At 39.9% G+C, this 144179-nt stretch overlaps 2 protein-coding genes and 1 non-coding gene across 4 annotated transcripts; 1 reads left to right on the forward strand and 2 right to left on the reverse strand.

Moving 5' to 3' along the window:
* Nucleotides 1-2095: 2095 nt before the first annotated feature.
* On the reverse strand, nt 2096-86093 carry PPP2R2A (protein phosphatase 2 regulatory subunit Balpha). 2 transcript variants are annotated; one of them, XM_065878419.1, is made up of 11 exons: nt 86063-86093; nt 85891-85965; nt 83965-84039; nt 31717-31814; nt 18395-18560; nt 12341-12453; nt 11441-11618; nt 9270-9434; nt 8176-8345; nt 5591-5682; nt 2096-3094 (listed from the first exon to the last, which is right to left on the reverse strand). In XM_065878419.1, the coding sequence occupies exons 2-11, from the start codon at nt 85895-85897 to the stop codon at nt 2815-2817; spliced, it is 1344 nt and encodes a 447-aa protein (XP_065734491.1). In that variant the 5' UTR covers nt 85898-85965; nt 86063-86093; the 3' UTR covers nt 2096-2814. The 2 variants fall into 2 exon arrangements, with proteins under 2 accessions (XP_065734491.1, XP_065734490.1); XM_065878418.1 differs by lacking the exons at nt 85891-85965; nt 86063-86093 and adding an exon at nt 84438-84493.
* Nucleotides 86094-116893: 30800 nt separating this feature from the next.
* On the reverse strand, nt 116894-117448 carry LOC136124536 (large ribosomal subunit protein uL22-like). The gene has a single exon (XM_065879279.1). It carries the CDS (start codon nt 117446-117448, stop codon nt 116894-116896), a length of 555 nt encoding a protein of 184 aa, XP_065735351.1.
* Nucleotides 117449-129467: 12019 nt separating this feature from the next.
* On the forward strand, nt 129468-129574 carry LOC136125234 (U6 spliceosomal RNA). Its single transcript, XR_010656002.1, has one exon. It is a non-coding gene; the product is annotated as a U6 spliceosomal RNA (small nuclear RNA).
* The last annotated feature ends 14605 nt before the right edge of the window (nt 129575-144179 follow it).

Consider the following 144179-nt stretch of genomic DNA (forward strand, 5'->3'; position numbering starts at 1 on the left):
TTGAATTTTTATGCGGTAGAAAGAAGATGCTGAAGCAGTGTTCCCCAACAAGGTAATGGTTTAAATTTCACTAAAATACTTCTATCAGTAACTGTTTAGCTTTCACAAATAATTTTCCAAGAACCAACATGTTACTTGTATAAATACTGTTACAAACTAAAAGAACCTCAGTTTTATTATTTTTAGTTTTCCTTAGGAATGTCTGTGAACAGAATAATCCTCACATTGAAGGTTGTTTTTTAAATCCTCACTTAATTTGAAAGGAAAAAGAGTGTGGGAATGTACTTTTCTATTCCAAAGTCTCAGGGCTTCACAGAAGAAAGCTTAATATCCAATAGTTAAGTTATATAAACATGAGTTTATACAGATACAGATTTATATAACTATTGCCCAGCCACTAAATAAAGATCAAGAGATTAACAGAATGAAAGTTTTTTTTCCTACCATAACTTTTCAGAAAGGTTAAGACAGAGGGATAGAATATGTATATATTTGTAGGTGTCAAGAGAATAGGAGAATACAAGCAACTTGACAAGACTAAGTGTATTCTATAAAAGATTAACCACGACCATGAGTGGCTGGGCTTATAGTTTGCTACACCAAAGAAATTAAAAATTGATACTTGAGAATATTGTTATAATAATTTATAATAGCATTCCTTTATAGAGGCATTTTAATTTAAGCAATGTTTCTCTCTTAAATATATAAAACTAACCCTTAGTGTCATGGATGAGAATTGTCATAGCTACTGCTACATGAAAGAACAATTTCCAAGAGCTGTTTGATGGTGTTATTTTAATACCTACACCCAAACTTTAGGGAAGCAATCTCCCAAGAAGATCTTCTGGAAAACTGCCTGATCTGCTCGTGGCAGGGGAATAGCCCACTTCCAAGTCAAGCATGAAGAAAAACACAAGTCATGAATGTACCCAAGATCCCCAAATAAATTAGTAAAAGTGCCATTATTTTAAGAATTATCAGACATATAATCAAAGTGTTTAAACACAAATTCAAATTTGTTAAGTCCAAAAGATACAGTAATTTTATTACATATAATTTCTCCTGTGTGCTAAAAATGTTAACTTACAAGACATAATATCTGTATAAGTGTAGAGGGAATTACGGTGGAATTCTTTAATCATTTTTCATTGGTGAGAAGAGAACAATAAGGTAGTGGACAAATAATAAGCACTCAGAGTCCTCTAAAATTCAAGGTTGTATATTACTGCTCAACCAAAACATACTACCATTCTCTAATATAAATGCCTACTCATTTATCTTTGAAAAATAAAGGTCATTCTTTCTCCATTAAAGCTTCTGCAAGATTGACACAAAGGTTCATTCTACCTATTAAAAATAGGGGTACTCTTCATCTTTGGATAAGGTATCACCATTTAGGGAAAATGTAGTCATATACATATTACTAAATTTTTATTTGAGGCAGCTGTTGGAATCCATTAAGCACTTTTGGAACACTGTACCTTTAAAGTTTGTCTTTAACATTAATAGCTTTGGAAAACCAAAAATAAAAGAAAAACATCTATGACAAAGTACATTTCATTCAGATTTGATAGCAGTAAAATACAAAAAAAAAATTTAGTGCAGTGTCCATTTTATCTAAATCACTTGAGGATAGTTTTATGTTATAGTTTTATGACTGACTGATAAAAAAAGTTTTAACTTGTTTAAAAACTTTAAGACTTTGACTTAGTATTTAGTAACACAAAAATGAAATTAAGCACTGTAAAGTCTTTAAAAATGAAGTTCTACAAATTTGGTTCCCATTTACAACAGTTTCATTAACAGATAATGAATTAAGTGTAGATACAATGTATCCAATACCCTTATAACTACAGTAAAAAAAAAAAAATCTAGTAGCATGTATAGATCATGATATCCTTAGTAATATCAATATATAGTCAAAACATGTTCATACAGAACCAATACCTCTCCTCCATGTAAAAGAACACTTGTTAAAAATAATTAACAAAAATACCCATAAAACAATGGAACCTCATTTCATTTCACTGCACCCAAAGCTATGACACAAAATATTGGCTTAAAGGGGTAGATTAAAAAGAAAAAGAAAACCAGATTCTCCATTCTTTGTCACTTTTATTCAGTAGTAGTTTTTTTTTTTCCTTATTTTCAGTGCCAGACATGGCAAGGAGTGATTACAGCCAACTGTTATTAAAACATTTGTTCGCAACATATACCCCCTTTACCACTGACCCCAAACTGACTCGTTTTGTGTGCTTTCGTTCTTTCCTTTTTTATACCACCACCAAGACTGGGTGGAGGGGCAAGGGTAAGAGACATGAAGGGGAAGAGTCCAGGAGGCCAGAAGAGGAGGAATGCTACAAGCCACAGTAAGAATGAGCTGTATTTAATTTAAAAAAGGGGGGAGGGGTGTACCCCACAAATGATACAGTAATGAGGATACACAATTAAATCCCATAAGCATGACTGAAGGCTTTCACTTGTGTTTGACGTCATCACAATGGAAGGCATAAAAAGTGGAGTAAATCAATGTTGATACAGTCCAATCTAGTCCATTAGGCAAGATGGTGCAAGAAGTCATTTAAATTAAAAGTGCCCTACCCTTACCTAAATGGCTAGCAGACATGGAGAACACCACAGTGAGGAATCCACCGAGCTTTCTCCATGTAGCTATTAAAAATGTGTTGTCGAATGGCACATTGTCAAACACTGGAAAAGGGGCGCCACAATGGACCTCTCTTTTTTAAGTATGAATGCTAGATTCAACTATCTCAACTAAGCAGGAAGTGGGCTCTTCTGCTAGGAATGCCAACCCTAATTCACTTTGTCTTGAAATATATACAGATTGTTTGTAGTAGCTACAGCAATGATATTTTCCTTGGGGTGCCAGGCTGTATGAAGTATTTTCTTGTTGAAGTCTAGGCTGTCAACGCTTATTTCATCTTTCTTTCGCTTGCCACTTGCACACACTTTGCGTGGCTTCAGAACTGTGCGAGGTTTATTGTTTTCCCGTGATGCTTCTAGGGTTATGTCTCGCTTTGTGTTCCGGTCAAACATTCTGAAGAAATTATTGTAAGATCCAGTCATGACAACACTGTAAAAGTAGACAGAGCACTCAGTCAAATAATGAACATTAGTTTTCAATGGTGAAACCTTGTACTCCAAAGAAAGAGCTACTTCAAGCAGATTTGGATTTAAGGAGGGGGCGGCTGACACCAACCCAGGGAACAATCACTGGAATAAACTAGGAATATAGTATTAGTAAACTTGATTTTCTATTAATGACTCCTTTTCACGACTACCAAAACTGTCAGCAAAGTTGAAAGCATCCTCAAGTAAAGCTTGTAAGTAGTACTGAATTATCTTAGTTGAGTATTTTTGCAACTTCAGTCTATGCAACCAACTAGACCAGCCAGCTTCTACCAACCAACCAACCAACAAAATAAAACAAAACGATGGTATACAGCTTTCTGTAAGAAACCAATGCTTTATTTTATGATTTACATTATAAGCTATTTATGTCCCCAGGACACTGTCTGGTTCAGACAATAATATCTTATGTATGCTTATAAGAAATCTGCTTCAGAGTATATAAAGAAAGTAGCATATACAACTTATTAACAGAAAATCGTTTAACCTATAACACTAAATATATTTTAAGCAAGTATTTTTTGACAAATATTTTTAATAGTATCATTTTGCAGGGGCACCACATTCTTGCCTATTAACCCTAAGACAATTTCTCTGTCAGTCCTACTCGCCATCCATCACGGCTCAACATCTGCTGAGCAGCCCAATGAGCAAAACTTCACATGTCTGAAACCATTAATAAATTACTTACATCCTTCCCACATGGTTTAAATTATTACTGTAAATAAGATTATAGGACACCGGGAACTGTTTAAGGTAATGCTTGAAAACATCTCTGAATACTTACAAATATTATACATTATACAGGGTCACATATTAAATACAAATGATTATGACCTATTCATTAATGTCAGTTCTCCCAAAGGACACTTCACAACATTTTAACCAAACTCAGGTCGGTGCGTATTCCTGAAGGTAATAAAACTGTATTTCTTTTAAAATAATTTCTGTAGTTTAGACTGGCATCCCCATGTTAGCTGAACTTGTGAGGTTTTAATGGATTAGGGCACCTAGTCTATGCTATTTTAAAAGGTGTTGTTAGCCAGCATTTCTGTGGTATTCTTGCCAAAAATGTATAACTGGAATCTAAACACGAGAGAATATTAGACAACACTCAAATTAAGGAAAATTCTACAAAATAAATTGCCTGTGGTTTTCAAAAAAGCCAAAGTCATGAAAGACAAGGGAAGAATGAAGAACTTTTCCAAATTAAAGGAGACTAATGAGATGTGAAAATTAAATGAAACATATACTTTTGGATTGGATACCAGATTTTTTTTCTCTGCTAGAAAGGACATCATTGAGAGAACTCGTGTTATTTATGGGGATCTGTAGATTAGACAGCAGTACTGCATCAATACAAATTTTTCTGCTTTAGATGCCTATACTGTCATTATATACGAGAGTCTTTCAAAAAAAATTTTTTTATGTTAAGGGAAATAAGTTTTCCTGACAATGGAACACGACGTTTAAACACTACGAGGACGAGCTGGCTGTAGCACTGCGTCATATCCTGCTCCACCAGTGTCGCCTTCCCTTTCCTGTCTCCTTGACGCCTCGGGTGAGCAGTGGCGTTCAGAGACGAAGCCTGCTTGCTCCTACTCCAGGTGTGCTGTGGCCAGCCTACAGGGCCTCATATTATAATCAGATAAAAACAATTTTAAAAATCAGACAAATTATCCAAGTTCTATTATAGTCAAAAGCACCATGAAACCTGACTTAAAACTATTGTTGAATACTCATTAATGAGTACCTTGAAAGCAAGTTTAATAATTCCAGAATTATGTTTTCTTTTACTATTATCTGTTCTATTGGAACATAATAAATAAATACTGACATTTAAAAATGGAATGATTAAGACTTATTTATCCTTCGAAATAATGGTACACATTTTGATGAAGTTGTGGATTATAAAAAGCTTAATTACTCATGGTAATATGGTTAAAATAATACATGGTAATTACCTCTTCTCTTCTATGAGGTATTAATGTAGTACCTGGAAAAACCAGTGTGTAACGCTGCAAATGAAGTTATCTACTGCTTAAATATTTCTAAAAACAATTTAATAGCAAAGTAACAACCAAACTGAAATTTCACCATTTTAATCACTGGCATGTCAAAAATGTGATTGATCTGGTTCATAAAAGATAAAGTTTAAAATTTATATCGTAATATATCTAGAATTTTTTGGGATACTTTCACATTTACTAGTGAAACATAATGTTTAATTTTTATCTGCCAATACTGCTGTAAGATTACTAAATTTATTTCAAGGAAACCCTAGGGAAAATGAAGTTGGTAAATGTAATTTATGTCGGTTTAAAGACAGGTTGGCCGTTAGTAAATGTAGCAACCATACTAGGAGTGAAATAGTAAATTTCTCTCCTCTAATGAAATTCAATTTGAATAAGGGGTTCAGTTCAAATTAAAATCAATTTACCTGTCAGATCCATTCCAACAACATTCAAATTTGTCAAATATGCAGTCATTTTCATATAGTGAACAAAGTTTACTTCTGAGGTATTCATGCACCTGGGGAAAAAACAAATACATATGTATACTTAGCTTACACCTTAAGATCTGCTGCTCTTGAAATTAGAAAATGGTTTTAAAAATCTATATATTTTTAAGGCATGTACAAACATGTATACATACCTTTTAGTCTCATTAAAACTCTATTCTCAAAACAAACAAACAAAAAAACTCAGTTCTCTGAGAAACAGTAAAGGTATTTTATCCATCTGATCCGCCTTCCATGAACACACATTTTCCTCTTGTACAATAGAGAAAAATACCCTTCTGGGCATGGCACATGTACTCTTTACAAGCTCGACTGAAATATTTAGGCCAGAAAACATTTAAAACTGGCACAGATAAGAGACTAATTAAAGAATATTATAGCAATATTTGAATTTGCTAACACTTGATTTTCAGCCCATTAATTGATAAAAAACATTCAATACTGTGGCTTTACTTCCTTTTTAACTACCATTTTTGGGGCATAAATAACTGAAGCCTACAATACCTTATTAAGTGCATACGTTATGCATTGCATGACCCTGCCCTAGTTTGGTGATAAATTATATGGTTATTCCAGGTATGTGTTACGGAAATATGTGATATACTTATTAATTATACAATATCAAAAGATAATGAAAATGTAGCTCTGTTTTTTGAAGTATAATTCTATGTTTACTCACTAGTATTTCACAAAGGGATCAACTAGAAAATAAATTGGTTACATAAAAAGTATTCTGAGAAATGATACAATTCTATATTAATATTACTAAATTACAAAGGACAGTTCCAAAGTATTTGTTGTGATCATAAGGAAAAAAAACAAGTTTCTGTCTCACTACTATTCTTTTTTACTTAAAGGGAACCTTAAAAAGAAGTAATGATAGAAAAGAGTAGGTACCTTGGGACTTCCCTGATGGCACAGTGGTTAAGAATCCACCTGCCAATGCAGGGGACACGGGTTCAAGCCCTGGTCCAGGAAGATCCCACATGCCGCGGAGCAACTAAGCCCGTGCGCCACAACTACTGAGCCTGCACTCTAGAGCCCACAAGCCACAACTACTGAGCCCATGTGCCACAACTACTGAAGCCCGCGCGCCTAGAGCCCATGCTCCGCAACAAGAGAAGCCACCGCGATGAGAAGCCCACGCACCGCAACAAAGAGTAGCCCCTGCTCCCTGCAACTAGAGAAAGCCCACGTGCAGCAACGAAGACCCAATGCAGCCATAAATAAATAAATAAATAAAATTTTAAAAAAGAGTAGGTACCTTCTCAATGCTTAGAATTCTCTATGAAACAACCTAAAGTCACTTTAACTGTCCATTTCAATTACACATATTCAATAATAGCTGAATCTGCATATGCTACATTTGAGCATGATGTGACTCTACTCGCAATCACTAATCTAGTACAGCATAGGTAGAAAAACTGCAAATCAGGTAAAACAGGTAAATCATGATCATTCAGCCAAGTTTTAGAGTGCACATACAGGGTTTCTCACCAAACAATGTAAGAGAATGAAGTTAAGGTTCAGACCAATTATTCTCAGTGGGAATGGGGTGGTGGTGGTGATAGTGATGGTGGTGCGGATCACTAGGAGATAGATCAGAATCTCGGCAGTTACACAAATGTAATTTAAAAACAAAGCAGTACTGTATCCCTTTGTTGTTTCAATGTAGCATTTATTTTGAAATTTCAAATACCATTAAGGAGACTCTTAAGTGGTTCATGTTTGTCAAAGAGGATTAAAAAGTTTGAGAAACATCCTTCTAATTTTACTGAGAACATACAACGTAAAGAAGGTACCATTTATAAATTCTGTGTTCCTAAAGCAGTGTTAAATGTTTTCTACACTGCAGCTTAGGGCATAACACAGGTTTCTACTGGCCCCCCGACCCTGTTCCCAGCTGTGCACATCTTCATTCTCTTCTCCAAAAGAAAGGGATCCACGGTAGTGGCTTGGCTGACAAGAAGAGAATCCAAACTGACATCCTACAACAGAAAGGCAGCTCCTAAAGCTGTCTGCTGGGTTCTCACAAGTCCTTCTCCTTTAGGTTAAGACAACAGTTATTAGCCAAAAGGAGAATGCCAGTTCACTTGACTGGGCACACCAAAGCTAAGCTCTAGTTCAACTAGCACGATCCAGACTCCATCCAGGACACCTCGACTAGGACTGACCATTCTCCCCAATCCTCTTCCCCCAGACCTTGATAGAGACCGTAATTCCATCCTCACTTTAAATGTAGATAACAGGGGAAAAAAGTTATTACCGAACCAAAGTGGTAGCTTTACACTTTAAAACTGAATACACAAACACAACCTATAAAAGTATGTATAAATTTAACATAAGCAAAGGCAGTGTACTCATGGATCCTGAAGGGAAAAGCCTCATGGTGAGCACGCACTGCACTGTACTGGGATTAACACATAGCACAAAATCCTTCTCTACAAACACTTAAAAGTAAGTAAACAGGTTATATACTCACTGAAAGAAAAAATTGCAAATACCTGGTATGTTTCCACAGGCCTGTTTTCCATATTTAAGTCCCAAATTTTGACTGACAAATAGTCTCTAGTCATCATATATCGACCACTATGGCTGAATTTTACATCAGAAATTGAAGAGATGATTTCAGAAAAAAAAGACCTGTTACTCGGATCTTCAGGTTCTTCAAACACTAAAAACAAGCAAAATAGGAGGGCTGAGGGCAATTTGTAAATATTCTGGCTTGGACAAAGCATTCACTCAAAACACCATTCATCAACTTCCTAAGAGTGAGCTAAAAATGGCAGGGTAATAAAGAACCGAAAAACATCTCTCTGGCTATAAGAACATACCCTCCCTGAGAGTTTCTTAAGAGAATGAGAGTGACTTAGTACTGAAGTTGGAGATGCAAAAGGACGTATGTAGCACAGCACCTTCCAAAGTCATTTGGCTAATTCAGCAGAACCAGACTCACTCCAGATGTCTGACTTCAGTGCACCAATCTGAGGTCCTGCATATACCTCACTGACTTTGCCTGTACTGTCACCATGAGAAACACACCATCCTCACCATTCCAACTCATACCCACATTTTATTTTTTTAGTGGCCTGGTAAAATTATTTTGATAAGCAGCACGTACCAATCTTAATGAGTTTTTAAAATCTTCAACAACTTGAAGATAAGAATACTGCAATCCTTTAATTTTTTTAACCTGGTACTTTTCAAACTTGTTTAAGCCAAAGAAACCTCATCTCAGAAGAAATCTTCCTAGGAAGCTCAAAACATAAAGGAAGAAAGGAAGGGAGGGAACAAAAGAGAGAAGGGAAGCAGGGAAGAAAGGAACTGCTCTACTTGAATACACGACTGGAGAACCCAACTCAAGTTCCCAAGGAATAGCGTTCCATTAAAAATACATCCACTGGGACTCAACAGACATGCCCCCAAGACAGCCTTCTATGCTCTTCCAGTAGAATAACCTATAATCCCTCATGTCGAGTCAGACAGCTTACCAAAGGAACAGGAGGTTTAAGACTTGTAAACCTATGTAAACGTAGTTACCATGTCTGAAGACAAACAGAAAATGTTATCATTTGAAAACAAGATGCAATAAACTTACGTTTAGAATGCCTATCACAGAGGGCGGATGCCCTCATGTCACATAACCGAATAGTTCCTTTACTGCTGCTGTATACAAATGTGTTACAACTGTTTGGATGGAATTCTGCTGCTGTAATCACCTCTGTCAGCTCCTCCATATTGGCAGGCTTGATATCCACAATATCTGGACAGCATTTTATTAAGGAATTTCCACTTAGAAAAAAGGTCAAGCATAATTTTATGTTTTTCAAATCTAAAATTCATTCACAGACTTAAGCACAACTATTAATTCTAAACTGCATATTACTACTTCCATGAGTATAAATCCCAGAGGGATCAAAACTCTTAATGCTTGAAAAAAAGTCTGAGACGAAAACACGGGCGAATTTTAAATCACCTTAGAATGTAGAGGTCTTTTTTTTCTGAGTATGATACAAACCCCAGAAGCCATAAGAAAAAGACTGACACACCATCTTCCTAAATATTAAGAACTTAGTGTACACTCCAAACAAAACAAAAGGAAAAATCTGTACAGTGGCAAAAAAGGGAAACTGTTCGCACACAAACAATGGAGCTGATTTACTTGATGTCGAGAAGGTGCTTTAAAAACAAAGAAATTCCAATAAGAATATAGGCAAATCCAACGAAAAAATATGGAAAAGAAATATAAGTGGTTGATAAATATGAAAACATGCTCAAATCTACTCAGGATGAAAGAAGTGAATCAAAATGAGAAGTTTTCACTAACTAGACTGCTAAAGGTATAGGAAAACAGGCTCTTTTATACACTATAAACATACCTCATTTCATTGTGCTTCGCTTTTATTGAGCTTCACAGATATTGCATTTTTTTATAAATTGAAGTTTTGTAGCAACCCTGCATCTAGCAAGTCTATCAGTGCCATTTTTCCAACTGCATTTGCTCACTTTGTGTCTCTGTCACATTTTGGTTATTATCACAATATTTCAAACTTTTACATTATTATTACATTTGTTATGGTGATCTGTGATCTTTGATGTCACTGTTGTAATTGTTTTGGGGTGCCATGAACTGTGCCCACAAGATGGTGAATTTAGTCAATTGCTGAAAGGACAACCAAGGGCTTAGAACATTACATAAACTTAGTTGATAAAGCAGCAGCAAGGTTTGAGGGTACTGACTCCAGTTCTGAAGGGAAGTTCTACTGTGGGTGAAATGCTGTTAAAACAGCACTGCAGACTACAGAGAGAGCATTCATGAAAGGAAGAGTCAAAACTGACGTGGCAAACTTTGCTGTTGTCTTATTTCAAAGAAGTTGCCACAGCTCCTCCACCCTTCAGCAGCCACCACTACAGGTATGCCTGTATTGGTAGAGTATGAATAATAGTAGAGTGTTAATTTTTCAAATGATACCTATTTGGAAAGACATACATTAATACTAGTTATAATAACTAACATTTATCAAGAACTTAAAAACAAACATATATACATTTCTATATTTATACGTATATAGTATATGTGTGTGTATATATCTCATATATCACACACTTGTATATGCACAGAAAAATTTCAGGATAACATAAACAATGAAAATGAGGTTTGGGAAAGTATTTATACTGCCATGCATCATGACTTGTATGAATTTCTTTTTCCAATCTTATTTTTATAATTAAAAACATTTTTTAAGAATAATACTCCAGGGCTTCCCTGGTGGCGCAGTGGTTGAGAGTCCGCCTGCCGATGCAGGGGACACGGGTTCATGCCCTGGTCCAGGAAGATCCCACATGCCGCAGAGCGGCTGGGCCCGTGAGCCATGGCCGCTGAGCCTGCGCGTCCGGAGCCTGTGCTCCGCAACGGGAGAGGCCACAACAGTGAGAGGCCCACGTACTGCAAAAAAAAAAAAGAAGAATACTCCACATATTTGTTTCTGTTACAAGAAACAGCTATTTAAAAAATTTTCTATTTTCATAGGTACAACCAGATGAATTCCTTAAAATTCTAAGAATCTAATTTTTAAATTGATACATTATGCTTTTTATCAAATAACTTCAGCCAGTGTTTAATCACTTAAACACAAAGAAAAAATGGTCTAAAGTAAGAAGCTACTGTAAAAAGAATCAAAACACACTAAGGAGAGATGAAAATAAATCCAGTATGGGCACAACATGCATTCTTTACCAAACACCAAAAAAAAGAAACCAAATGGATACTAAAACTCCTGTCTGTAATTTCCAGGTGCCAAAGATTAATCCGCAAATCATCTGCAGATAAATACGTTTCGTAATCACTATTAATAGAAATTGAGTTGATGTGATATGTATGAGCATTGGCAAATATTCGTCGTGGACTCGCCTCAACCATTAGATCCATGGGCCTAAAGACCGGCACCTGTCAACAAGACACATGAAAAACCGTTGATTACAAAATGTTTATTGTTTACAAAAGCACTGAAGGTCTAGAATACTTCATTACTCCAGTTTTTGAGGGAACACAAAACAGTATAATATTACACAGATTTAGTTTTATAAAGCAACTGATGTTTGCTTATTTAAAGTGTTAAAATGGGAAGAAAAATGAAAAATCTGGAAAATTTACCTTCTTTTACAGATAGCAGTACGAGAATTTGCAGTTTTTCCCAGTTTCAATCTTTTGCTTGAAAGACTTGCAAAGCTAATAAATGTTTATAATTTAAAGTGGCTAAAAAGGAAATTAGCCCAAAGCATCTAATTCTTGGTATTTTTTAAATTGCAACTAGAAGATTTAGTCCATTTCTACTTTTTTTGATCTCCAAAGAAAGTTAACCTTGAAACTTAACCTTCTAACAGCTGACAATCAAACCACGAGAGCAAAAGAGAGTATGGTGGCACAGTATAAAACACAGGCTTGTGCTGACTCCTGGTTCAGCCCCTGACCACAGTGAAATCTCTCTGTAGATCAGGGTCTGTTTAAAATTTGAGTTATTAATGTTCTATCTGGTTACCGAATCTTGGGAAAGAGCAGACTGTAATTATTCCTATTGATGTTCTGCCGAGTATCTATAATATATAACAGGAATACAAAACGTTATTCATCAGAATTAGAACCTTTTTTTTTTTTTTTAATGTACTTACACGTAGTGTAGTGACTGTAGTAGGATCTCTATACCTTCCATCTTCCTCTTTCAAGTTATACCCTTCTGGTCTTTTGTCCCTTTCACTGATTTTCCATAATTTTATTGTTTTATCTGGGGAGAAAATAAAGAAAGTCCTCAAAAAAAAAAATTAAAACTGATAGAAGAAGAACACTTTAAGATATATTTAAACACACCATTTCGTAACCCAAGAGTAAAATCCGTGATCTGACTTAATAGAAAACAAATTTCCTGCTACCAGATGAATAAAAACATCCATACACAGAAAAACAGTACAGAAATTGCACATTTATGTTAATGGCACTTGTAAAATTCCATTTGATATTAAAATCAAGTCACAGCCAGGTCCTTATCCTTCAAAAATAATTAAACCTAAAGGGAAAAAATTGTATATTTATGTACATATAAACACATATATGTCTATACATATATACAAACATATATATATATAATGCTTAATATTTAATTTTGCCAGGAGATGGAAATAACCTAAGTGTCCATCATCGGATGAATGGATAAAGAAGATGTGGCACATATATACAATGGAATATTACTCAGCCATAAACAGAAATGAAATTGAGCTATTTGTAATGAAGTGGATGGACCTAGAGTCTGTCATACAGAGTGAAGTAAGTCATAAAGAGAAAGACAGGGGCTTCCCTGGTGGCGCAGTGGTTGAGAGTCTGCCTGCCGATGCAGGCTCAGTGGCCACGGCTCATGGGCCCAGCCGCTCCACGGCATGTGGGATCTTCCCAGACCGGGACATGAACCTGTGTCCCCTGCATCGGCAGGCGGACTCTCAACCACTGTGCCACCAGGGAAGCCCAATAAGCTTTAATTTTGAAGTAAGTTTAGAGTTACAGAGAAGTTGCAGAGTGTTTCCATATACCCTTCACCCAGTTTTTTCTAATGTCAGCATCTTATGCAACCTCAGTACATTTGTTAAAACTAAGAAATTAACATTCTACATTACGATTAACTAAACTCCAGACTTGACTCTGATTTCACCAGGTTTTCCACTAACGCCTCTTTTCTGTTCCAGGATCCAAATAACACTATTAGCTGTCAAGCTTCCTTAGTCTCTCTGACTTTACCAATTTCTCAGACTTTCCTTAGTTTTCTTCACCCTGACTGTTCTGAGAAGCAGTGGCGAGGTATTGTGTAGAATGTCCCTGAACTGGGTATGTCTGCTCTTTCCTCATGATCAGACTGGGATCATGGGTTTTTAGGAAGAGCCCAGAGGCGAAGCGAGTGTATACATAGCACCAACGTGACTTTTCCGCTGGTGATGTTAGATCTGATCACTTGGTTAAGGCAGTAACTGCCAGGTTTCACTACTTCCCCATTGCCATACTCTATTCTTTGGAAGTGAGTCACTAAGTCCAGTCTACACTTAAAAGGACAATTAAGTTACAGTTCCTGCACTGAGGAATCTCTGTCCACATATTATTTGTAATTCTCCTTTGTAACAAGCATTCCTTCTCCCCACTTATTTATTCAATCAACCATTTATATCACTATGGACTCAAGCACGTTTATTTAATATTATACTTTGTGTTACAATCCTGAAACTACACTTATAAAAGTATCACATTCTTAATGGTCCTTCATAAGCAAATGGGTATAACACAATTTGAAAAAGCAGTGCATAAAGGCACCATAGAACTCTGTCATAGAGAGGTAGCAGGGACTCCTCCAGCCTGGCCACCCCTCTCTGCCTGGTGCAGAAGAGCATGCTACGCTGCCCCTGTGGGTGCCCTTTGCAGAGATGACATGTACACAGAGAAAAACTGCTAAGTTTACTAACTTGTAACCTAGTATTTCATCTCAACCCTCTGTAATCTTGTTTTTCAGTTATACTGCAGTTAAGTTATATGTGTTTTCTATGTGCTATTTAGTTTATATATATTTATATAATTTAGGTAAAGGATGATATATTTTAGAATATTTAACCTGACCCCAAATCTGTAATATAAACGAGCCAAGATCTGAATTCTACATTTTGGGAGAAATTATCACCTAAATATGATAAGGATGACACACACACACCCCCGGGTACATACACATCCCCATGATTATCTTATGGCCTGTTCAAATTTTTCATCCTTACTAAAGATCCAAATAAATCACGATATACTTATCAAACATAAGAAATAAGACGTAATTAGTGTTTGTGGTTCCTAGTAGTGTTATAGGAAGGAAATTCTAAAAAAAAAAAAAGAAAGAAGAAAACTTGGGTAAACAGATTTTTAAAGCAAATTAAACTTCAAAACAAAAATTTTAAAGTGATAAAATTTGTAACTTAAGAGACTTTTTACAACCTTTAATGGCATAAACAAAGGATCCAGAAGTACTACACAATTTTAGTGCAGTGCCTGGGAACAAGGCAGGTCAGGAATTTTTAAAAAATCAAAATTCTTATGCTCTACAGTAGCGACCTTTTTATCTGGAGTTTTTGGTCCACAGTTAGAGGTACATGAGAGTAATCAAACTCCATAAAACTGCATGCAAGATTATGTGAATATACTCATTTTCTGTGAAGGGGATTATTAGATTCCTCAAAGAGAACTGTTGCTTCCAAAAAGTTAAGAACCACTGCTCTGCACTGTTTCCCTGCACTGTGAACACTGATAACTAAAGAAGTCCACAACCCCAGCACCCCCCTCACCAGAGGGTCAGACCAGGGAGAACCATGCCACCAACTCTCCTCTGTGGGTGTGCAGCTTTTACATAAAATCCAAAAAGCTTCTTAATAATAAGCTGTTAAAACACAACCTGTTTACGAGTGAACTTTGTGTTATTCATATATTCAAGGACCTGGGTCAACAGATTGCAATGTAGAGAAACTGAGGAGAATTCAGAGAAAGGCAAAAGAAGACTAAAGAGAAAGAGAAAGAGACCACTTGAAGAAACATTGTGAATAAGTTATAAGAAGGTGACTATTAAGTTATTTAAGTAAAAACAATCTGGGAGGGCTTCCCTGGTGGCGCAGTGGTTGAGAGTCTGCCTGCCGGGGCAGGGGACACGGGTTCCTGCCCCGGTCCGGGAAGATCCCACATGCCGTGGAGCAGCTGGGCACGTGTGCCATGGCCGCTGAGCCTGCGCGTCCGGAGCCTGTGCTCCGCAACGGGAGAGGCCACAACAGTGAGAGGCCCGTGTACCAAAAAAAAAAAAAAAAAAAAAAAAGAAAACAATCTGGGAAACACTGAACAGTTTGTGATGATCATGGAAAGCCAATACAAAGATGAAAGTAAGATTAATTTGGGTTATTCAAAGCTGGAACGTTTGGTCCTATTTTCCACTGCTCTCCCCAGTAGTTTCTAATCTTTTTGTGAGTATAAGACCTGTGGGGGGAAAAGGTACTATTATGCTATATCTCAGAGAATACTATACGAAGTAACAGAAAGATACTGCTCAGATTTAACAGAAGTTGACATTTTTCCATATTTGCTTTCTCTCTTTTCAAAGAATAAAGCTTTTCAGATACAGATTTTTAAGTCCTACTCCTCTCATCCTTTTTCCTATCTCACCATGCCCAGACACAGCAGTTTGTAAAATGTCCATACTTGTTCTAGCCTTCCACAATGGACTCTACTTTTAGCACAAAAAATACAGCCCTCACCCCAAAATTTGTATTTTACTTAGTATTCATTAACAACAAAAAGACAAGAACCTACAATGCATTGTGTAGTGTCCTTTAAAATAATTTGTATTATTAATCAACGATTTTTCAAATTTACACAGGAATCCTATTTGGGAAACTCTGTTGATTCTGTCTACAGAAAAATATTACATAGATTCACATAACCCGACCCAACAACTGCAATTTCCAGTGGTTTCTCCTTCCACTGAGCTTTTGTAGAGTTTGGTGTCTAGAAAGGCTCGCCTGGTTAAATGATGCCTTATCTCAAATCACAGAGGAGCACATGGAAACCTGCATGGAAGACATGTGTGGATATAAATAAGGACTGAAAGAGATTTAAGATTTAATCCATAAGTGAACTGAAGTGGGATTTGCTTCCAAATAATACTGAGAAGGAGGGGGAGGAGAAGTACCTGAGAAACAACTGGTGATGAACTGAGAAGTACTGAAGCTGGGTGTTGGGTATATGGGGCTTCATTATTCTGCTTCAGCTTGTACTTTAAAAATTCCCCTCTAGGGCTTCCCTGGTGGTGCAGTGGTTGAGAGTCCCGCCTGCTGATGCATGGGACACGGGTTCGTGCCCTGGTCTGGGAAGATCCCACATGTCACGGAGCAACTAAGCACGTGCGCCACAACTACTGAGTCTGTGAGCCACAACTACCGAGACCGCGTGTCTACAGCCCATGCTCTGCAACAAGAGAAGCCACCGCAATGAGAAGCCCGCACACTGCAACGAAGAGTAGCCCCTGCTCGCCGCAACTAGAGAAAGCCCACATACAGCAACGAAGACCCTACGCGGCCAAAAATTAATTAATCAATTAATTTTTTTTAAAAAGTGAACCGCCAAAATTACTAAGAGCCAACACACTTCCTGGAACATTTACTTCCAAAGCAGAAACTACGTAAATGGTATAATTACATATTATTTGTGTCAAAGAGCAGTATCTGAAGTGCTATTTGAAATAACTTAGTTACCTATGTAAATTAAAACTGAACCAAGATTAGAAGCCAACATGTGACATGAGTAAACATATAACCTCCATCTAGGATGCTCTACGTTACAAGCTTTAAATCATTATTTCTATTTATTTTTCTTTTGGTAAGAAGAGAGGGGAATGCAATTTATGTGAAAAGAGAGGGGGGTAGATGGTACAGATTTCAATGGACTTGTTAGGGAGAGCTTTGACAATCAGAAAAATTGGCATCTAAGAGGAAGCAAACATTTATGTTGTCAGCTAGTGGCATCATTCTGGGGAATGCATTTCCAATAATTGGATACAATGGGTGATAAGGACTAAGGTGGATGAGGGCAGCACTTAATGCTGTCTACCGGGTCACCCCCGAAGTCACTTGACTTTACATTCTGCAAGTGCTAAAGAATGGTGAGGTCTAGGTGCTAAAATCTGATCTTATTAACACCGAAGGGATGAGAAAATGAGAGGTTTTCCCCATTGTGCCAGCCTCAAAAAACTTTTAATCTAAATTTTTACAGACTATGGCTACCCAGAACACCTGGACGTAACCCTCAATCACTCTAATGCTTCTCTTTAGACTCAAATCCACAGGGATAAACCAGGTCACAACAACTCATGTGAAAAAAATTTAGAAGAACAAAAGAAATGACCCACTTCTTAACCTGTCATAAAGGACTTTAAATTCTGGTAGAGTCATTATATAATTCTAACTCTCACTTAATAACGTTTCCTGAACAAACAAAACAGTATAAGAAGCATCTTCTTACAGCCATAAATAAGGCTCGCTGGGAAGAAGGCAATGAGTCAACTCCGGTTTGTGTCCTTCTTGGATGGGGATCAAGTAAGAAGAGCGTTCTCCTAGAGAGTATCCTGGAATGGGGGCCGTCCTTTGACAGAGTGTTTTGTATTTACAGTTTGAAATACTCTTTGGAGAGTTAGGCACACTTAAAAAGGAAGAGGAAAGGCAATTAATATTTACTGAGCACTCACTATGTACACTAGGAGTCACCACATCGGCTCCTCACAGCCGTACTGTAACACAGATATTACCATCTCCAGTTTGCAGATGAGAGAAACTTGATTCAGTGTTAGTAACCTGCCCAAGACGACTAAGCCAAGAAGTGGCAGAAACAGGATCTGACCCAAACTGAATGGTAAAGCTCGTTCTTCTCACTACAAACTGTGTGGACTAAAAGAAGTGGACGCCTGAGGATCTCTTTCATAGAATTTAAAAACTAAAAGACAATAAAAAAGGGAAGACAATAAAGAAGAGTTTACATTCTATATAGGGAAAAAATATTTCCAAATGTCTATTTGCGGAGATCTCTTAACAACTACTCCGCTTTGAAAAAGGGAAAGCATCCTACAGGCTTATGTGTACATACTGGGCATATGAAAAGAAAAACTTTACACTTACCATTGGTAGACAATAAAAACTGAGCAGCATTTTTCTGGGGTAACCACCTAATTTTGTTGATCTTTTCTTCTATTTCTAAACTTTTCAAGTAGTCAAACTCTGGTTCATGGCTCTGAAAGGTGCTGTAAACATTATATTCTCCTCTGCTATGAGACTGGATTTTGTTCTAAAATGGAAACAAAAATATTTGGACCAGTTGAGAAATATTTCAAATTAATCAAACATATAATCAATTCCAACAGACCCTGAATCTTATATACATTATATTGTTTTTTATACTTAAAGGTTTTCAAGGAATAAATACAAATGCTTAAAAGAAAAAAAAGGAAAAGCTAAATAAAGCCTAATAATTAGGCCCAATTCATGAGGAAAAGTGTTATTAAAATACAGATCATTTTGCTGATTACTTTACCTTTGTATATGACATAGTACAGAGGACTACTGAGCATACATGACAAAAAGTAAAGATTAAATAAGAAAAGCTCATCAGGAACAGCTGGCTGAGGCACACCTTCTTTCTCTGCCCACTGTTTTAAGGATCAATTCTCTATCTGTTACTTAACATGATGTATTGTCCTCTTCCTTTCCCTTTCTCATGCCTGCCTTTAGGTCAATTCACTGCTGAAAAACTCTTTAAGAGAAGAGCTCTCATAAATGCAACAGCACATCTGACCCCAACCCCCCGCCACCCAAGACCAGAGTTACAGGGCTCTATTCCCCACTGAGCCCACATTCAGCAATACCCAGCAGGCCTCACCCCATCAACAACTGCGTACCCTCCTTGAATTATCTTTCTTATATTATGAGCCTAGCACACACCAACGATTTATTTCACTTAGTATCAGTGTGAGTGAATATAATTTAAGCTATTGGATAAAGAGACTACCTGTGAACTTCTTCAGTTAACACTACCTTAGCAAAAATGAGAATTATAACCATGTTCAGAATTTTACCTTTTAATCCATCATCACATAATCAAAAACCTTTCCACCAAAAACATTAAATGTCTAGTTCAAAAAACCAATGGAAAAATAGTTTAAAAGATATTATTTATAATGAACTGTTTTAAGTAAAAGTGAATTAGCAAATGAAACGTTTAAGATTACTTGATAATAAGAATGACCTGTTAGTCACTATTATTATTTCTCCTTATAAAAAGCAAACTATTGAATCATCATCTTGTAAGTGTATGTTTTGGGTTGTTTTTTTCCAGTAGCTTAATCATCTGGATCGATCATTCATGGTTACAGTTGTATGTGGGTCCTCTGACAGTAGTATCAATTATTACTGAGTGGGTTTGCCAATACTGAGAATGCAGAGCATACCATAGAACATAATCCACACTGGGGATATGGAAAGGGTAAAAATCAAACTCAGAACCTTGGTCTCATTACCATACTCTTACACCAAATCTGATAACCTAACCCATTTAATGTGTACATGCTAATATCTCACAAGAAGAAATTCTGTAAGTCTTCCATTGAAAGTTACTCAGTCTCTAAACGTTTGTCATGTTACTCTCCAAAAAAAGCTACAATATAATGCAGTGTTTTTAACTTAAGCTAGAGACTACAGTACTATGTACACTAGGTCCCAGAGGTACAGAGAAATTTAATAACACAGAATCTCTAACTTCTGGTAACTTGTGTGTGTGAAACTTTAGTCAAAAGTAGAAATTAAAGTCCATATAATTCAGGTAAGCAAAACAAAGAGCCAAGGTAAGCAAGGCCAAGGTATATGCAGAAACTAGGTTTATCAGGGTCTGTATTTGATGATAAGGAAAAGCACAACCATATAAAAATATTTTCTACAACAGAAAAATAACATCATCCTTAAGACTCAAGAATAACCAAACGGGTCTAAACATGATCTATTACATGATTCAGAAACAAAATCATTGGAGGTGTTTGGCCGTCTCAATGGATTGCAAGAAGCACTGTTTCTTTCCGACAGGAAAAAAAAAAAAAAAAAAAAAATATATATATATATGTATGTATATATATACACACACACACCCCACACAAGGAGAAAGTTACAGCTAACAAGTTAAAGATACATGACGCATGTGCACTCTCTCCTGAAACTATGCTAAAATTACAGTGAATTTTTAAAGACAATGGATAAGAACAAAAAAATAACAGGAGAGATGACAGCAGCAGTAACAAATGAAAGATGTCATAAAACAGATGCCATAAAACAATGACTGACTTAACGAACTGCAGAGCCGGACCCTAGAAGACAGTGGGATTTTCCCTAAAACATGGGGAGGGATGTTTACATTATAATGGTTACGACAGCACTGTTCTCTGCATGAACTAAGTACACCAAGCAAACGAAAAAAAGGAACATAATCCCATGTCCTCCAACACTGTGCCACTCGAACAAGAATGCATCAAAGTCAAAGAAGGCTATTTTATTTTTGTTTTAAAAACTCTCCTACAATCAGAGAGAATCATGATACATTCTAGAATGCTTCAATATTTGGGTTTTTCTTGCACAGCTTTCCAGAGTCTATTTTCTTAACCACACAATCTATTTATGTGAAATCTTCTTAATGAATTTAGAAATGCTTCATCCCAACACCTGTAATAGTATCTGGCATATAACAGGCATTCAATAAAAATTTTCTAAATGAACAAAAATAAAAGCAAAAAGAATGAATAAAAGGTGGCACTAGTATGGTAAAGGGAAGCTGGAATTAACCTGGCAAATGGAGTATGGTGCAGAAATTACGAAGAATGGGTTAGATGCACACACAGCAAGACAGAAGGTTCTCAGAAACACAGCTCTTAGTGATAAAGTAGGACACAGAATGAGGTGCAAGACAGAGTATTCTTCACGTACATTAAAAAAACACAGTCCACAAAAACAAAATCACATACTTCAACATGGACACAAACAGAAGCCACAAATACATAAAGGATACTATATCATGATCAAGTTTTAAAGCCACAATGAAGACAGTGTGGTGCTCACATGAGAACTGACAAATATACCAATGGAATAGAACAGATGGCCCAGAAACAGGCCTGAATTTGGACAAAAGTGGCACTGCTGAGCCAGGATGGTCTTCTCACTAAATAGTTTTTGGTTAATTGGCTATTCATATATAATAAAACAAACCCTGACCCCTACTACACCTCAAGCCACTCATGTAAACTGATTCCAGGTGAATCAGAAATATAAATGTGAATATGTCTAGTACAACACTGTCCAAGAGAGCTTTCCGCAAATAGCCTGTATCTGTGCTGTCCAATATGGTAGCCACTAGCCACATGTGGTTACTGAGCACCTGAAATGTAGCTACTGTGACTAAGGAAGTGAACTTTAAATTTTACTTAATTTTAATTAATTAAAATTTAAATAGCCACAGGGATCTACTAACTACCATACTAGAGAGCACAGATCTAAAAGATAACAGAAATGCAGATCTTCCTGGACCTTGGGGTAGAGAAGTATTTCTTATACAGGACAGAAAAAGCAGTTAAGTCTAGAGAAAACATTGATAAACTGAATTATATTAATATTAATAACCTCTATTTGTCAAAAGATACCATTCAGAAAAAATGAAAAGGTGAGTCACAGAGTGGAAGATACTTCCAACAAACACAACTGACAAAGGGTTCATATATTCAAAAAGTGCAAAAAGCCTACAAATCAATAAGAAAAATGACAAACAACCCAGCAGAAAACAAGTGCAAGAGATTTCAGTAGGCACTTCACAAAAGATGATATCCAATGGCCAATAAACACATAAAAAGATGCTGAACCTTGGCGTTAATCAAGAAAAGTACAAATTAAAACCACCATAAGATACCCTCATAACCTCCCAATGTTTAAATTTTAAAGTTACTGACAATACAAAGCATTGGCAAAGATGTGGAACAGCCAGAATTTTCATATATTGTTCATGAGAATAAAATTGGCAGAACCACTTTTTACTGTGTTGTCTACTAAAACTAAATGCCTACCCCCCATGACATGATAATTTCATGCATGACAATGTGCACCAAAAAATCTGCTCAAGAGTGTTCGCAGCAGCATTATTAAGCCATGAACTGAAACAACCACAATGTCTGCATCTATTTATAACAGAGTGGACAAATTGTGGTAGTTTTACAAAAGAACGTTATATAGCAACGAAAGTGAGCAAATTATTACACAAACATAAACTGAGCAAAAAGGCCAGACATAAAATACTTACTGTAGATTCCATTTATAAAAAGTTCTATAACTACAAGCCAAACTAAGTGTTAGAAGACAGGCTTACAAGGGGAGGAAAGAGAAAGGAATGACTGGGAAGGGGAATGAGAAGGGTTAAAGGAAGGATGGGAAGTTCTGTGTGTGATAATCCACTAGTGTTTTGTGCACTTTTCTGTGTATATTTCAATACAGCTTTTAAAAAAATGCAGCATAGAAACTGTGCAGCCACTTTGAAAACTGTATGGGCGTTCCTCAAAAAAGTAAAAAAATAGGGTTTCTCTGGTGACGCAGTGGTTAAGAATCCGCCTGCCAATGCAGGGGACACAGGTTCGAGCCCTGGTCCGGGAAGATCCCACCTGCCACGGAGCAACTAAGCCTGTGCACCACAACTACTGAAGCCCGTGCGCCTAGAGCCCGTGAGCCACAACTACTGAAGCCCGTGCGCCTAGAGCCTGTGAGCCACAACTACTGCAGCCCGTGTGCCTAGAGCCCGTGCTCTGCAACAAGAGAAGCCACCACAATGAGACGCCTGCACAATGCAACAAAGAGTAGCCCCCGCTCACCGCAAGTAGAGAAAGCCCGCACACAGCAACGAAGACCCAGCACAGCCAAAAATAAATAAATTTATTAAAAAAAAAAAAAAAGTACTTCCCTAGCGTTCCAGTGGTTAAGACTCCACGTTTCCACTGCAGGGGGCACAGGTTCGATCCGCTGTCAGGGAACTAAAATCCTGCATGCCACGAGGCACAGATGGGGAAAAAAAAAAAAAGAACTACCATACGATCCAGCAATCTGGTATATATCCAAAATAATTGAAAACAGAATCTCAAATGAGATTATTCACAATAGCTAAGAAGTGGAAACAACCTAAATGTCCATCGACTGATAAATGAATAAAGAAAATGTGGTGTGTGTGTGTATAATATACATTTAATGGAATATTATTCAGCCTTAAAAAAAAAAAAGGAACTCCTGTCATAGGCTACAACATGGATGAACCTTAAGGACATTATGCCAAGTGAAATAAGCCAGTCAAAAATGACAAATACTGCATAATTCCACTTATACGGGGTATCTAAAGTAGTCAACCTCAACAGAAACAGAAATGGTGACTGCCAGGGACTGGAGGGAGGAAGAAGGAAGTTGCTGTTCGGTGGGTACAGAGTTTCAGTTATACAGAACTGGGGGGTTCTGTTGCATAACAATGTATATGTGGTTGGCAAAATTGTATTGTACACATGGATATTTTGCCACAATTAAATAACAAACAGCACACAAAAACAAAATACAAATTATAAGAACACATTCAAATGGTTATCTATGAAGGGAGAGGTGCATGGGAGAATGGGAGCACATTATGCAAATAAGTTAACATACGTGTGACTACACACATGCGTGCACGTGTTTGTTTACTTAAAGAAAGGGCCTCGCCATGATCTATAATGGTAGTGTCATGAACTCAAGTATGCCCCTGAGGTTCAGACAAGCCAAAACAGAATATAAAACAGCAGTAAAATCCAATGATGTTTGAGCCAAACAAACATTTGGAAAGAGAATTAGAACTTCATTTCTTACACAAAAATAAATTCCAGAGGGAATAATTAAAAGTAAATAAAAGCAGCCAAAAGAAAGTACAATGGCAAATTTCTATATAATTCTGAAGTGAAAAAGAGCTTCTAAGTATAAAAATGAAAGCAAAGAGCAGAGAAAGGTGGACGTCTGTCCAACTAGGAAGAATATTTAAAGGTTAAAAAAAAGTATACTGGGGGAAAAGTGCATCTTAAGACAACAGGTTACTATCTTTCATGTGTAAAAGGTCCTTAAAAATAAGTAGGAAAAATATTAACACCCTCCTCTGAAAGATGAAAAGGTCATTTACCTAAAAAATGATCAGTAAATAAATATATGTGTAACTACTCATCATCATTAGTATTCAAAATTAAGGAATAATATTTTGCCTTTAAACTGATGAAGAATAAAAAAACATGATAATGACCATTGTTTTAATGATGAGAATATGGACAAAGTCATACACTACTGAGAGAAGTATAAATTTACACAGCTTTTCTGGAGGATAATTTGTCCATACTTATTTTTTTTTTTTTTTTTGCCGTACGCGGGCCTCTCACTGCTGTGGCCTCTCCCGTTGCAGAGCACAGGCTCCGGACGCGCAGGCTCAGCGGCCATGGCTCATGGGCCCAGCCGCTCCGCGGCATGTGGGATCTTCCCGGATCGGGGCATGACCCCGTGTCCCCTGCATTGGCAGGCGGACTCTCAATCGCTGCGCCACCAGGGAAGCCCTGTCCATACTTATTGAAAGCCTTAAAAAGGTACTCAACAATTCCACTTCAAAGTATAACCTAATGAAAAACAATGATGCAAAGATGTATGAACAACCTAAGTCAAGTAAATTATGAAATGCTATAGAGCCAATTAAATTCACACGGAGATCAATGTTTCTCAACCATGTTAATTTATGCGCAATGCTCCCTTGCTAATTAATACCTTCTGCAGATCCCACAAGCTACATGTTTGTTAAACTGTGTCATTTAAGTTATAAAGACAGACTATGATTCTTCCAAATGACACATGCACTTCTTTCCACTCAGGGTTTGCAATAGTCTCTTCACTTCCCTGACTGAGACTGAGATTAATGCAAGAAAACATTAGAAGTTACAGAATGATACATACAACATGATACTTTTTCTACAAAACAAAGTAGAGCCCCAGAATAAACACAGATACATAAACTGATCTCTATTCATGTGATGAGATGATTTTGGATTTTTATCTTATTCTTTGTGGAAATGATACACAGTTTTCATATTTTCCACGATAAACATATTAAGAATAATCAAGAGTTAAAAATGACTTCTTTGAAGGAACATCACTTGATGTTCTATAACAGCTAATTCTAAATATATAAAAAACTGCCTTGTGTTTTTACTGACTTCCTCTGCCTTAAATGAAACTCTGTGAAAATACAGAAAATATTTACTTTGCTCCTAGACCAAAACATAAAAAAATGTTAGGAAACATTAAATGTATTTTCCTTTGATCACATAAAAATGAGGAAAAAAAGGACTTTTTTTTTTTTTTTTTTTTTGCGGTATGTGGGCCTCACTGTTGTGGCCTCTCCCGTTGCGGAGCACAGGCTCAGCGGCCATGGCTCACGGGCCCAGCCGCCCCGCGGCATGTGGGATCTTCCCGGACAGGGGCACGAACCCGTGTCCCCTGCATCAGCAGGCGGACTCTCAACCACTGCGCTACCATGGAACCCCCCAAAAAAGGACATTTTTAAGCTTCCAAATAGAACACTAAGAAAACTTACTGTTTTTTAATGCTCCTTTAATTCTATTACTTGTTAGAGACAACCATTTGTTTTATATTTCAAAATGTAGTTGACCCTTGAACAACATGGGGGTTATGGGTGCCAAAATCTAAAATAGTCAATGTGCTATTATTCAGATTATCTAACTACCCAGGATAATTTATTTCTAAAGCATGACACAGAATAAGAGCAGGGCATAGGGCAAAAAATTTTAATTACTGGGAATATTACGAGGTAAACTGAGACTAGCAATCTGGATAACAGATGGCTGAACAAGAGGGATGGCTGGCTGGATGAATAAATACAAATGAGGACTAGAACCCAGGTCTTTAAACGTGCAGGTCTCTCAAACTCCTTCCAACTTTTCCTTCTCTAAGCCTCTATAGAGAAAACACCATACCTTAATGGCTACTATTAAAAAGTCTGATAAGTACTTTTCTCATTACTACAAAGTTAATGAAACTGATTTTCTTGTGTGATTTATACCACTTAGGCTCATTACTTAGAGGAGTAAGATTCTTTTTTCATTGTGGATATTCATCCCAATTTATACAGAATTAGCTTTTTTTTTACCCGCTTGACTAGCTGTGTGATCTTAGAGAAGACATTTATCTTCACTAAATCTCAATTCATTTATAAATCTGTAATAAATTGAGACATAGTAAGTGTGCATAACATCTTCGTTATTTTACTGTGAAGATTAATAAGATTTAGGGAGCTTGGCAGAGGGTCTGGCATATAAACTGTTGTTGCTATACCCATGTCAGAATGGGAAAAGCAATGGACAGGGAATCGGGATATAAGGGTTCTAGAGCAAGGGTTCACTTCTTTGATAACTGTACGACTTTCCACGAGTAAACCTGCTGTCTGAGCCCCCCAGTTTCTTTATTGGTAAAAAGAGATTGCATTACCAGAGGTTACAAATTTGGGGCCCACAGACTACTCAACTCCCAACGGTCCATGGGATTTTATAAACTCGGATGTGGTAGAAATTTACATGTTATTTTTACTAATCTCTAGCTGAAATTCAGCATTTCTTTCAATTATGGATGTAGCAGCAGGCCACAGTATTAGCAATACCATGACTTTGTCACTATAGAAATGACATGTTTTAAAATCACACTTCAGCTGTTAGTCACAAAAAAACATATTGCTCAAAAATAAGTATTTTTAATAAATTGAAAAATATATTTCAATAGTTTCCTTCACAATCCTATGTATTTTATGCAATTGAAACATTCTTGAGAAGTCCACAGACTTTACCAGGCTACTGAAGGAAGCTACGGTACAGAAAGGATTAAGAACCCCTGCAAACCCTATAAATTTTAGCTCTTAATTTCTATGAACACACCATATACATATAAAGTTCAAAACAGGCAAAACAAATTCACAGTTAGTTCGGGATAGGGGGGTAGTAGTGACAGGATAGAGAGGCTTCTGGAGTGCCAGTAATATCCCATTTCTTGACCCAGATGATAGTTACACAAATGTATTTGTTGTGAAAATCCATAGAACTGTACACATATAATTCTATGCATTTTTCTATATGCATGATCTATCTTGGAAAAACAGTTTAAACATATTTTTAGATAAGATAGACTTGAAGCTGTATTTTGGAGCTTCATTATCCTGGTATTGGAATGCAGTCAATTTTAATTTTCTAACAGGTTAAGTCCCCAAAGGAGTTTATTAAAAGTAAGTAAGTAACTAAGTAAGTAAGTAAATGAATAAATAAATAAATAAATAAAAAGAGGAAAAGTGACGGTGTCTCTCTGGCTTCCAGAAATTCTGACTTGGTGGTTTTGAAGTGCAATCTAGGAATCTGCATTTTAACATTCTGGTTAAAATTTTTAGGTGGTTAGCTGCACTTTTAGGTGATCCTAACATTTTGTACTCTGAAAGCACAACCTTAGATTAAAAAATTGAATGAAAAATGAAGACAGGTAAAGCCCGGTAGCTTAGAAAAGGAAGCTTATTTTATAGATATTTTGATTTGGAAGAAACCACAGTGGTAGTATTTTCTTGAACTTCTCATATTCTTTCCACAATATTCCTGACAGATGGGCATCCAATTCTTGTGTACTTATTTCCATACACAAAATAAACTAATCTCTTCTTCCACATGAATCCCTAAGTTACAAGACTCTTCGTAGTCTCTTCTCCTGGCTTTACAGCCTTAGTCCCTTCAACCATTCCTCTCCAATGTCTCTAAATCTGCTATTCTGCTTGGCACACAGTAAGTACTATGTTAAGTGAACGGTGCCACATCACTCTAAAACAGTAGGATCTGTCCCTTCACTTAAACAACTGACTAAACCAAGCCCTTTCTATAAACGATATTGAATTCTGTTAAACCACATCTTGATTTTGAGTCCCATTCCAGTCTTTCTAAATAATTCAGAAAGGGAATACAAACATATTAACAATACTATCCATCTTTTGAGATAAGCACACTAAGCTTTCTTCTGTACTCTGTTAAGGAGTTTTGGGAATACCACATTAAGAACAAAAAAATGAGAAAGAAATCCTAGAAAGTAACCAGCAGTCACAGAAAACAGAAAACAAACGCTGCATAATGATCCAGAAAGCAATCAGAAAGGAACCACCTCTCTGCTCACTTTTATCCTTAACTGTCCCTTAAAAATATCAACCCTCCCCCAACACTTTAGCTTATCATGTATATCAAAAAGCCTCAGAGGAACTTGAAGAAGTTCTGAGCAATCCAAAGCCAATAGGAAATCAACTACCTCAACAACTACTGATCACCTAATATGAGCACCCATGGAAACAAAGATCCCTTAAAAACTACGGAACACCACAACGTAACAGCTGCATGGAATCTCCCTCCAAATTATCATTATCAGAAGGAATGTATCCCACCATCCACTTTGTTGTCAAAAGCCATTATATACAAGCTGTGAAAATTAGTAAGATGGGTCAGTTATTTCAGGACATGCTATAAAGAACACTGGATTAGACTCAAAATTTTGGACTCTGACCATGTGATGCACAGGATGCCTAAAATCGATTTACCCTTGTGCCTCAATTTCTCTACACACCCTGCTTCTATCACAGAGATTCTGTCAAATAGAAAACTATTCAAACGTGTTAGTTATAAAAATACTATTAAATAACAGCAGAAAATGTTACAGGAACACCAGGCTGAAATATACTCGAACTGAATGAAGACCCTGTTTATTGACCACCCAGTTTCTCTGCCTGGGAAACAGATGGACAGGCAGCAGAAGTGTGCCCGACAGGATGACAGGAAGGGGACCTGCCACACCTGAAGGGTAAAAGTGAGACAGACAGGTGGGTTAAAGATGTCAAAGTTTGATGTGCAAGGTTCACTGCTGCTACAGTATGATCTTTTCTTCTTAATTAAGGGCAATAAAAAGAGTGAGTGGAAATACATAAATCTCCAGTCAAGTGAGTTTTAGCCAGGAACGCTGACACTGCAGACGCGATAGTTCAAGCAGCATTGTGCTTTGCAAAGAGAGCTAGCATCATCATCAGGGTCTAAGAAATGCTCACTTGTTAAGCGCCAGTGTACCTTGGAATGTATGTATAACAGCTGTGATTGTTAGAAAAGGCTGGATTAAAATTTAGAGATCCAAGTTCTAATCCCAGAGTTTTGCTATTAAACTAAGCAATATACCTTTGTTATGTAAACTTTTGCTAGGATTTACCTAAATATTAGGAAAAGACTATCTCTAGGCTTTCTTCCAGTTTTTAAACTGTAACACTATTTTACAGATGTATAGCTAAAACTCATAAAATCTAACCTAAATATGTTAGGTATTGATATAAATGTAAGGTACACACATTTATAACCAATGACAGAGACACTGAATGTCCTGAAGACAGCATTATATTAGAAGCTCCAGTATAAGATGGGGCTTAAAAATGTGGAAAATATATTAGGTAAAATGCATCAGATTAATATTAACAAGATCAAGTTTCAAGAGGGAAAGCCAACAATTACCATCTTTGTTATTTAATCTATCCCTTAAAAAATACACTGATATTTACATTAAATAATTTTCAAAAGACACGCTACTAATCTGAGTTTCCAGATAATTAATTTTTGTCTTTAACTCTTAAATGCAGTTAAGAATGACAGACAACTTACACTTTTAAATAACACAAAGCCCCCATTTGAAATGTAGGCTCTCTCAGAAACCCTCAATATAAAGCCCTTCAAGATGGAAGTGCCTAGGAAGCAAACTTAATTTTAAATGCTTTTCTCCAAACACCCTTCTTTAAAACAAAAGTGTAGACTGCCATTAATTTTCAGTTAAAAAAAAAAAATACACGGAAGGGCAGAAAATGCCTACGGGAAAGCCAGCTCTAAATTCTGCATAACAAAATGAACACTCACATTTTGGTTACCTAACATGAAAGACATTAGAGCGCACTGAGAGATAACATGTTGGAAGTTCTGGGTTCTGGTTGTTAGCTCTGCCACGAAGAAATCAAGTGACCTCTTAATAGCCTGGCTTTCTCATTTGTAAATAAAGGGAAATGGTAATGACCTGTAAGGTTCCATTTCGACTCTTAAGTATTTCAAAATTCTTATGGTCACATTTTTTAGCTGCTTGAAAACAGGAACAGAAAACTGATTTTGCCCCCCTTCCCACATGATCATTCTCTGTCAAGAAAAGCTTGAGTCTTATTTTCATATTTTCTTCCAACCAAAAAAAAAAATAATAAATAAAAGGAGACATATTTAGTGTTTGTGCATCTTCGAATCAGACACTATTAATCATTTCTTTTAAAATTAAATTACCTACCTCACTGGGTGTTGTGAGGATTAATTCATTAGTGTTTGTAAAGCACTTTGAGATCCTCAGGTCAAAGGCGCTATAGAAGTGCAAAGTAGTAGTATTATTACTAGATTCTTGCTTATTTAAGGAATTTCACAATCCTTTAAAAGCTAACTCTGTGTTATGATTTAGACATCTATTTATAAAACCCTGCATTTTATCCACATTACTTTTAACTCTTCTTGAATATCTTATAGATAGACAGGGGCAGAATGTCTGGAAACAAATGATAAAGGTTTAACTTTGATCTACAAATGGAGGGAGAGACTAAGGGAAAATCCATTGTGACAAATTTTGTTCAGCATAAAATTTTAGTGAGAAATCTTGTCAATCAGATTTAGAAGTGTGCCTAAGTTGTACCCAAAACAAAACCAAACCCTACTTTAAGCACAGATTCTGCAATGAGAAATTCCTTTCTTCAAAGAGAAAGGGAAACAATTTTCAAATCAACTCCACTTTAAGAGGGGTGCTGAGCTTATAAATTACGTTACATGCGTATACATGCAACTGTCATTTAAAACCTTTATACTTAAATCACAGTAATAGTATTAGTATAAACTGATGTCAAAATAATTAAGCAGCTTTTTCTTTAAACTACACTCCCACCCCCAGTTACACAAAGCAAACTATGCACTGAAAAGAGGTCAAAGCAATTTTGCTTTTATGGAATTTTAAGAGGAAAAAAAAAAGAGGGCCAAGGCTTTAAAACCAGTTAAAATCTTTTATTCCACACTTCCCACCCCTTTCTCTAACCAAATCTTCTCACAATTAAATCAAAACAACACACACACGTACACATACACACACACAGAGCTAAGAGAATCAGAGCCATCTATACATTGGATACTCTGCTCGATAAACACACTTTACAAATCTGCCAACATCCTCTGATGAGATTCTCCAGCATAAGCTCCAGTCCCAAGAGCAAACTGAAATTTAGATATTAAACTTTAAATACTTACCTCCTGCTCCTGTTGAAAGATGACGACTCTACCACCTTTATCTCCGGTTGCTAGTAATTCTCCAGAATGATTAAATTCTACTGTAGAAATTATATCTGCTGTATAATTGAAACAAAAATGAAAAAAAAGACATTAGTTCTTTCTCAACTCACTACAGAGTTTCTTAATGAGAACTTAGCATGTTTTTCCTAATATATTCCAAGTCTACATATCAACCTGCCATCAGAAATAAAGTAAATCTAAAGTTCTTTCATGAATATTTTGGTTCACCCAGAAGAAAAAAAACTCCCCAGAGTAAACCAGTGACACTATTTTAACAAACAGGAACACGACAAATAATAAACACAAGCACTTTATTAATATTTCACTAAACTCATGAATGTAAAGAAATCAACAATTTGTGAAACATTCTATGACAGCACCATTAATATCGATAATTATTGTGCTAATTTTCTTTCTGATATACTTTTGATAAGCTTCTTTATGCAAACCCAAAGATGGTCTATAAAATTAAGACAGATATAAATAAAACGGGGAAATTTTTAAAATGTAGAAATAATTGCAGGTGGAAATTTAACAATCATAAATATATAAATTAAAATTATGGCTTCTTAAACAAATGTTTGCAAATAGAACACACTTATACCAGCAATGCTTTGTGCTATGCACCTTCAACATGCACAGCTCTTCTTGTGGCTCCCAAACACAGCAGGGGCTACTAGAATCAGTCATGTTACACCCAAAGTCGGTGCTAAATTCACAGTCAAGTTCAAATAAAATTATCAGGGTTCTTTTTGACACCAGAGCCATTTTCCTAAAGAAAAAAATCTAAGTTACAGAATTGGGCATTAAGATAAAGCAATTACACTATACAATTCACCATTTTCACAAGCATTATGCCAAATTAGGAAAGACGCTATCATACGCATGTTACATAAACAATCAAACTTTTACTACAAGAGAAGGGTAATTTTCTTGCCTATATTAGCTAACTGTAAGAATTTTAAAATGTAACTTTATATAGTAAAGAACACTGTATACTTTAAATTTTAAAACTTACTGACCAATGTATTGTATCATATCAATAACCTGTCCAGCACAGCATTCTACCATTTTCATTTTAGTGATTTTTCCAAGTTCAGCTTGATTTTAGAAAGCTTTCTTTGCTTCCTCCATTGTCTAGGTCCAAGGCACCTTACCTTTTTGGAACACTCTGAGAACCTACTGAAAGTTCACATGCTCTCCCAAGAAACTGTACATATTTAAGTACACACAAAAATTTGCATAGAATTTCAAAAGGTTTGGACAGCATCCCACCTCCAGGTTAAAACCTTTAGCCCAAGAACCTAGGGGTAAGACAGGAATAAAGACGCAGACCTACTGGAGAACGGACTTGAGGATATGGGGAGGGGGAAGGGTGAGTTTTGACAGGGCGAGAGAGAGTCATGGACATATACACACTAACAAACGTAGTAAGGTAGATAGCTAGGGGGAAGCAGCCGAAAGGCACAGGGATATTAGCTCGGTGCTTTTTGACAGCCTGGAGGGGTGGGATGGGGAGAGTGGGAGGGAGGGAGATGCAAGAGGGAAGACATGGGAACATATGTATGTGTATAGCTGATTCACTTTGTTATAAAGCAGAAACTAACACACCATTGTAAAGCAATTATACCCCAATAAAGATGTTTTTAAAAAAAAAAAAAAAAAAAACCTTTAGCCCAGACAACTCACCGTGGCCGGTGGTATCAGGAGGAAAGAATAAATCTAGTGTTTACACTACATGCAAATGTAACACCACGGTGTAAAACTGAATATACTGTACTATTCTGTAAAGCCCAACATCAATAAATACTTAAAAGCCATTCTATTAGGTGCTCTGTACTGTATTTACCTCTGTAGTAAATATAATAAGGGATTAAAAACATACATAGTCCCTGCACTTAAAGCACATTATAGTATAGTTACAGAGAGAAAGTAAGTAGGAGCTAACAATATCAGAACAAATAGTTACATCTTATTTGAAGGTTAGATTCTAAAATCAGGGAGTAAGGTAAAAGCCATACATAGTAAAAATTATCTTTAAATTCAAATCCCTCAGACAGGCACCACTTTGGAAATGCAAACTCTTTCTCTTGTTCTTTTAAGTCCAACTCAGCCAATTTTCCCTACAGCATTGATAGTTTGTGGTTTCTTTGGCTAACTCATCAAATGAACTAGTTAATTTGAATATAAAGTCATGCTTCACCAAGAACACCTTCTCTCTCGACTGTAGTGTATGCTCTTGGCTTGGTGAAATGCTCACACCCATACCAACTCCAGATTTATTCTCCTTTTCACTCAATGGAATAACAGGAAGAGTAGGCTCAGTATTTAAATTATTTCCTCTTTCCCCAGGTCCAAATTGTTGCAGCCACCTAAATTAATTCCTTGTTAGGTAGATGAACTATTACAGATAAGACTTAACAGGGCATCTGTCAGTGATCGCTGGTATGACCAGCCTGGCTGGCCTCTCTGTTGGGCAGTAGTAAAAAGCAGGGAGGACAGAATGCTGCAGGATGGGCTCCATTTCTAATGGGGAGAAATGTCGATCTTCCTTAGGTGAACTGGACAGGGGGAAATCTAGAGGTGATTAAGTCAGTTAGGAGATCATTATAATAAGAGGATTGAGGAGATCTGGGATGGGGGTGGTGGCAGTAGGGATTCCACACCTGTATTATTCTTAGAGACAGAACAAGAATCAAGGAATAAAACAGCAGGCACAATACCCCCAAGTACTGAAGACATTACTGACTCACACAGCTGGTTATAATGAGGTCACTGAACATCGGATGGGGAAAGGAAGGAGACGTGTGTGCACGTGCATGGGGGGGAGCACATGCATGGGGTGTGGAGGGGAGGAAGGAAAAGAGGAAAAGACCAATAATTTAGTGCAGGACGCAACAGGAATAGTAAGACATCTGCCCTTACAATGTGTCACTTCTTATCCTAAGAATGGTTATTTTACAACAAGAGCTGCAGAGTAAAGTGAAATGATACGTGTTTAGTACCAAACCAGCTTTGCAGCAAGGGTACAAAACTCTAAGAGGTACATCTGAGACAGGCTGAGGAACCCTAGAAACAAATGGCCTACACAGTGAGAGGCTGAACGTCAGGAAACGATAAGAAACAAAGATCTATACCATAAAAGTCCACCCATTTTAAATCCTTGAGGGAGAGAAATATTGAGTGAAAGGCATACAATTTTCTCATTTTAGATATTTTTAAGACACTACTGTTTGTGACTATCTTGCCAAAAGCCAATGAACAAACAGAAAATTTTAGAAATAGCTAACCAAGCCACTGACGCTTAGTGAGTAGTGTAGAGGAATTTTATTTGGGGGAGGGGTGGGCAGGCAGACTCATGGCCTCCTTGCTGTGATTTTTATACTGCATATATTTAATATAGCCATATTTCAGATAAGTAAATTATTTTCCTGCCTTGTATGATGAAGTTAAATAGGTACCACGCCATGGTGTTCCCTCCTCCTTCCCCACAATAAAAGAAAGGGGAGAAAAGATACACCATGATTTCTGGATGCTTGGCCATCCACACATGTGTGAGAGAGCCACCATATACACAAGCACCTATTAAATCTCCAAGTGTATGACTGCTTTTAAAGTTTTTTGAGTTGTAAAATGCCTAGATCTCACAAGGTCTCACTGAGAATATGACATATAAAAATGATGAATAAAAGGGAGAATAAGATCAAATTCTGCTTTGCAGACCAAGAAAAATATCCAGGAATCCATTATGGAGTATGCTATGAAACTGAGCTTTGAGCTGTATGTGCTTCTACACCCTGGTGTGCCAAGAAGGGGATATGGGTTTGCCTGGATACGGCAAGCACCCAAACCTGTAACCTCCAGTTTTGAGAAAGCTCTTTACCTCAGTTTACCTCAGTGTGCCATACAAACATTTCTGTTTTCAAGTGTGCCAGGATGTGTAAAAGATGAGGAAGCATGGCTCTAAAAATAGTGCTCCCACATCATGTGCGCTGATACCCAAATGAGGTTGGTCAAATACTGCTATCTATGTTTTTGAAAGTAACAGTAATTCTGCTCCTAGAAAATATTCTTCTAATGTTCTGATTCCTATGCCATTGAAAAATATTACAGAGTAGATGACTGCAGGAAGTCTACAACAGCACTGTTCGACAGAACTCTCTCGTTACCATGGAGGTGTCCTATATCTGCGCTGTTCAATACAGTAATCACTAGCCACATGTGGCTCCTGAATTTTTAACTTTAGCCATGTGTCTAGGGGCTATCATACTGGACAGCCTAGGTCTAAAACATTACAGAGTGGACACTGACTTCTACTGCAAAGCCAAGAATGCTGGAACTAGGAGAATTTTGAACCTTTAAACAGTGCACTATGGGTAAAACAGAACTACCGTGCACACACACACCCAGATTGTTACCTCAAGGAGCAGGCTGAAAATATAAATGCATTTCATGAAAATTTAGATTCCTGGATACTATTTTTAAAACAAACTGTTAATGAAAGCCTCAAAAACTTGAGAACACTTTACTCTTGAGATTAAAGTCACTATCATATACTTTAAAAAGGCAAAGACATTAACCTCACTGTTAGTCATATTACTGAACTCAAGGCAGGGTCCGGTATAACACATCAACTAGGTCTGTTCTCATAAACCAACAAAAAACTTCCTCTTCTAAAGAGAAAAATAAGAATCTTTCCTATGACCAATAAAAATGTTATTTCACAATGGAAAAAAACACCTGTGTTAATCATCTAAAGAACATTCTAATACAGTTAATAAAAAGGAAGGATTCTATCAGAACATCAGACAACGGTCCTACTGTGCCTTAAGCCAACATACAGCCATTTTAGGCACACACTAAAGCAAGATTTAAAAGGCACAATCCGATTTTTGGTAAGAAAACTTAACACAATGTTTTTGACCTTTGTTATGAAATTCTATATACTACTAGTAAAAACCAAGGAATTTATAATGTGTTACACAAAATGGAACTCTAATTTCTTCCAACCTCTTCGTTCTAGACTGTCAGCGCCCAGGTTTCATCCTAAGAAGGTGAAATAATCAGTTTCTTTTGGGGGTGGAACGGTAATTGGTGGTGGTGGGAATGACAAAAGCCGTGTTACTGGTCTGTTTTCACTTCATCAGGCACACCACACCATCCCCTTGTTACCTACCTTCTCTATTTCTTATGTACTCTAATAAACAGAATAGGACACAATCAATCAGACAACCGAAGGTTCAAAAGTATAACACGCTCAGCATAAAAATCAGATGAGGGAAAATTAATAGATAGTATCTATAAATGGTAGTAATTAACAATAATGACTAAATATTAAGTGATCAAATTATTATTAGCTCTGACATTCTCTAAATACTTCAACTCCTGCACTGTAAGGCACTTTATGGGGTTACTCATTGATTTTATAATTCCATTTCAGGACTACAGTCCAAATAAATAATTTGAAAGAAACCAATTAAAATTAGTACCAACATGGTTATAGGTGAATTATTTACATACAGGCATACTTCATTTTATTGTACTTCCCTTTACCATTCTTCGCAGGTACTGCGTTTTTTTTACAAATTGGAGGTTTGTGGCAGCCCTGCAAGGACGAAGTCTATCAGCACTATTTTTCCAACAGCATTTGCTCACTTCCTTTCTGTGTCACATTTTGGTTATTCTCTCAATATGCCAAACTTTTTCATTATTATTATTATTTTATTTTTAACAGTGATCTGTGATCAGTGATCTTTGATATTACTATTGCAAAAAGATTATGACAGCATTTTTTTAAAATAAAGTGTTTTTTCAATTAAGGTATGTACATTGTTTTTTTAGACATAAATGCTATCGCACACTTAACAGACTACAGTATAGTGCAAACAACTTTTATATGCGTTGGGAAGCCAAAAAATTTCATGTGACTCTATTTACTGCAGTCATCTGGAGCCAAACCCTCAATATCTGAGATGTGCCTGTTATGAAATAAGCTGAACGTATTTCAAACATCCGATAATGAGGAAATATAAAAGTAACCTCTAGTACACAGGTTGGAAAATTATGGCCCACCAGCTGTTTATGTAAATAATGTTTTATTGGAACCCAGCCACGACCATTTGTTTATATATTGTCTTTGGCTGCTTTCACTTGACAACAGCAGGGTTGAAGAGTAGAGACAGACTGAAAATATTTACTATCTGGCCCTTTACAAAAAATGCTCCTCAACCCCTGCTCTAGAATATTAATATAATTGGATATTAACATTAAATGAACAAATATGACTTATGTGGGTACAGAGACACAACAAACTAATGTCAAAGCACACACTGTCTACAGACAGGTACAACTATAATGTGCCAAGCACTATACTAAGTGAGCATTTACATATATCCTCATTTTATCCTTCTAATACCACTATGATACAGACATCATCTTCAATTAACAGGAGTGTACGAAAGCACGGAGAGATTAAGTAACTTGCTTATCACACCTCTATCAAGTGTCAGAGCCAAGATTCAAATTTAGCAGGTGTGAACAATCATATGGATAAGGTGGCAGCACACAATCCTATAAATCACTGGATGATGAATAAAGAAATAATATATGTGTTCAGTTTACTGCTTCTTTTTCATTGCCAAAATGTCTGTGTTCAATAAAACATTTAGAGTCAAACTACATCACCTTTATACTATTTACTAATGACCACATTACAGTTACTTGTAGCCCTACCATAAAACTGAGCATTTTTTTCAGCACCTGCTATATTCAAGGGGCTGGGTGATCCACAGTCTAAATTCTACCGTCTAAAGGGGCTTAAAGCAGAATGTAATCACAACAGATAAACAGTTAACCAAGAAAAGATTTAGTAAATGTTTAAGAGAACCAAAGAAGGAATATTGTAAGGCAAAATAAACAATTATAAAATGAATTCTAAGCATAAAGACTGAGTAACTATATAAAGATGCTCCCTTCATTTTAAAAATAAATGGGGAGGAATCAACTAGAATAAGCTGCTTACATATTTTTACCCATCTGGATTATAGATTCCCAAAAGTTTCACTTGAAACAGTTAACATAGCATCCACTGAATGCTGACAAACCTGATTCTGTATTTTTCTCAATATGATTAGTCTTTATTTAAAAAAAATTTTTTTACTGACCTAAGAGAATTTTTATTGTTAAATACAGATACACTTTTTAATGAAACAAGAATGTGCAGTATTTTTTCAATAAAATTATGTCAGATCACAAACATTTTTACTTAATCCTAAATTTAACTTAACCTGGTCCAAACTGTTATTTATTCTTATTCCGCCCAGAAAACGATGCATATACTTTAACCCGTGTCGCAAATTCACTTGCTCACAAAAACATTACTGAGCACTTACTGTGCTATCACTGAGACATCAGTATTAAGAGCCGCCTCCATAAGAGCAGCTCACACTTACACAGTGCTGGGTACTGTGCTAAGTACCCCTCAATATGATTAGTCTTTAAAGCTAAGTAACACAGAAGAAAATTTTAAAGGTTAAAATTCATAAAATACTATAAACATTGCTGCAGCAAATAGTTCTAAAAAATTCAGGCCTAGCTACTTTATGCATCACAAGACAGCATAAATCTCATGACAAGAGGTTCACAAAAATTCTATGAATAACCACTGTTTCTTAAAATTCTACATTTTTGATATTATCTCAAAAGGGACCGCTCTGGCGAAAAAAGCAAGCGTCTGCGAAGACTTGCTGCAAGAGCAGCTGCCAGCGTGGCCTTCTAGGTATCAAATGAAACTTTCAGGCCTGGAAGAAAATGAGCTTATTAGCAAGTTGACTATACTGAATCTTACCTTTTTGCAAATAATATTTAATTTCCCACAAAACTCTACTAGGTAATCAGTCTCCTTTCCTTTTTGTTACATTTCAGTAAAAACAAAGGTTAACAAAGAACACTACAACTAACTCCGTAAACGAAGATGTCCCAAAAAAGTACCAATAAAAATGTGAAGTTAACTTTGCACTTCCTCTTTCAAAAGGCTGAAGTAAAAGACAGAAGTCAAAATTAAAAATCTGTAATTGGTCTTCCGCTTCTGGCCATGGGGGAGTAAGACAATCTGGATTCAGCCTCTAGCTATGAATGACTAGAAAATATATGCAACTGTTTTCAGACAATGGACAACATGGAGTTTAGGACTGTGAACCCTTAGAGAAGAGTAAGTGAGCCCTGTATTTGCCCTAACTTACCGCCTGGACAGTGCAGTGAGTCAGGAAGAATCCAAACATAGGCCAGCAACCTCACCGGGTTGTGGAGTCAGAAACTGGGGGTTAGGGAAAGCTAAAGCAGCTAGATTTTGTGGATAGAGTACAAAGAGAAAGTTCAAGGGATCTACAGAGATCACTAAAAATCTTTGGTTTAGTACTGATCTGAAGACATGTGGTGTGCCACTCCACAAGGCCTAAAAAAGAACCATCAGAAAGTTTACAAGTGTTCAGAATAAAGAGGTCTCCCACTCAGTCAGAGTAAAGAAACCTCATAATTAATAAGGCATGAGGTAAAGTCCTCAGAAGGGTATCACCTTAGTGGTGAGACTAAGTCAGCACCATATTGAATTTGTCCTGACAAAGCTTAAAAGCAAACATTGAAAAACTGATCTCAAGTAACTTAACCACGTGCAAGGACGGAATCCGACAACAACATAAATTCATGTCTGGCATCTAAAATCACCAGGAATGTAAGGAAGCAGGAAAATATTACCCATAACCAGAAGAAAAACAAACCAATAGAAACAGAACCAGAACTGACAAAAATGATGGAAGAATCATTTTTAGAAGACAAGGGCCTTAAAATAGCTGTTGTAAATATGCTCCATGTGCTCAAGACAAAGAAGGAACATCTGAAAATGAAAAGTACACAATTTGAAATGAAAGATACACCGGATAGGATTAACAGATTAGATGCTGCAGTAGAAAAGGTCAAGAACTTGAAGGCCTAGTAACAGAATCAAAACAAAATGATGCGGGGGGCGGGGGGGGGGGGGGGGGAGCGGGGGAGAAAAAGAACGAAGTCTTGATTTGTAGGATAATATCAAGTGTTCTAACATACGTATCACTGCAGTCCCAGGAAAAAAGGTGGGGCATATTTGGAAAAATGACCAGTATGTAAGTGCTCAAGCATGATGACAGTATATGTAGAATAATCCAACCAAGGGATAAATGCAGACTTACAAAGGTATACAGTAGTGGCAACTCAATAAACTTCATTAGTTTTTTGTTAGTGATGTGACTGCAAAATCATGAAGAATTCCAACATTTCAAAGCATAATCTTCCCCTGATTTACAAAGTAAACCTTAGTATACACATTAAACACATACTAAAAGTACCAAATAGAGTTGGGTTTTAGGCTTAGAAAATAAAGTCTTTTTCAGCACCAAGAACGTTTGGCAGAATATTCTAAATCATGCAGACCATGGGACAACTTCTTCCTGTTCAAGACTGTCCTGCAAACTGCAGAATAGCTAGCATACTCGGCCCATGCCTAGTAAGTGCCAATAATGCCTTTAATCATTGGTAAAATTAGGTAAAAAAAAAGAATTCAATAGGACTAGAGTTTATTAATATGTATATATTTGATAAAAGGTATGGTGAAGATATAATGGTCATAAATCTTCAAAGATTTTTACTTTATACTTCATATAGTTCAGAGTTATTAGGAATAGAAGAGTTGACAATAATTAGAGAAGGTGGACAAATCCTTTTCCACACCTGACAGATTAAAAATAGGTAGGGGGGGCTTCCCTGGCGGCGCAGTGGTTGAGAGTCCGTCCGCCTGCCGATGCAGGGGACACGGGTTCGTGCCCCGGTCCGGGAAGATCCCACATGCCGTGGAGCGGCTGGGCCCGTGAACCGTGGCTGCTGAGCCTGCGCGTCTGGAGCCTGTGCTCCGCAACAGGAGAGGCTACAACAGTGAGAGGCCCGCGTACCGCAAAAAAAAAAATAAAAAAATAAGTAGGGAGGCAGGGAAGGGAGAAAGAAAGGACACTTGAAAAATATAATTGATACACACACACACAGAACTTTATACCAATATAAAAATACGTATTTCTTCCAAAGAGCTTTGCAATTTAAAAAACTCAGGTGCAGCGACAGAGCCCCTTAAAAAATTTTACTTATAAAGACCACATTCTCAATCACAATAACATTAGCTAAAGATTAATAACCACTGGTTCTAATCAACCACTTAGTAACCTTAAAACTCTAAGGGCAAAGATAAAAATCAGTACTGCAATAAAAATATTTTAAAAGATTTACAGGAACATAAGTATATAAATATTTAAGATAGTATTGTTCTTTTTTAAAAAAAGAGATACAATGATCACTATAAAACAAACCAACTTATAAAAACTGAAAGAATAAAAAATCTGAAATCCCACCACAAGGGATAACCATAGGTTATGAATGAACAATCTTTTAAGCAAACTCATGCAAATTGCAAAATATGTATGAGATGTATTGATATTTATATATGTTATGACTTCTGTAAGACCAATTTCAGTAATGGAATTATAATTAAAATTAACTTTACTCTTTTTTTTTGATCACACAAATAACTACTTTGTAAAAAACTATAGTCATCTACTCTTAACCCCTCTTTTGAGAGAATTTCAGTATAGTATATCCTTCCATAGTTTGTCCACATGTACTTCCCATGCTCAGTACAAAAAAAAATCTATTGTGCTGAGAAAGAATGTTACCTACATTATATCGCTGAGTTAAAAAAAAGTTACAAATCATATTTGATCCTACTGGTATAACAGAAACAAAACGATCAGAGCATTACGGAATTGGTGACCTGAGCACAGACAGGGAGACCAGTAACAGATACACGAATGACAGACGAATCTCTACAAAGTAAAAAAAAGTAATGAGGTAGCACTACACACCACTCAAATGACTAAACTTTTATCTAAAAATTGACAATGGCTGGTGCTGGCATTGAGCAACTGGAGCCCTCACATACAGTTGATAGGAATGCAACCCACTTTGGGGGAAAAATTTGGCAGTTTCTCATAAAGCTAAAACAAACACCATGCAACCCAACAACCACATTACTAGATGTTTACCCAAGTCAAATGAAAACTTATATTCACACAAAAATCTGAATGCAAATGTTTATAGCATCTTTATTTGTAATCACCAAAAACTGGACACAAACCAAATGATCCTTAACTGGTGAATGAATAAACAAAATGAGGTATATATCCATGCAATGAAGCACCACTCAGCAAAAAAGAAAAAGGAACAAACTACCAATAGAAGCAGTAACATGGATAAAATTCAAAATGCATTATGCTAAGCGATAGAAGCCAGATTCAAAAGGCTACACACTATACGATTCCACTTATCTGACATTCTGGAAAAGGTATAACTACAGGGATAGGCGTGGGGTAGAGGTTGACTACAAGGGGACATGAAACTTTTTGAAGTGACGGACCTGCTTTTTATGTTGACTATGGTAGTGACTGTACGGTTTTTATCAAAGCTTGAAGAACTATACATAAAAGGAGAAATTTCACTGTATGTAAATTATACCATAAGAAAACAATAACAAAATCCAACTACTGGAATCTCATCTCAGACATGCCAAAATCTGTCTCTTACGTTTTACTTACTGGTTACAAGATGCTTTCCTGCTCTAAAACCTTCAAGGTTCTCTAAGGATTACCAGAAGATTTTTGAAGTACTGCCTGGCATTCAATCTCCTCCATAGTATGAAGACCTCCCTTAGGTATACCATCCTACTTCCTAGTACCATAGCACTCACCAAATTCTCTAGTGAAGCTGAGGTTCTTACACCTCCCACATACATACTTTTGCCCACCCTCAACTACTCCTTCTTTAGCTTGGATATATTGTCTACCTTGCCTGAAATACCTTCTTTCCTCTCCCCCTTCCTTCAGCCCTTCTGTATGTGCTCCATCAGGGGAAAAAAACAAACAAACAGAATTAATTCATATAAGATTTCTGGAGAGGTAGAACTACACCAGAAGATTAAAATCTATAGATGTAATAAAATAAAAATGTGATTTTTACACAATAACTAAATAGAAGACAAGTGGACTAGGAAAAATACTTGTATTTCTAGAAACAGTTCATATAACATAGGAGAACAATTCACAGAAGGGGAAATACTAGTAAAACATAAGGAAAGAGCCAGTCAAATCAAATTAAATAAAATTTTTAACAAGACACCATTTTCTATCTCCTAAACTAGAGGGAAAATACTAATTGTTCATAAGGCTGGTATTTGCCTACACTGTAGACAGAAGTATATATTATTACTGTAGAAAACTACTTCATAATTTATATCAGAAGCCACAAAGCATTCATTCCCTTGGAACTTCACGTCACTTCATGTCATAAGTCATCATACTGAAATAATCCAAAAAAATTTTAATGCATAAAGATACTAATGTCTTTAAAATATCTAAAATGTTAGAGAATATAAGAGAAACATCAAATGTGCTTATCCTGCCAATATCCTTTCACATTCTGCTCTCATGTTCCCTGAAATCCTCCTCTTTTCACCCTTTCCCTACAAGCCCTGGCTCTTCATTAACCATTAGGGAAGAGCAACAAGACAGCTGGGCAAACAGTCTCAGCTCTGCTATTAAGTAATAATTTGACAGTGAGTAAGTCGATTAATCTTCATGAACTTCAAATTCCTCATCTGCAAAGAAACATTGACAGATGATCTCTTCCGAGGATTTGTCTTGCACAGAGCATGTACACAACATACACTCAGACACTTAAACTCAACACATCCAAGGGAGGAAGAAAACAGAATAATGGCTGGAGAAAATTAACATGCTTTTGTTAGGATGCATAAACTTCTAATATGCAAAAATTGAAGACCTAAAAGAACAACACATCTGCAACAGTTGCATAACTCTACCCATGACCACGGATCTCTGCGAGAGATCTCACTCTGACAAAAATGGATCCCAGATTTATTTCTTAACATGGAACTCATCAACAATAGTGATTTAATGAAAGTTACTTCCAGTTAGTTTTAAGCTAATCAGTGATGAAATAGGAATGGAACCCAATGAAGCTGCTCTGCTCAACTTCAGCCACTGCTGCAGCAGTAAAGCACCAGAGATCCTCATGTCATCTGTCGTTAACTCGCACACCTTCATGAGATGGTATCTTCCTCGCTTTTATACACAAGTCAGAAACTACTTAATACATGTACACATAACAGAAAAGTTCCCCATTTTTCAAGCGTCATGGAACAAAATCTACGTAACACAAGAGTTAACTGAGCTGGATCTTTTCGTCTTCTATAAGTTTATTTTATCATAATTTTGGACTTACAGAAGAGTTACAAGGACAGTACAGAGAGTTCTCATCTACACTCACCTAGTTTCTCCTATTGTTTACATCTTACATTACTATGGGGCATTTGTCACAACTAAGGGATTAACACTTGAATATGATTACTAACTAAACTCCACAGGTTTGTTCAGATTTCACTAGTTTTTCCCTACTGTTCTTTTTCAGTTCCGGGATACCACATTAGCTTCCTATGGTCTGTGACAATTTCTCAGGCTTTTCTCGTTTCTGATGACCTTGACAGCTTTGAAGAGTACTGGTCAGGTACTTTGCAGCATGTCTCTCCATTTGGGACTGTGTTTTCCTCACAGCCAGTCTGCAATTATGGGTTACTGGCAGGAAGATCACAGAGAGGAGATGCCATTCTTTTCACATCACATCAAGGGTACATCCTACCAGTATGACTTATTGATGACAACTGGATGACCTGGCCAAGGTACTGTCTGCCAAGTTCCTCCAGTCACTCCACCCCCCTAGAATGTACTCCGGAAGAAATCACTAAAGGGACAGAGAGAGAGAGCGAGAGGGAGTGTGTGTATGTTAAGCTCCATCCCTTTGAGGGGGAATAGCTAGTTAAATTATTTGGAATTCTTCTGTATAGGAAATTTGTCTCTTCTCCCTCATTTGTTTATCCAGTCAATCATTTATCAGTAGGAACTCACAGGCATTAATGTCATACTTGGGGTTATAATCTAATAATATGTAATTATTGTATTGCTCAAACTGTTCCTGATTTGGCCACTGAGAACTCTTTCAGACTGGCTCCTGGGTCCTTCTGACATATTCCCATCCTTCTGGTTTTTTTGAGCACTTCTGGAATCTTTTTTTTAATGTGTAACTTTCAGATATTCTTAATATTACCACAAATTAAAGATGACTTCTAACTCATTCTATAGTTACATACTAAGTTTTAAGAACTGAATTCTCTCAGTTCTGAAGAGAAGTATAAATATACTGAGAACAAAAGGAATAACTAGAGAACCGTAACTGACTCTCATCCTTGGATTATCTGACCACGACTGAGATTTCTATCCTGGAATAGATTCTCATTTGGTCAGCTGAGGTTCTAACAGTTAAGAAACTGTGTGTGTTAGCCTTCTTAGAAGTCTTAGCACATGCCTACAACTTGGATTTCATAATTCTAATCTTCCTGTACTCACTGCTTTTTTTTATTTTCAGATGTTGGGGAAGTGGGGTGAGAACAGAGCAGGCAAACTACTCTCCATTATAGTCAAGGGACTGCTGTCAAACCATCCTGGCACATAACAGCACAGAAATGAATTCTCATTTTGATCCAGTTTGTTTGAACACTTAGAGTTCTCATTAAGAAGTCTGTTATCTTGTAAAGCAAATAACGTCTAATAAAGACATTAAAAAATAAAATAAATGTAAAAAAAAAAAGCAGCATGTTACCCTTGTTCAGACACATAACCATTTTCACAGTCTTTTCTCCTCTCTTAATTTAGTATACCCTCTGCGGAGAACACTGAACTTCAGGATTGCCCCACACAGCTAAGCAGAATATGATTCACCCAAATTTCTTCTCAAAGGTAACTAATTACTCCCTAGCATAGAAAATACTTTGCTGGATAATGTAGCTATAAAATGCTAGTTTTTTGATAAAGGGTAGGCAAGCTGAAGGTATAGTTATTTCCCTGCAGACCGCTATGATGTTCCTTTGTCACTGTTGACCTCTAGAGGGAGCTCAAAGTTCTTGTTACTTCTTCCCAAAGGTCAGGACACTCCTCCCACAAGTTTGCTGTGGTCAAAACTTAAGAACATTTTATTTCGGCACCCCAAAAAGAAAGTTAAGTGTGTGCCATCCCTTTAGCAATTTCTCGCCCAGCAGAAGTAAGACGTAACCTGCTCACCTGCTCCTACGGTGAGCCCCAACCACTTCTGCCTCTCTCCCTTCCCGACTCCTCTTTCCTACTTTGCATTGGCTAGGGCAGATCACTGTAGCCTGAAAGGCTGCAGGGAGGGCGGCACTCCTGCTGATGGTAGCAGCCAGTGCACCTCCGCCTTCCTCCCGCCAGGACACATTGGCATGGAGGTGAGGGGAGGCTGCTCGCGTCTGCTCCAAGGACTGAGCGATCATTACCTTGGCACACCTCTACCACATTCTTGGGGCAGGGAACTTGTGCAGGAAATGTCCAGAAGTCAGACTGGTCATTTCCCCACTGTCAAATTGCCATTTCTTCTGTCTGTATGACCCTAAGGAAGTAACTCAGCCCCTTGAAGACTTAATTTCCTCATCTTTAAATACCTACCTCAGAGTTGCTTTTAGGGCTAAACAAGCCATAAACGCAAAGAAATGATCCCTGAATGAGGCACACAGTAGGCACACTGGTTAAAAGAAGATATGGGCTGGGGTTTGGGCTCTGTTGCACAAAGCAGGAACAAGCAGTTTCCCTTGTTTCTAGACTATTCCAGTGAATCAACGTAGCCTAGGTAAAAAAAAAAGTTCCCCAAATGGTCCAGCTGAGCTCCCAGGAGCCTGAGGGTAAAGCCCAAACTGGGAACAAAGTATTGCAGCTGCCGGGCTTGCTGCTTCTTTGTAGATACACTCAAGAGGCCTCAGGATGAAATGAAGCACAACTGGTTGAGGACAGGATCCTGTACTTCTGTCTCTTGGTCAAAATATCACCTCGGTTTTACCATGATTTCCAAGAACAAAGTAAGTGCTCACAGCCTTCATCATAACCTTTTCTCAACCTCTGACTCAGTGACCGGGAACACATTACGAGATAAGCTCAACAAAGACCGCTGGCTGTTGATGCTCATACAGAACCTACATTGTAATGTTGCCATGAGAGTCAGGGTCCATAAGGTGATTTCCAGAGATGTGTTCTGGAACCAGCCTCCCTTCTTTTTTACTTGTTCCTGGATAATCTGATATCATGTTTGGATAAAATGGAATGGAACAATACCCTCCTGCAACAAAGAACAGAAAGATAAACAGTTGCTAATACATTTAGTCTACAGGGGTGATTTAACAAACAAGCCTTGGTGTATTAATGTTATATATAATGTTAGAAAGTAGAGCTCTAAATTGACCATTCTAAGCCTAGTTACCATCTTCATTAGATGTTCACCAACTTTTAACGGACTCATAAGTAAGTCCACTGAACAAATCATCTCATTAGGTTGCCTTATCGAAATAAAATGCAAATAGTTTCTCGTGGAGATTATACAAACAAGCAAGTACTGCACAAAGCTCCTGCATCTACGCATGCCTTATTAAAATATTTTTATAACCAGATGGGTATCTGGTTATTAATATCTACCTAAAATCTTTCAAACTAGGATTATTATGGCCACGCTATAAGAACCTGAAAGCACTTCACTGACCAACCAGTGCAAATTTGTTTTCTGATAGAATTCCTTCAGCTCACCTAAAACTGGGTACAAAGAGGCAGAATATTTAGAAAAAGAGGTTAGAGGACTTTAAGATACGATACAAATAATGTTATCGAATTTATCCTGATGACAAAAGGAAGCCCACTGGGAAGTTTTAAATATGAGTAATCCAATTAGACATGTACCTTAGATTACTCAGGCTGAAGTGGACTGGGAATTGGGAGAAGGTTAAGTAGAAGGAAGTCTGGAGACAAACCTAGAGTTACTCCAGAAATCCTGCTAAGCAATGAAAGTGACCTGAGTAAATCAGTATTAGTGTAGTAACAATATTATAAGTAGCCAACATTTAAAATTCACTTACAGTATGTTAGGGATTTAATCTTCATAACAAATCTATGAAGCTGGTGGTACTAATATATCCATTTAACAGATGAAGAAACTAAAGCATGGAAGCAAAAGAGGGAACAGAAGTGTACAGACTTTAAAATTCATTTATGAAGTATATAAAGCAAGGCTTGATAATTAATAAGCTGTGGAGAGCTGAAGATGAAAGCAAGAATAATGTCCAGGTTCTCATGCTGGCTGAATGTACTTATTACCATCAAGGGACAGATATTTTACCTTACTTTAGGTATTCTTTAATAGCATCTAAATGGCAGGTCCAACTTCAGGTAAAAGAAAAAAGCTAAGCACCATTGGCTAAGTTCAAAAGAGCATGTCATGAATGATTTCACCAAAACTCTTAACCAAAAGGAATACATCATACATTACTATAAAAAAAGTAATTTCGTTCAGAACATTCTTTTTCCTCATCTTTTCCTTTTTTATCCTTTTCTTCTCGGTTCTGGTAGGTTAGTTTGCTCTAGGTGATAGTTCTCTGACCTTGTTTCAATTGTATTTACACTGCAACTCATTGTTTCTGCTATACTTTTTAAACAATTATAATCGTATTTTTCAAATAATTTGAAATTAATTTCACAATTCCAGTTTCAAAGATGCAATTTCTTTCATGAAACTTACTCAAAAAGAATCAAAGTTTTTCTCCACTTACTTGAACTAAAAGTTCATTCCTCTGACAACTGATCTTATTTTTTATAAATCCTGCACATTTTTGTTGTTTTGCTCATTCCTTCAACAAATTCTTAAGAGAGTCATTCCTTTCACAGATATTTTACTGAGCATCTAATACATGTTAAGACACTCCAGGTTATGCCAGCATTTCTAGGTGCTAGGGATATGGGAGTTCATAAGACAGACCAAAAAATCCCTGCCCTCATGGATCATAAATTCTAGTGATGAGGGCATATGATAAACAAATGAATGATAAATATAAAATGTACCGGGTAGTGCTAATAAGTACTATACAAATACAGTAAGGTAGTCAAAGAAAGCCTCCCTGAGGAGACGACTTAGGCAGAAATCAAAATGAACAGGGAATTAGTCATCCAAGCTTGTAAAGTAAAGCATTCCAAGCAGAGGACCTAAGTAGAAATGAGTTTGCCAAACTTGATAAGACAAATGCAGGATAACGTGATAGAAAAGACGGAGCATTTAACAGAGGCCAAACCATATTCAGCCTTGTAAGCCATGGTAGGACTGTGGATTTGTCGTAAGTGATAAGAAGCCATTGGAGAGATTTTAATTTATGTTTTCAAGTGCTCATCTGGTTCATAAGTTATTGCAGTAGCCTGAGTAAGAGATGATGATGGTCTGAACTCAGGTGGCAGCCAGAGAAATGGATGAATTCAGAATACAATCTGAAGACAGCACTGCAGAACTTGCTGAGGTTTTAAAAGAGGTGTCACAGGAGGTGTCAAAGGATGATTCCAAGGTTTTAGAACCACGTCCAATGGAGGAAAGTCAGTGCCATTTACTGAGGAGAGACACACCAAGAAAGAGCAGGTTTGGGGTAAGAAAAGAGCCAAAAATTCCATTTTCACGTCTTTGGTGTTGATTTCGACCAGACACACATGTAGAAATGTCATTCAGGCAGCTAGACAGATTTGACAACTTACGGGAGGAAGAGGAGATATAAATTAGAGTATCATCAATTAGTAGAGGCATTTAAGGACTAAATGTGATTTCCTAGCGAGCAAGTACAGATAAGAAAACAAGGTCTGGTCTGAGGACTGAGCCTTCAGGCTCTCCCACCATCAGCTGAAAAGGAGAAAGCAGCTAGGAAAGGAGATTGCACCGGTACTACTGGTGAGGTAAGAAGAGCTTTTCTGGAAGCCAGGCAAAGACAGTCTTTCTAAAAAGAAGCAGTGATGGGGAATTCCCTGGTGGTCCAGTGGTTAGGACTCCACGCTGCCACTGCAGGGGGCAGGGGTTTGATCCCTGGTCGGGGAACTAAGATCCCACATGCCACGCAGCGCATCCAGAAAAAAATAAAATAAATAAATGAATAAATAAAAGGAGGCAGTGATGAACTGTGTCCGAAAGTGTAGAGAAATCAAGGGAATGCTGAGAATTAAACTTGGATCTGGTGACATGCAGATTTTGGGGGTGATTTTGACAAAAATGGTTTCAGGGGGTTGGTGTCCTTAAAATAAGTTATTTTCTGTGGCTTTATTTTACATTTATCAGGAGAAGCAGCTCTGGCACTGAGCTGTCTAGGTTGAAATCACTGCTCTGACAGTTGGAAATTTGGCTTGTGAAGGGCATCCTCTTTACGTCTGACACTGATGAAGATTTTCCCTTACTTTTATATGTCTTGGATTATTCTGGGAAACAGAGGGTTAAGCAAACACTGAAGCTGATTCATCATGCTCCAGAGTTGCTGACTTCTCAGGGGGCTGGGTATACTGAGTGTAGTGTTTTTTCAAGAAAAGCACTTGAGTGATACGCTGGGTCATTCCAAGCCTGAAAAATGCTATTCTATTGCCCTATGTGAAGGACAGTTTCACCAATTTAAGATTCTCAGTTTACACAGTTTTTTCCTTAATGTTTTCTACACGGCACTCCACTCACTGTCTTTTAGCACAGCATCTAAAAGACAGTGAGTGGAGTGCCACTCACTGTTTGTTGAACAGCATGGTTCAACAAAACCTTCTGTGATCACAGAAATGTTCTATTCTGCACTGTTCAACATGGTAGCCACTAGCCACATGCAGCTATTTACTGAGCACTTGAACAGCCAGCAGTGAGAGGACGAATTTATTTTAATTAAGTTTAACAGCTACACATGGCTAGTGGCTACCACTAACTGGACAGCTCTAGCATACAGAAGACAAACACAATGTCTACTTGATATACCTTCCTTTGCCAGTAACCTGTTTCTTGTCTCAATACTTGTACTACTTATTTCCACATCTTAAAATTTAGAAATCCAGTAGGCTATTATTTCTAGGTGTGGATCCCATTTATTTTGCTTGGTATGCACTTAAGTTATCTGTAAAAGAAGTGTATTAACAGACCCTTCCACATGGAAGTTGTACAGAGGTTTTTAAATGAGTTTCAACTTGCCAAACACGCGGCACATAGTAAGTGCTCAATAAATATATTCCCTGAGCCCTTTTGATCTGTTCTCTCTGACCTCTCACTCTGAACTTTTACTCTACATGGAATCTATTATTTGTATTTCTTGTATTTTTGTCTATAATATTCATCTTATATTTTCCTCTGAATTGCAAGAGTATTTCTACAGCCCTGCTGCTTCCTGCCTCCAAAGAGTCAATAGTTAAGAATCACATATTTCACTTAAGAATTCCTTTTTCTGCTCTCTGATACTTTTTCTTCAAATGCTCGAGTCTCCTTGAGAATATTAATTAGTTCTTCTTTAAATTTCAATGTCTTCTCTTGTTTCTTGCAGTAAGTCTGTCACCTTCTCTTAGACTGCATCTGTGTCTATCTTTTTGTGTATTCAACTTTAAAGAGAAAGGTCTATGTTTATGCAATATTGGGAACTGTCGGGTTCAATCAAAAAACATTTAGAACCAAGTTCAAATCTTTGGGGATAGGGAGATGTTTACATTGTTACTTCCTGTATTAGTTCTCAACTGCTGCCTAACAAATTATCCCAAATTTAGCAGCTTAAAACAGTGAACAAGTATTATCTCACAGTTCCCGTGGATCAGGAATCTGAGTGTGGCTTAGCTGGGTGCATCTCACTCAGGATCTCTCAAAAGGCAGCAATGTGTCAGACAGGGCACCTGCCATCTCCAAACTTGATGAGGGCTGGTGGGGGAGGGTTTGCTTGCAAACCAAGCCCACACACACAGCTGCTGGCAGGCATCGGGTCTTCAAGGGCTGCTGGCCCACATGAGCTCCACAGGGAAGCTCACAAAGTGGGAGATAGCTTCCCTCAGAGCAAATGACAGGGCCGCCCAAAAGGCTTTGGTGGAAGCCAAAGCTTTGTTGTAACCTAACCTTGAAAGTGACATCCCATCACTCTGCCACACTTGTGGAAGCAAGTCACTAGGTCCGGCCATACTCAAGGGGAGGGACATGAGTACACAAGGACATAAGTGGGGGGCAGGGGTCACTGGGGGCCATCTTAGAGGCTGTCTGCCACACATTACCCTTAGTCAGCTTATCAATTCAGCAATATGTGGTCAGGAAGCAGGACTACAAGGCCAGAGAAGGAAGCTTTAGAGCAGGGAGTTTTAACATTGTGCTTCATGGTTAGTCTCTCTCCTACAACCTTGGGTAGCCAGTCCCTCTCAACTGGTCACATTCCCCTTGGTAAGAACCACGCTGAGTCATTCAGCGTTTAACCCTGCTTCAAAGCACAAGATACCTCACCAATGAACTGCCCCATGAACCACCTTCAATTCTAGCTCTGCCTGCTCAAGGTAGGTTCCTTTAGTCACACCCCAGGAGGGATTCTCAACCACATAAATGAATCCAAGTCAGCTAATAAGGACTTCCCTCACTATGTTTCTCATCTGTACCGTTTCCTGCCAAAATTCTTTTTAGTTTTGTTACGGCACTCTTCCAGGGTTTCCAAGGAAACTGAACTCTCCCCATTATGCTTCTTGGTCATTTCAGTGTGTTTGTCTGTTTAACACATGGGCTTAGATCATCATCCTCCACTGGAAGTCAACACAGCGATTTGTTTAAGTAAAGCACTTTACACACTCCTTCAAAGACTCTGTTTTGATAAATATGACAGGAAATACTTGCTGGTTTTCTTAGTCATATAATTCAATCCTGTTGTAGGATAAAACAAAGACGTTTCAATCTACACCAGTTCCCAAGATATATTCTACTATGGTAATTTAAATAACTAAATTTTGATGATTTCTAAAAAATGCAGTGTCACCAAACTTAGTTCAGTTTAAGATGTGACTAATTAGAAAACTTAACACAGAAACGCTTTAACATTATCTTTAGAGGAATCACACACACAGCTGCTCAGCAGGATGAACTAATCAGAGCATTGTAAAGAAGCCTCTACCACTATGTGTCCAGCAGGGGGCACCTAGCACTATGAGATGGACATAACACTTAAAAGACAAATCTGAAGTAAAAAACACCAACAGCATCCTCACTCACAAACGAAAATACCCATTTTTGGTTTAACAATAAAAAAATATTTTCCTATACTGTATTATTCCTATACCCCACCCTCATCCCCAGGAAGATAATTTATTCACCCTATTTCCTTAGCATACTAATAAAGTGGGTAGGAAGAGAATCAACAAAAACTCAATAAGATGTCAACAAATTTTCTGATGTGATACTCTGGTGCTGGATAATCGGAATTCAGGTTCTTTGTCTTCTGCTGATGAATATGTGGAAAACAGAATTAAGAAATACCTTAAGTAGACACAAGGCCACCACATACTGCTGCACAGGATCTAACCTACACAAGCAACCATCCTGTACAGACACAAAAGGCACAGTGCCTGAGGCTTAACCCTGTATCTGATCTCAACAGATTTCCAGGTGATATGTTCTGAGTCAAACGGCATTTTCAAACATTTTAGCACTTCATTTAAGGAATAAAATTACTTGTTATCTTAGCAAAGTTGTAGGATACAAAACCAATGCACAAAAATCGGTGGCATTTCTATATATTAAAAATGAGCAATACAAAAAGGAAATTCCTTTTACAATAGTATCAAAAAGAATAAAATATTTAAGAATAAACTTAATAAATGAAGTGAAAGACTTACACAAGGAAAACTACAAAACGTTACTGAAAGAAATTAAAAACATAACTGGAAAGACATCCCATGTTCATGGATTGGGAGAGTTAATAGTGTTCAATATTACCCAAAGTGTTCTACAGACTCGATGTAATCCCTATCAATATCCTGATGATGTTTTTTGCAGAAATAAAAAAATTCATCCTAAAATTCACGTGGAATGTCAAGGGACCTGAAAAGCCAGACCAATCTTGAAAAAGAACAAAGTTGGAAGTCTTACACTTCCTGATTTCAAAAGTTACTATGAAGCTAAGAAATCAACCGTATGGGACTGGCATAAATGCAGACATATAGTCCAATGGAATAGAGAGCCCATAAATAAACACTATTCTACTCCATATCTGATCACACGTGACCCTTCCACACATGGTGAAATGCTTTCTGACAAGGTCTTTTCAACACCTGGTGTTGGAAAAATTGGATATCCACGTGTAAAAGAATGAAGTTGGACTCATACCTTATACCATTTACAAAAACTGACTTAAAATGGATCAAAGACCTCAACCTAAGACCTAAAACTAGGACTTCCCTGGTGGCGCAGTGGTTAAGAATCTGCCTGCCAATGCAGGGAACACGGGCTCGAGCCCTGGTCCGGGAAGATCCCACGTGCCACAGAGCAACGAAGCCCATGCACCACAACTACTGAGCCTGCGCTCTAGAGCCCGTGGGCCACAACTACTGAGCCCACATGCCACAACTACTGAAGCCTGCGGGCCTAGAGCCCGTGCTCTGCAACAAGAGAAGCCACCACAGTGAGAAGCCCAGGCACCGCCACAAAGAGTAGCCCCCACTCGCCGCAACTAGAAAAAGCCCGCGCGCAGCAAGGAAGACCCAACACAACCAAAAATAAATAAATTGAATTAATAAATTTTTCAAAACACCTAAAACTATAAAACTCTTAGAAGAAACACAGGGGAAAAAGCATCATGGCACTGGATTTGGCAATGATTTCTTGAATATGACACTGAAAAACAGGCAAAAAAAGAAAAAATAAATTGAAGTTCACCAAAATTAAAACCTTTGGTGCAAAGGACACAAGTAACAGAGTGAAAAGGCAACACATTGAATGAGAGAAAAACATGCAAATCATAATCATATAAGGGATTAATATCCAGCATATATTAAGAATTCCTACAGATAAACAACAAAAAAATCCCCAATTTTAAGACAGGCAAAGGACCTGAAAAGACATTTCTCTAAAGATACACAAGTGGTCAATAAACACATGAAGATTCGCTCGGTTTAACTAATCATCATGGACATGTAAATCAAAACCACAGTGTAAATCAAATCCACTTGACATCCATGAGGATGGCTATTATCAAAAACAAAAACAGAAAATAACTAGTTAAGTAAGGATATGGAGAAATTGAAACCCTGTACAACATTGCTGCTGGGAATTAAAATGGTGCAGCCACTATAGAAAACAGTACGGTAATTCCTCAAAAGTTAAAAACAGAATTATCTTATGATCCAGCAATTGCAATTCTGGGTATATACTCGAATGAATTCAAAGCACAGACTTGAACAGATATTTGAACACCAGTGCTCAAAGCAGTGCTATTTACAAGAGCCAAAAGGTAGAAACAACCCTAACGTGCATGACAGATGAACTGGATAAACAAAATGGTATATACATACAATGACTATTCAGCCTTAAAAAGGAAAGAAATTCTGACACATGCGACATACAACATGGATGAGCTCTGAGGATTGTTATAGATGGAACGTTTCTGTCCCCCCGGCCCCCAAAATTCGTATGTTGAAATCCTAACCCTCAGTGTGATGATCACTAGGAGGTGAGACCACTGGGAGGTGATTAGGTCATGAGGGTAGGGCCTTCATGAATGGGATTAGTGTGCCCTTATAAAAGAGGCCCCAAAGAGCTCTCTCTCCCCTTGTGCCATGTGAGGACACAGTGAGAAGACAGCAATCTGTGAACCAGACACAGAATCTGCTGGTGCCTTCATCTTGGACTTCTAAGAACTGTGAGAAATAAATTGTTATTTAAGCCACCCAGTCTCTCGTAGTTTGTTACGGCAGCCTGAATAGACAAAAGACAAGGGGCGTGTTAAGTGAAATAAGCCAGTCACAAAAGAACAAACACTGTATAATTCCACTCTCATTAGGTACCTAGAGTAGTCAGATTCATAGAGACAGAAAGTAGAATGGGAGTTACCAGGGGCTGGGAAAGGAGAGAACTGGGGAGTTACCATTTAATAGGTATGGAGTTTCAGTCTGGTAAGATGAAAAAAAGTTCTGGAGATGGATGGTGGCGAAGGTTGCACCATAATGTGTCATGTACTTAATGCCACTGAACTGTATACAGAAAAATGGTTAAAACAGTAAATTTATGTATATTTTATCACAATAAATTAGTTATCTCTCATAAGAAATTCCAAGGTAGGGCAATTAAATCCAATGTTAGTTAATTCACCAGCTTATTTAATTAAAGATCCAGGTTCTTTTCATCTTTACATTCTGACAAAAGATAGCTACAGGGTTGGGATCTAGAGTTCTCAGTGTGGGAGAAAAAAGATATAAATACAGAATGGGAGAGGTATGGAAGAACTCTGTGGTAGTCCATCGAAATTGGCCGATCAGTATAAACTGGTATTTTAAAAATCTTATGACAGAGTATTTCAATCATATATGAAAGTAGGTGGAGGAGCATAGTATAACAAATTCCCACGTATCCAGCTTCAGCAATCACAAACTCATGGCTAATCTTGTTTCATCCATAAAGTCATTCCATATTATTTTTTGCACATCCCAGATATCAAATTATTTCACCCTTAAATATTTCAGAAGTTATCTCTAAAAGGTAAGACCACCACTTTGAATATAGCCATACACCATACCTGAAAAAAATCAATAGTACTTTATCACACCTAAAAATAATCAGTATTACAAATATCAAATATCCAGTATATGTTCAAATTTCCAATTGTCTTGCGTCAAAAAAAAAAAGTTTACCTGAATTATGATCCAATACTGTTTTCAAACTACAATGGATTGATACATCCTTTAAGTTTTTTAATCTATAGGTTCCCCCTCTATTCTTTTTCTTGCAGTTTATCTCTTGATAAAACAACGTACTGTAGTTCATCCTATATGAACTCACGATTTAAAAACAAAACCCAGGACTTCCCTGGAGGTCCAGTGGTTAAGACTCCGCACTCCCAACGCAGGGGGCACAGGTTTGATCCCTGGTTAGGGAACTAAGATCTCGAATGTCTCACACTGTGGCCAAAACAAATACGCCTTTTAATTTCCTAGTTCTGTCTAGAAAAAAATGACAGGGCCTAGGAATAAAGATATTCCAGCAGTAAAGAATACACTTAGTACATATGATGGTTTCCAAATACCATTCTCTACTAAAAGAACACAAAATTTCTTAGAAAAATAATTCCTAGTATGGTGGGGGAAAAAGTACAACTGGAAACATCTTGTGTCAAAAGAATAGGGAATATTAAGACTGACTGGGACACGTAAAGGGAAGAGACTTGATGGGTCTCTCACTGGCCAAATTTAGGACAATTTGAGCATCAAAAGAAATGGTGGCATTAACAGATTGGGTGGCATTAATAGATTGTTAATACATGGAACAAAAAAGAACCTACAAGTCCACATTGACACTAAAAAGGAAAAGAGTTGGGAAATTAGAAGATCACCATTCTGCATCCACCAATGTAATAACTGCCTCAGGCAAGGACCATCAGTGATTCACTTATTAATTACAAAGGAGGGAAAAGGGCCTTTTTTGAGAGATCTAGTATATACTACATGACCAAGAGATCAATCATCAATAACAGGACAAATTTATTACATGATGTGACGCACCAGGAAGCACACTCTATGTACTCTTATGTAATACGTCTTGTCAAAAATGTTTAACATGGATTTAATTATGAGGAAACAATTGGTGAAATCCAGAAAGTGAGATATTTTATAACAAGCTTTGACTCTTCAAAATTAACAGAATGCTTTGGTTGGATCCTGAATTGAAAAAAATATATATATATATATTTTTTAAGGACAGTTTTTGTGTCAGTTGGAGAAGTTTAAAAATGGACAGTGTAATAGAGAATATTTCTGAATTAATGCTAAATTACTTGGGTATCATAATGGTACTGTGGCTGTGTAAGAGAATATTCTTGTTCTTAAGAGATAAAAGCTGAGTTATTTAGGGGTAAAGCATCATGCTGCTTCCAATTTACTTTCAAAAAATGTAGAGGCCGGAGTACAGGTATAGATAAAGCAAATGTGGCAAAATGTTTACAACTGGTGAATATAAGTAAAATAAAGAATGGTTATCACCATATTTATTTTTCAATTTCTTTGTGGGCTTAAAATTTTTCAAAATAAAAGTTGGAAAAGGAAGGGACAGAGGGAATATAGCAACTCCAGATACATTCTCGTACAATGGCAGCAAAAAAGGAAGCTCTCTCCTCTCTGAGTTTCTTTTCAAATGGGTTGCAAAGCCTTTCAGGGAACCACCCCTCTGGTTCCTGCCCCCAGCAGAGAGCTCATCATATTTCATTGTATAGATCTAATATTATCTGTCTGACCTCATTTCACATTTAGCTTAGTCCTAAAACTATGAAGCCACCTATAATGGGAAAAAAAAAAAAGCCAGACTGGCCTTTTCCTATCTAACCAGTGTGAAAACCAAGATCTAAGCTGGCATGTTTCTCCCAAATCATCACTAAACCAGATAATCTCCCTTATTCTAACCAAGCTATCTATATAGGGCACCCATGACTGGGGGAGAGGGATTCATGCCTCTTACAAAGGAGATGTAGGCCTACTCCACCCCACTTCAAACAAGACACAATCAAAGTTGAAGATTTTAACTGTTAATACTCTAGAACCTATTCCATTCTGCATTAACCAACATTTTATCTGACAATGAAAGTTACAGTAGCATTTTTTATTTTTTAATTTCTTGAAGAAGATATCTAATGTTAGGTGCAGATGAGGTACGAAGAGCACTGAACTAAGGAATCATCAGGCCTGAGTAAAAACTTCTAAGACTGACCCTGCAAGTGGCCATTTCCGCCTTTCTCCTTTTAGTAACAAAACACCCTGATACTCCCCACCGGGCGGCCCTCCATCCGCACCCCCAGCAAAACCACGCACACAGTTTTAACAGAAAAGCAGAGGTTACATTTCTTGGGCTCTTCTAAGGCCATGTGACCAAGTTCTGAACAACGGGATACGAGTGTAAAGTTTCCACGGTACATCCTTAAAAAGTAGCTCCTTGTCCTCCTCTCTTTGTCTCCCTCCCAGGGGCTGAACACAGATGTGAACCAGATCTGGCCATGCAGATAAGAGCAATACGCTACGGAAGAGTAAAGACGAAGACATAAAAAACCTGGGGTGCTGCATAATCCCAGGAAAAAAGCAGCTTATCCATTTCTAACTCCTCCCTACCACTGGTGGCTTACATGAGAGAAATAAGCTTCCAATTTGGGGAACCACGGGGTATTTGGATCTTTTACAGCAGCTTGGTCTATAATAGCTTGTGTGACTCAGGGTACTTTTCTGGGCCTCATTTTACTGGTTCACAAAACTGAGAAGAATGATATGAATGCTATTAACTTCTTTAGCTGGCTGTTATTTTCTTTTGTTTTAAAAAACTAGTATATACATTTAGTAAAATAAAACACTGAAGTTTTATATATGTTTAAATAAATGGGATGACATGTGAAAACACGCTGCACAATTTATTTATTTATTGGGTTTTTTTTTTTTTTTGCGGTACGCGGGCCTCTCACTGTTGTGGCCTCTCCCGTTGCGGAGCACAGGCTCCGGACGCGCAGGCTCAGCGGCCGTGGCTCACAGGCCCAGCCGCTCTGCGGCATGTGGGATCTTCCCGGACCGGGGCACGAACCCGTGTCCCCTGCATCGGCAGGCGGAATCTCAACCACTGCGCCACCAGGGAAGCCCAACGCTGCACAATTTATATACCCTTTCAACAAATAATTACAAAATGCCCACTGAGTGCGCCAAATGCTGTTACATGCCTGAGATTATTCAAGATGCTAAGAATAAAGTGATAGAAATAGAGTTCAATGCCTCATGCATGAAAACTTTAAACTTGAGGGAAAGCCTATAATAAGCAAGCAAACAATAAATAAGATTATTTCAAATAATAATGCGCGTGAAAAAGAGGAAAAAAAGCAGATAACACTGAGTGTACTTTGGGGTTGGGAGGGGACTTGAGTTAACTTACAATGGTAGTAAGGCCATGCAAAAATTTGGGTAATGTACATTCCAGGTTAAAAAGGCTAGTTGAAAGCCTTCAACAAGAACAAGACTGTGTATGTGTATGTTCATGGAACACAAGGAGGAGACGACAGAAAAGATCTCAGAGGTAGGCAGAGGCAGCCTGGTAACTAAGTATACAAATGGTATAGTACTAATATCAGGGGATGAGTGCTCCTGATAAAAAGAGAGAAAAGTTATTACTCCCTTAATTCTGTCTTGCTTTCAGGAATAAGTGATGTTCCCAGTAGAAAATTATGAACTTAGTTGCCCTGCAATCAGTAACTGACTATAATCTTTTTTTATTCACTTTGGGACAAACATTTCAACTAATTAAAAGTGATTTTAGAAGTAGAAAAAAACCCTTAAAAGTCATTAATATTTAATAAAGCTCAAGCTTTCTCTTGACATTTTAAAGATGTGAACAATTTTACATATGCATTCAGTCAACAAATATCTCATGAGCTTCTACTACGGATGCAGACACTGCTGCAGATTCTGAAGGTAGCACAGTAAAGACCTGGTCCTTGCAGAGTTTAATGTATCAAAATACACTTCAAAGTTTAAAAATTATAAGAGTAAATTTTTTAAAAACTCACTCCTTTTGGCTGATTCCTTAATGTCTAAAATCTGGTTTGAAAATAGTGTCTTTTACTTTAATTTATCTCATTTTTTGCTCTAATTGAGGGAAAGATTCCACAATTTTCCAAGGTTTATAGCATATGGAGAATAATAGTACACAACGTTAGAATTTAAATATGAGAAAACAATTAAGTCTACCCTTACATTAAAAGAATTATAAATATGAATTCTGTGAATTCTCCTGTTCCATGGCAGAGTGATTACCAAGTGTCCTGCCACATGAAGGAAACAGAACTATATTTATTGATCTACCTGTTAAACATGGAGATTCCAAACACTTCATTTAACTCTTCCCTTTAGATCCCACTAAAATGACAATAAATGAATAAAAACAGTTTAAGACAATAAGAACAAAGGAACATGTAGGGAAACAGCAGAGGACAATAACAAATGTGCTGGAAAATGGAAAGCAGGTAACTTAGCAAAATAAAGGAAACTGAAAACTAAAAGCACGTGGAGGGGGTGCCAAGGAGAGATGAGGAGATTCACCCCGCAGACCGCAGACCATGCAAGGGGCCAGCACAGGACAACAGTGAGACATGGGGCTACTGGTTGAAACATCTACATAAGATGCAGAGAAGTCCTACTCTCGAGGAGAGAGCTATTTAGTTTCTGAAGAAACTGAGCCAGAGAAGATATCGGTTGGAGCTGAAGGCAAAGTACCAAACTGAAAACGAGATCAAGTGAAAGGATGCATACTCAGCAACGAGCTGACCTTCCTGGCTCTCAGGATGCCAGCAGCCAGGCTTAAGATATGACACCCCATACACACACCTGCCTCTGAAAGTGTTCCTTCTGTTGAGACGCTGAGAATCCCCGGCTCAATGACACCCCATACACACACCTGCCTCTGAAAGTGTTCCTTCTGTTGAGACGCTGAGAATCCCCGGCTCATCACCTTACAGTGAGCCCACCAGCTGATTCGCTGTCAAAGGAACTCAAAGGAAATGGAATGCCAAGATTAGATTGATCTTCTCAAAGATCTCCGTCTACAAAACAAAGGTTGCTGAAAAAGGAATACTCCACAAAAAGCTTTTAAAAATATAATAATTGAAATTGGAAAAATCAGTGAAAGAGTTGGAAACAAAATTGAGGAACTCTCCCAGAAAGAACAAAATGTAAAGATGATGGAAAATAGAAGGGAAAACACCCCCACAAAAACTAGAGGATCAATGCAGAAAGTCCAAGATTCACATATTAGGGGTTCCAGAAACAAACAGAGAAGAAAAAAACTAAAGGAAATGAATCTGCAAGTTTAAAGGGGCCAATGAGTATTGGCCCAACTAACGAAAAAGACTCACACCATAGCACATTGTCCAGAGAGGGAAAAAAAATAGTGTGCTACAGAATAGCAACAGGCTTCTCAAATGCAACACTGGACAGTAGCAGACAGAAGAAGTGCCTTCCAAATTCTGAGGAAAAATGATTTCTAATAACCAGCCAAACCCAAAAATGTGAAGGCAGAATAAAGACATCTTTTCCAAGCAGGTAAGATCTCAAAAACTACCACCCATGAAATCTTTCTCATGACATACCAGATGCTGTACACCACTAAAATGAGGGAGTAAACCAAGAAAGAAAAAAACATGGCATCCAGGAACAAGGAGATCCAACACAGGAAAGGCAAAAGGAGTTCCCACGATGGTGATGTGAAAATGATAAGAACAAAGGAAAATCCCAAGGCTAAGCAATAAACTTAGAAAACACCCAGAGTATCAGAGGGACAGAGCTCAAGGCAAAAGTGAAACTGGTAGAACATCCAATGTGCTTCAAAACACTGTCAGGAGAGCTAGTCTCCTGTCAGAGGATTTGAGGGTGATTCAGTGATAGAGTCACAGAAAATGAAGCAAATCACTTCAGACTGAAACAGCATGATGGAGAACTCCAGGGGTCGAGGGGAGAGAAAATAATTGATTACCTGATTCTTTTGACCATGTAGAAAACTATACTGAAAGGCTACTGAAAGGTGTAGAAAGAAAACAGTGATGGTAGATTGAAACAAAAAACCAGAAACAGATGGAAAAACACGGTAATTATTATCCCTAGAAAAAACAATGTTATAGCAGAAAGGATATAATCATAATTCATTACCTGGCAGTGTGAACAGTATTTATATGGAATAATAATGTCTACTTTTGTATTTGTTTCCTATGACCGCTGTAACAAATTACCATAAATTTGGTGGCTTAACACAACAAAAATGTATTTGCTTACAGTTCTGGAAGCCAGAAGTCCAAAATCAGTTTCACTGGACTAAAGGTATTGGCTAGGCTAGCTCCTTCTAGAGACTCTACGAAAGAATATGGTTTCTTGCCTTTTTTGAGCTTCTGGAGACCACCTGCATTCCTTGGCTTGTAATCCTTTCCTTGCTTCACTTCAACCTCTTGCTTCTGGTGTCACATCTACTCCTTCCTCCTCAGATCTTCTTATCTCCTCCTCTTTTCCTTACAAGTACCCTTGTGATTACATTTAAGGCCTAGGAGGATAAGCCCAAATAACCTCCCTGTCTCAAAAAAATCCTTAATTTAATCACATCTCAAATCCCTTCATCATATAATATTCACTCATTCCCAGGGTTACAAAGTGGGTATCTTCTTTTGGGAGGGGGAGGGAGGCATTATTCAGCCTATTTAAACTCACTCTAACATTGGTTTAAACAATAATAATGGTACAACCATCCTGAGGAAACAGAGCAGGAGCAGTAAGAGGGGCAGAACAGAGCTCAATTCATAGCTACTATTTATACCTGAGGATGTCTAAAATTGATAAAGAGCTGTATGAGCATCTCCCTAGAAATAGGAAAACAAATACCAGAAGAAACTGCAAGAAGCGTTTGAAGGGGAGTCAAGGTGAGGACAGGTGAGGAGGAACAGAAAACTATTAATCTTCCTCAAAAGCATTCTGAAACTAATGACTTGTTAAATTATGTACATGAGCTATATGGATAAAATGAAAATCAGCCTAAAACAAAACTAAGATTAGGTGGCCGGGGAGGCAGAAAGCCTTACTGGAGACTGAAAAGGTCACTCAAGGCTAATGAAACAGAAGAATCACAAACATAAAAATTAAAAGGTTAGTCATTTATACTTATTGAAACCTGTGTTAGAGATTATGAAACAACCAATTAAGGAGTTAAGATTTCACTTCTTAAACTCATCCTTTTCACAGCACTGGGGGACAATCTACTTATAAAAGCAAATTAGCAAAAGCAAGCCTATAAGTATAGCAAGATCTTGGCCTGCGCTAAACTGAACTTGCAAACACGGATTTAACCTAACAATTAGGGATGCCTAAAGTGTAGTGTACTATGATGCAAGCTGTTCTTTTAACAGCTAGTACAAAGCTTCCCAGGAGGTGTTTATTCATTTATTGAACAACTGTTAACTGATGTGAGAAGAGCACAATGGATCTATTCAGTATGTCAGAAATGCTGAGTAAAAGAATTAAGAAACTACCGTACCTGTTCCCCTTCCCCTAAAAAAGGCTATAAACTGCCTTGGCGCTCAAAGTGTGGACCGCAGACCACCAGAACAGCAGCAGCAACAACACGGCCGTCATTGGAGCTGGTTAGAAGTGCAAAATCATAGGCTCCACCCGAGATCTACATGCAGAATCATAATCTCCATTTTAACAAGATTCCCAGGAAATTCGTAAGCACATAAAGCCTGAGAAGTACCTGTATTGGGCTAACACCATCCCTCTGACAACAAAACAGCACACCTCTGAATAAGGAATGGAGGAGAGAAATAGGGTGCTCACTGGTACAATAAAACTTGCTTTCTCTTCAGACGCCTTTTTTATGAGCTATCCATATACTCGTCAGCCTACTCAAGGTTTGGTAAAGCATTCAGATCATCATAGAAACAGCTGAGGAGTGGAGGAAAGAAGAGTGGGAAAATACTTATAATATAAAAGAATAATGTACTTATAATGTTGCCTTAGATTGGGGCGGGGGGTACCCGATAGGGCTTTTTTAGGGCCTCAGTAATTAGGGGTCAATACCTGTAACGGGATTTTCCGGATATCACACCTTCAGGTGTCCCAAACTCCACTCTTACCTGCTCAGGGAAAATGAAACTAATGGTGAAGGATGCTTTGGGCTCTACTGCCTGTTCCAAGTTCCCCCTCACTCCCGAATTATATTATTCCTGAGAGAAGATGTAGAGTATACAATCATAGGAAAGAACAAAACACTGGAGGAACTTGAGAAAAATGGGAAGATGCAAAAAATTTTTTAAAAAAAGCTTGAAATTTTGTTGCCCCACATTTTTTTTTAAACTTCTTTACTGGAGTATAATTGCTTTACATTGTTGCGTTAGTTTCTGCTGTACAACAAAGTGAATCAGCTATATGTATACATATATCCCCTCCCTCTTGCATCTCCCTCCCACCCTCCCTATCCCACCCTCTCTAGGTGGTCACAAAGCACCGAGCTCATCTCCCTGTTCTATGTGGCTGCTTCCCACTAGCTATCTATTTTACATTTGGTAGTGTATACATGTCCATGCCACTCTCTTACTTCGTCCCAGCTTACCCTTCTCCCTCCCCGTGTCCTCAAGTCCATTCTCTACGTCTGCGTCTTTATTCCTGTCCTGCCGCTAGGATCTTCAGAACCTTTTTTTTTTCAGATTCCATATATATGTCTTAGCATATGGTATTTGTTTTTCTTTCTGACTTACTTCACTCTGTATGACAGACTCTAGGTCCATCCACCTCACTACAAATAACTTAATTTCACTTCTTTTTATGGCTGAGTAATATTCCATTGTATATATGGGCCACATCTTCTTTATCCATTCATCTGTTGATGGACAGTTAGGTTGTTTCCGTGTCCTGGCTATTGGAAATAGTGCTGCAATGAACATTGTGGTACATGACTCTTTTTGAATTATGGTTTTCCCAGGGTATATGCCCAGTAGTGGGATTGCTGGGTCATATGGTAGTTCTATTTTTAGTTTTTTTGAGGAACCTCCATACTGTTCTCCATAGTGGCTGTATCAATTTACATTCCCACCAACAGTGCAAGAGGGTTCCCTTTTCTCCACAACCTCTCCAGCATTTACTGTTTGTAGATTTTTTGATGATGGCCATTCTGACTGGTGTGAGGTGATACCTCATTGTAGTTTTGATTTGCATTTCTCTAATGATTAGTGATGTTGAGCATCCTTTCATGTGTTTGTTGGCCATCTGTATATCTTCTTTGGAGAAAAGTCTATTGAGGTCTTCTGCCCATTTTTGGATTGGGTTGTTTGTTTTTTGATATTGAGCTGCATGAGCTGCTTGTATATTTTGGAGATTAATCTTTTGTCAGTTGCTTCATTTGTAAATATTTTCTCCCATTCTGAGGGTTGTCTTTTCGTCTTGTTTATGGTTTCCTTGGCTGTGCAAAAGCTTTTAAGTTTCATTAGGTCCCATTTGTTTATTTTTGTTTTTACTTCCATTTCTCTAGGAGGTGGGTCAAAAAGGATCTTGCTGTGATGTATGTCATAGAGTGTTCTGCCTATGTTTTCCTCTAAGAGTTTTATAGTATCTGGTCTTACATTTAGGTCTTTCATCCATTTTGAGTTTATTTAGGTCTTTAATCCATTTTGAGTTTATTTTGCCACACATTAATTTTAAATTAGTCAAATGAATCGGCAAAGTGCCAAACCCCAGCCTTACCCCAATCCTGATGAAATTAATCTTCCCACTTCTGTCTTTGGATTTCCCAAATTCCTAACCCAAGCAAACTACAGTTGTATTCATTAATGCAACATACACTTACTGAAAGTGCCTGTAACCTGCCCCAAATTTCAAAACCAACTAGATTTTTTAAAATTTATGGGCTCATATAGGCTTTTATTCTTCTGTTAATTGTTAATCTGCTAGCATTACGTAACTAAATAACTGCACCTACTAAATTTTCTGAGCACTTATTATGTGTCAAAACTAAGCACGCACATACATTTAATCCTCTGAATAACAAGGCAAGTCTATTAATTACCCCCATTTACAGATAAGAAAACACACAGTAGTTCTCAAATGTTTGTTTCCTTACTTTGGCCTTCCTTTGCCTGTCAAAAACAAACAAACAAAAATCACTTCTTTTACAAAGTTTTCCCCGTCTACTCTTGACCCAAATTATTTCTTCTTTGTGCTTCCATACAACCTCCCTCAGGTATAATATGATGGGGGGGGGGAGGTGGTGCTAATACATATGAATAAGAAGGACAAGCACCCCCAAAGAACAACAGACAAAGGACAGGGACAGAATCTACACACTTAAACACACGCAAACAGGTAAGTGGAAAAGATTTTTCTGAATGGTAGTATTGTGCCAGACATTGTCAACAGGTCAGGAAATGGGCACTCCCATTTACTGGTGGACGAAGGGAAACCCAACACCACCTTTCTATGGCAATTTGGTAATATATACCATTAGCCTTAAAAAAAAAGATCACACCTTTTGACTATTATGTTCTACTGCTAGAAATATACCCTAAAGTAATGATAAAATTCTCACAAGGATGTTCATCATAATTTATAATAGCAAAAATCATAAACAAATGAAATGTCCAAATTAAATATACCAGACATCCAATTAAATAACATACAGCCATTTATCTTCTGAAATGTTAACTGGGAAGAAGGCATAATACAAAACTATACGTGTAATGCCAGCTTTGAAAATATACATTCACAGCAGAAAAAGGACTGTACACTGGAAAGATCTATGACAAAATGTTAATAGACGTTATTTTAAAATGGTGAGGTTATATGTGGTTTTATTTTTTTCACTTACTTATGATGGTTTTGAAGTCAGAAGAAACCAAGGTTCATCCCCTGGCTCCCCCACTTACCAATTGTGTGACCTTGGTCAATTTACTTTATCTAATCCTTGATTTTCTCATCTATAAAATGAAAGTGGTAATACGTATCCTCAGAGATTAAATGAGATAATGCATGCAAAATGCTTACACTAGTAGGCAATCAGCTAAGTTTTGTGAGCACTTTTTTTTTTTTTTTTGCGGTACGCGGGCCTCTCACTGTTGTGGCCTCTCCCGTTGCAGAGCACAGGCTCTGGACACGCAGGCTCTGCAGCCATGGCTCACGGGCCCAGCCGCTCTGCGGCATGTGGGATCTTCCCAGACTGGGGCACGAACCCGTGTCCCCTGCATCGGCAGGCGGACTCTCAACCACTGCGCCACCAGGGAAGCCCAATAAGCACTTTTTAAAAATATATCAACATTTTATGTTTATATTCAGAAAGTTATTTTTCCTTAAAGAATAAAAATCTGTGACATTAGCAAATTACCACATAGCAAGAATTTGATAAAGCTGTATTCTCATCAACTGAGCAGTATACAAATCAGAACATTTTAGCATTTTAAACAATGTTAACCAAATTCCCAAGAAATTCATCTGAGAATTAGAGATGGTGGATATGTGAACAAAGGGACCTATGTATTTACTGAACAGTCAGAAAGACACAGTAGATAAAAAAATTAGGTCCTTGGGATGTAGCCTACTCTATAACATCTACTATAATCTTAATTAAATAATCACCAAAAAGACCAGGTCACTTCAGACTCGACCAGGAACAGTAAGATTCAATTCCAGAAAGCTCAAGATCTAATTTAATAAGGGGTAAGACACAGACCCCAGATATCAATGAACCCAAACTGTTATTTTTAAAGACTTTGATATCTCAGACATTAATAATTATAAATTTTACTTAGCTTTATTGCACACTAATTGTACACCTAGATGCACATCCCAAACATATACAACCTTCTCAGCAACTCTTCAGGCTAAGATACAGAAATCACAGACCAGTTAAAAAAGAAATTGGTAGCTAAGGGGGCCTACAGAACTTTCCTATCATGGATTTCTGGAATATATTTTCCTACTTTTAAATCTAAAATGATGAACATGCTCCATTAAGTTAAAACATGCAAATATGAAATACTTCTGGAATAACATATAAGAAATTTGTGACAGTATCTCTGGGGACACAGAACCTGGGAGAATGGGGTAAGAGGGAGACATGCTTTCTAGGTATACCTCTTGTACTGTTTGTCTTTACCACTGTATATGTCTGTGTGGGTGTGTTTATATTAAATTCTGGTTAGTAAAATACAAAAATAATTGCCTTATGTTTGGTTTGTAAAAAAGATATGCAGACTAGATTTGCTTACTACAGTGGAGAAAGTCAGATGTAGATGTCGTCTGTATGAGAAGTACTACAAAATGAAAGTTTTTTCTTTTGTAAATGGGAGTTTTTAATTGGCTCTAGAAATTTTTTTAAGAAACAGAATCCTACCTTGTCTCTCCTGTTTATTTCTTAGTTTATTTACTATTATTATTTTTTCAAATTCAGTGTACAAGTCAGCAGTTTTTACTGTATTCACAGAATTTTGTGACCATCACCCCTATCTAGTTCCAGAACATTTTCATCACCCCTTAGAGAAACGCTGTACCTGTTGGCAGCCACTCTCCTTACTCCCACCCTTCACAAGCCCTAGCAACCACTAATTTACTTTCTGTCTCAATATATTTGTCTATTCTGGACATTTCATATATATGGAATCATGTAGTATGTGGATTCTGTGACTAGCTTCTTCACTTAGCATGCTTTCAAAGTTCATCCACGTTGCAGCAGGTATCAGTACTTCGTTCTTTTCTGTGGCTGTTTAATATTCTACCGTATGGCTACATCACCTTTTCTTTATGCATCACCAGGTGACAGACATTTGGTTTGTTTCTACTTTTGGGCTATTACGAATAATGTTGCTATAAACATTCGTGTTCAAGTTTTTGTAGACACAGGTTTTCAATTCTCTTAGATATATACCTAGGAGTAGAATTGCTGGGTTACACAGCAAATCGGTGTTTAACTTTTTAAGGAACTGCCAAATTTCAAATGAAGGTTTTGAAACACAGGATACAAAGGAAAGGGACAAAAGGGCTTGTAAACTACCACAAACATTTGCCTGGAGAAATCTCCAGTTATATTCATTAGTAAATTCAACTCATGACCATCTGAAAACACTGAAAGACATATTTATGTCTTAAAAAGACTTGAGACATGCTTAACAAGTATGTGTTAATAACAGAATGCTCCCAGAGTAGAACTGAGCATTCCCGACTTAAAGGACTATAATTCTAACAGTAAAGAAACTTCCAAATAACTTCAATTAGCTCTCACTTTATTTCCATGAGGGCTTGGGCATCAGTTACATAAATAAAATACAACACTTCAAAGTTATAGTGGGGTTTTCATTCTAGTTGGTATTGGATTTTCTTACCATCATAGCTATAAATAACATATACAAACATCTCCATATGCCTTCAACCTACACCCGTGACAACTGTCATCTACTTTCACAGAATAAAGGCCCTCCAACTGATAACACCTTATTTGCAGTTAACTCTTTCAAAAATGTGGAAAATGCTCATGTTACGAGCCCTCAGAATTAACACTACTACTTAATGTTATACACTACTAGTTTCTCTAAAGCATAAATAGACACCTCATAAAAGAAAAAAAAAGACTTGAGATATATGTGATTCTTTGAGCAACCAAGTATGTGTACTACAACACCACCTCAATATCAAGCAAAGTCAAGTCAACTTGGAAAAGGGGAAATGATTTACTACTCATATCCCAGCATTACCTATAAAAGTTTTACATACGATTAGTCAAGGATCTCCTGGTGACATGAACTGGTTAATACCAAAGGCTATAATGTGTTATGGAGAATGCTTATTGTAATAAAACTGACCTTCCTTAATATACCTAAGTGATGGACTCATGTCTTCTATTTCTCTCACATTCTCCAAAATATTGGGCACTCAAAAATACTTGTTGACTTGTAGATGAATACCTAAGGTCTCACCTTAGCACCATTCCCTATGAGAACCCGAGATTTAGATTTAATCAAATAGTATTTTTTTTTAAGCTGAACCACACAGAAGCAACGTGGGAGCCTAAAAAATAGAACAGTTTTACTAACTCATAATCTTAGATTAACATTGCTCAACTTCTTGGAGCTTCAGTGCCCTTGTGTACAAAATGACAATAATGTCTACCTCAAAGGCTATTGTTAAGAAACGCAACCTCGGTCATTCCTTATCTACGATTTCATTATAAAGAAATGCAATGCAGTTATCAAATTTTCCTATTATGGTGAAGACTTTGCCTAATCAAAGTACACACAAAACAACATACTGTCTTTACTGTTAGTTTTACAGTAATGAAATATGACTTACAAAATCTATGGGATTTTCTATTTTTAACCAGAAACTGCAAATGAGGTGAAACTTTGGTCAAAAATTTAGATTTTGCCTAATCTTATCCTGAAATAGCCTACAAAATAAAGTAACCCAGTTCTTGTCCTCAAACTGTTAATCTGGAATAACAGACTTGTATCACAGCAGTACCGATCTGTATTCTTTAATATCCTCTAATCTGATACTTTCATGTTCTGCTTAGGGTTCTTCCTGTTCACCTCCAATCACTTACAGAAAGTACTTATAGGATGTTCCTCCCCAAAGAACCCCAGCTATATATAAAAAGGCTAGAAGTACACAATAGCTAAGAGGTGGAAACAAACTAAGTGTCTGTCAAAAGATGAACGGAAAAACAAAATGTGGTATATACATAAAATGAAATCAACCTTAAAAAGGAAGGAAATCCTGTCACATGCTACAACATGGATGAACCTTGAGGATATGAAATAAGCCAGTCACAAAAAGGCAAATACTGTATGATTCCACGTGTATGAGGTATTTGAAGTAGTCAAATTCACAGAAACAGAAGGCACAGTGGTGGATACCAGGGCAGAGGAGAGAATGGGGAGTTGTTGTTTAATGGGTCCAGTATCAGTTTTGCAAGATGAAGTTCTGGAGACCTGTTTCACAGTAACGTGAATACAGTTAGCACTACTGAACTGTACACTTAAAAATGGTCAAGATGGTAAACTTTATGTTTTTGTGTTTTTTTACAATGAAAAAAAACATAAAAACATTAGGGAGCTAAAAAGTACTTCACTTAAAGATGTGGTTCTGCTGCTAGACAAAAATAATTCTTGTCAAGGGGAAAAAAGAAGACTACGAGCAGTCCCTTCCCCACTACCAATTCTTATAACCATTTCTAACGTTGCATCCCTACATAAGGAATCTGACAAGAGTTACTGATTGCCTACAACAGCTTGTTTTCTTGAAATACAGCCTTCCCAATCTATCAGCCAACAGAAAATATTAAAGATTCCTCTTATGCTATCTTAAAAACACATCTACTTCAGGCCCACAAGACTCTCACCTTGTGGTAAACTGGGAAAGAAAAAAAAACAGACAGGGGGAAACACCAAAAAGGTTGTTTCCACTTTCATAGGCAGCTGACCTGAAACTACAATGGCAAGTTCTAAAAAGTAACATTGTTCCAGATTTTCAAATAATTTAAAAAATGTTCCCACCAATCCCTTTTACCTACTTCGGTTTCTCTCTTAATACAGACTACTGAAGAAGAATTTAGATTCCTTCTGAATGAAGTATAAACAAGCAATTACATAAAAATCCAATATACTCTGTAATATTTTTACCCATGGTTAAAGAGACAGCAGTTTTTTAATTAAAAAAAAAATCAAGGGCTTCCCTGGTGGCGCAGTGGTTGAGAGTCCGCCTGTCGATGCAGGGGACGCCGGTTCGTGCCCCGGTCCGGGAAGATCCCACATGCCGCGGAGCGGCTGGGCCCATGAGCCACGGCCACTGAGCCTGCGCGTCCGTAGCCTGTGCTCCGCAACGGGAGAGGCCACAGCAGTGAGAGGCCCGCGTACCACAAAAAAAAAAAAAAATCAAGATGGGAATACACTAAAGCTGTCAGGTCCAGTATCTTAGAAGATTCATCCCTCTAATATTATACCAGTAACAGTAAGTACTAACAGGATTCCTAAGAAAGAATACCCTTTTAATAGTCTAAAAACTATCGTTACCATATAAAATATCCTTGACTTCTCTAACTTAACCATATAGGCATATAATCACAGACAAATTTTTAGATTAAAGCAGAGGTTCTTAAACAGGGTCATTGTTCCATGAACCCCCTTGAACTGGATAAGAGATCACTCAAGGACTTCAGAAAAGAAAATTCCAGTTGATATCTGAACATTCAGAGAGAAAGTCAACCTATAGAAACTAAAATTACAAGAGCCTGACCCTTGGTATAGTGGCATTCAATAATGAATTGCCAGGAATTCCACATATGCCACAGGCAAAGATCTAGATGACATTTTAATCAGCTACAGCTAACATTAACTAAAAATGTCCATATTAATAAAAAATTAGCTATTTTTAAAATAAACTCAATGTTTATTTAAAAATGTTTAAACATGGATGGAAAATTGGTAAAGCTAGTTTTAAAAGTCCTACATACTTTGACGATTTTTTTAAAAGCGTAGAAAAGTAGCCACAAAAAAACCCTGAAAATACTAAGCAATAAATAGTTGATACTGCATTCTTCAAATGGGAAACTCAGCAACTATTTCAATATAGAATTATGCTGCATTTTAAAGTAGAATTTAAAGAAAAACACTGTTCCTTCTCCTTTCCTCCCTTTAGTGGTTAAGAGCTGAAAATAGTTACCATGCCAATTCTGTGACTTTCTTACAAGAAAAAAGTAACACATCAAACCACTACATGTCAGGTTCAAAATAAAACACAATGTCAAGGGCACCAACTCATTTCTAATGACCAGGCAGCCAACCCAGAAATGGCACTAGACTAGGCTTTAAGGAATTTAGTATTCCTACATTAAGTATTAATGATAGCTGGACCTCAGCAGAGATAGTGGGGAAAACCCTGAAAAACTGAAGGCAGATTTAATTTGGTACCTAAAGAACAGCAAGGGAGTAAGTAGGCTGAAACAATCTGAAGTCATAGGAAAGCTTTAAATACACATGCACAAAAGCAGCACTTTATGATTCTTTCTGATCATTTATAGTTCATGATTTTTGTTTGTTTGTTTGCGGTACGCGGGCCTCTCACTGCCGTGACCAATCCCGTAGCGGAGCACAGGCTCCTCCGGACGCGCAGGCTCAGCGGCCATGGTTCACGGTCCTAGCCGCTTCGCGGTATGTGGGATCTTCCCGGACCGGGGCACGAACCTGCGTCCCCTGCACTGGCAGGCAGACTCCCAACCACTGCGCCACCAGGGAAGCCCCCATGAGATTCTTTTAAAGCAATAGAGCAATGAAATTAACAGACTAAGCCCACAGTTGTGAGGTATTTCTGGATGGCAGGATTTCCTTATACTATTAAAATCTGAAGACCCCAAAGATATTTTAAATTTTCAAATACTTACTTATTTAAAAATGTAATAAGCAGGGACTTCCGTGGTGGCACAGTGGTTGAGAAGCCGCCTGCCAATGCAGGGGACACGGGTTCGATCCCTGGTTCGGGAGGATCCCACATGCCCCAGAGCAACTAAGCCCATGTGCCACAACTACTGAAGCCTGGGTGCCCTAGAGCCCACATGTGGCAACTACTGAAGCCCGCATGCCTAGAGTCCATGCTCCACAACAAGAGAAGCCACTGCAGTGAGAAGCCCATGCACCACAACGAAGAGTAGCCCCCACTCGCCGCAACTAGAGAAAAGCCCACGTGCAGCAACGAAGACCCAAAGCAGCCAAAAAATAAGAATGTAATAAAAAGCCCTACACATTAACAAAAAAGTTATAAAAAGAAAAAAAGAGACTATTGCCCCCCCCCAAAAAAAATCAGTGAGAAGAACGGCATTGTTTTACATTGCTGCAAATCTTTTAAATGTCTGACTTAACAGAAGATGCTGAGGTTCTCTTAATTGCTTCTGCATTCAACATACTACACTATGTTGTGTAGGTTAAATATATGAAGAAATCCAGTCTTAGGTATGTAATTGGGAAAGGAGGAATAGTTTCCTTTTTTTAAATAGATGTTGACTTTTTTTTTTAAGCTTTATTTATTAAATTTTATTTATTTTTGGCTGTGTCGGGGCTTAGTCGCAGCATGTGGGATCTTCCGTTGCAGCACACAGCCTTCTCTATAGTTGTGGCGTGCGGGTTTTCTCTTCTCTAGTTGTGGTGCACAGGCACCAGGGCGCGTGGGCTCTGTAGTTTGCAGCACACAGGCTCTAGTTGAGGCTCGCTAGCTCAGTTCTGGCGCAAGGGCTTAGTTGCCCCGAGGCATGTGGGATCTTAGTTCCCTGACCAGGGATCAACCTGTGTCCCCTGCATTGTAAGGCAGATTCTTTACCACTGGACCACCAGGGAAGTCCTGGGAGGAATCGTTTAATAGGCTTTTCAGGTAGTTACGGATATCTCTTTGATACTACAGCAAAACTCAACACGTGATAGTTTCTTAAAGGTTTATGGAGTCTGAAACCATATCAGTTGTCTGTTATATTAGAATCCAATGCTCTATCTTGCACTTTTACTTACGCATAACTTTTTAACATCACAAGCACTGGCCATTCAGTTATGCAGATTTTCCAAATGTTGATAGATTTCATTACACAGTATTAAAAATCACAATCATTAATATTACTACTGATCTCATCTGAAATATCTGTAAGTATTCAGAAGTTATCAAGCTCAGGAGATACACATTTTCCAAAACTTTGAGTTTTGCTTGAAAGCTCAGATTTTATCACGGGCAACAAATACTGTCCATTGAGGTAACAGATTCACCGTTCATTTGAGAAAATGTCTGCCAAATATACAAGCCTGAGTAGTTTGTCAGTAGCTCCTTCTAGTAAAAATAATGTTCCATGCAAAGAGCAACTACTTCAGCTTGAAACAAATAATTGCACCCATACTTTTCCTTCAACCACTGTACTCTGGTCTATAACAGAATGCTGTAAGTGTACTTTCCATTCTGTCACACAGAATGTTCAACACACATGTACTCAAGAGTCAAGACTTTCAATAGCAGAGACTTGACAAAATTAATTTTTACTGTTTCATCAAAGACATTACGTAAAACTGGCATTTTAAAACTGCTGGTACATGGCAATGAAGATTACCATGACTACTGGTACCATTTGGTGCCAAGGCCTTCCTTGATACATGCTAAGATGCCTGCAGATTTACCAACCCTTGCTTTTGTACCATTGGTGCAAATGTCAACACAGTGAAAAAGGCAAATATTATCATGAAAATAGTTTCAACTTCAGAGACGTTCTGACACAGTTGAGGGGTTGCCAGACCACACGTCAAAATGGAATAAATGATCGCTGTTTTGACAGTGGTTACAGACCCCCTGTGACCAGAAAAATGCACCTACGTACAAGCACACACATTACAACTTTACATACAACATCAGAAGGTTCAAAAATCCCTTATCGAATGTCCTAGCTTTAAGAATTCCATTAGCAGAAGATTGAGTAAATCTCCAAGTTGGATTTAATTACTTCAAAACAACAATACTCTGCTTGGCATTACAAATAAACTCTAAACAAGTCACATTCCAACAACCTCAAACACCTTCACCTAAACTAAAAGAAGCAGTTCAAGTTTTTAAATAAATAAAATTACATTAGGGAAATTTAAAGGTTTGAGGTAAGAATCCCAGCTCTACCACCTGCTCAAGGATACAGTTAGTAAACTAGCCTTCCTAGCCGAGTTTCCTGTCTCTATGGAAAATCAACAGCATCTATTTATTTCAAAGATTAATAACAATATCAATAAAGCACCTAAAACAGTACCTGGCACATAACTGAGAAATCTAATTTATGTATTACCAGACTTTACTTCTCTTTCCTTCTACTAAGGAAGCAACTTGCAGACCTTTGATTACTCAATTTTAATTTCCATTATCACCTAAGAGAAGGGAAAAGAGACTGTAATTGAGAATATTAGCTAAAACATCTATCTCCAACCCTTTAATTTTCCTATTTAACAGCATAAGAAGCTTAAAATAAAGTTTACCTTTCTTCCTGCAACTCAACTAGGCAAATATAGATGTATAAATACGTAATATATGGTAATCTTTTTACTGATTTAATAAAATTAATTCTTTCCTTCAGTCTCTCATCATTCTGCTTATTCCACAATTTTCAAAAATTTTAAAATATAGTTCACTAAAAGAGAGTACTAAAAAATACCTAAGTGTAATTTTTGGTTTATTTTAGTAACCTGAGACAGAATGCCATTATCTCTTGTAATTTTTTTTTTTTTTTAACCAATAAAGGGGTAAGAAAAAATTTTTAGCATCTTAAAAGAAAACAAGGATACTGCCTAATACTAGATAAATATGACCATTCATGTTATTTAATGGGCGAAGTTACACTACTTTAAGTGATGGTACTGCATTAGTACCAGACTTCTATCAGCAGTAATGCTAGTGCTGAGAGAAAGAAGTGTGACATGTGAAACAAGGTAAGAATGTTAACTAATACCTTTGCTATGAGTCATTACGTTTTGGAATAGAGCTGATGTGCCAATATTCTGAAATTTGCAAAAAATGGGGTTCTACTATTTTCTTCCACAAATTGACCCTAGTGCCTAAATCGAACATGCATACTACTCTAAGAAACACAGAACACAAATGATCTTAATATCTATTTATATTGTAGCATAAAACATACTGAATGGATTTAAAGCCCTCAAATTTTGTGTGATACCCCAAAGATTATTTGCTTCTCAAATTTTATTTATGTCCTTATTCAGGGAGTATTTAGACTCTCCCAATGAAAGTTTTTTTTTCCAAGAACCAGTCCGCAAGTCTAAGTCCAAAAATAAACAGGAAGCAGTGTTGAAAAAGATGCAATACGTTTGGATCCAAGTTTCACTGACTTCATGTAATAAAATCATACCCTAAAATAATATCCTATGAAAGAAAGTTTAAGAATGTCAAATATGGAGATGAGGAAAATTATACTTACATTAATTAATGAAAATAATAAAAATTTATTATTTAATACTTAATATTAAATAGTGATAATTTGCATTAAAATAACCATATTGGTTAATTTTTCCTTATCTTTCACCCAAAATTACACACTTCAGATTATCCACGTGTATTTGAATTTTTAATAATTTTATTTTCACAAGTAAAATTTGAACAAATTATCAGAAGTGCTACTGCAAAAAATCATGAGGAAAAACTCCTTACTGTTTCACATTAAAATGATGAACTTGGTTTTCTAGTTTGTTGAATCTAGACTTTAAAAACAAAACCAATAACATCTCTATTAGTAAATAACAAAGAACTGGGAAGGAGTCAAGTCATGCAAGTTATAAATGGGACAGCACTGGCCACATGTTGATGTTGGGTGATGGGAGTTCATTATACTATTCCATCTTCTTCCTGTAATGTTCAAAATCTCCATAATGAAGTTTTTTTAAAAATTCAAAAAGAACTAGCCAAATTTAAAAACAGGCAATTATTAGCTTCAGGGAAAATGAAGGGATGCACAAGAAATGAGCAACACTACAGTGTAGTACCGGCTCAGTAGAGAATATCTGCATCCTCGTAACAATGTAAGCACTGACTTCTAATTTAACCACAACATGTGATGTAACGCTGGGGCAAACGCACAAAAACGTCAACAGCTTAATCTTCATCTACCATGGAAGGAAGTCAATTGAAAATGTCTAAAATTGAAAGAAACAGAAATATAATTTTATTCACAAAAAATTTAATTAAGCCCAAGGGAAACAGCTAGAAGAAGGGTTCAACATAATTGCCTTTAGGAGAAGGGCTAAGGAGGATTAGGGAGTGAGTGTGGAAGGGATTGCCATTTTTCATTCTAAACCCTTTAGTATAGTATGGGATTTTTTAAAAACCTTTTTCATTGTGAAGTCTAACAAATATAGAAAATCAAAATCAAAACAACAATCTTCAGGTTAATCAGTTATTACAAACATCTGTACAACCACCATCCAGGTCAATTTGCCACCCCATGAGCCTTCCCAGAACCCCTGGCAATCACAACTGCCTATCACTGCTTAACGATAACCCCTGACCTGGCTTTTATAGTTAATTACTTTGTAGCTAATCTTTATAGAGTTTTACCAGCTTCATATGTGTCTCCAAATCTATGGTTTAATTCTAAATGTTTTTGAACTTTATATCTGTGGAATCAAAGAATATGTATAAAACATACACATACCATTTTCCTCACTTTGGCTGATGAGAAGTTTTTAATAGCCTTTAAAGACAATTGCCCAGTTTCCTCATTCTCCTACTCTCCCTTACTCATCATAAATATTCAAGTAATAACAATAGCTAAACCTTATTATGTGCTGGGTTTCTGTTTTAGGAATATTAACTCATTTAATCATCAAAACAAAATCCTAAGACAAGTTTTACTGTCATCCTCATTTTACAGAGGGGGAAAACAGGCACAAAGAGGCTGAGTTAACTTGCCCAAGATCACACAGCTAGTAGGTGGCTGCGCAGGATTCAAACCATGGACTTTGTGCTCTGACCTACCTTCTCATGGGAGAATAGCTATCAATAAAGGAAAACTAAAAGTACAGGATATGATAAAATGTTATTACTGTTAACTATGACGGTTAAAGTAAAAACTACATGAGAATGATTTTAGTGCCTCATCCTTCTCCCAAACAATTAGCTACATCAAAGGTAAACTACTTAAAGTGCCTGAAGAGCCGTGTGTGCACAGAATAAGTACCCCAACACAGGCTGTAACTGTCCTGAAGGGCTTACATGCCAAAAGACAATGAGAGTATCTGATCAAATGTCAAAATTCTGTCTTAGTTCTGTAATGTTATTTAAGGAAAAATTCTGAGCCTTGAGTAACTAAGTCCACTGTCTTATTTTTAAATTAAGGCCCCCAGAAAGTCTAACATCTCAAACAATTTAACTTACCAGTAATAATAATGTGGGGCTGTCTCTTTTCTAAGACATCTTTGAGAGTTAACAAGATTAAGAGTACAAGAACAACTGAAATCACCTAATCCAGTTCTGTTTTCTTAAGGCTAAGCATACTGGAACTCAGAGGAGTACTTACCCGAAGTGACATATACTAGTCTGTCGCTAGGATAGAAACCTAAGGTCTCCTCGCTTCTTTCTACTACACGGCTATATACCATCAGTCCACTTACAAAGCTGCCAAGTAAATAAATTCATGATTGCCAAAAGTATGTCTCAGTCATGCTACCTTTCACCCATACTTGTCCCCCTTCATAACCTCATTATAGTAAATTTTCTTCCTCCATTCAATAAATACTGGATACCTACTGTGTTCCAGGCTTTCTCTTAAGCATAGCAGTTTATATATAGAATGTCCCACATACAGCTTACAGTACAACAGTAGAGGTTTGGGGTACTAATACTATAAATACAAAGTGCTACGAAGGTAGATTCTTAAAATACTCCCAAAAAAGGGAGATGAGTAAAAGGGTTACAGGCATGACCTGAAGGATAAGAATGATCCTGATAAGAGAACTGTGGCAGGACTATCAGGCCTTCCAAGGTAGGAACAGCAAAAAAAAAAAAAAAAAAAAAAAATCACAAAGTCCCCAAAGTAAGAGTGTACAGGACTTGTGTGAAGAACTGTATCCATTTAGCTGGATCGTAAACCACACTAGCAAATAAACTTAGAGAAGTAGGGGCCATACCAGTGAGAAGTCTCACATTCTATACTAAAATATCTGAATGTAATTCATAAGCCTGTGGATACAGTGACCACTAAAGATTTCTGAGGAAAATAAAACTGGGATGGCATTTAAGATTAACTTAGAAGCAAAACATGACAAGAAGCAGGGAATCATTTAGGAAGTTAGAGCAATCCTGATGAGAGATACTGAGAACCTTAACCAAGGTAAAAGTGGGTATGGAAAGAAGATTAAAGCATTACAGAAGTAAAAAGAGTATGCCATGACAGCTGAATACATGTAGGAGGGGAAAGACAATTTGGTGCCTTTGATGGAAAAGAACTTAGGATGTACTGTTAACAGAAAACAGGCAAGCTAAACTAAAGGTTGAGCCAGATGTAACCCATTTAGAGACTATAATCTAAACCAAGGGGGAAATGTATTAATCTTACTTTATTTCAGAAAAGTAAACCTTCTCTTAGTAAAATAAACATAATAGACTATGATGTGCAAACTACAGTATGCAAAAAACCCAAATTAAAGCTGCATAACTTGAAAATTGGGTGCTTTTTATACTTATTGCATTTGTATAGACATAGGTACTAGAATAAATCATGTTTCTATTAAAATATACATACCAAGCTTCAGCATAAGATACTAGGAATGCACTGTATGTTAAAAGTAATATTTAACAACCACAGATGAAAATTATTTAATGAATCAGTTGCAAAATGCAGTTACTAAATATTAGCAGAAGAAAATTACCACTGATCCATCATACATGTCACAAACTATCATTTGGTTCAGTTAAGTTTGGAATCATCAATTTCTTCTGATTAAATCAAATGCATGTGGTCTTTGCCTGTTTAACAGTGAACTACGCACAGGGTTTGTATTCTAGACACCTTGGAGCCCTAGTGCTCAGCATTTAGGAGGCCCCTAGAAGATCTTTGATAAAGGGAATAAATGGACATCAACAAAGGAATGTTTTTCAAGTATACAGCACTTTTATAACTTGGCGAGTATTACACAACAGCACAGAACTAATGATCCAATATCTGAGTGCCTACTGTTCAATAGGTAATGGAATTACAAAATGATTAACACATGACTCCTCCCTTCAACTTAGGATTTATTTCTCTGAACAAGCCAAACACCACAGGCTTCATCAGAAGACCCTGATTTACACTATTTGTATGACCATCAGTGAGTCTCTTAACTGCTTTAAGCTTCCAGTTTCTCATCTGAAAAACAGATGAGGATTCAATAGAAAGAAATGTGAGAGTGCTCTGTATCAGAAGTACAATGTATGCCAGTTGGCTCCCCACACAATTCAGCAAACTGATCAGGTACTTAATTAAGAATGACATTGAGGACTTCCCTGGTGGCACAGTGGTGAAGAATCCGCCTGCCAATGTAGGAGACACGGGTTCGAGCCCTGGTCCGGCAAGACCCCACATGCCGTGGGGCAACTAAGCCCGTGCGCTACAACTACTGAGCCTGCGCTCTAGAGCCTGCGAACCACAACTACTGAGCCCGCGTGCCACAACTACTGAAGCCCGCGGGCCTAGAGCCCGTGCTCCACAACAAGAGAAGCCACCGCAATGTGAAGCCTGCGCACCGCAACGAAGAGTAGCCCCCGCTCGCCACAACTAGAGAAAACCCGTGCGCAGCAACGAAGACCCAACGCAGCCAAAATTTTAAAAATATAAATAAATTTTAAAATTAAAAAAAAAAAACAAAAACGAATAACACTGACACAAGCAAATCCAAGCATTCAACTGGCTCAACACAAGGCCATCATCCTACCATGGCCTTGGAAAAACCCTCAAAACAAACAGTACACTGACCGTAAGTCAGAAACAGGATCTTATTATGAGGACAACACATTCTAGAGACAGATAATTTATAAATTTTCACTAGACAAATTTTTGAAAATTAAAAGTACATATTTTAATTTATCTGAGTATTAGAAAATTCCTACTGTAATTCAAACACACAATACTATTAAAATTCAAACTTTAATATTTCTGAACAATGAAATAATAAAACTACTTTATTGAATATAATGTCTCCTCCATCTCAAGACTTCCTCCATCTAAGACCATCTCAAATGAATGCAAAATCCTAAAGTTTCAAAACTAGAATTTTGAAATACACTAATAAACAAATCTGGGGGAAAACTAAAGCCCTTCCACTGATCAAATCCAGCTTCAAAATACACAACAATAAGCTCTCCAGAAGACATGCTATATATCTATAACACCGTTATTTTCTTATCCACCTAAGTTAATCTTTATAAGATGATTAGATGCATTATTTCTTCACAGAATATGCCAATCAACACCACACTCTCATAGTAGGCAAGTGCAAAAAAACTAAAAATCTCCCCTCAAAAATGGAAGATGCTATCAAGAATATTTCTGAGCTAAATATTGATGGCACCTATTTCAACTAAATTATCTAAAAGCAGTGTACAACCATGAAAATGCATCACCATTTATTTGTACGTGAAATTTACACAGCAAGGACACCTTCACCGCATGGACCTTAGATTTTTCTTGTGACGGTTTTATATATATCATCATCTAGTGCTCCTTATTTTATTCAGGAAAAAAAAAAACACGGCATAAGTGATAAAAGATTTAAGATTATCTTCCAGAAAGGTGACTTTTAAAACTGTTCTTTCCCTGCTTGGACAACAAACATAAAATGTTCTTAAACTAGAACAGACTCAGCTGAAAGGAAATCCTTCAGCAACAGAGATTTTGGAAAGATTCTATATCCAAATTCTGCATTATTAAATGCTTTCTTACCTTCTGCTACATCATCATCTACTGCTCCTTTCACCTGAGAAAAACACCACTGAATATCATTCCCTCCTCCAGCTCCTGGAAAAAGAAAACATACCAATTAAAACTGAGTCCTACTCATGTTTACTCTCATAAACAGAGATGGCATCCATAGTTGGCATGATACTAACAGCCTGGTACTGCCAACACATACAACCACCACCCCACAGCACTAATTTGGAAAAAGGTTAGTCCCCAATAGTTGGTATTGCATTAAAAAAGAGAGAGAGATTCCAGGTCTGAAATATTTAAAGGCCATGTACTATCGTTACCACTGTACATCAGTTCAAAAGTTCCCTTCCATTTTCCCTTCCCCTCAAACACAGTAAAAGCCTTACTTCAAGCAAGACCTACCAGAAAAAAGTAAATACCGAAAGTTAAAGAGTTTTCCTTTAAGGCTACAAAAGGCTGCAGGAGAGTTAATAAGGTTAAGCTACCATAAAACACGGAACGAAGAGAAAACTTCAGGAACATTACTGCCTGGGTGAGGAGCGATGATTCATATGAACCCTATCACCACAGCGCACATACAGCAAACACAACCTCACCACCCATTTCTTTGCAGTTCATTACCAGCAAATCACTGGCTCCAGAGAGGAAAAGAAACTGAATTGAATGTTGGTGAAGAGATTGCCAAAAGGAAGCTTGGTTTGCCTCCCTTCACCTAATCCGTCAGAATCCAAAGGACCTGGCAAAGAATTAATTTCGCTCATTTGTCATCATCTTGGGCAGAACAATTTTAATTTCACTTAATCATTCAACAAGGCCAAAAAACAACTTATGCATAGCAAACCCTAAGTCAATCCAATATGTTAACTTTTTTACAGGTTTAATTATCTATCTAAATATTGATAAAAGCACGGAAAACTGGTTTAGTCCCTGAATGTTTCCATTTCACTGCCAAGCAGGGAGGGGGCAATGTCCTGGATCTATGGAGAAAGAAACTGAATCTAGATCTAGGACTGATTCTACTAGATGAAGGAAGATATTCAGCAACACCAAAATATACAAAAATTATCCTCGAAGCAATTACCTTTCTCTTCCTTCACCTCCATTCCTTGCTAAATATTCCAACCTGGTTTTCTCTCTGCATCTCCCCCCCTCCGCCCCAAGCTTTTACCTAAATCTCTCTCCTCTTGGCTATTTATATCTCTGAGCTCCACAACTATTTTAACTAACTCCATGAAACCCTTTTGGGAAAAGGACATCTGCACAAAAGCTAACATGCAAAACGGAAAGTTAAAATTACATTTTTCACGCAACTCGCTGTATTAGAGGCCTTGCACTCTTTGGACCTAAAGGGTAAAAAAAAACGAAAGGGAGATGGTTCCAGACAAAAAAAAAAAATTCAGGCTTACAGTCTCAAAAATATACGTACCCACAGTGGAAAGAAATACACGTTATGTCCCCATTGTATTTCAACTTATAAAGCACTCTTCCTTCTCAGTGCAAAATATATTTATTTGTAGGAACACCCAAAAAGGCTTGCAGCAGGGAGAAACAGAGGAACTAAAGGAAGGAAGAGCCGCAGAAAAGCCCCCTGGGGGGGGGCGGGGGCGGAGGTTCCACCGGGCTCCCAAGCGCAGGGACGAATCGGCACTCGCCCCTACCCCGCCCCACCCACGCCTTACCCCTCAGCTCGCCGGCACACACCCCACCCCCACCCATGCCCAGGCTTCAGCCCTCATGTTCAAAGCCATTTCGATACCACAGCGACCACTCGCCTCTCCAGAACCCGCCCCACCCCCACCCCAGCCCACTTGACCAATTCCCTGAAATCCCAGGGGTGCCCCGTGGCTCTCCGAGAGGCGCAAGCAGTCGCTAGGGGGTGATGGGGGGAGGAGGAAGGAAGCGGTGCCTTGTCAGTGGAGAGGGTGATTTCTCCTTTACCTGCCATGTTGCGCTGCAAATGGTGACCCTGCTGGGTTCCTCGGGGTCTCCGCTTCCTGAACTCACCCCCCTCACCTGGGGATGGGGGGGTAGAGAGGGCGGATGGCGGCGGATGGCACCTGTGGGGGGAGGGGGCGGGGGTCGGGGGAGAAGGAAGGAGGGGCTGGCAAACCAGCCGGCGGGATGGTGGATTTCACTCTTGGTCTTCCCCACTCTTGCTCCTTCTCCAGCGGCGGCGGCGGCGGCTACGACAGCGACGGCGGCGGCGGCAGCGGCAGGGCAGGCGACTCCACTTTCAAAATGGCGCCGGCTGGCCTGGCCAGTGACGTCACCAGGAGGGCGGAGCCGCAGGCCTGGGCCGGAGGGGCGGGGCGGGGCGAGGGCTGGAGCGAGGAGCGGAGGGGGAGGGGCGGGGAGCGGCCCGGCGGGCTCCTGGCCCCGCCCCTTCCCGCCTAGCCCCGCCCCTTCCCGCCTAGCCCCTCCTGCTGCGTCCCCTCCGGCCTGGCCCAGGCGCTCCCTGTCTCAGGCGGTTCCCCCTCTGCCCGCCCTGCCAGTCCCAGTCCGAGGTCCTGCTGCACATCGGTGCCCACACCGTCGCGCCAGTGCCTGGACTCTGGGGCCGGCTCAATGGTCCAGTTAACGTGGTCGCTCGTAGAGATTGGTGGGGGTCTTGTGTCTTTGCAGAGAATACCCGTACTGTATGGCTACTTAAAATAATGACACTGCGGGGCAGCCCCGCGGCCAGTGAAATACAGGGACGGTAGCACTGACTCGTTGCTCAGCCAAGGTGAAAGTTCGCGGATCTGAGGAGGACGTAGCTGGGCTGGTGCCATCTGGGTGAATTAAATTACCTTCTCATGGGCCCTGGAACTGAGGCGAGAGCCCTTGGCAAAGGAAGGCAGTTAAGAATGGTTTCAAAAAAGAAAACTCAGTTTGCTAGCAGCAGAATATGCCCGAAAGGGTGGCCCAGGTCTGTCCGGCCAAAAGTGTAGAAATAGTAGTTAAGATGGGCTCTGAAGCCAGGATGCCAAATGCTGACTCCACGCACGAGATGAGGGTAACAATCCTACCTTATAGAATTGTTTCGAAGGTTAAATGACTTAATTTGAGTACATGATAAACGTTAGCTGCAGTTATTATTAGATTTGTATTGAAAGCATCTTCAGTGGAGTTAAAGGGTATAAGGAAAAAAATAAACTGGAAACATCAGTCAAGAGGGGATGTGTACTTCTTTCAAAGACGCACTAAAGATGCAGTCACTATATACTGTACACTTTACATATCTCACTTACTCTCCACAATATTCCTGTAAGATAGAGAACCACAATTTCCACATGAAAACTGTGAAAACATCCAGGATTTAACCTTCAGGCAGAAAGGAGTGATAAGGCATTCAGAGATCAAGGAGAAGTTTATGATTATTTACACTTCCTCTCCATTATCTCCACTTTCTGCCTTATTCTGTTGTTTTTTTTTTTCTGGTACGCGGGCCTGTCACTGTTGTGGCCTCTCCCGTTGAGGAGCGCAGGCTCAGCGGCCATGGCTCACGGGCCCAGCCGCTCCGCAGCATGTGGGATCTTCCCGGACTGGGGCACGAACCCGCGTCCCCTGCATCGGCAGGCGGACTCTCAGCCACTGCGCCACCAGAGAAGCCCTCTGCCTTATTCTTGATCTGCGGAGCAGTTCGGTTTCAAAATTCCTCCACGGTGGAACAGCTGCACCGTTGTATTATTATTCCTCCGTTTCTACGTTAATATTTTTCATCTAACCAATGAACAAACCAAAACTAAAAATCCACCCTGTATCTGTCATCTCTCAGCTACCTGAAAGATACAAAACTTTAATGCAGTGTGTGCGGTACTGACTTCTATTTTGGTTGATTTCGTAAATGTATTTCTCTGGATATGCCTTTATTCTTTGTTTTCCTTTTCATGTTCTCTGCCCTTGTTCGATAGCTCAATCCTATGCTCTCTAAAAAACCTTAACCAGAAAAGAGAGAATAGATCATTAAACTAGAGGACTGGCACCCCTATACACAAGTCGTTTTTCTTTTTTATGCTTCATTTTTTGCCATGTGTTAAGATTTGTGTCTTCACACTTCCTGAAAAATGATTTGGTCTACATAAACGATTTGTTCTTCTTAGGCACCAAAGAGCTTGCCTAGAAACTGGGATAATTTTAACAAAAGTTCATATAGCACTGACTATGTGCTGTGTGCTGTTCTAAGAACATTACATAGAGTCTTGAAAGTACTACATGTCTGTGGAAGCTGAGATGAGCCTAATAAGCAAGGATCAGTGCCCTCTGGAGCCCTGGTATGAGTGACCTGGCACTTTTTGACCCTGGGCAGTCTTTTCGGTGGACCACAAACTCCCTCCCTTTCCTTTGAATGGCACTTAGGAAGAGAGGCCAGAAGACCCATTAGCCCAAAGACAAGAGTTGCTCTTGTTCATCTCTCTGTCCTTATCTTACATTCTATCTTCCATCCTCTGCACTATGGCTCTGTCCCTGCTACTTCACAGAAACAGTTTCTGTCAAGGTCATTAACGATCTTCAAGTTACCAAATGCAATGGTCACTTCTTTGGTTTTCTCTTTCTCTCCTTCCCCAAAGCATTTGAAGCTGCTGATCACCCCATGCTTAATGAGACCCTTTTTTTCTTGACACATTATTGGTTCCCTCCAAACTTTCTAGGCACCCCTTTCAGCTTCCTTTGCTGGCTCCTCCTCTCAGACCACCCTCTAAATATTAAGGCAATCCTGTCTCTCTGGGTCTTCTTCTCTAATTTTACACTCTTTTGGGCAACTTCATTCAGTATTTACAGATATTTACAGGTGTAAATACCATGTATTTACCAGTGACTGCCAAATCTAGATCTCCAGCTCTGTTCTTGCCTTGGAGCTGCAGACACACACCTCTACTTGCCTACGTGACATTTCTACAGATGTCCAATAAACATTTCAAACAAGGGACTTCCCTGGTGGTGCAGTGGTTAAGAATCCACCCTGCCAATGCAGGAGATTAGGGTTCAAGCCTTGGTCCAGGAGGATCTCACATGCTGCAGAGCAACTAAGCCCGTGTGCCACAACTTCTGAGCCTGTGAGCCACAGCTACTGCGCCTGCATGCCATAACTACTGAAGCCTGCGCACCTAGAGCCCGTATTCAGCAACAAAGAGAAGCCACCGCAATGAGAAGCCCGTGCACCGCAAAAGAGTAGCCCCCGCTCGCCACAACTAGAGAAAGCCCGCGCACAGCAATGAAGACCCAACGCAGCCAGAATAAATAAATTAATTAATTAAATTTATTTTTAAAAAAATTTCAAACAAGCACTGCCAGAATATAAGTCTGTGTCCCCTCAATACCTTGGCAGACACTGTCACTTTCCTGGAACATCACCATCCACTCACCCCACCCCCACCCACATGCCCATCCCTCTTTCCTTCCTCAGCCAACAAAACGCTTTCTGATTATTTTAAAACCAATGTAGAGACTTCCCTCGTGGTCCAGCGGTTAAGACTCTGCGCTCCGACTGCTGGGGGCCTGGGTTCAATCCCTCGTCAGGGAACTAGATCCTGCATTTCACAACTAAGAGTCCACATGCCGCAACTAAAAGGATCCCAAACGCCCACAACTAAATGATCCTGCGTGGGGACTTCCCTGGTGGTCCAGTGGTTAAGAATCCACCTTCCAACACAGAGGACGTGGGTTTGATCCCTGGTCAGGGAACTAAGATCCCACATGCCATGGGGCAACTGAGCCTGCACGCCACAACTAGAGAGTCTGAGTGCCACAACTAGAGAGAAGCCTGCACGCCGCAACGAAAGATCCCGCGTGCCGCAACTAAGACCCAGTGCAGCCAAAATAAATAAATAAATATTAAAAACAAACCAAAAAATGTAGATGTAACTACCTCCAGGAAGGCTTCCCTGATATTTTCCCCATTCCCTACCCACCTTAAGCTGTGTTAGATGCGCTTCCAAAATATTCTCATAAAATCTAATGCACTGGGGCTTCCCTGGTGGCACAGTGGCTAGGAAACCGCCTGCCAGTGCAGGGGACACAGGTTCGAGCCCTGGTCCGGGAAGATCCCACATGCTGTGGAGCAACTAAGCCCGTGCACCACAGCTACTGAGCCTGTGCTCTAGAACCCACGGGCCACAAGTACTGAAGCCCGTGTACCTAGAGTCCGTGCTCCGCAACGAAGAGTAGCCCCTGCTGGCCGCAACTAGAGAAAGCCGGTGTGTGGCAACAAAGACCCAATACAGCCAAAAATAACCAAATAAATTTAAAAATAATAAATTTATTTTAAAAAATCTAATGCACTTCTCTCTTACCAGATCATGTTAGAATTATCTAAATATGTGTCTGTTACTAGACTGAGTTCTGTGAGGGTAGGAAGTTGTCATATTCACCTCCATATCATAAGCCACATAATTTGTTGGATTGATGGATGAGTGAATAAATCTCTCTGGCTTGGGAAGAAAACCACTGACATGTTGGCTCCTTATCACTTAATGTATCATAAGTGTTTTCCCTCACCCTTCTTAATCCTGGAAGAAAGAGACATTTTACAAATTATCTTGGCCATGCTGATCTGTATTTATTAGGCAATAGCTGGCTAAAGATGTAAGTTACTTATACGCAGAGTCATCCACACTACTTCCAACTGATCCTTTGTCCCCGAATACATATTATCTAAGAGAATCCCATAGGACACCATTCCCTCACCAACATGAACCACGTGCTATTATGCAAGCATTTTTCCATGTGAGCCTGAGCCAGAACTTCAACAACTGACTACGCGTCAGATGCACAAAGTAATAGTTCCTAGCAGAGCTGGGTTCAGCTTAGGTACACCAAGAGGAAAACTCCCTCTGGGTTTTCCTGATGACGTCCTTCAGTCTGTAAGGCCTGGAGGTGTTTTGCTTCCAATCTGAGCTGAAAGGCACTAAAGGACACCTACAACCTCACCAGCAGAACGGAGTTAACGGGACTCACCCGTGGGTTTTTGCAAGAAGGCTTTTTAAAGAATGTTATATGATGAGAGGAGAATCACTTGAAAGTTGTTCTTTTCCTTGGAGTTAAGATGAACACAAACCTCCTCCACAGTAAGTAGAAGTGGCACTTAGATTCTCCTCTAGGCGGTTAGAACTTGGGGTGTCTAGGAAAAACCATCAACTCAAAGGTAAAAGGCGAGGTCCCTGGGACTTCCCTGGCAGTCCAGTGGCTAGGACTCTGCACTTCCTCTGCAGTGGGCACAGGTTCTATCCCTGATCGGGGAACTAATATCCTGCATGCCATGTGGTGAGGCCAAAAAATAAATAAATAAAATAAAAATAAAAGAGAGAGGTCCCTGATTAGAAAATGATATCGTTTAGGAACTATATTCAATATCCTGTGATAAACCATAATGGAAAAGAATATGAAAAAGAATACATTTATATGCATAGCTGAATCACTTTGCTGTATATCAGAAATTAACACATTATAAATCAACTATACTTGAATAAAATAAATTTTCAAAAGAGAAAATGATATGGTTTAAAACACTGGCAAACCCGTCAGAGCCATGCTTTCTGATATGGAACAGGTTCAAGGGCTTTACAGGGAATAACATAAGCAGATGTCAGCTTTTTATATAATTTCTTAATATCTATAAATTCGGCCTGGAAGACAGTTTCCCAAGACTCTGCAGAGTCTAGACTATAATGACAATTCACCCCACAATGTTCAAGGTGTAGAACTCACTATGAAATCACCAAAATATCCTACACTAGCAGGTGTTTAAGAAAAACAATAGTGAATCCACCAGGAGGATTATTATGTCATCAAACATTTGGGAAAACAGAGGAAATTGCTTGTGCTTTAGGAAAAGGATACAAAATACTGATACAATATGATCAAAGTAGTACAACAAACATACACGAGATATGCAGAGTCGAAAATACAAAGGAAATGCACAAGGTGCTCACAGAAATGTCTCTGGGCAGTGGCACAATGAGTAATTTTTTCCCCTTTGACATTTGCATTTCTCCAAATATTCTATAGTCTGTATATATTAGGGAAAAGAATAAACTTAATTTTAAGATCCATTCTAATGCTTGTAGTAGAGCATGATGATAAAGTCTATGTTCCAGATTTCCCACATTAAAGTAAAGGTTGTAGTCCATTATAACTGTATACACAGATGTGATTTAATCCATGGCTTTACCCTAAAACCGAGAAATTTCTGTTTTGGTCTTTTAACATTATGTATATTTAAAGATGAAGGAAAGATTAGTAAATTCATGCCATTACCTTCTGTTTATAAATTGCAACCAAAAATCTTGTCTTATGCTTTCATGGGAGGTACGGTCTATAAATATACAGCCTGAAATCTCCTTGGTGTGAAATGTAAACTTTATAAAATTAAACATTATCTCTGAAATCTACTTTCAGTGTTGTTTATTAAATGATCATAAATGCTCTGTAACATAGACAAAGTATTATTCAAAAGGCCTATTTGCTTGAAGTATGTCTATTTCCATGCTGTAGATCTTCAAGGTGGCATTTGAGTTTAGCTATGGCACCAGTACATGTTTTATGCTTAAATAACGGAAATGTATAGGCTGAAAGTTGAAAGGAAATTCACACTAACTAGCCCAGTTCTCACAATGGATACTTGAATTTCCTATTCAAGATGCCCTCCAGTGTTCATTCAGCCTTTGATTAAAAACTTCCAACTAACCAAGGACTAAAATCTATTCTATTCTTAGATGGTTATAATCACTAAGTCATTCTTCCCTGTATTGTACAGAAATGTACCTCACTGCAGCTGTATTCTGCAGAGTCTGGCTCTCCCATCTGGGACCTCTTCAACTTGAACACAAAAGTGGTTTAGATATTGGAATATAATCATGTCTTCCAAATTTTCTCTTCTCCACAGTAATTAACTTAGCTTATTCAAAGCTTCCTTCCTTGATCCAGCTTTGATCTATGTATCAGTGTATTATCTCAGTCAATATCCTCTGCATATAGTCTAACTGTTCCAAACTGTCATATAATGATGCCCAGAGCTAAATATAACGATGCAGGCCTGACAATTACCCATCTGAGTGAAACCGTTACCTGCCCTCTTCTGCAAACCATATTTCCATTAGCCAAGAGTCCACTGGATTTGACAATCACATACTGTGATCTGGGCCCTTTTCCCTGCATAGCTGTTAACACATACACAAGTTCCTTAATCTTTTTTCCCAGTGGTTCTTTTTTTGGATTGATACATAATCTCTGGAACATAGTAGGAACTTGATAAATATTTGGATAAACAAATAGAAGGTTTTATCTTATTCTCTATTAATTGTTTCCTTCATAATTGAGATTTTATTGGTAATAACTTGATCAGTTCATAGAAATTATGAATAATTTGTAAGAAAACCTAAAAAGCCATGTGGTTATAATTCTTCCTACAGAATTATTCCAAATACTTGTCAGCTTAAAATTTGGTAGCAAAATGGGTTTTTTAAATTATATTTTAAATTTATTTATTTCATCTTATTTATTTTTGCCTGCGTTAGGTCTTCGTTGTTGTGCGTGGGCTTTCTCTAGTTGCTGCCACCAGGGGCTACTCTTCGTTGCGGTGCACGGGCTTCTCAGTGCGGTAGCTTCTCCTGTTGTGGAGCACGGGCTTTAGGCACGCGGGCTTCAGTAGTTGTGGAGCACAGGCTTCAGTAGTTGTGGTGCTCGCGCTTTGTTGCTCCGTGACATGTGGGATCTTCCCCGACCAGGGCTCGAATCCATATCCCCTGCATGGGCAGGCGGATTCTTAACCACTGCGCCACCAGGGAAGCCCGCAAAATGCTTTTTAAACAAGGATGTCAAATATATTATCTTAAGGTATTGATAAATTCTTACATCTGGAGCCCCCTGATTCCATGATTATCAGTCATACTACATGCTCAAAACTTTATACATTACACATTAACAAATTATTAGGAAAAAGTGGACTACCACACCCAAAGATATTACTGCTAGCTCATATGTCTGACAGGGGTGCCTCTTTTTTTTTTCTCTCTTTTTTGACCACACCACATGGCTTGTGGGATCTCAGTTCCCCAACCAGGGATTGAACCCTGGCCCCAGGCAGTGGAAATGCTGAGCCCTAACCACTGGATCGCTAGGGAATTCCCAGGGGATGCCTCTTAAAAAGAGTTTTCGAGGGCTTCCCTGGTGGCGCAGTGGTTGAGAGTCCGCCTGCCGATGCAGGGGACACGGGCTCGTGTCCCGGTCCGGGAAGATCCCACATGCCAAGGAGCGGCTGGGCCCATGAGCCATGGCCGCAGAGCCTGCGTGTCCGGAGCCTGTGCTCCGCAACGGGAGAGGCCACAACAGTGAGAGGCGCGCATACAGCAAAAAAAAAAAAAAAAAAAAGAGCTTTCGGGACTTCCCCGGTGATCCAGTAGTTAAGACTTCCCCTTCCAATGCAGGGGGTGAGGGTTCGATCCCTGGTCGGGGAGCTAAGATCCCACATGCCTCGTGGCCAAATATCCAAAACATAAAACAGAAGCAATATTGTAACAAATTCAATAAAGACTAAAAATGGTCCACTTCAAAAACAAAAATCTGGGCTTCCCTGGTGGTGCAGTGGTTAAGAATTCGCCTGCCAATGCAGGGGACATGGGTTCGAGCCCTGGTCGGGGAAGATCCCACATGCCACGGAGCAACTAAGCCCGTGCACCCCAACTACTGAGCCTGCGCTCTAGAGCCCGCGAGCCACAGCTACTGAAGCCTACGTGCCTAGAGCCCATGTTCTGCAACAAGAGAAGCCACCGTGATGAGACACCCACGAACCGCAACGGAAGAGTAGCCCCCGCTTGCCTCAGCTAGAGAAAGCCCGCACAGCAATGAAGACCAAGAGCAGCCAAAAATAAAATAAAATTAAATTAAATTTAAGAAAAAATCTTAAAAAAAAAAAGAGAGACAGAGAGTTTTCAGGGAGTTTCCTGGTGGCCTAGTGGTTAGGATTCTGGGCTTTTACTGCCATGGCCCGGGTTTGATCCCTGGTTGTGGAACTGAGATCCCACAAGCCACGTGGCCAAAAATAAATAAATAAAGACAGCTTTCAGGCTCCAACTCCAAAGATTTTAATTTACTATGTCCCTTAAGAAGCTTCCAACCATATGATCCATCAATCCCATTTTTGGGTATATATCCAAATGAAATGAAAGTAAGACCTCAAAGAATTATCTGTGCTCTCACGTTCGTTGCAACATTATTCACAATAGCCAAGATATGAAACAAATCTTAGAGTCTGTCAACAGAAGAATTAATTTTTAAAATCTGACGTATATATAGGGATATTATTCCGCCTTAAAAAGGGAGATCCTGCCATTTGAAGCAATATAGATGAAACTGGAGGACACTATACTAAGTGAAATAAGCAAGACCCAGAAAGAAAATACTGCATGATTTAACTTATGTAAATCTAGAAGGGTCACACTCATAGAAGCAGAGAGTAGAGTGGTGGTTGCCAGGGGCTGGGAGGGAGGGAGGAATGGGGAGATGTTAATCAAAAGGGTACAAAGTTGCAGTTATGTAGGATGAATGAGTTCTGGAGATCTAAGGTACAGCATGATGACTATAATTAATAATAACCATATTTACCATATACTGAAAATGTGCTGAGGTTTCCCTGGAGGGCCAGTGGTTAGGACTCTGAGCTTCCACTGCAGAGGGCAGGGGTGCAACTCCTGGTCAGGAAACTAAGATCCCACATGCTGCATCGTGCAGTCAAAAAAAAATTTGCTAAGACAGTAGATTTCAGATGCTCTCATCACACACACACACATACACACACACACACCAGTTAACTGTGAGGAGATGGATACCTTAATTAGCTTGATTGTAGTAATCATTTCACTCTATGTGTATAAAATGCCATGCTGTACACCTTAAATATATACATAGTTTTTATAAATCAATCTTCTAGATGAATCTGATATGCAGTCAAATTTGAGAATCACTGACGTAGTGTATCTACACATTTGATCAACATGCTCTAAGGTGTCTGATGGAAATTATTAATAGGAAATTTTAAGGGGCAGGCTACTTACAGCACACCCACAAAGCAGTGTTCTTCAATCTATTTTCCACAAGATATTAAGTATTCTGTGGATTCTATGGTCAAAAATGTTGGGGAACACGAGGTGTAAATGGGTTCTTTACTGTGTGATTTTTTAAATATACAGTTGACCCTAGCACAACACTGGGGTTAGGGGCACCCACTCTCTGAACAGTTGAAAATCTGCTTGTAACTTGTAGTTGGCCCTCCGCATTTGCAACTCCTCCAATCCGAGATTCCCAGCCACAGATTCGACAAATCCCAGATTGTGTTGTACTGTAGTATTTACTATTGAAAAAAACCTGCTTATAAGTGGAGCTGCGCAGTTCAAACCTGTGTGTTTCAGGGGTCACCTGTACATTGTGAATCTGCAGCAGATGAGATCTAACGTGAAGCACTTCTCCAAACGTAGGGGACAAGAGACTGATCCATTAGCCAGCGTTATTTGAGTATAATCATTCGATAGTGAAGTATTAATTTATTTTATTTTATTTTATTTATTTTGCGGTACGCGAGCCTCTCACTGCCGTGGCCTCTCCCGTTGCGGAGCACAGGCTCCGGACGCGCAGACCCAGCGGCCATGGCTCATGGGCCCAGCCGCTCCGCGGCACGTGGGATCTTCCCGGACCGGGGCACAATGCCGCGTCCCCTGCATCTGCAGGCGGACTCCCAACCACTGCGCCACCAGGGAAGCCCTGAAGTATTAATTTAAATGAAGAAGAATCTAAACCCACATTTCTCCATATTTTCTTATAAATAAAAAAAAATTTCACTGCAATTCCATTTATTTTTTCTTTCCTTTTTATTTTTTTAAATTTTTAAAAATCTTTCCCTAAAGATGCTCTTTTTTTTTTTTCCCCTAAAGATGTTCTTCCACTCATAGACTGTGGTTGCTGGAACGAGCTTGTACTGGCTCTTTAGAGCTGATTGTTAAATTTTTTAGGAATTTTGTGAGCTGGTTGTCTAAAAACAGACATTATTAGAAATTAAATTATGTAGACATACAATTAGATCATGTACGTTATAAACAAAGGTAATAAATACTCAAATCTCATCACTTCTTAATTATTTTACTACATTTTACTATTTACTAGGTTCTTGGGGTTATTTACACCTATTGTAACTGTGTGGTGGGAACTGGTCATGATGGGAGTATTTGTACCTCAGGAATAAGCAAATGCTAGAAATCAGGGCCCCTCCCATCCCACATCAGAAAACTGGAAAAAGTTGTTAAACATTTACCAGCACATCATCGCCTATGCATTGGGCAGTGACTTTCCGCCATAAGTAAATCTCTGTCCTACAGCTGTACTCTGCTTTCCTTCCTAATCAGCATATTTTTACCCTAAAGTATTTCCTCCCATTGACATGTTGCAGTTATGATGACCCTCATCTCCATGATAAGTCTGAACTTTTTATTTTAAAATTTCAATTTTAAAGGAGTTCCCTGGCGGTCCAGTGGTTAGGACTCTGTGCTCTCACTGCTGGGCCCCAGGTTCGATCCCTGGTCGGGGAACTAAGATCCCACAAGCCACTTGATGCAGCTGAAAAAAAATTCAATTTTAGGATGTTTACTAAAACATGCCTGTACCTTGGATGTGAACCATTTTTCTACTGAGATGGCAAAATAGTGATGTTGGAACATGTGTGGTCACGAATGAAGATTGACCAAACAACAGCAAAAGAAATCAATGCTTACAAATAAATGTTGTTTTTGAGTTGCAGTAAAGACCGATTTGGATATGCTAGAACCTGTTACTTATTCATTTCTAACCCTACTGCCAGTTAATATTGCTTCCATACTTTCCCCCCAGAAGTCAGTCCACAGCTCTGCTCCAATGTTTGATAATGTACTTTAGGACTTATTTAAGTTATTGTTTCTGTGCTCCAACCTCAGTTTGGACATCCATTATACTAGGTTTATTGTATCTTGCCATTATCCCCTCCCTACTCATATCTAGCTCAGTGCATTCTGTAGTAAAGTCACAAGAAATTCTTTAGCGCTAATAGTTCTTCCAAGCCCCTGGTGGGAGATTTGGCACTGTCCTTCATTATTCCACTGGACTCATTGACAACACTGATGAAACAGCACTTCTCTGATTTCTTACTTAAACACATTTCCTTACTTACACACATTCTTAGTCATGGAACATTCAACCCCCAATCCTAGATCTTTGATGTAGGATGAATAGACCTCCTATTCATCATTTTCACACTAACTATTTAGATAAGCTATTGGGTCTGATACATTCAAGAACCGGGGGGTCCTCTAATATTGATTACTAGATCCTATTCAACCTTATCGAAGTTCAGTCCAAGTTGCTTCTAGGCCCTTCAGCAACAAACAGTTCATCACGTAACCATCCAGAAAATAGCCTTTGATATTGACACGTACTTCCCAATGTCCTACCTTAACAATAGCACTCCTGAATTCAAACACTGGTCCAACACTGAGTCTGCTTCAAGCGCTGAAAGCCCCCGAAAGGTACAGGGAAAGAGATGCCTTTGCAGGTCTTCCTGTGTTCGCCTTGTGCATTTTTGAGTGAGCCAAAGCCCTGCTCTTTTCAGCTTTCAGGTTTCAGATCTCATATTATTATTCATGACAACAAAATCAACAAAAATATCCTGCATTTGGATAGTACATTCGCTTTGTCATGTGTATTATCTCAGAGATGTTCATAAGATAGATGAGTTCACATCGGGGTTCTAAGAGATTAAGGCATTTGTTATTAAATGCTGGTAGCTTGCTTGAGGTCACCCAGCTGGTTAGTGGAGAGGCTGGGAGCTGAGAGCCAGTTTTTGGCTCAATCCACTCAATTTAATGTTTATTCTGTTATCCCACCCAGCTGCTTGTTTCTCTAGTGTTTTCCTTGGTATGTACTTTGGCCCAGAGCACTTAACAGAAGATACATCCTCAAACACACACATTTTAAAAACAATTAAACTAGAACTGGCTGAGTAAAAATTCCCTGGGGGGGAAAACATGTAAACTCACCTATGAAGTTCCAAAATAATAGTCTGGTATGAGTGTACCCCTCATCTTTAGAACAGACTCTCCTCTCACCTCCAAAAAGCTTATGAATGCTTCCACCAACACTTGAAGATGGCTTTAGAGAAAATTGAAAGCTTAATGAATCAAATCCAGCTTACACTTAATAGACCTGCAAAAATCTCTCTGACATGGTGTGTTGGTAGCTTTTTGCAATAAAAATGTTAATTTAATAACTTCTTAATTTGGAAGGCAATAAAGCTATGACAAAAGATGAACTTCAAAATTGCTTTCAGCAAGGGAAATTAGGTGAGGTACCACTCTGCAAATGCTATTTGAAGCACCCACCTCCAGAACCTAACCTCCTCCACCACAGCAAAGTTCGCAATCCTCACCATGTTGCAGAAGGAAAAATACATGGTTCTTTGGAAGGTCACATGAGGATGCTATCGAGTGCCCACCTATGTCTCCTGCCAGAGTCCTTTCCAACCTATGAAGATTTACCTCCAACACAAGTACCCGCCTCCACAATTTAGCCTTTTATCACTATAGGTTTCATGGCCCCAAGCAACTCATCTAGGGGGAAATACTGCTTTGTGTCGGGAGAGGGAGGCTAATCAAAATCAAGACAACATGATAAGGTAGTAATAGCTCCAACAAAGTTGGAAGACAGTGCCACAGCTAAAGAATAAATGGGCTTGGGACTTCCCTGGTGGCGCAGTGGTTAAGAATCTGCCTGCCAACGCAGAGGACACGGGTTCGAGCCCTGGTCTGGGAGGATCCCACATGCCACGGAGTGGCTAGTCCCGTGCGCCACAACTGCTGAGCCTGCGCTCTGGAGCCCGCGAGCCACAACTGCTGAGCCCACGTGCCACAACTACTGAAGCCCGGGCGATTGGGGCCCGTGCTCCACAACAGGAGAGACCACTGCAGTGGGAAGGTGGTGCACCACAGCGAAGAGCGGCCCCCACTCACCGCAACTAGAGAAAAGCCCACGGGCAGCAACGAAGAGCCAATGCAGCCAAAAATAAATAAATAAAATAAATTTAAAAAAAAAGAATAAATGGGCTTAAGCTATTTCCATTTAGCAAAATCTACAGTAACAGCAAACTAACTGAAGAGCCCCAGTGCTTGGTAAGCTACTCATTTAAGATCATTGAATTAACCAGATGCGATGTTAGGAAATCTGAAGATGAGACAGCAACAGTTGGGTGGACGTTGAAGTATTGATAACTGAGATCTAAATATTTTAAAGGGATTGTGTAGCCTTGACTGAGTCCTGTTCCCAACTGGTCCCAATCTTGATGAGAAATGGAGACCCAAAAGGCAATCTCAAGAGTTTTATACTAGGAGTTCACTCCATGTCAATGCAGAGAGATCATAAAGGGCTTACCAAACATCTCAGAGTCTGGTAACTACATTCGACCCCTTGGGGGAAAACCCAGGTGGTGCAGGAGAGATATATAATTAGCCCATTTGGAAACAGCATCCCTCTCAGATAAGGAGATGGTGCTCTGTTCCTGGAAGGTCCCCAAAGCGTAAAAGTGTAACAGGGTAACTCATAAGAGCTGCACCTATTGATAACTGACTGGAGGTCCCACTGATGTCACCGACCAAGATTTGGTAGATATTAAAATCCAGCCCTTGGTGGTGGTGGGGGAGGAGGGTGGTGGTGGGATGAACTGGGAGATTGGGATTGACATATATACACTAATATGTATTAAATGGGTAACTAATAAGAACCTGCTGTATAAAAAAATAAATAAAATAAAATTCAAAAATTCAGAAAAAAAAATCCAGCCCTAAGCGCACAGAGCCTAATTTGGAAAGAGGGTGGGTCTGTCTTTTTTTTTTTTTAATGAATTTATTTATTTAATTAATTTATTTTTGGCTGCGTTGGGTCTTCGTTGCTGCACGTGGGCTTTCTCTAGTTGCGGTGCGCGGGCTTCTCATTGCGGTGGCTTCTCTTATTGCGGACCACAGGCTCTAGGCACGTGGGCTTCAGTAGTTGTGGCATGCAGGCTCAGCAGTTGTGGCGCACGGGCTTAGTTGCTCTGCGGCATGTGGGATCTTCCTAGACCAGGGATTGAACCCGTGTCCCCTGCATTGGCAGGCGGATTCTTAACCACTGTGCCACCAGGGAAGTCCCGGGTCTGTCTTTTAACAAGCAAAAAAAGCGGCAGAAATCAAAGCATCGTCTTCTCAAAAAGGAAACCTATGGTGGGTAAGGGAACCAGTGTGCTCAACTGGGAAGCAACACTGTATCTCTGGGACGGAGAGAAGTCAACCCAGAGAGGCTTCCTACAGAGTGAAAGTTTCATAATCGGAAACCCCATGAGGAAGGAAGTGGTGTACAAGATACAGGACACACATCTGAGACCTTACTACCACTGAAAGTGTGTTCGTGAAACCGTTCTCTCAAGAGTCCACATGTTACCCCACTGGAATGCTAGGATCTAGATGAAAGATGGAAAAAGAGCAGTAACCAGAGTTAGAACCAGCCAGCTTTTCTTTTGATTGACAATTTGGTGTTCTCAATGGGAAGAGCTGGCAGATGAGTTGAAGGGCATTGAAAAACTACTAATAGCCACTCTCTACACAAGATCATTGATGGTGGAATTATCAGTATGGTGACGGATAATGTTAAATAACAGATAATGGTAAATGGGTTTTAGAGGGAAATAAGTCCAGACTTGCCTGTTGTTGTTATTTTTGTTGCTGTTTTTTCTTTCAAAAGTGTCTAGGTTTGGCTGATAAGGTGTATGGCCACCTCATTAATGAGTTACACTAGCTTTCTCTACTCACCTGGTCTCTCTCAGCCATAGGAGCCCCAGTCAGCCTGGCATCATGGAAGATGAGAAAACACTGAATTCAGAAGACCTGGGTCCTGTGCCTGACCCTGCCACTAATAGCTGAGACCTCAGGCAGGGACATCACCCACTTGGATTGCTTTTTCATCTATAAAATGAAAGAAATGGCACTTGAGTCTCTCAGTGGTCTCTTTGAGTTCTAAAATTATGACTATAGGAAAAAACCTTTTGTTTTTTGCCTACTCAACCCCACCTACTCAGTCTTCACCTTACTCTTCACCTCCTACGATGAAAGGAACATCACTCCTTATATGTTTCTGCCTCGTCTCTGGACGTCTTCACTCACGCAGATTTAACTGAGTCATCTACCTCTTCAAAATCAGCTTTAAAAAAATTTTTTTTGTCCCCACCACCTCTTTGTCTTTTGCTCTTTCAGTTAAAGCATGCTCATGAGATCGGATAGAGTTTAACAATCCAGGGCAGCTTTGGTTTTCTTTTGCTTCTTTTTCTCCCCATTATAAGCTCTGAGTCAGATGAAGTCTTTCTTAAGTGGTGGTTGAACAATACATTTCTTAGTGACATACTAAATAACATGAGGTGAAAGGCAATTATTAGCTTAAAGAGGAAGTTGTTATACCCCACACAGAAAAGACACAAAGTCACACAGGAAGACACAGAAGACACAGGGGTTTGTAAGGGGCTGGAATGCCCAGATTAACTGAATTATGCTCTTAATTATGGGGAGGCAGTAGAATAGTATTTCTCAACCATGGTTCAACATGCAAATCACCCGGGAACTTTAAATACTGTTGATGCCTTGCTACCACCCTCCAGAAATTCTGATTTAATTGATCTGGGGCGTGGATTTGGACACTCCTTGGGATTTTTAAAACTCCCCTTGGGATTCTAACATATAGTCAAGACTGAGAACCATTGCAAGAAGAGAAGTTGAAAATTATGCTGAAAATAATTGGATCCAGAGATTCATCTTATAAAGGTGTGGCCTTGGAATTCGGCATTTGAAACAGTCACCATGGAGACGGGCCTCAAAGAATTTTGGAAAGAAGATCCATTCCAGAACCTTCTTTATCTAATCCTTCCATGTTTATGGGAGAATCGTAACTTGAGGTCAGTGAACCCCATGATACTGCATGCAAAATATTCTCTGCATATGTGAATGTGCATTGTTCCGAGCACAAGACCCATAGTTTTCATCAGATTTTTAAAGAAGACCATGACCTGAAATATTAAAAGCCACTATTTATTGGAAAGAAAAAGATTATATGAGATGATTACTTTGGGATAGCAAATATCCTTATATTGGTTGAATACTGGTCCTTTAAGGATCATCCCTGGGAGTCAGTGCTCCTGGTTAAAGAAAGTGTCACTCAGGGCTTCCCTGGTGACGCAGTGGTTGAGAGTCCGCCTGCCGATGCAGGGGACACGGGTTCGTGCCCCGGTCCGGGAAGATCCCACATGCCGTGGAGCAGCTGGGCCCATGAGCCATGGCCGCTGAGCCTGCGCATCTGGAGCCTGTGCTCCGCAACGGGAGAGGCCACAACAGTGAGAGGCCCGCATACCTCAAAAAAAAAAAAAAAAAAAAAGTGTCACTCACAATAAAGTAATGTATTTAAAATTTTTTTTTATTTTATTGAAGTATAGTTGATTTACAATGTTGCACTAATTTACAATGTTGTATTAATTTCTGCTGTACAGCAAAGTGACTCAGTTATACACATATCGACATTCTTTCTTTATATTCTTTTCCATATGGCTTACCACAGGATATTGAATGAGGGAGGTAGGGAGGGAGAGGGATGAACTGGGAGTTTGGGGTTGGTAGATGCAAACTATTATATATAGAATGCATAAACAAAAACGGCCTAATGTAGAGCACAGGGAACCCTATTCAATATCCCGTGGTGTATTTTTATTAGGTCCTCTACTCTGATGAAATGGGGTTAATGCCACCTGTTCTGTCCCACAGGTGTGTCATGTGACGCAGCAGCATGGCCAGTTTTGCTGTTGGTGCTAAGTGAATGAACTGCTTTCAGGAGGGAATAACAAAGGCAACAGAAGCAGCAAATATTTGCCCTGCACTTACCAGCAGTGCCAGACACCCATCTAAGCCCTTGACATACATTAACTCATCTGTACTGCACAACAGCCCTACGAGGTAAGGACCACCATCCTCCTTTTACAGGTAAGAAGATGGAAGCAGAGGGTCTAAGTAGCTCAACAAGATCTCTCAGCAAATAAGTGGCAGAATTGAGACTCAAATGTAGGCTGTTTGACTCCAGGGTCCACCTTTAACTAAGTGTCACAGAAATGAAATGACCGATTGGACAACTACTAACAAATGTGTTGAAAAGCTGTCACTACTGCAAAGCAGGTCATTCACTTTATCCTCATCACCATTATTACCAGGCTAGAGATTTAGGGTGACAATAATACAACTAGCATGACAACACCGTAGTTGAGAGAACTGAAGGCAGTGAAATACGCTCTTTTTCTATTTGTTTACCAAGAATTTCGACTCTACAGTTGCTGCTGAGAACATGACTTTCCTCCTAAGTGCTCATAAGAGACATGCCTTTGAAGAAAGGCAGACCGATTACTGCAAACCTTGAAGATGCCAAGCAGGCTGCTTTGGTTTGATGTGGCAGTCATCCCCACTCTTCTTTGTCACTAGACTGAATTCCTCTGCAGAAAGTCTGAGAGCACAGTCATGATCAGCGTGTGATTTTATACCACCACCATCTGCTGGCGCTCCATAAATGATTCCACGCTAAATACAGGTCCTCCTGATTACCCAAGGAGCTACCGCCTCCAGGTCGTGCTTGGAGATGTGCTTCACAGTTTTGGACCTGGAAGGAGAAAGAACTTGGATGTCCTTCAGGGTGAACTTCAGGTCCTTCTAGAGAAACAGACTCTGGGGCCAAATGCAAACTATCCGTGACCTCCATCATGTCACTCTAGCTCCTAAACGTTGATAGAAATTGCTATGATATTCATCCATGTCGCATTCTTTTTTTGGTCAGCCAAAGCTCTGCAATTCGGAATTTCACTGTGAAATCCTGAACCTTCTTCTGCAACTCAATGGCATGCACTTGCTTTACCAATGACCTCTAGGAGGCCAGTATCCCTGAGGACTTGCTCTCCTCTGTCACCAAACAGAACATCCTGGGGAAACTGTGCAGCCATGTTACTGATCTTGTCTGCCTGTGTTGCCACCAGAAGTCACATAGTGACACAAACAAAGCACAGGGAAATGGAAAGGCAGACATGTGACATCCGCACCCTCCCAAAGGAGTTGAACGTGTTTCTCCAAGTGTCAGAAACATAATAGAATTGTCAAAAGTTGACTGAATAGCTTATGTGTCATGAAATGTCACAGGTTTTTTGTTGTTCAGTGACAATGTAAAAACTGCAAGATTTTTCATCAAAATGGAAAAGAAAAATGAAGAGTAGCTATAAACACACTGGTATAAGTCAACAGATGATCACAGTACCTGTGTTGTCCCATCCCCACTTGGATGTCACCGCCATGTTTGTTTATGTATCTGCTTACAGGCTTTGCTTTTTTTTTTTTTTTTTGGCTGCACCACGTGGCTTGTGGGATCTTAGTTCCCCCACCAGAAATCAAACCCAGCCCCAGCAGTGAAAGAACTGAGTCCTAACCACTGGCCCGTCAGGGAATTCCCCAGGCTTTGCATTTCTACGTGCATGTGTTTCTGACTCTCTCTCTTGACCACCTGCTGAGAGATGCCGAATCTCCAGAAGGTCTCCTTGGATTCTTCCCCCCAGTTACTTGGCTTCTGAGAGGATGCCCTGACTACTGAGTGGGAGGGAATTTGATCCAGTTCAAAATAAGCCTGCTTCCTTCCTCTGCCCCTGAACTCCTCATTCCCCACCTGCAATTACATAATGGATGAAGTCCAAAATCCTGACCTGGGAGAGAGAGAAAAAATATTTGTGGAGATGTAGAAGGGACCTTTTTGTTATATGATGAGCCTGTCTCACATGTGATGAGGACTAATGGACCCGCCAGCCAGCTGGCTACCTAGGACATCAATCTAAAAGGTATATTCAGGGGACTTCCCTGGCGGTCCAGTGGTTAAAAATCTGTGCTTCCATTGCCGAGGGCATGGGTTTGATCCCTGGTCGGGGAACAAAGATCCTGCATGCCTTATGGCGCAGCCAAACAAAAAAAAAGGTGTATTCAACCATCATTAGAGTCGAGTTGAACAATTCCACCCAGTTAGAGCACCCCGTTATTTCACCTAAGTGGTGAAATGTAAATCAGCCCTGCTACCACCAAAGAAGAGTGTGCCCTGGAAGAAAAACAAAGCCCTTCCCCCTTGTACCTTTAGCATTTTGTGGCACACGCATGTAAGGTCCAGGTACAACTTTATTCAGGTCCTCCCCCAGCCTTGAAGGCAGCCAGCTGACAGTGGTCTGAATAATGGATGACACTGTGCTGTTTACCTGGAACAACTTATTTTTATTTAAATTGGAAACTATGCTCTCTGCCTTCTAAGGAGCTGTCTGGTTCAGAAATTCAGGGGAAAAAAAATCTCATAAATCTAGCATTTTGAGCATAAAGAGGTGTGCGCTATGTATTATTTCTTTAAAAAAAAATGAGTTCCTCTTTAACCCCACTAAATAGATGATATAAAAAAAAATACATTGGTTTAAAGGGTGCATAATCACTAGTCTGCCTGAGGCTGACTAGTTTACATCAAGTTCTATATATTCACATTACATCAGCCTGGTAAACCACTCTGATGATCTGTAGTCTTTTGAAAACAGTCAAAATGATATATCCAATCATACTACCTGAGAAATGTTAGAACTACCTGGTATAGTGAGGCCTACATTCTGTACCAGAATCATGTGGAAAGCTTTTCTTTCTGTTTTTTTTTTTTAAAACTACAGATTTATAGGTCCTAGCTGAGACCTCCTGAATCATTCAGAAATGGAGTCTAGGAATCTCTACCTTTTAAAATCCCGTCGCATTTCTTCTATGACCCATTGGAGAGCCAGGATTTGAGAACCACCAATTCAGTCCACGGACGCTGGTGAACCAACCTTACACAGATGACGAAGGTCCCAGGCCGTTATTCAGCATGTGCCTATGGAGTGATTGCTTTGTGCCAGGCACGGTTCCACGTGCAGAGGATCAGCAGACAGGATAGGACCAAATCTACCAGTTCAATTGTTTGTTCAAAGTAATTCATTAAATTATCACCTACCCATCATGTATTTTTTTAAGCTAAGTTCTGGAAATACGAAGATAAAAGAGGCATTGTCCCTGCCTTCAAGGACCTTTTAGTCTAGTGAGAGACAAGTATGGAAACAGATCATTACAACACAATAAGATAAATTCTATATAGTAGAGATACACATGAGGCAGGACAAAAACAAGTGGAAACAGGGAGGACTAGAGGCCATTCATGCCCATGATGATTTTTTTTTTTTCTGCGATACGCGGGCCTTTCACTGTTGCGGCCTCTCCCGTTGTGGAGCACAGGCTCCGGACGCGCAGGCTCAGCGGCCATGGCTCATGGACCCAGCCGCTCCTCGGCATGTGGCATTCTTCCCGGACCGGGGCATGAACGCGTGTCCCCTGCATCGGCAGGCGGACTCTCAACCACTGTGCCACCAGGGAAGCCCCCCATGATGATTTTTAACGTTACCCTCTGTTTTTATGCAGTTTTATTATTCTGTTAGTATGGCATTCAGTTAGTCATTTGGGAGCTACTAATGAGATGTAAGACTGGAATGCTGATTTAAGTTTTCGGTGTCACTAAAGCCTGTATGATTAAACTACAATACAACTGCGTGAAATTAATTGCTAAGCTGGTAAGGTACTAATAAAAAGTGCCATTGAGGGGTAGACAAATAGTGTGAGTGGGACTGGTAGGTGGAGGGAATCCAAGATGGGAGGGGAAGGGGAATGGACTTATTTATATATCTATTATACTCCCAGGGCACATCACACCTGCTACCTTATGAAAGCCTCATTGGAACCTTCAAGGCAGTTATTCTTACCAATCGTCCCTCCTCTGACAGAGGAAGATACAGAGGTTCAGAGAGGCTGAGAAACTTTCCCAAAGTCACACAGCTGTTAAGCGAGAGAGCTGGCATGCAAATTCAGGTTTTCCAGGACTCCCAGCCTTGGGATTCTCCCATTCCACCTCCCAAGGGTCCTGTATTTCCCAAGGTTCCCGTCACTGGTCTAACAAAGCCCTAGGCACAACCCTCTGTGCTGGATTATTGACTTGGAAGTTGCATTGGAAAGGAACGTGAACCATGCACGGGGTGCCCTGAACCTCTAAGCATGCAGCTTTCCTAGGCATTGGAGACATCACCCGGGGTTCAGCCAGAGGAAAGCATTGTTTGAGGAACCAGGCGCCAGCGATGGCCGGGGTGAGATAAGCCTGCTGACGATTGCCGAGAGGCTGCTGCAGGGGCCTGCTCCATTCAAGCAGGAAAATGTGTCACTTCCTCCTGGCTCCTATATCATTTCTCTGTGGGGGAGGAGGGGGAAGGAGCCAGGCCTTGAAAGAATCTAGAATGGGGCCGGGCGGGGTGAGGGGGAAGGCCAGTCGAGTGGAAGAGTAGGGTTTAACCGGCTCTGGCTACACCCTATTTCAAAGCTCCGGCATATTCTTACTGCTTCGCTCCTGGGAGGCCTACCCTTCTAACTGCGTCCTCATCCTTTTTTCAATTCAGTGCTGGAATCTCAGCACATTTACTCCTCCTCGACCTCCTCCTCATATGCAAATCTCACTCCTCAATCTCGGCTGCATTTATTTTTCTGCAAAGCCGAAACGTTTAGAGCTGGCTGAATGCATCCCCCCTTCTCCACAGCCCCACCCAATAGAAATGTGTACACACACACACACACACACACACACACACACACAGACATGGCACCCAGTGCCTGGTTCCCACAGAACAGCTATTTTAAAGAGTCCTGGTTTTGCTAACAGCTCCACTCAGCTATTTCTCCCTTGTGATCTCATTGGAAAAGTAGTGAAAGGAAAGGAAAAAGTAGGGTTAATGCAAAACCAATTTGCGTTTGCAGAGGAGCTCCAGTAGTTTTGAAATGGAAGAGCTTATCGTGTTTCTTTCTGCAGAGGAGAAAACTGGGGCCCGCAGAGATTAAATGACTTATTCCCAGGCTCACAGCTGGTGAAGAGTGGAACCCAGGCTGCAGCCTGGGTCCCCATGGTGGACTTTGCTCTGTTGTTAGAGATCAGGCCAGAGGGGGCTTGGACAGGGGGGCATTTCCAATGCCCACAGCTTTTCTTCCTTCCGTAATTCTCTATGTGTGCATAATTGCACCACTAGAGCTTTTGTGGCATTTGAGAGCCTTCCTTGAACCCCTTAAATGGCTGTCTCCTCAAACGTCCTGAAAGCTGGGCTTGCCACTCAGGTGCCTTTTGAGTTTCACAGGAGGTAACTCCTTCAACTTTTCATTCTGAAGTCACCTAGACTTTGGCAACAACCAGCTTCCTTATTTGCCCTGTTCCTTATTTGGAAGCCGCTGAGCTTTCCCCCAAACATGTTGGGACCATTCTAATTGGCGAGGTGTGTGTCAACACATGTAAACTCACCGGCCAGCTTGCATTGTTCACCTTTCAAAGTGCTTCCAGGAGAGAAGCCGGTTCCCTTCCCAGCCCTCGCTGGATAGCACACACACCCAGCCCATGGGATCAGAAGGGCTTGTGCAAGGAGAATTTCCTGTTCTGCTGACTCATCTCCTGCAACGAGATGGAAGACACGTTTATATTTTCTTTTCCAGCTGTTAAAGGGCAATGGGAGTCTTACAAGTTTGGGGCTCTTGGAGATGAGGTCCAGTATAGGCAGCGCCTGGCACGTAGTAGGGCTGAATAAATGAGCATTGTTGAATGTATTCATGGTGGCCCCAAGAGCCCACTGAGAGTGGTGAGTGCTCAGGGGAGGGGTGCAAGGCTGGCTGGGCACGGAACATCACTAAAGGGCTTTGAGCTTCCATTTTGGAGGGAAGCTTTTGACTCTTGGCCAACAGGACAATTTAAAGAAGGCATGCCTGGGTTTCATTTGTGAATGGGTAACAATGCAGCGGCCAGACTTGGTACCCCATATGCTTTCCGACTGAAAACAAAGGCATTCCTCTTCTCCAAGCGAACCTAAATCGAGGGAAGGATGATTCAACACAGTGTAGGAAACAGCAGGAAATCCGTCAATAGCATTTACATCTGGGAGGCCATAGAGCCAGATTTTTTGGCAAACGAGACTGGAATTAAGGGGGAAAGAAAAGGATCCTGATAAGATTTGTGCATTTCAATGTATGTACCTTTTACCTTAAAAAATTATGTACATACTAATGGAGTAGGGGGTGGGGAGTGATGGGTACATGAGGTTCTATTATAATATTCTGTTTATTTTGTATTGTTTGAAATTTTTCATAATAAAAATATTTTAAACACTTGGATCCTATCTTTTGGCTCTAATTTTCAGTGCTTCTTCATGACTTTTATTTCTATAGTTCAACATCTTCATCTAATATAGGAATATCTCAATGTATGCCTTCTTGGTAAGGATATTCAGAGTATTTGTGAAATCATGTATAGGAAAGTACTTGGTAAATTACAGTGGTCTAAGGAATGTATTAGTTAGAAAAGACACGTTTACATGGTAAAGGTAATCTGAGCACATACTAAAAAAAATTCAAGCCGAACAAAGATATAATGTGGAAGTTTCTCCCAGAACTTTCCTCCGAAAGCAATCACCGTTATAATAGGCATTCCATGGATATGAAATTTCCTATTTATTTTCACATGAAATTTTTAAAGTAACTTGAAACTTCTAGGCCAGGGGGGTCTCAGACTTTAGGAGAGATTCATTGAGGTGGGACCCAGAACTGCACATTTCTCACCAGCCTTTCAGGGGCATAGGAATACCCTGTTGCAATGCAGATTCTGACGCAGGTCAGGTCTGGGAAGGGGTCTGAGAGTCTGCATTTCTAACCAGCTCCCGCATGATGCTGGTCCAGGACCACTCTTTGAATGGCAAGGCTTTGAACATTTCTTACCCTGCCTGGAGAACTCCTTAGAAAAAGGAGGCTTATTCCAAATACTTGCAGTAAAGTAGTGAAGCACATAGATTTCTAAGAATCAAAACAATACTGAAGGGGCTTCCCTGGTGGTGCAGTGGTTGGGAGTCCGCCTGCCGATGCAGGGGACGCGGGTTCGTTCCCCGGTCCGGGAGGATCCCGTGTGCCACGGAGCGGCTGGGCCCGTGAGCCATGGCCGCTGAGCCTGCGCGTCCAGAGCCTGTGCTCCGCAACGGGAGAGGCCACAACAGTGAGAGGCCCGCGTACCGGAAAAACAAAACAAAACAAAAGAAACCTGAAAAATGCCCTGAAATCGATAAACATCCCATCCAAAATCACCTCAGACATGCTCTGAACCTGAGAACCAGTGAGCACCCACTCAAGGAGGGCAGGTTCTTATAACTTCATTTCTTCTGGGCTCTAGACTCTACAGCAAAAATGAAATCCTCTGTGCCACCCAACAGGTGCCCCTCAGGTACAAAATCACATTTTCTACCAACATACACCTCCTAATTTTTTCACTTCACTGCTCCTCTAAAACGACAACTGATCTCAAAAGATCTTTCGAGTTTTTAGCTTCAGCTTTTTGTGGGCTAAAGTTTAACAAACAAATAAGGTTCTGACAAATTTATATATTATATACATATATATATGGTATAAATAAATATAAAATTGGGGACTTCTTGTCAGGAGGGCAGAGGTTCATTTGGCATATATATTGATTAAAGTTTGGGGAACTATTACAAACAGCACTGCCTTTAACATTTGGAAGAACATCTGTGAAGTAATCCACAGTGGCATAAAAATTATTTTGAGCTGAAGACATTGGAGGATCAACAGATGTAGCAAGAGGCTTTGTCTGACCACCCCCCAACCTCCCCCTTCCCTATCACCTTATCCGACTAAAAGAAAATTCTGGGAGTGAGACTGTCATAATTCCCCTCTTCTCCAGGAAAGAGACCTAGAATGAAACTCCCATAAATTCCTTCTCCGAGGGAGTTTCATGCCCCCAGATAAGATGAAGAGGACTACTCATATGTGCATAAACAAACATTATTACAAACTATCTTATCTCCCATTTTGTTCTCCTAAAAGCTGATTTGTTTTTCCTAAAGAAACCCATTTGTTCTTTCCAAAACAGCCCTTTTCTCCCTCCTCCCTTTTCCCTATTAAGTTATTTAAATAAACCCCTAACTTAAGGTATTGAGCTGAGCTACTTTCTATATGCGCTCCTGAGTACCTATGTGAATAAACATTGTCTTTTCTCTTGAAATTCTGGCTTTTGTCAATTTAATTCACAGGCCCTCAAGAACTTAACTTACCTCCCTGACACCTGTTAATAGTACCTCATATTTGGTAGAAAACTCTTGATGGAGAGCAAGTATTACTTCTTTTCCATTTGAAAAAAATTTTCTTAATTGTGGTGCAATACTCATAACATAAAAATTACCACTGTAACCATGTTTTGAGTACAGTTCAGTATTATTAAGTGTAAAGTAAGTCCCTGATATACGAACGAGTTCTGTTCTGAGAGTGCGTTCATAGGTCCAACAAAGTTAGCCTAGGTACCCAATTAACACAGTTGGCTGTATAGTACTGTCCTGTAATAGGTTTATAATACTTCCCACACAAATAATACATAAAAAAAACAAACACAGGGCTTCCCTAGTGGTGCAGTGGTTGAGGGTCCGCCTGCCGATGCAGGGGACACGGGGTCGTGCCCCGGTCCGGGAGGATCCCACATGCCGCGGAGCGGCTGGGCCCGTGAGCCATGGCCGCTGAGCCTGCGCATACGGAGCCTGTGCTCCGCAACGGGAGAGGCCACAGCACTGAGAGGCCCGCGTACCGCAAAAACAAAAAAAAAACCAGTTCCCCCGTGCTCTGCAACGCAATGAGAAGCCAGTGCACCACAATGAAGAGTAGCCCCCGCTCGCCGCAACTAGAGAAAGCTCGCGTGCAGCAACGAAGACCCAACGCAGCCAAAATAACTTAAAAAACCCAAAAAACAAACAGCTCCGCATTTCCCTGTCCCCCCGGCCCCTGGCAACCACCATTCTACTTTCTGTCTCTATGAATTTGAATAATCTAGTTGCTTCATATACATGAATCATACAGTAGTTGTCTTTTTGTAACTGGCTTATTTCTCTCAGTATAATGTCCTTAAGGTTTATTCCTTTATTTGAAATGTTTTTAACAAAATGATTACTCATTCATAGAGGTATTCCAGAGTCAATGTCCCGTGAAGTTTCCTCTTGTCAGATTTTATTTTTGTAAGGATGAGTTTTAGCTGAGCATGTGTGCGTCTGTGTGCATGTGTGCCTATGTGCGTGTACGTGTGAGTATGCATGCGCTCACATGCATGCCTTGTGCCTGTCTGTATGATTTGTTTTATTTTTCTTGTCAAGGCTGGTACTTCACCATCTGTAAGGCTCTAAGTGATTCATGTCATCTTACCTCACACTATTCCTGTTAAGTCATGAAGCTAAAATAAATAGACATTTCAGAAACAAGTGAGTCGTTGGTTGAAAGTCAGATTGCAGGGCTGTTCTGTTTGTGACTGAATTATCTCCAGCGCTGTTCTAGGGGAGACAGTGTCTTGGTTGTAATCCCTGAGTAGGTCAGCTTAGTGTGTGTTCCGCGGGCAACATAGCCACTTCTAGCCCTGCCCCCATCTTGATTCACAAAGGGCATGCGTGACCATGGGAGGGCTCTCTCTAAAATCACCCAAGGCCTGTGTCCTATGGCCTCTGGGACACGGCATTATCACCACAGACAAGGACACATTCATGTCCCTGGCTTCCTCCCAAATGTCCTTCGATTCCTGCCAGAAGGGACTGAGAAAAATGAGCTCCATCTTCCTGGAAATTGTCTTATTTTGATCACTCTGAATGCTGATCCTCTGAGGAGGCCAGGCCAGAGGGCCCCCACAAGGGGACTGTGATGGAGTGGGGAGGAGGACAGAACCTGAACTCTAGCCTTGGCACTGCCATTCACATGCCCCTGACAGAACCCTCCGGTTGCTGCGCCCCAGAGCTTGGGCCATGCTGGACACATGGTAGGCACCTAGTAACTATTTACTAAGAAAAAGAAGTGAGTTTTCCCACATAACCTTGGACAAACCAGCTAACCTCCTTCATCTTCAACTACCTTCTCTGTAAAATGAAATAACGGGCTAGCATGAGCTCTGTTTTTCCTCTCAACTTGAGTATTCTTTGATTTGAGAAAGAGCTATCTAAATTTAACTGTTATCACTTCTATGTCAGCATGTTCTGGGTAGGGATACATTTCAAGAGAACAGTTTTTTAAAATTTATCTTCCCAGAGAAATAAAATGGCTTTTCTCCTTAGGGTAACACTTCAGAGTTGGAGGCTGGGTGGAGAAAAGAAGCAGGATTTTGGAGATTAGTCATCAGCCTAGAATAAGAGTCTATAGATGATTGCCTGTCACTGCCTCGGGTCATTTTTGGGATAACAGGAATGTCCTGGTAAGGAAAACACAAAGATGTTCTATTAAAAAAAATAAATCTCCTTATGAAAGTGAGGAATCAATAGTCAAACAATCCAAATTATCCAGCAAGGATACTATGTGCTTGTATGCATTTGAAAGCCCATCATGCCCTTTACAGTTTACTGTATATATTTGTTATACAGGATTTGATTAGTCTGTGCTTAAAGCAATTTGCTTTTAGAACAAAAAACAAAAGAAAGGAAAGGAAATCTGTGATAGGCAAAGTTTTTTGTTTGTTTGTTTGTTTTCTCTTGATACATCGATTGTTCTGTGAAATGCTGGGTAACTTACCACGACTGCTGCCTTATAGCAGGACCATGAGACAGCCTGTTGTGGTCCTATTTTATAGCTGGGACATTTCTGGTGTAGGCAGATTCGGTATAAAATGAAAGTATAATCGTAGTGCTGCTCAAAATGATGTTATTTTCACTCCTGGAGAAGGATGTGTACTTGTCATTACCAAACCCTGAGAAAGATACAATGGAGCTAGAAGTAAAGATGCTTGGGCTCTCTGATTTGAGCGTTATTTTTTCCTGTATAATTATCAAGCGCTTGCATTACTTAAAGGGGATAGAAGGAGGCACAGAAATCTGTCGGACAGACACTCAAGAGACATGGCACAGAGCGTGCATCTGGGGAAGGGAGTCGGTGACTGGGAGACTGAAGTAGGGGTTGAGAGAGAGACATTCAGTTTTCATAAGGTACGTTTTGTATTTGAAGTTTTCGAAACCATATGCATGGAGTATATTTTCAATTTTTACAAAAAACCATAAATCACTACTCAAACTGCCAGGATAAAGTTTGGTGTAAAACATGGACCAAACTATCAACAGGCTATTATGTAATAAAGCATAATCAAACTGTAGAATCAAAGTTGAAAAAGACACCATAGCATGTTGAAAACAACGTTGGCATAGCTGTCAAGAGGGACTTACGGCTGTCTGGTTTGGTTATTTCTCTTTTTTGGTTCTCAGTTGCCCCAGGGAATAAGAGGGGGTTGATCTGGGTCAGTGGTTCTCAAACCCGGCTGTGGATTTTTCTACCGCATTAGAAAAATAGTTTAGGAGGGAGGGATAAATTAGGAGTTTGGAATTAACATATACACACTACTATATATAAAACAGATAGCCAACAAGGTTCTACTGGATGGCACAGGGAACTACATTCAGTATTTTGTAATAACCTATAAGGGAAAAAATCTGGAAAAGAATAGATATGTATATGCATAACTGAATCAATTTGCTGTATACCTGAAACTAACACAACATTGTAAATCAACTATACTTCAATAAATAAATTCATTCATTCATTCATTAAAATTTTTTAAATAGTTTAAAAAATAGTGTTGGGGATTCCCTGGTGGTCCAGTGGTTAGTACTTGGCACTTTCACTGCCGGAGGCCCAGGTTCAATCCCTGGTTGGGGAAGTAAGATCCCACAAGCCACGCAGCGTGGCCAAAAGAAAAAAAAATAGTGTTGCTTGGATCCCGTGCCTAGATTCTGATTTACTTGATCTGAAAACACTGGTCTGTCAGTGTCTCTCAATGTTTCTTTCACTATCTCACCCCTAAGGAACCCTTTTAAAGATATATTTTTGCTAACTGCCGTTTCCCATAAACTTTTCATACCACCAGATATACTGTATATCTGTTTATGAACTGTATGTACATTTGTGCTTTACATATAAAATGAGTAAGATTTTTTGGCCCGTGTTGAGAATTCATGATGTAGATGGAAGTCCCTTGTAAGTTTACCAATTGTATAACTCTGTAAGTTTAACTTATCTGAAATAATGGAAGAAGGAAATAAAAAGAGGATACGCTACAGCATAAATTCCAACACTGTCTCTGCTGGGTTTTGTTACCCAGTCATATAACACACACATGGGTCCTACGCCTTGTAGAGCTGGACCTGCCTTGGCAGTTCAAGATATTACACTCAATGAAGAAAGCAGACTGGTGTGGGGGACAGAAATATCAGACAAATATTGGGAAGATCCATCTCGCCCTTGGGATGTTTCCTGACCACCCTTGCTGTGCATTACTGGACAGAAGGGCCTCACCCGGTAGTCATCTGCCAACACTGGGAGTGGTCAGACAGAGGCCAGATGTAAACGAGAATCCCAGAATTCATTGGGAGTTTGAGCCCAATAATCTTATTTATTTATTTATTTAATTTGTTTATTTTTGGCTGCGTTGGGTCTTCGTTGCTGCGCACGGGTTTTCTCTAGTTGCGGCGAGCAGGGGCTACTCTTCCTTGCGGTGCGCGGGCTTCTCTTGTTGCGGGGCACGGCCTCTAGGCTCATGTGGGCTCAGTAGTTGTGGCGCACGGGCTTAGTTGCTCCACGGCACGTGGGATCTTCCCGGACCAGGGCTCGAACCCGTGTCCCCTGCATTGGCAGGTGGATTGTTAACCAGTGCGCCACCAGGGAAGCCCAAGCTCAATAAGCTTTTTTAAATTTTTACTTTTATTTGCATTTATTTTTTGCAGCATTTATTCCCGGGCCATAAGTTTTTGTTTCTTCAATTTCTTCTGGGATATCTTTTTCTTCTGGGCAACCTCCTCTTCTGGTTTAGGAACAATCTGTTCTTTTTCAGTAAGGATCATCTCAGTGTGGCACGGAGAGCTCATGTATGGGTTGATCCGACCATGAGCTCTGTAAGTCCTGTGCCACATCTTGGGGGCTTTGTTCACCTGGATGTGCTCAGTGACCAGAGAATCTACATCTAAGCCCTTAAGTTCAGCCTTACTCTCTGCATTTTTGAGCATGTGCAGTAAAAATTCAGCACTCTTTTTGGGCCACCGACCCTGCGTCCAGCCCCACTGTTTGGCCCGGGCACACCTACCAACTCCACCATCGTAGCGACGGAATGGCACACACTGCTTCTTTAAAGTGACATCCTTCAGATACTTGGTGGCTTTTCGGATATGCATACCCTTAATGGCCTGGGCTGTTTCACGAGTGTTCTTAAAGTGAACACGAAGATTTGAACCTCTCGACTTGCATGATTTTGTGGGATTTTCTGGGTCAAGTGAATAGCGAACCATTTTTAGAGGTCACCTCAGGCCGCTAACCGGAAGAAGACCAAAGCTTTTAAACACAATTCTATGCCCAAAGCAAGAGCAAATAATTGGAATAAAAGATAAAGCAATCTCCTCTCTAGGACTTCATGGCAGGCGGTGTGTGTTAGGTGGTCCTAGTCACCTCCACTTGTACTGGGGCTGTTTCTAAACATGTCTGTGGTCCTCCTATTAATAAAAGGGGCAGGAGAAAAGTCTGGCTGCTGCCCATTTAATGGGTAAGACCAATAACAGCTATACTACTCAGAGTGTCGAATTACTTCCAGTAAAATGTTTTCAATTAAGTCTTTTTATTCTGAAGGAACCTTTTACAGGTAGGCTGGACACCTCATCATAGCATTTCTTTGCTTTAACAACAAAAAGCTCAGAAAAGTCTAGAAGTTCTAAATATGCTTTTGTAAATAGAGTCCTAGTTTTAGAACTCAGATTTGATCTGAGATACTTGTGATGCCATACTTGTGGACACAGATCCCGAGTTCTGGGGCTTCCTTCCTTCTGGTAAAACAGTAGCTCTCTGGGCTTCTCTGGTGGCACAGTGGTTGGGGGTCCGCCTGCCGATGCAGGGGACGCGGGTTCGTGCCCCGGTCCGGGAAGATCCCACATGCCGCGGAGCGGCTGGGCCCGTGAGCCATGGCTGCTGAGCCTGCGTGTCTGGAGCCTGTGCTCCGCAATGGGAGAGGCCACAACAGTGAGAGGCCCGCGTACCGCAAAAGAAAAAAACAAAAAAAACCCAGTAGCTCTCTGTTCCTCACCTCATTTTCATCTGAGTGCACCTGTGAAAACTTTTGGTCTAAAGTTGAAGATTCAGGGTCAAAGGAGAGAGTGAGGTGTGGAAGGGAGATGTCAGCCTATAAAATGAATAATATAACAAAACAACAACAACAACAATAATAATAAATCTGGACACTCAGGTTGGCTTGTGTTCCCTCAAGGGTCTGACAATACAGTTGGTAAATCAGACCATTTTTATGAAAAGTTGAGTAATAATATAAGGTATCATTAAATAGGAGGTACAGATAATAAGGAATTTAAAGGAGGGAGTGCTCGCTGAGATCTGGTGTCAGAGACATTCAGGAACGCTGGGGGTGGAAATACCTGCATATGTATAAGGCAGGAACAAAAGCCAGCTGAAGTCTAAAACGGAACAAAGTTCATCGGGTTAAACTGTTCAAGAGAAGTTTGGAATGAAGTTTCTCCTCTTAATTCTCGTTCTTTAAGATGCTGCTTCTGGAGTTGTTCCTCTGTCTAATAGTACAAGTCTAGAAGAAAATGATGTGCTGTTTGCACAAAGGTACCCGGGCACCTTTTATGGCCTCCTGGTGGAAAGAACTCCCATGCTCAAATGAGAATCATTAGCAACTTTGTGGTGGGCAAAATCCAGGAAATGTGGCATTTGTTCTTGGGGCCTAATGTGACCCGGCAGTTGGATGCCTCTCCTCTGACAATGAGGTCCACACCAAGGTGTGGGAGGCCCAGTGTTCACCAGTTTGGCACAATGATGGGGAAACCAGTATGGACAAAACATCATGCCACCTACGGAATCAAGAATTACCCTCCATGGTGTGGAAGGACGTTGACTATGCCATCCCCAGGCTTCTCAAGTACGGAGTGATGTGACCCTCTGCAATTCAAACAGAAGAACTCTGAAGAGGCTGATATTATCATATATTTCCCACAAGGAGCTCATAGAGACTCTAATTCTGATGGCAGAGATGGAAACATCACCTGTGCTTATGGGCCTGGAGCTGGTATTGGGGGAGGCTTGCACTTTGATAGGGCTGAAATCTGGATTTAAACACACCAAAAGCATAAATTTGTTTCTTGTTGCTGGTCATGAGTTTGGCCATTCCAAACATCCAAAGGCTACTATGTTCCTCCTCTACATTACGTTGACCTCAACAGACTTTGCCTCTCTGCTGAGGTCATTTGTGACATTTGGTCTCTCAATGAAGACTCATAAAGGCAGTGTCACAGCCTTAGACCATGGAACCAGCCACCTGTGGCTCCAATTTGACTGTTGATACTATCATTACAAATGGAAGAAAAAGTTTTTTCTTTAAAGATGAGTTCTTTTGGTGGAAGCTTCCTGAGCTATTAAGCCACATATGAAATTGGAACCAGGAGTCAAGTTTTTCTTTTTAAAGATTGCAAGTACTGGTTAAGCAGTGATTTAAAAACCACAACCCAGCTATACCAAGAGTACACATTATCTGGGTTTCCCTGACTCTGGGACAAGATTGAAGTTGCTGGTTTTAATCCACTCATCTACAAGACCAGCCTCTTTGTGGATAAACGATGTTGGAGGAGAAATGAGAGAAGGTAATTATGGATCTTGTTTATCCCATATTGATTACTGAGAAATTTCCAGGAACTGAACCTAAAATTGATGCAGTCTTCTACTCCAAAAGACACATTTATTTCTTCGAGGGATGTAATGAACTTGAATCTGACAAGCTATACAACTGTGTCACCAAAGGCTGTGAAGCAATGGTGGTTTGGGTAGGAATGGTGTAACTAATGGCATTTATCAATTTACTTCGCTTATTATATATTTACTGCATGTGGGTTTTGTGCCTGGTATGCCTTTATTTAGTGGTATCTTAAGATAAGAAGATAAAACTTTTATATAGACCATAGATTAATGATTATGAAAAATATAAACTGAATTTTTATAATATTTTCTAATTTTGAAAACCTCCAGCAAATAGGTTCTTCATTTTCAATTTTTCTTGTTAAGTTTGAACATAGAAACCCTCGAAGGCCAAGAGGATACATTTTGGAGAATGCTCAGTAAGTCAGTTTCTAAAATCCTTGGACTGAGATACCCCTCTCTGGTTTGCCTAAAATCACGAAATGACATTTCAGTGACCGTTACATTTTCAACAAGGGCATCATTTTATTTTATTAATTAGTTAATTTTGTTGTTGTTTTTTTTTTTTTTTAGCCGTGCCACCACACGGTATGTGGGATCTTAGTTCCCAGACCAAGGATTGAACCTGTGCCCCCTGCAGAGGAAGCATGCAGTCTTAACTACTGGACCACCAGGGAAGTCCCAAGGGCATCATTTTCATGAAGAGTGAAAGCAGAATTCCCCTTAGAACTTAAATTAAAATGACAATTATGTAAGTAAACTATTTAAATGGTGATAATATAATTTATTCTCTTTCAAGATTGACTTCTTAATATTACATATAAAGTATATATAAATTAAAACTTTGAAAGGAAATAAAAAAACGGAATCAGTGTTCTGTTTGGATCCCCTAATCCTGTGCCAAAGACATCATCCCCTTGGCTTTGACCTATTTTGGATTTCTGGTCTCCACTTCCGAGTTCATCCCAGGCCTCTTGTAGCCTCAGCCTCCCATAACCAGCTTCAGCCTTTGCTGGTGGACGGCTGGCAGTGAGGCCCTCCCAGGACATACCTCCAAGACCATCTCACCTGTGGGGCAGGGGCAGGAAGCAACCGGACCCAGGCCTTGTGGGCAGCTTAGGACTTAGGCAAGTGTGGGGATCAGAGGAGGGCTTGTATGCAGGGGGGATGATCTGAAGAAAGATGCAGAATGGAACATGTGAAAGGTGTTTGGAGGGCTGTGTGTTGGTGGGTTTGCCTGGAACAGGTGGTTTGCTGTGGGGAACATTGAAGCTTCTGGGTTTAAGACCCAAAGATACAACAGAACTGACCCTCTCAATCTCTAGGTACTGTAAAGAAAGAAAAAACTGCGGGAGAGGAAGGTAATATTAGCTGCCGATGTCTAGATCCCGTTTAGTTACCGGATCTTTTTGCACAATTTTGTAGTCAGGCTCTTTGGGAAGGGAAGGAGCAAAAGCCTGGTATGTTCATTCTGTTCTCCTAATGAATGGGGAAAACCCACATTTCATCCAGTTTATAGAATCAGACTCTGAGAGTGAGAAAGGGCCTTAAAGCCCTGATACTCCATGACCTCATCCGTTGTTTAAGAACTTGCAACATCCAACAACGGGGCATTCGGCCTAGGCTTGAATCCTTCCAGTGTTGGGTGGCTCCCTACTTCAGAGCAAGCTGCAACCTTCATCCGTTTTAGCTGGTTCAGTCTCCTTGGGATTCCAGGAAGCACCTCTCATTCTCTCTCATGTACCACCAGGTGCCCCTAGATTTTCTCTTTTCCCCTCACCTTCCCAGGCTGAACATCCCAGGTCCTTGAAATGCTTTTCTTGTAACACAATTTTAAGTTTCCTCCTATTCTCATGTCTGTCCTTGCCATATCTTCCTTTATAAAGAATAATATTTTATGGGAATGGACTGGAGGAAGCATTTATATAGGTTTTAAAAAAAATTTTATGAGACATAATATATATATATATCATGAAATCCACAAATTGTAATGTAAATTTCAAGCACTTCCATCCTCCAAAAGGTCGCCTTGTGCCAATTTGCAGACACTCCCCATTCCCACCTGCAGCTCTAGGCAACCACTTATCTGCTTTCTGTCTCTAAAGTATTGGGGATTTTTTTTTTTAGGGTTGCATCTTATATAAAAAAAAAAAATTTTTTTTTTTCTATCAGCCATCTGAGAGCCTGTGGAAACAGCTTTATATTATAGAACATTCCTTTGAGATGGTCTTTCTGGGGGGATTTTTGCCTATAGATGCAGACAGGGTGAATAGAAATTCATGAATGATTATTCCATAATGGGTTATCGTATAATTTATCTTCCTAATCGCTAAAGATTAGTGATTACCCAAATAGGACAACCAGAGGCTCTCCCAAAATATCCCCCCGAGCTACAGTCCAAATATAGAGTGCTGAATGGACTATTGATCTAACCCAGTGTGGCACTTCAGACGACTTTGATGCTGTGCCCGGGGTCAGGGAATGAGGACGCGATGGAGCACAGAGGTCTCTCCTCTGCTCTCCTAAACCCTCCAAGCTCAGTCCTGCTTTGTTTCCAACCTCCTCCCTGTACGGAACTCATTACCCATCTCTAGTCTAAACTTGAATCCCACCCGCTCTGCAAGATCCAGGTCTCTGATGTCCTCCACTGACCACACACTGGAAAAGCTGTCTGTGTTCATACACCACGCATTTCAGTCCCACCAGACAATGCGTATGACCATAAATGGCTTGAGAGTGGGGACCTTGTCATTAAGCATCCCTTAGATCCCACAGCCTTAGATGATGGCCCATCTGAACCCCTGACCCCTGATTTCTCCCTCCTTTGAGCCCCTCGAAGTCTTTGAACTTCTTTCATTATTTTCTGCCTAGTTTCACAGTCCCTTGAGTGCTTCATTATGTGTGGGTGTCCTGTGGGCAGTAGTTTCCTCTTCTGTAAGTCCTCCTTCAGGATCTGACACAGTGCTTTGTACATAATAATAACAATTAAATGACGACCACCCACATTTGCATATCACGCCTCAGTTTCCAAAGTGCTTTTGTATCCGTTCTGCGATTTGGCCCCATGGCAATCTGGTGATAAAAGTATGATTGTTATACTTCTTTTACAGACAAGAAATCTGTGCCCAGCGTCCTCGCTTCTAAGATATTCTGATGCAGAGTGCCAGCACTCAGCTACACTGCCCTACGGCTCAATAAATCTCCGTTGATTTCATGCTACTTGGTTGGTCGCATCGATATGGATGAGGGTACAAGAAGTAAGGAGCAGCTTTGGCTTGTTCTTTGTTGTAGCTTTTGTTGCTGTTCATGTATTCATTATATATTAATCCACTTATTCATTCAACAGACAAGTACAGAGGGCCAACTAAATTCCAGTGCCAGGCTCTGGTTAAGCACTGGTTAGGCACAAAAAGTTTCAGACACTGCCCTTTGGTTGCTGGTCAAGTTGTGAGGGTGAAGCACAAATAAACCCACAATTGAAATATAAAAATTCATTGGGGACGTCCCTGGCGGTCCAGAGGTTAGGACTCCACACTTCCACCGCAGGGAGCATGGGTTCTATCCCTGGTCAGAGAACTAAGATCCTACGTGCCCTGCAGTGGGACCAGAAAGAAAGAAAGAAAAAAATTCATAGTGTTAGGGCTATGGGAACCTAGAGGGGGGGTCTCGAAATCATCCTGGGGATGGATGCTGGCGAGGTTGTCTCAGCACAGGCATCTCCTGTAAGTCTTGAAGGGCAGGCAAGAGTCAGCCAGGGTTTTCGAGAGAGAGACGTGGATGTCCCAGGCTTGATGGACGCCAGCCCTGCTGACTGTGGGAGGTAGGGTGGGCAGTGGTGGGGTCGGATTTGCTCCAGGTCATACAAAAGTTTTAGCAGCCTAGGAGGCGGTGTGGTCCAGTGGCGAAAGGCTTTGATGTCAGATGTAGCTGAAGTTGAATCCCACCTCTGTCATTCATTAGCTGTGTGACTTTGAACAAGTCACGTAATTTCTTACTTAGACCCTTACTTTCCTTATCTGTGAAATAAGTAAAGTCTTCTCTAGTGGACTGTTGTGAGGATTGTAAGGGAGACAGGTGGGGTTAAAGCACTGGGCACAACATCTGGCACACGGAAGCACTCAATAAAGAAGAGAAGACAAGACGCTTCCCTGGTGCCACAGTGGATAAGACTCCGCGCTCCCAATGCAGGCGGCCCGGGTTCAATCCCTGGTCAGGGAACTAGATCCCACAGGCATGCCTCAACTAAGAGTTCACATGCCACAACTAAGGAGCCCGCTCACCGCAACCAAGACCCGGCGTGAACAAATAAGTAAGTAAGTAAATAAATATTTAAAGAAAAAGAGAAGCAGAGAAGACAAGAGGTCTTAGGAAATTGTTGTTGTCCTTTGTGGCATCATTAAGAGATGCAATTAACAAGAGAGCTGGATGGACCAACCACTGCTTTCTCTGAGACATTCAGCTCTCCCACCTCATGTGCTGCCTGGAAATGCCCATGGTAGCAAAGAGAAGAAGAGGAAGGTGGGAGAGATGATTAAACCACAGAAACACAGGCAGAAGCACTGAACCAAAATTGAAAGCCAAAAATTGAGATTAAGGACAAAAGGAGTGGGAGATTTGGGGCAAAACAAATTCATAAAGTTCAAAAGCAAAAATACTTCTTTTCCTTGGAGTTTTAGGAAAGTTTTCATTAAGTCTGTCCTTCGACCAGAAAATTGATCCCGTGCCTGTAGTGTTTGGGACCTCAGCTTGTCTCATGTGTTTTCTTCTGAATGGTTTACTGTTTCCAGTTTGCAAAGCACTGTCATGTAGAGTGTCTCATTGACCTCTCACAACAAGCCACGATTTTATGCCATTGTGACAAGGAGGCTGCTTCATTTCACAGGCGAAGAAACAAAAAGCCAACTGCTTTGATTCGAAGGGAACAAAAAATCATCCCGATTTTGAGTCTCCTCTAGAAACAGCCCTCAGATACACAGAACAGAGCACGAAGGTCAGATTACTACACAGGAAAAATTATTTGACTCCGAGCCAGAAGCCCGGAGGAAAGCAAGTATGTTTCTGTCTATCGTTGCTGAGTTTATGGCTCTTTAAACACATCTGCTACCAAAGGCTGCAGGAGTTTAAACACAGTATGTCCAGGAAGCACCAGGGGATCCCCGAGGTCAGCATTTGACCGCCAAGTATGTGGTCTTGAAAAGTCCATCTATATCAGAAAGATGGAAACCACTTTGGCTGGTTTTCAAGGTGCTTTCTTGGCTTTAATTCAGTTCTGTTAAAACTTTTTTCCCCAGCTTTATTGAGATATAATTGACACATACTATTGCGTAAGTTTAAGGTGCATGATACACACATATATTTATACATATGTATATTGCGAAATGGTTACCGCAGTCAGGCTAGTTCACACATCCTTTACCTCACACGATTGCCATTCTGTTGCTGTTATGATGGGAACATTCAATCTTTACCCTTATAGCAACTTTTAAGGATACAGCACAAAATATTTTTAAAAGGATAATTTGCGGCTTAAACAGTTTAGACGTTCCCTCATGATACGGTCCTATAATAACCCACAGGAACACTCCTGTAAAACAGGAGGTTTGTGGGTGTGTACAGTGTTTTCATTTCTGTGGCCCACACTACGTGTAACTTTCAGTGCTTCTAAAGCACCTCACGTATTTGTCTCATGTAATCCTCACCGTAAATCTATGAGCTGAGAATTTTTATTTCCATTTACAGATAAGAAAACTGAGGCCCAGAGAGGCTGGGACTTCTCCCACGGCTCAGAATGCGTGTGTGGCCATGATTGGATTCAAAACCAGGTCTCTTTTTCAAAGCCAGGGCCTGTGCTCTTTCTTCTCCATTCATTGTCTCCCAAGGAATTTAGCTCTTATTAGAAACTTTGTGTTATTCTCTTCTTGTTCCTTGATTCCGCCTCCTTTTTGCCACATGACATAATGATTAATTTTTAAATGTAAAACTAACTTTTGTCGAGAAGGAGGTCTTTGGCAATCACTGTGCTAGGTACTTTTTAAACAGTAATTTATAAGGTTGCTGTTATTTTTATCCTTTATTTGTTTGCCTGGGTCATTTCAAGCAATTCCAAGTGAAATAGAAGTACATTGGCTACAAATAGAAGCTGATCAGTTCCATTCTCCTCCCTGCAAAGTAACCATTTTTAATGGATTTGTGGGTTTTCTCTCAGCTGTTTTTCTTAGCATTTAAAAATACATGTGGAGGCATTAGAATGCAAACCCCATCAGATGAAAGAAAAAAATACATGCTGAGAACAGATACAAAGATATATATATATTATTATTTTTTAAAATAAATTTATTTATTTATTTTTGACTGCATTGGGTCTTCGTTGCTGCACGCAGGCTTTCTCTAGTTGTGGTGAACGGGGGCTACTCTTCGTTGCGGTGCGCGGGCTTCTCATTGCGGTGGCTTCTCTTGTTGCCAAGCACGGGCTCTAGGGGCACGGGCTTCAGTAGTTGTGGCATGCGGGCTCAGTAGTTGCGGTGCACGGGCTTAGTTGCTCCATGGCATGTGGGATCCTCCCATACCAGGGCTCGAACCCGTGTCCCCTGCATTGGTAGGCGGATTTTTTTTTTTTGGACCGCCAGGGAAGCCCCTGCAAAGATATGTTGTTTCCATTTTATGGATGAGGAAACTGAGGTTCAGTGGGGTTGAGTGATTGCCCAGAATCAAACAGCAGGTGAGGCACAGAGCTGGGATCAGAACTCAGGTCTTAAAATGCCACATTTCAACCTTCAAACCACCACCTCTCTAGCTGGCCTTTGGTCCCAAGACAAGAGTCAAAAAGCGCACTGCTCTTGAGTCAATCATCAATGTGACTTTGACATATTACTTGCTCGCAGATGAACTGCTTAGATACCCTGGGGACTTTTAGTTTGTCTCCTTGAGAAAAGAACGTAAAGATGCCTTCACCCGACTTCAGTGGGTGCTGAGAGAATGAAATCATGTCTGCTGTGTGTGCTGAACTCCTAGGAAAAGGCACTGAAGATGCCGGGGGTTCTGGGTGGGAACACGTTGTCCCCTGGCACAGACGTGCCTCTGCGGGCTCCTTTGGAGGGGGGCAGCCCTTGTTCTAGGGTTTCTTTCCAGCTGACTCATCCTGTGACCTTGAGAAAGTTCCCAGTCTCTCTGCACCTTTGTTTCACACTCGCTCTAAAACAGGGCTAATAATACCTTCTACCTTGTTCGTAAAAGAGAGGACATTCACAAACCAGCCCTCACAGTACATTTCTACAGAACTGGGGCCCGAGTTCTAGCACCTGCCCAAGTCAGATGAGATTTTTGGCTAAAGCACCCTCCAGCTCCCTTTAGGCAAAGAGACTGGAAAAAGCGACTGTGGGAACAAAAAGGAACATGTTTTAGCCAAAATGTGTTTCTCTAAGGAAACTGAGTGTTTCTTAGATCCTCACCTTTGTGAAAATTTTCACCTCGTGCCTTTTTAAAAGTGTTTTGCTTCTCCTGAAATGTCCTCCCCCATCTCTTCTTGTGAAATTGTTCCTGTCACTCAAGGCCCTGCCAAAATGCCACATTTCCGTGAAGCTTGCCTTTACTCTTTCAGCTAAATACCTTTTCTCTTTCCTCTGGACCCTCTGAACACTGTCTATCCTCCCTTCATCTCATATTCTGCCAAGAATTATAGTGATTTTTAAAATGCAAATCTCATTCTCTTAGTAGATGATAAGTATATTGAAGGTAAGACTAATACCTTATTGTTATAAGTCTGTAAGCTAGTGACACAGTTTCCTACATAGAGTAGTTGCCTAATAATCAATTGCTGAATGAATAAATGAATGGATAGAATATTTGTAGAGGAAAAATATTAAATAGTAGTGAAGGGCTGGTGAAGACTGATACCACCAAGGCTACCGAAGAATTTTTGCTCATGAATCAGTGTCCGCCTGTTAAATTCCTGCCCATTGATGGATCCACTGATGCATCAATCCCTTGAACAAATGCTATCTGAGCATCTCCTTGTGTAGGATGCTGTGCAAGGCCCTTCAGGGAAGAACACTGAAGATCTTGAGTAAGTGAAGAGAGCCCGTGCTGCTCTTATCCTGGTCAACCTGGCTCAGGATTTTGTGCAGAGTTGAGAATTTGTGTTTGTGCCAAGACACCTGGGTTCTGGTCTTGGTTCTGATCCTTGCTAGCTTGTCACTTTTTTTTTTTTTGCGGTACGCAGGCCTCTCACTGCTGCGGCCTCTCTCGTTGCGGAGCACAGGCTCCGGACGCGCAGGCCCAGCGGCCATGGCTCACGGGCCCAGCCGCTCCGCGGCATGTGGGATCTTCCCAGACTGGGCACGAACCTGTGTCCCCTGCATCGGCAGGTGGACTCTCAACCACTGCGCCACCAGGGAAGCCCTAGCTTGTCACTTTGAGCAAATGGCCTCATAAATCTCAGTTTCATATTGTGTTTAATGTTAACCTGATAAAGAGGAGATAATACCATAGTGCTTGTTTATCTGACTCCCAGAAGTACGGAGGCGAGGGGCAATGACAAAGTGAAAACATTTTACCTTCTCTGAGAGCATATGAAAACCACATATAGGTATGTGTATATACACATACATACATATGCACACATATATTTTGTACTTAGGGGATGCAATGCATCATATATCTCCAACAAATTATAAACCGTGCCTTAGGTACCTTAGAGAAGCTTAATGGTTTCAATTTATGATACACACTTAGGATACAATACATCACAATTATTTATTCTAGATTTTTGCAGCAAAAACTAAAAAACATCGAAAAAACAAAATTCTAAGTTTCATTACAAAACACCCACTATTCACTCAGTTCTACGACGTGACATTTCTTGTCATTGCACATACACAGTACTGCTTAGTTGTAATCGATGTGTTCATTCTAGTTGGGGTTCTGGTTTTATTTTTAGGATTGTTTCGAACAGACCTTTCCCTATTTACAATTTTAATATCAGTATTATTCATCTAATTATCTATCTATCTATCTAATCTCGGAATTTATTTAACTATTTCCTAATTGTTGGTCATTTGAGTAATTTTCAATTCTTCATTATTACACATGGTCTATTTTTAATCGCATACAGACGCCTACCCGTCACCTAACACATTCTTGGCTTGGCTCCCTCTACTGTCAGTTGATATATACCCAAGAAATGCCAACTCATTTTATTATTAGCCTGAGCAAAACAGAATTAGGAAGGAACTACAAATGTTTTATTTTGAAAATCAGACTGTGCATTTACAAGATGGTTTGCGAATGATTTCCTTTGGGAGAAGGGAACTCTGGATCCTGGCACCACAGCTTTAATCTCCCAGGGAAGAAGAGTGATGACCAGGGATTTTATACGTTTATCAAACATTTATTGACCTCCAAGACACCAATTCCAGGCTGGGGAAGAAAGGTGTAATCCTTACCCTCAGTGAGCTTACTGGTTAATAAATGATCTAGACCAGTGGGACTTCCCTGGCAGTCCCATGATTAGGATTTGGTGCTGCCACTGCAGGGGGCACCGGCTCGATCCCTTGTGGGGTAACCAAGATCCCACATGCCACGTGGCCAAAAAAACAGAAAACAAAGAAAGAGGATCGAGTGCTCGCTTCAGCAGCACATACACTAAAATTGGAACGATACAGAGAAGATTAGCATAGCCCCTGCACAAAGATGACACGCAAATTCGTGAAGCATTCCATATTTTTAAGATGTGGCATATATATACAATGGAATATTACTCAGCCATAAAAAGAAATGAAATTGAGTTATTTGTAGTGAGGTGGATGGACCTAGAGTCTGTCATACAGAGTGAAGTAAATCAGAAAGAGAAAAACAAATACCGTATGCTAACACATATATATGGAATCTAAAAAAACAAAGGATCGAGACCAGCAGTGGCAATGCTCATGGCAAAGGCAACGACAACACAGTGTGACAAGTGTTGCCAGAGCAGTCAATTCAAGTCACACACACAAGGAAGCGACAATAGTCTTGTTGGGGGTCCTAGAAGGAAGGGTCACAGAAACTGAGGCCCGAGGACCAGTGGGCATTGGCCTGGAGAGTAGTAGTCCAAGCACGGGAAACAGTGTTTACAGAAGCCCAAAGGAGAGAGAGGATATATATATTTTAGGGACGGCTAAGTCGAGCATACAGTTTGAACTGTATACAGTACACAGTTTGAGTTGGAGTGTCAATGGAGATGAAGGGGAAAAGGTAGGCTGCAACCAGGTTAGGAAGGGCTTTATAAACCACGTTAAACAACTTGGCTTTACAGTATCTGGGGGTGGTGCAGCTACTTTAGAAAACAGGGAAACGGCTTGGCAGTTTCTTAAGAAGTTAAACATAAACTTACCATATGACCCAGCAATTCCACTCATGTCTAGCCAAGAGAAACAAAAGCATACAGCCATACAAAGATCTCCATGTGAATGTTCATAGCAGCATTATTCATAATAGCCCAAAGTGAAACTACCCAAATGCCTATCAGCTGATGAACAGGTAAACAAAACGTGGTCTATCCATAGGATGGAATATTATTCAGCCGTAAAAGAGGAAAGAAGTTCTGATACCTGCTACAACATGGATGAACCTTGAAAACGTTATGCTAAGTGAAAGAAGGCAGTCATAAAAGACCACATCTTGTATGATTTCATTTATGTAAAATGTCAGAATAACAGACAAATTCAATAAGGCGGAAAGTGGATTATTAATTGCCAGGGGTTGAGGAAAAATGGGAACTGACCGCTAATGGGTATGGAGGTTCTTTTTGCGTGATGAAAATGTTCTAAAGTGAATCCTGGTGGTGGCTGTACAACTCTGCTAGTGTAGTACAACCATGGAACTGTGTGCTTTACATGGGTATGATATGGGAATTATATCTCAATGAAGCTGTTAAAAAATATCTGGGAGAGGGGCAATAGGGAGGTCATTTGGTTTTAAGAAGAAAAATGTCACGATTAGATTTATTTTTTTGTGGGGGGGCACACCGTGCAGCTTTGAGGATCTTAGGTCCCTGACCAGGGGTTGAACCCGGGCCCCGGCAGTGAAAGCACCAAGTCCTAACCACTGGACCGCCAGGGAACTCCGTAGATTTACTCTAGAACTTTTGCTCTGAATAGATGCAGTGGATGGTCAGGACAGGGCAAGGTGAAAAGTGTGAGTCTGGTTAGTGGGCAGTTGCAGTAGTGGGAGAGACATAGGGTAGACAGAATGGAATGGACAGGTCTGAGACTTTAAGGAACAAAACTGACATGACTTGGGGAGTGTCGGAAGTGGGGGATGGGAAGTTAGGGATCTCACCCCAGTTACTGCCTCGGGCCCTTGGGAGGCTGGAAAGGCTATTCATGCAGATAGGAAACCAGGAGGTAGTTTGGGGGGAAGTGATGAGTTCAGTTCTGGACAAGATGAGTTGGGGCATCCAAATGGCATTGGTTATGATCTGGAGCCCAGAGGAGAGAGCTAGTCCAGAGGTGGTGCACAAAGCATCTTCTTATTCTCTTACCACCTTATGAGGGAGCTTAAGCCCCTGCAAGAAAAGAGCTATGGATACTGTAGCAGGTATTATAAGCAAGGTTGGCTCTCAGTCCCTTTCCATCAAACCCTAACATGAAACATAGCGATGCTTTTGACTCAGGGCACAAGTTCAGCTTCTCCTGTTGGTTTATTGTAGCCAGTATTCGAATGGCTTCAAGGAACATATATTTTTTTAAATTTATTTTTATTTCTTTAAACTTTTTATTTTATATTGGAGTATAGTTGATTAACAATGTTGTGTTAGTTTCAGGTGTACAGCAGAGTGATCCAGTTATACTTATACATGTATCTATTCTTTTTCAAATTCTTTTCCCATTAGGTTGTTACATAATATTGAACAGAGTTCCCTGTGCTATACAGTAGAGGACCATATTTTTTTTAAGCTCAAATTAGGTTCTGCCATGCCTTGAATAAATGTGCAATTAAAAGAAACATTTGAATCCAAGACTCGCTTAGAATATAGGCTGTGTAGCCATGACGTGTATCTCTCTTGGTAGAACATCCCAGGAAGTAGTCCGGTCTAGGGAACTGGGTGGTTCTCACTGCTTCCTTGTAGCGTATTCTTAGCAAGTTCCCTGATTCTCAGATTTTTTGTCTGAAAAATGAGAATAACTAGATTTCCCATGCAGTAGGATTATAAATAAAAACTTTGTAAAGCGTCTGGCTTGGCACAGGGTAAGATCTCAATAAATAGAAGTTTCCTATTATTACTGTGATTTTCTTACTTAAGTGTTGAAAAAGGTGTTTGATACAGTACCACAAAGGAAATGTTCTGAGTCTCTGTCTTTCGTGCTCTCTTCTAGTTCCTAGATCTGTTCTAGCTACCAAAATCAATCTTGCCTCTTGGTGACTGTTATTTTAAACTGAGTGTATTTTAAGTTTGTTCCCTTCATAAATGGCATGATTTTATAAACTGACAGCTCTTTGATCTAATTTGCTGGCAGATTATGCAAGAAATATATATTTTATTGAAATGCAAAAGCTAGTCAGTTTTTGCGCCCCCCTTCTCCCCCCGCCCTTCCCCTGGGCATTTGGGGAGTGAGGAGTGATAGTGGGCATGGAGGTAGGTAAGGGAGAGAAACAGGTGGTTTTTCTAATTAATTATTTTTTAGCTGCGTTGGGTCTTTGTTGCTGTGTGCGTGCTTTCGCTAGTTGCAGCGAGCGGGGGCTACTCTTTATTGTGGTGCACGGGCTTTTCATTGCGGTGGCTTCTCTTGTTGTGGAGCATGGGCTCTAGGTGTGCGGGCTTCAGTAGTTGCGGTGCATGGACTCAGTAGTTGTGGCTCGCGGGCTCTAGAGCGCAGGCTCAGTAGTTGTGGCGCACCGGGCTTAGTTGCTCTGTGGCATGTGGGATCTTCCCAGACCAGGGATAGAACCCGTGTCCCCTGAATTGGCAGGCAGATTCTTAACCCCTGCGCCACCAAGGAAGTCCCGAGGAACAGTTTTTGTCTCTGATTCAGACCCAGGTAGGGGGGACCTTTAGATGTTTGTGTACTGGTTGATTTTGGCCCCCATGCTCTCCTCCACCTGCTTCTACACTGTCAGCACCTTCGTCTCTTTAGAGTGAATCTTGACCTCCTGTATCCTTTTCTTATCTGGGATGTCTACCACTATTTGGGATTTCCTAATGGCCCAAGAGGACAAACTGAGACCCTTGTGGATAACCGTAAGGGCAGAGGGGAGCAGCTAGGGCTGCTCCAGCTGGGGCAGGGAGGCAGGCAGGTGGGGGAGGGCTCGGGGAGACCTGGCTGGCTTGGCAGCTTCCCATTTGTCCTTTCTCCAAAAGATGCTCCTGGGAGCCAACCAGAAAGCTCTCTGTGTTCATTTTGTAGCCGGAGAGCAAACACGGCACCTTGGCAAGGGAGCATCAGACCTATAATAATAATACAGTTCTCTGACATTAAAGTGCAAAAACATTTTCCATGACAGCTTAAAACTAATCACCACCACTTGCTGCTATAGATCCCTCTCCTTTAGGCAGTGCCAGCTTTGAGACAACTGTTAAGGCAGCCACATGGCTTCCAGGGAAAGAGCAAGAAGTCTGCAGAGACAATCGGCAAAGCTCCTTTTCTCCATTTTCCCTTTTGTCCTGGGGAGGATGCGCTTTCTCGCTAACAGGGTGGAAGATGGGGCTGGTAATTGATCATGGAGAACAAGCCACAACTGACTCTTACGGGTGGGATTATAAATGCATCTGGAGCTCTTAGTGACATCGATAAACCACTGGAGATGCCTGCTGTGCAGCTGAATGTTCTAGAAATTGTTCCCATGGTCTGAACTCACATCAAGGGAAAAGAAAGGAGCTTCCACATATCACTTTCTTTATCCGGCTGATGGAAATTAATAATCAGACAGATTTTACCCAGACAACCTCACAGAATCGTTCAACAAATATTTATTTGTTTACTTTATTATTTAAAAATTTTGGGAATTTCCTGGCAGTCCAGTGGTTAGGACTCAGCGTTTTCACTGCTGGGGCCCGGGTTCAATCCCTGGTCAGGAACCAAGATCTCTCAAGCTGTGCGGGGTGGCCAAAAAAAAAAAAAATCTAAACTTAGTTCCTGCTCATGGTAAAAGTTGAAATTGTATTGGAGGGTAAATGGTGAGCATGGAAATTCTTCCTCTTTCTCCTGATTCTTTGGTCCCACTCTGCAGAGGTTACCACTATAAACAGTTTCCTGTATATCCTTCAAGAAGTTGTTCTTGCATATACAGGCCTACGTGTGTATGTATATGTGTGTGTGTATATTGCTGTTTTCATTTAACAATGTATATTAGACACCTTTTCACACCAGTACCTAGAGGTCTACTTCACAGTTTTTAATGTTACATAGTGTTTCTTGGTATGCATGTATTTATTTTTTTAACTGGACCTCTAATTTTGGATGTTTGAGGTATCTTTTGTTTGTTTTTTTGGTTTGCTACTATGAACAATACCACAGACCACATTTTCTTGGACTTCTTTGTTTGTACTTGTGCAAGCCTATTTGTAAGACAAATTCCTAGAAGTGAAATATTCAGGTCAAAGATATGTGTAATTTAATTTGTAAAAGATTGTGAAATTGTTCTTCAGATAGACAGTAAACATATACTGAAAGCTTTCTCCATGCCAAGCACTGTGCTGGGTGCTAGGGACAAAAGGTCACAGTCCTTTCCCTTGAGAACCTCATGGGAGAGACAGACAATAAACTGTTACACTGCAATGTGGCAAGCACTATAATAAGGGTTTTGTAACCCTTACTATTACCTTCCTGTGTTAGCTACTAGTTTTAATCCCTCGCTGTGATTTTTTAAGATTTTTGAAGTGTTTTTTCATTCCAGAGTAGTTTTTTGGACTGTGATACGTTTCCCAGCTTAAAAAGCTGAAAACACAAAACTCGAGGTGGGCCTGGCAGTGACAGCATGATGAAGTCCAATCAATATTTGAGAAGCTTCCAGGTCCACACACTCCTGTGCCTGTCATGTCATTTAAGCTTTGCAAAGTTACGATTATTCCGATTTTGCTGATAAGGAAACTGAGGTCAGAAGTACGTTAATGGGGGCTTCCCTGGCGGCGCAGTGGTTGGGAGTCCGCCTGCCGATGCAGGGGACGCGGGTTCGTGCCCCGGTCCGGGAAGATCCCGCATGAGCCATGGCCGCTGAGCCTGCGCGTCCGGAGCCTGTGCTCCGCAACAAGAGAGGCCACAACAGTGAGAGGCCCGGGTACCGCAAAAGAAAAAAAAAAAAAAAAAAGTACGTTAAGGAATTTGCCCCAAGTCGTACCATTAAATAATGGTGTAGTTTGGTTCTGAATGTGAGTCTCTTTGATGGCAAACTCAGGGCCCTTTCTCCTGAGCAGTTTGTCTACGGCACAGTGGGTCACACTGTCCCCAGGGATTCTAAACCACAGCCTCCACAATGACTGTGAGATTACTGAGCAGAGGCACAGTGCCAGGGATGGAGAAAAACAAGTAGTAGGAGGACCCACGACTTAGTCTTGGAAAACTCACTGCTTCGTGGGGAAGAGAGGTCTCCATCTAATTGATGCATAGGATAGTCACCCAAATTCACATTATTCCAGACAAATGTTGTAGCCTTGAGAGGAGGATTTCTGGAGTTAAGAAGATTGGTTGGTTTGAGGGGAATAGAGGGAGGGGTAATTGGAAAAAGGTGGTCAAAAGTTGCAAACTTCCAGTTATAAGATAAAGAAGTACTAGGGATGTAACGTACAACATGATGAATATAATTAACACTGCTCTATGTTATATACAAAAGTTGTTAAGAGAGTAGACCCTCAGAGTTCTCATCACAACAGAAAAATATATTTTTTCTTTTATTTTGTGTCTGTATGAGTTGATAGATGTTCACTAATCTTATTGCGGTCATCATTTCATGATGTATGTAAGTCAAATCATTATGCCGTACTCTTTAAACTTATACAGTGCTATGTGTCGATTATATCTCAGTAAAACTGGAAGGAAAAAAAGAAGATTGGCTGGTTTGAAGGATGAAAAGGTAGTTCGGGAGGAGAGGGGGAGCCTGGAGCTGATGGGACAGGGTGGGCAAGGCATGGGGAGGGCCAGTGTGGTTAGGTGGCTGGATCTTTTTTTTTTTTTTTTTTTTTTTATTTTTATTTTTGGCTGTGTTGGGTCTTCATTGCTGTGCACGGGCTTTCTCTAGTTGCGGTGAGCAGGGTCTACTCTTCGTTACAGTGCACGGGCTTCTCGTTGCGGTGGCTTCTCTTGTTGCGGAGCACGGGCTCTAGGTGCACAGGCTTCAGTAGTTGTGGCTCCCAGGTTCTAGAGCGCAGGCTCAGTAGTTGTGGCGCACGGGCTTAGTTGCTCCACGACACGTGGGATCTTCCCGGACCAGGGCTCCAACCCATGTCCCCTGCATTGGCAGGCGGATTCTTAACCACTGCGCTACCAGGAAAGCCCAAGTGGCTGGGTCTTGACGTGCATGGGGGTTTACGTGGGACATAAGGCAGGGAGGTTAAGTTGGGGCATATTATAGAGATTTTAAGTAACTTTCTTTGTTAAGTATAAAAGTTTTTTTTGCACAGAAAAATGACATGAACTGATCTATATCGTAGAATAATGAACATCAACAGTATGCAGGAAAAATTAGACTGAGGAGCCCTGGGAGGAAAGGAAATCAATTAGGGGACCACTGTGAAAGTCTGCATGCAAGGAACTGATGGCCTGGACTGAGGTGATGGCCTTGGAAACTGGATGGATAGGGACAGGTTTGAGAGATGTTGTGGAGCTGGACTTGACATGATTGGATCTAACCAATTTGCTAAAGGATGGAGCAAGAAAATTAGAGCTGTTTAGACCAGGGTGAGTGGTTAGGCCCTTAATGGAAACAGGGAGCCACACACAAGGAAGAACATTTGATGGGTGAAGGTCAGAAGATCAGCTTTGGTATGTGGACTTCGCAACCAGGTGAGACATTATAGACATTTATAGACATGTGAGATGCCTATAAACCAGCTGGAAAATACAGTCAGGAGACTGGGAGAAACATCCGAGCCACAAATGTAGACTTAGGAGTTGTGGTTACAGCTAAGGGAGGTTGTTTGGAAGACGAGGACCAAAAAGGCCTACATTTAAGGAATTATTAGGGAAAGGAAATGGGGAGGTAGGAGAGGATGCAGGCAGTATGGAAACCAAAAGAAGAGGTTTAAGAAGGGATGGTCAATAGTTTATGTATTGCAGAAAATCTGAGTTGAGTATCATTAATTAACATGTTGAATGTTGTGATTAGGAAACCTTTGAAATAATGGGTCTATAAACAATATTTCGAAGCACTTCTAAGAGGAGGCAACTGGGTCATAATCCAGCACGTTAGGTACAACTGAGGGGAGAGTGGCGGGGGACACTGGTCTTCAGAGTCCAGCGATTGGTCTGTGATCATCCTGGACAGACAGACCTTTTTGTAAGAAAGTGGATCTACCACCATGCTAGGGTTAATGGTGAGAACAGGGACGAAAGAACTGTCAAGAGTAAGGCAGATGGGACTTCCCTGGTGGCGCAGTGGCTAAGAATCCACCTGTCAATGTAGGGGACATGGGTTCCATCCTTGGTCCAGGAAGATCCCACATGCCTCGGAGTGACTAAGCCTTTGAGCCACAACTACTGAGCCTGCGCTCTAGAGCCCACGAGCCACAACTACTGAGCCTGCGTGCCACAACTACTGAAGCCCACGCGCCTAGAGCCTGTGCTCCGCAACAAGAGAAGCCACTGCAATAAGAAGCCCTGAGCACTGCAATGAAGAGTAGCCCCTGCTTGCCACAACTAGAGAAAGCCCACACACAGCAACAAATACGCAAAGCAGCCAAAAAATAATTAATTAATTAAAAAAAAGAAAAAGAGAAAGGCAGACAGCAGAGATAAAGCAAGAGCTTTGCAGAAACTGGACCAGGGACATAGGAAAGATGAGGTTGGTGGGGAAATTGACTATGGGTCCACTTGGCAGCAAAACAGTCTCTAAGGTCATGAAAACACAAAAGAGCACCTAGACCTGGGGATAGAGTAGGGGCTGATGGTACAGAACCACAGAGGAGGATTGACAGTCAAACTAAAGAAGCTTAAGCTTCAGGGCCTCTTACTCGCACTGCTCCCTTCCAAGACAGGGTGGTGCGCCCTCCCAATGCATTCATGTGGTCGTCTGCTTTAGTAAAATTTTCAAAATTGAGACATCTTCATCACAGTTGATTAGGACTGCTGTCCACTCCTTTGGTCTTGCCTTCTGTCAATGTCCCCTCACGTTGGTGATGTTGGAATGGCCATGGGCATTTTTGGGATCCAGTTAAAGGGAAATTGATTTTCAGATTTAATGGGATTAAATCTGGGTTGAGTGGGATATATCTCTCTGGCTCACAACCACTTTCATGTCTACTTAAGTTACTGCTGGGCATCCAGGTGTGGTGACGTGCAGGTCTGGGGCCAGAGGACTTATGATGTAAGTGTGTCCCACCATACCCAGGCCCAAAGCATAAGGAGGGTGGAGGAGAAACAAGCCTTGAACGGCAGAGTCAAATGTAAGTCTTGAAAATTATTCCAAATTCTATTGCTTACATGAAAGAAATTTCATAAAGGACTTTTATTTTTTACTTTTTTCATAAAGGACTTTTAAAATTTAATAACAGCTCTAGAAATTAGAATTATCAATAATAAAAACATTCAAAGAACCACGTTAAGAAAAAAGAGGAATTTATCTTTCTATTTTCTCTGTAAATTATATTACAAAATCATTGTCAGGTAAAGATGTGATCAAAGATAATGCAGTAAAAAATGTAGGAAAATGTATTATAGAGGGCTAGTAGGCAGCAAATTGATAAAAATATTGTATTACCTTTTCTGGATTTTTGGGTTCACTTTCCTAGGTGTATCAGCTTTAAATAACTGCTATTTGTTGTGATTTATTTTCTTATTTGGATTTAATATTTATTTTCATATCTAATTTTATTTCTATAGTTTTTCTCTATCACATGTATTAAAATGTGAGGTTCTGAACCCCCTAAATTGTATAAGCTTGAGACTCCATAAAACCTGGATCTACCCCTCTTAGATCCTTACATCTTTTTGGTGCCAGGAATATTATTGGTGTGAAAGAACCTTTGTGTGTCTAAACAAAGAAGAAAATCTGGATATTTAAATGTGTGGGTTGTATTCTACTGTAACCTCTTTACTCGATACCACAGAGAGATGCAGATCTATGATTCATCCTGCATAGTAATAAGCTTGACTGAGAATGAATTCCAAACTCTTTAATAGGCAATTTTTTTGGAGCAAAGGTGCACTTTGCATAAGTACAAAATAAATGTTTGCTGATTTGAGGAAATATGGTATGTAAGTACATAGGCCCTACTGAAAAAGAGGAAATTTTTTCATCAAATGGATATTAGTAGCTGGTGGATTGAGTCATCATGGTTCCAAGAGAACTACTCCTTCCTCCTCATTACCCAGCCCCTTCTCCTCGAATAACTGGTATCCTCTAGGGTAAAAGGTGGACACAGACAATGGGGCAGAAGAGACTACAACATGCATTCATTCGTCAAACTTCCATGGAATATCTACTAAAGCTATCATGACCTGGGTCAGCAACTTGGGTGTGCAAATGTGATCACATCTTTTCTATTTTTCTGATTAATCATTCAAGATTGCACATGCCCAACTTAGCAGGAAATACAGCTTCTCCCTTTTGAGGCATCTCTGATTTGTCTAAGAGCCTCAGACACCCATTCAGCCTCAAATGCTAGGCTAGTCCTTGTTCTGCCAGGCAGAGAACAGTAGTTGAATCAGCGTACAGCTGATGTTGCTTCTTCCACAGTCTCGCTATTGCTCTAAAAACTGGTCCCATTCACAACTCTGGATGCTTGCCCATTATGTTGATGACGTGTTGCTTGTTGAGACCCCCTCATGAGTGGTAGTGGTGCTTCAACTTTGGACTCTAAGTTTAACACTCTTTTAACTCACACTTACATGGTCAGGCATAACCCTGATACCAAGGAGGTTGGTTCTGGAAGCATTTCAGAGCATTGCCACGCTTCTAGGGACCAGCTCTCCTCCCCAGGAACATAGGTCCAGGCCACTAGCTGAGATTCTTCTCCCTATGGCAGTGTACCTCTGGAGATTTTCCTGCCAGCATCCACTTCATCAGAGAGTTTCTAATAATGTTGAACTTCAGGACTTCCCTGGTGGTGCAGTGGTTAAGAATCCGCCTGCCAATGCAGGGGGCACGGGTTCGAGCCCTGGTCTGGAAAGACCCCACATGCCGTGGGGCAACTAAGCCCGTGTGCCACAACTACTGAGCCTGCGCTCTAGAGCCTGCGAGCCACAACTACTGAAGCCCGCATGCCTAGAGCCCATGCCCCACAACAAGAGAAGTCAGTGCAATGAGAAGCCCGTGCACCATAACAAAGAGTAGCCCCCGCTCGCCGTAACTAGAGAAAGCTCATATGCAGCAACGAAGACCCAATGCAGCCAAAAATAAATAAATAAATAAATTTATAAACAAAAAATAATGCTGAACTTCAAAAAGAATTGGGGGACTTCCCTGGTGGTCCAGTGGGTAAGACTCTGCGCTCCCCATGCAGGGGGCCTGGGTTCGATCCCTGGTCGGGGAACTAGATCCCGCATGCATGCTGCAACTAAGAAGCCTGTGCGCCGCAACTAAGAAGCCTGCATGCTGCAACTAAAGATCCCAAGTGCCGCAACTAAGACCCGGCGCAGCCAAAATGATAAATAAATAAATGATAAATTAGAAAAGAAAAGAATTGGGGTCTGAATCCATTTGCTTGCTGCAGTGCTCCAGAAGGGCCTTCGAATGCTTTGCAGATTCATTCATTTCATCTCCTCTTACCCCCCTCCAAACCAGAACAACAACCAAACAGCTCTGCAGACTGAGGGGTAGTCAGTGGAACTGAGACCATTCAGTCCACTGGTTGACCACCTATCACACGGATAAAAATGTGAGGTTCTGAATCCCCAGGCACTCCAGGCATCAACAATACCTCAGGCACTAGACTTAAGGATCAAGAGGCAGTCTGGCCTTCAAGGAGTGCACAGCCTATAAATAGTTTCACTGAAATGTAATACATGCATATGCAGCTTGCAAAGTGTACCTCGGTGCTGAGGAACCACAAAGGAGGGGTGCAATCAACCAGGTGAAGCAACAGTCTGAGTGACAGACTCTCTGCTGAGCTCAGAACCGAGCCTCCTCTCCAAGGCTAGCTCATCATCTGCAAACAAATGTGCACCCTCACTCATATCCTGGAGGCTCCCTAGCAGACCTTCACGATAGAGGTAGACGGGTGCCCCCAGGGCCGGGACTAGGGTGAGGCAAATTTTTTTTTTTTTTTTTTTTTTTGTGGTACACGGGCCCCTCACTGTTGTGGCCTCTCCTGTTGCGGAGCACAGGCTCCGGACGCACAGGCTCAGCGGCCATGGCTCACGGGCCCAGCCGCTCCGCAGCATGTGGGATCTTCCCGGACCAGGGCACGAACCCGTGTCCCCTGCATTGGCAGACGGACTGTCAACCACTGCGCCACCAGGGAAGCCGCGGGTGAGGCAAATTTTAAGGAGTCATCAAAATCTTCAGAAATTGAGATTCATATTAAAAAAAAGAAATAACGGCAAATTATGGCCCATAAGTCAGCTGCCTGGTTTTATAAATAAAGTTTTATTGGAAACATCAGGATTAGGGTAAGTTGAGTGAGGCAGTGTCATGAAAGTAAAGGTTTGGATCTTTATTTAAAATTGTGGGACCTCCCTGGCAGTCCAGTGGTTAAGACGCCATGCTTCCACTGCAGGGGGCACAGGCTCGATCCCTGGTGGGGGAACTAAGATCCCACATGCCTTGTGGTGCAGCCGGAAAAAAAAACTGTGATTTTTGTTCATCACTTTTTTTGCAATGTTTTTTTGTCTTTTTAATATATTATATGAAAACATTATTTATCTTGATTTCTGAGGTTTTGGTGCCCCTGTAAATTCTGTGCCCAAGGAGAGTGTCTCCCTTGTCTCATCTAAGCCCTGGCCCTGGGTCCACTCCCATCAGTATTCAGAAACATTTAATCATGTCTGAGTCATGGATTAAACACAGCTGAGATGGCTGTTGTACATATAGAATTCCAAGATATAGTAAATTCTATAAAGGACAGGTTATTAGGAGAGAAATTAATATTAGCTAACTACATGAGATTTGGTAGTTTGGAAGCCCTCTCTGAGGAAGTGGCATTTGAAATAATCTCAGACTTTGAGAAAAGTTGTAAGAATGGCACAGAACTCCAATATACGCTTTACCTGGATTCAAAATTTTTTTTAAAAGTCTTAAAAATGCTTAAGTTATTACTTGGTTTGTCTGCTTGGAGGAATGTTTTTTGTCTTCTAGTTATTACAGATGTAGCAATCAATAATCAATCTACCTCTCATATTCTACTTTCTCTCTTCCACTCCCAGTAGTTGTTAATTACTTTATTTATATATTGTCAGGACACATAACTGTCACATCCTTTTAAATCACTCTAATGTGTAGAATTAGTTTTAGTCTACAGTAAATGTATTCAAAGCTTGCTGCCAATTTATGTTTTTCATAATTTTCCCAATTATCTCTTGGTTGCCTGACATTTATCCTCTGGTAGTTTCCTCAAGGAAAGGTTCATATAATGGATATTCCCTGAATTCTTTCATGTTCAAGACTATCTGTAATCTTTATAGTTGAAAGATAATTTGGCTGGATATAAAATACTTGGGTAACACTTTTTTTCCCTTGGAGATCTTTAAGTATTGTACCACAATCTTCTGGCACTGAATATTGCTGTAGAGAGCTCTGAGACCAGCCTGATTTCTCTCCCCTATAAATGACTTGATCATTTTGCTTGACAGATGTAACAACTTTTAACATTTTGCACACGTGCTTTCTCTCTCTCTCTACTCCTCTGTTTCTCCCTCCATACACACACATGCATACATGTTCACTCACACACATTATTTTCAAAATAAAAAGTTTAAAAATTGAAGCACAGCAGTTACTAGTGCATCCTAGGATTTTCACAGGAATAATTAAGTCAAGAGAAGAGACTGAAGATTAAGGAAAGAGACAATAAACAATGGTCTGGAGTCCAGTGGTTAGAGGAGATGGAATAGACTTACCTGGAGGAATTGGGTTCTAGGAGAAGGGACTCTTATTTGCAAGAAAAGTGAAAAGAAGTGGATGCAGTGGCAGGTAGGTCTGGGGATTTAGCAGTGGGAAAGTGAGGTAAGTTTTGTCTGGTGACTTCTATGTTATAACTTAGGAGTAAGGCAAGGTTAGTGCTATTTACTGAATGTTTGTGTCCCCTCCAAATCCATAGGTTGAAGTTTAAGCCCCAGTGTGATTGTATTAGGTACTGGGGCTTTGAGGAGGTGATTAAGTCATGAGGATAGAGCCCGCAAGATAGGATTAGTGCCCTTATAAGATGAGACAGCAGAGAGCTTGCTTCCTCTCTCTTTCCTCTGTGTTAGGACACAGCCAGAAGCCAGCCATCTACAAACCAGGAAGAGGGTCCTCACCAGACATGGAATCTGCCAACACCCTGATCGTGGACTTCTCAGCCTTCAGAACTGTGAGAAATAGGTATTTGCTCTTTAAGCCACCCAGTCTATGGTATTTTTGTTGTAGCAGTCCAAATTGACTAAGAGTTATTAGCTGAGGGTGAAGGGAGATGTGGAGAAGATGTAGTCTTTGTGGTGAGGAGTATCAAAATCACATTAGAAAAGCATAGTAACCTGGTCGAGTGGGTCTTGAATGCCCGTTTGTTGTTGCTGATCAAGAATTTAAAGGGCACAGGCTTCCCTAGTCGCGCAGTGGTTAAGAATCCTCCTGTCAATGCAGGGGACATGGATTCGAGCCCTGGTCCGGGAAGATCCCACATGCCATGGAGCAACTAAGCCTGTGTGACACAACTACTGAGCCTGCGCTCTAGAGCCTGCAAGCCACAACTACTGAGTCTGTGCTCTAGAACGCGTGAGCCACAACTACTGAGCCTGCATGCCTAGAGCCCGTGCACCGCAACCAACAGTAGCCCCGGCTTGCCGCAACTAGAGAAAGCCTGCGTGCAGCAACGAAGACCCAATGCAGCCAAAAATGAAAGAAAGAAAGAAAGAAAGAAAGAAAAAGAAAGGAAGGAAGAAAAAGGATTTAAAGGGCAATCAATCTGCCAGGTGGTGTGATCTTTTCCCCACCATTTTTTCTCCAGTGTAAGTTGAAAGAAAGCACATTGCTGGACTCATCTAGGGTTGGGTGTCACAGAAGAAT

The sequence above is a fragment of the Phocoena phocoena genome, chromosome 6 (genome assembly GCF_963924675.1).
Source record: "Phocoena phocoena chromosome 6, mPhoPho1.1, whole genome shotgun sequence".
Taxonomy (NCBI): Eukaryota; Metazoa; Chordata; class Mammalia; order Artiodactyla; family Phocoenidae; genus Phocoena; species Phocoena phocoena.

Excerpts from the sequence above, each read along its gene's own strand:
- PPP2R2A (XM_065878418.1), bottom strand. The coding sequence starts at position 84,474 with ATGTTCCTGAAGTTTTCTCTTCGTTCCGTGTTTTATG. Across the intron at positions 5,683-8,175 it reads GGCCTGTGGAAACATACCAG|GTGCATGAATACCTCAGAAG; the intron begins GTATTTGCAATT and ends TTTTTTCCCCAG. Across the intron at positions 3,095-5,590 it reads TGTTGGAATGGATCTGACAG|TGTTGTCATGACTGGATCTT; the intron begins GTAAATTGATTT and ends CTACTTTTACAG.
- LOC136124536 (XM_065879279.1), bottom strand. The coding sequence starts at position 117,448 with ATGGTTCGCTATTCACTTGACCCAGAAAATCCCACAAAATCATGCAAG.